The sequence below is a fragment of the Jaculus jaculus genome, chromosome 1, assembly GCF_020740685.1.
Source record: "Jaculus jaculus isolate mJacJac1 chromosome 1, mJacJac1.mat.Y.cur, whole genome shotgun sequence".
Taxonomy (NCBI): domain Eukaryota; kingdom Metazoa; phylum Chordata; class Mammalia; order Rodentia; family Dipodidae; genus Jaculus; species Jaculus jaculus.
The window spans coordinates 22,149,981-22,294,159 of NC_059102.1; the positions used below are offsets into that span (position 1 = coordinate 22,149,981).

A 144,179-nucleotide genomic window follows, 5' to 3' on the forward strand; every position below is an offset into this window, starting at 1 on the left:
TCCTGTCTCCTGTTTCAGCTGGCTCTGTCCCTCCAGCCCTAGGTGAGGCAATAGGTCTGTGTTGCTGCTACTCTCTGTTGCCTCACCATCCTCTTGTGTTGCTTCAGCAATTCTAGGACCTTTCTAAGTAATTTTCCATGTGAAAGTTCCATTCCTGGGCTGTTTGGCATGGGCTGTGTTTTTCTGGCTACCCCATGACTGGCAGAGAGACTACCTAGAAACAATGCCTATAATGGGCTCAGAGCTATGCCTGGCATGTAGGAAGTGCTGAATAAAGGTGTGCTTTGACCGCGTGGTCACTTCCTACCTAGATCCTTTGCTTCCAGTATGTCTCATACAGGGCTCCTGTTTCCATTCACTCTTACAAAGTAAGTCTTCAACGAAAATGCCTCCATGGCATGATTAACACCTGTCCATTTTCTTTTTAAATCTCCAAACTTACTATGATTGACAAAACTCTTCTTTGAGCCCTGGTGACTTTCTGACCCCATACCTGATGCTACTTTCCACTTACTTCACTCCAGCCTTACGGCCTCTGCTCTGCTCTTGCTGCCCAGCTCAGTCTTCCCTCTGGGTTCTGGCATGTCTGGTTGCCCCTTGGACTGGCCTCCTCTGGCTCTTTTCATGGTGCATCCATTCTCCACCCAGTCAAGTGTAGCTTTCTTCCCTCTAGACACACCCTCTATTACCAGGGCCATGCTCAGGCCTCTACCAGGCTCCCCAGTGCTTATGATTTCCATTGAATGAATAGCAATGAGACACTGAAGATAGTGTGGAAGACAGGTTGAGGTTGTTACGGAATAACTTGAGTCACTCTCAAGGGGCAGTGGGTAATAACCAAAGAGATCATCGTGGAAGAAATCAAATTACTGCCATGAGTGAGAGTGGACAATAGTAAGAGGGCTCATTGTGTTGCCCAGTGTACTTAGTTGGTTTTAGACTACATCTTTTAAAAAATATATTTATTTGTTTATTTCTTTATTTATGAGGAAGACAGATAAAAGCAGATAGAGAGAGTGAGTATGGGCATGCCAGGGCTTCCTGCCACTATAGACCAGATGCAACTCCAGATGCATGTGCCACTTTATGTATCTGGCTTTACATGGGTACCAGAAAATCAAATCCTGAACCATCAGGCTTTGCAAGCAAATGCCTTTAACCACTGAGCCATCTCCCCAGCCCCTAGACTGTTTCTTAAATTATCTAGAACAGATAGCTTCCTGAGGGTTGTTTCTCTGTCCAGGTAATTATCAGGCATATTTATATTTAATTTTTGTTTTTTTGAGGTAGGGTTTCACTCTAGCCCAGGCTGACCTGGAATTCATTTGGTAGCTTCAGGGTGGCCTTGAACTCACTGAAATCCTCCTATCTCTGCCTCCCAAGTGCTAGGATTAAAGGTGTGTGCTGCCACCATGCCCAGCTTTGTGTTTCCTTTTTTTTTTTTTTAATATACTTTTATTTATTTTCAATTATACAGAGAGAGGAAGGGAAGAATGGGAGTTCCAGGCCTCTAGCCACTGTAAATGAACTCCAGATGCACACGCCACTCTGCATCTAACCTGAGCTGTCAGGCCTTGCAAGCAAGTGCCTTTAACCGCTGAGCCATATCTCCAGCTTCATTTTTTTTTTCTTCTTTTGAGATAGGGTTTCACTTTATCCTAGGCTGACCAGGAACTCTGTAGCTCCAGACTTGCATTGAACTCCTACCTCTACCTCCTAAATACTGGAATTAAAGGTGTGTCCCACCAGGCCTGGCATGTCTTTTCTTTTTTGTGTGTAGGGCTTGTGTCACAGCTGCTGCTCATAAATGTAAGGGCCAGTGGGCCATGACGTACCCACAAGACAGTGTGCAGTACTCCTCCCAGCCTCTGGCTCTTACAGGCTCTGTTATATATGTTATATATATTTGGTATATGTGCCGCCAAAGTGAGCCACTTATGGAAGAGCACTCAGTTGTCACTTACTCTCAGCACTTGGGCCAGTCATGAATCTCTGCTTTGACCATTGTCAAAGAAATACAAATGACTCTGTGTGTGTGTGTGTGTGTGTGCGCGCGCACACACACACACACACACACACACACACACACACACACGCGCGCGTGCATGTATAGAGAGAGGATTTAACGTAACCCAGATTGTCCTTGAGCTCACTAAGTAGCTGAGAATGACCTTGAATTTGTGATGCTTCTGCTTTCACCACCCAATTACTGGGACTATAGGCATGTGCCACAACGCCCAGCTTGACTTAACCCTAAAGGGAGGGGTGAGTAGTGCCTCATTATTCCCAGAACACGCTCAGCTAGACAGCCATCTTGTGATATTTGGGGAAATTTTGAATGTCATGTCTCTATTCAAGGCCAGAGCTAGGACTCAGATCCTATTCCTCTGACCCGCAATCAAAGTCCTGCAGTTTCCGTGCCTGCTTTTGCAAGCTTACTTGTTATGAGGGAGGAGTCCAGCCTCGACAACCTTCAGCTAATATCTAACTAGCTCTCTCACATGACTCCCTTAAAGCCGGTCACTTCAGTTATCCTCTGGTAGGTGCAGTTCGGATCCTTACGCACATTTTAGTTTTAAATCTTTCTTCCTTGCATCCATTCCTACATGTCAAGGGCCACAGGACTTAACTCTGCAGGGGCAGAATCCATGCACAGCTTCTTTGTCTTTGTATCTTAGCACGTAATAAGATGCCTGGTACAAAATGGGACTCTGCGGTTGAGATGTGAATGGATGCTGAATTAACCTATGGTGAAACAGTTCCTTAGAATTGAAAAGCACTATTTTCAGAAGTCTGCTCCCTGTCTCTTACCCTGGTGCATGTGCTGTGTGGAGGCCCCGACTCAGTCCAGGCGGCCTCGTCATCCTTGTGTGGCTTCTGAGCACCGTCCCCTCCGTGTCAGGCTCAGCCACTGGGACGTTCATGTAGGCATTTCACGGAGGCTTGGAGTTCTCTGTCAATCTTCACCTTCCTTTGCAGTCCTGTGTGTCAGGGTTCTGCCTTCCTTCCCAAATGACACAGTTTGACTCCCAGGGAAAGACAGAAGCCCATTTCAGCTTTTCTTCTTGGCTACCAGCTCTAGGCTAGAACTTCTCAGTTTTGTCTTTCCATCACTACAAATTACTCAGCCTTGCTTGAGAGATTAGGGAACCTGAGGACTTAAGCCACGAAACCAGGCTATACTCATGCACTCCTGGGCAAAGGGGATAAACATCTTTAGTTCCTTAAGAGTTAGCTAACATCATTTTAAAAGACATACAAGCTAATTTCTTAATTACCTTCCTCTGCCCACGCAGGGCCCCACTTCTCCTCTAACCCTGGTGCCCGGCCTGGAGGCACAGCTAGTGGCCGGAAGCGTAGGACCCACCTAGTTCTCTTACTTCGTGTTTCCTTCTGGGGAGTCCTTTTCCCATCAGGGAGGCAGTAGGCCATGCCAGGACAAGTCTACCAAAGTCTGACCACCTCCTGTTTGGCTCTGCTATATTTGATGGTCATCCTGAAAGGCTGTTGCTCCAACCTGCCCTGTCACATGGATGGGGCCCCCCACCCCGGGTTATGCATACACTGAATCTGGCCTGGTGCATTCTTTGCACATTATGCCTCGCTATAATTATCTTTAGTGTTGGGAGAGTTTCCCCCACCTTTCACTCTGTTTGGCTCTGTCCGTCCCTGTTCTCGTCTCTAGACTGAGGTCCCAGCAGGCCTGATACTAGAGCTCAGGAAGCTTACCTACATTCCAATATTTGGTCTTCTTTAACACTTGGTAGCAAGTGGACCCACATAAGAGAAAATATTACAATTATTTTAGCATGAGAGCGAAGGCTTGGGGCTACGTCAGTAGTTTAGGAGCACTGGCTAGACCACTAATCATAGTGAAGTAATTTGGAGGACCCTGATTTTTCTTTTTTCTATCTTAGTTTTTGAGACAGTATCTTAATCTAACCCAAGCTGATCTGGCACTCACTATGCAGTTATGTAGTCCCAGGGTGGCCTTGAACTCATGGCTATCCTCCTACCTCTACTTTCCAAGGGTTGGTATTAAAGATATGTTCCACAATGCCTAGTGAGCCCTGATTTTTCTAGAAGGCAGATTAGACATGATTTGTTGCTGGGAATTTGATTTTGAATTATGACTCCTTTTTGTTTGAGAGAAAGAGAGAGAGAGAGTGGGGGGGGGAGAGGCAGATAGAAAGAAGGGGCTGGATTAATAGGCATGTCAGGGCTTCTAGCCACTGGAAATGAATTCCAGACATACATGCCATCTTGTACATCTGGCTTACATGGGTCCTGAGGAATCTGGGTCCTTAGGCTATACAAGCAAATGTCTTAACTGCTAAGCCATTTCTCCAGCCCAAAGTATGATTCTTTTTTAAAAACATAAACAATAAACGCCTTTATTACACGAACTAAGGATGGTTTTATTTGCCTTTCTGGGCTTTGATCTTCCTCAGCTAGAACTCCAGCTCCTTGCCCTCTAGCACATAGCCATCTGCTCTGCGGCACTGGCCAGGTCTCGATGCAATGCGAGCCAGAAGCTTGCTCTGCTGCAACTGTTCCTCCAGAAGAGGGCTGATTTTGGCCTTCTTTTCCCTTTCATCATATTTTCTTTTGAATTTTCTTTCACCTGTTTTTTTTTGAGATTTTTTTCTTTTATTTTTATTTTCTTTTCACAATTTTTATTAACATTTTCCATGATTATAAAAAATATCCCATGGTAATACCCTCCCCACCCCCCTCACCGTTTTTGTTCAAAATCTCTTCCTCCTCAGGAGTCAGCTTGGCCCCCTTCTTGTGGCCCAGGGGCAGCGTGTAGTGGGGCTCCTCCCAGTGTGGGTAAGGTGTGCTGTCCATGAGCGCAAAGCAGTTCTTCACCAGGGTCTTGGTGCGGACCAGCTCATTACTGGATGCATGGCAGACCACATCAATGCTCCTCGTTTTGTGAGTACAACACTCAGAGCCCCAGGAGAAGTTCCCCACATCCAGTCTCAGGGCCCGGCACTTCTTATTGCCTCCTCGAACATGGACTGTGTGTCTGCGACGTGGGCCAGTCTTAGTGTTGGCAGTAGGATGACCTAGCTCATGCTTCTGCTTCTCCTGCCCCCCACCCCCCTGCAGCACTTGTTTCAGTTGTCCCGAGAGACGCCCATCGCTCGACGCTGGCTGGAAAGAGAGCCAAATTATGATTCTTTAAACCAATACCTATGTGATGGGTAACGTAGTTATCACTCGAAGGGCTCTTACCCATACACAACTAATGCTGTAATTCTGAAGCTTAACCTACTTATTAATGTACAAGTAAAGCAACCTGTAGTCAAAATGAAGTTTAACAAATATTTTAGAGAGAGAGAGAAAGCATGAATATAAGCATGCCAGGGCCTCTAGCTATTGCATATGAACACCAGATGCATGTACCATTTTGTGCGTCTGGCTTTACGTGGGTACCAGGGAATCAAACCAGGTCGTTAGGCATTGCGGGCAAGTGCCTTAACTGCTGAGCCATCTCTCCAGCACCCAAATGCAGTTTTTATTATTCTATGAGTGTGTTCAAAGAGGGTCAGACATGATCATTCCTCTTTTAGCCCGAGGCTCTTTCTAAAGATGGAGTCCAAGATCCCTTCACCGCCGTCCCTCCGTGTGACACACTCACAAGGTCTAGTGCCCTACTTTCTCTTTCATTTACTTACTTCACATATTTGAATCATTCCATCAGCAAAGCCTGTGCTCTCAAGTAAATGTGAATGCCTTTGTAGGCTGGCGAGATGGCTTAATGGCTAAGGTGTTTGCCTGAGAAGCCTAAGGACCCATGTTCAACTCTCCAGAACCACATAAGCCAGATGCAAAAGGTGTGGCAAGCACAAGGTTGCACATGCCCACTATGTGGCACAAGTGTCTGGAGTCCAGTTTCAGTGGCTTAGGTCCTGGTGCCCCAATTCTCCAATTCTCTAAAATTAAAAAGAAACAAATTGAAAACAAAAAAAGAACGATTTTGCTGAGCCAGGTGTGGTGGTGCAAGCCTTTAATCCCAGCACTTGGGAGGCAGAAGTAGGAGGCTCACCATGAGTTCCAGGCCACCCTGAGACTACATAGTGAATTCCAGATCAGTCTGGGCTAGAGTGAGACCCTACCTCAAAAAACAAAAATAAAAATAAAATGCCCATGCCCTTGTTCTGAGAGTAACAGAATTCTGTAAAGCTGTTAGTGGTTTAAGCAGGAATGATAAAATCCAGAAGCGTGTGACAGATGGTGCTGGCACTGAATCTTCGTACATGGTTAGTGATGGGGGATGGGTCAGCGTCCTTAGTATCTGTTCTTTCTCTTTGGCAAAGCAAAGCTCCAGAAATCCTCGGGGCTGCCTTCTCTTAGGTCACATTGTCCCTAACTGGGTCATGTGACTGTCTTGGCGGCAGCAACAGTTGCAATATTAGAGAACAAGATTATCATAATTGGCTTAGATGCCTTGTTGCATTCTTTTCTCAGGACTGAGCAAAAGATCATCCTGAATAAAATCATAGGGAGAGGAGCGAGAGATGTTAGATGTCTCTAGGCGCTGCTCTTTCTCCACCAAAGGAGTTTTAGAAGCCACAAGCCAGAGAACTTGATGCTGATTCTTGAATCCTTTGGAAATGCTTATTAAAGAGGAATCGAGTAAGTACCCTAGTCTGACAACTGTAGAGAAGAAGGGACTGTGCGTCTTGTTCAAGTTCTGTCTGCAGCAAGGCTCCTGGCATAAAGTGAAGCATTGTAAATATTTATTGAATGATAGAATAAACAAAAACAACCTGGAGGAAATCAGATGATGAGAGAGAGAGAGAGAGAAAATAACATGGGCCCATACATCACCCAAACTATTTCCTCTGAAGGTTTCTTGATAGCATAATTGCTGCGTTTTACATTACGAAATGCCATAGGCATCTCACAATTGGCTTTTGTCAGTCATTCAACAATGTTTGCGTAGTATTCTTGTGGGCAAGCTCATACGCACGGGTGAATCTGTAACAGGCTGAACAAACGTACTCAGGTACATTTGGATCAGTGAAGCAAGCCTTTTGGAGACAGGTTGTTACACAGGCAGTGTGAATGTGTATCATAGGCAAGAATATGGAGCTTAGTGTGAGAAAGGCCTAGGAGCCCATCCCTTCCTGTTACCTGGTCTTGGTGCTATCTGACTTCTTACTGTTGTTGTTATGTATTTTATTCATATACATATTACAAACACCAGAAAAATCTTTTTATTTTGTTGTGTGTAGTCAATTATTTTAGAAAAATGACTTTAAACCTATGAAAATTATTGAAGGTTTCTCAAGATCCTAATTCTTATCTATAGTTTCAGATTTTTATTTAGCAGTGTTTTCTCTTTGAAGGACCTCAAGCTCTTTCTCTCTTTTTCTTTTTCTGTTTTTCAAGGCAGGCTCACACTCTAGTTTAGGCTGGCCTGAAACTCACTCTGCAGAGCCAAGCTAGTCTCAAACTCATGGTGATCCTCCTACCTCTGTCTGCTGATGCCTGGCTTTTTTTTTTTTTTATTTTCAAAATTTTTATTAACATTTTCCATAATTATAAAAAATATCCCATGGTAATACCTCCCCCCTTTTTTCATCAACATATTTTTTTAAAATTTTTATTTATTTATTTGAGAGTGACAGGCAGAGAGAGAAAGAGGCAGATAGAGAAAGGGAGAAAGAATAGGCATGCCAGGGCCTTCAACCACTGCAAACGAACTCCAGACGCATGCACCCCCTTGTGAATCTGGCTAACATGGGTCCTGAGGAATCCAGCCTCGAACTGGGGTCCTTAGGCTTCACAGGCAAGTGCTTAACCGCTAAGCCATCTCTCCAGCCCTTTTGTTTTGTTTTTTAATAACAGAGATACTGATACTAATTCTACTGTGAGTGTATGTATATGTATACATGTCCAAACTTCTCAGACAATAGCTGGTTGTGGTAGCACATGCCTTTAATCCCAGCACTCATTGGGGTCACATTGAATTCGAGGCCAGCATGGGACTACAGAGTGAGTTCCTGGTCATTCTGGGCTTGAAAGAGACTCTACCTTGAACCCCCTCCTCACCCAAAACAAAATGTTCTTAGACAATAATTTTATAATTTCTACATATTTGGTTTGGATTTTTTTTTTTTTTTGAGATGGGTTTCATTTAGCCCAGGCTGGCTAAATGTTGATATGCAGTCAACTGTTATGGGAAACTGAGTTACACAGGGGTGGCACCAGAGATAGAGTGGAGAATCAGAAAATTTATTCATGTCTAGCCAAACATGGCAGTGTATGTCTTTAATTCCAGTGCTTGGGAGGCAGACATAGAGGATTGCTATGAGTTCAAGGCCAGCCTGAGACTACAGAATGAGTCTGCCTCAAAAAATTATTCATGTCTACATGGACTCAGGGGAATAACTTCCAAAGCCTGAGTACTGAGCTCCGATAGCTCAGAGGTTTTATAGACAGTATGGCAGGCTGTCTGCTATCACCTTGAATTCTTTACTCTATTGGTGGGTTACAAGTTTCTAAGATTACATGATCTTGGGGACACAAACAGAAAATTCATTAGCAATCAGTAAGTGATAAGGAAGTACAAATGTAGAACAGAAAGTTGTTTGTTCAGGGGTATTTTTACCCATGGTTTGGTCTTGTGAGAATCTGATTGACCCAGGATGGGACTCAGTGACAGAGTTCTGCTGGGTTGTGATAAGAATAGGATAAGGTTGGGCTGGAGAGATGGCTTAGCGGTTAAGCACTTGCCTGTGAAGCCTAAGGACCCCGGTTCAAGGCTTGGTTCCCCAGGTCCCACGTTAGCCAGATGCACAAGGGGGCGCACGCGTCTGGAGTTCGTTTGCAGAGGCTGGAAGCCCTGGCGCGCCCATTCTCTCTCTCTCCCTCTATCTGTCTTTCTCTCTGTGTCTGTCGCTCTCAAATAAATAAATAATTAATTAAAAAAAAAAAGAATAGGATAAGGTTGTTTACATTTCTTTCATCTTAGAATCTGAAGTGTTTGCAAAACACTGCTCAGCACAGAAAGGGTTGAGGGGCTTTAGTTTGACTAAAATCTCCACCATACAAGGGGGTGGCCTTGAACTTCTGATCCTTCTGCCTTCAATTTCCAAGTGCTGTGATTATTTCGTGGGACTGCTATCCTTCCCACTGCATGATGTCTGGTGTTTGAATGTCATTGTGTTATATCTGCCTGTTTGCTTTTGATTGTGTTAAGCAAGACAGTGAATGCAGTCCTGGACTACATCTGGGCTGGCTCAACTGGATTACTGTAAATTGTTCTGTTGATAAAACAGATTGCTGATGGTGTTTACCTGTTTCCAAAACAATTTTCATTAAGTAACCTGAAGCATGCCCTGCTATGGCACTCCGCAATTACGAGTACATTAATCCTCCTGTAATGTGCCTACAAGCGAATCTTACATAAGACACATTTTCTCTGTGGCTTACATTTTAAAATCTCTGGAACTTTCTTCACTTCATCTCTTGTTACTTTCTATTTAACACTGAGGCTTTTTTCTGTTTTCACTCCATGATTTTCTTTCAAGGTCCAGTTATCTCTTCACAGCATTTCATGATGTTTTGGGAAAAGAATTCCATTTATTTATTTATTTATTTATTTATTTATTTATTTATTTATTGGGTTTCTTGAGGTAGTATCTCATAGTCCAGGCTGACTTAGAATTCATTATGTAGTCTCAGGCTGGCCTTGAACTCACAATGATCCTCATACCTCTGCCACCCAAGTGTTGGGATTAAAAGCATGGGCTACCACACCTGGTTTCTTTTTAAAAATATTTATTTATTTACTTAGAAAGGGGGGGGGCGAGGAAGTAGAAGGAGGAGGAGGAGAAGAAGAGAGAGAGAGAGAGAGGGGGGGGGGGAGACAGAATGTGTACACCAGGACCTCTAGTCACTTCAAACTAACTCCAGATGTATGCCCCACCTTGTGCTTTGCCTTTACTTAGGTGCTGGGGAATCAAACCCTGGTCCTTAGGCTTTGCAGTCAAGTGCCTTATCTGCTGAGCCATGTCTCCAGCCCCCAATAATTCCTCTTATTCTTACTAATGTATAGTCTGCCAGAAGTTAGATATGTACTTTCTGCTAAGGTACCTATGAGGTCTAATAAAGACAAGTGTCTTTGACTACAAGAAGGTCTATGTTGATTTATTTTTATTTATTTATTTATTTATTTATTTATTTATTTTGTTTTTGAGGTAGGGTACCACTGTATTCAGGCTGATTTAAATCCCAGTCTATGGTCCCAGGCTGGCCTCACACTCACAAGAATCTCCTACCTCTGTCTCTCGAGTGCTGGGATTAAAGGCCTGCACCACCATGCCCAGCTCTCATGTTTATGTGAATATCTACTACTGTTTTGGGTTGTTTCAGAAGAAGAGTATTTGATTTCTTTTTTGTGATATGTGTTAATAAATATAAGTAGGAAGTTCAGGTGAAGAAATTCTTGTTTTTCTTGTTGTGCCTCAGTGTCAAGTATTTACTGGGCGCTTGCTGTACCAAAGTATTGAGTATTAATCAGGACCCTGAGGCAAGGCACTGACATCCTAAATTCGTAATCTTGTGGAAGTCAGACATAAACTGATGAAGATCAGAGATGTGGTGCCACAGTTAATCTTTGAGATTTCACAGGAGGGTGTGGTAATGGAGAACTGGAGAGCATGAGGAAGGCTTAGAGAACTCCTTTGGAGACGGCAGGTAGAGTAGCGTAAGCGGGGTGAGAGGGTCTCCTGCTGGAGAAGACTGGGCAAACAGGTTCTTCTCTGCAGGCTTGACATGCTGGGTCCAGGCTGTGGATCGTTTTAAAAATAATATCTTTATGTGTGAGGAGAGAAAGAAAGAGACAGAGAGAATGAGAATATGGGTGCACCAGGGCTTCTTGCCACTGCAAATGAACTTCAGTTGCATGCACAACTTTGTCCATGGGGCTTTATGTGGTTTGTGGGGAATTAAACCCCAGCTGTCAGGCTTAGCAAAAGAGCACCTTTAACCACTGGCCCATCTTCTCAGCCCTGTGGTTCGTTTTTGACTGAGGTGGACAGGCAACAAGATTGATTTGGGGCAGAGGATTAGGGCAACGGTGTGTAAGATGGACAAGAACTGGCATCAGTTGTATGAGAACAGAGACTAAATCTTCATCATCTTTGTATTTCCAGGTCCCTGTTCATATTTAATGTATTTCCTAAATGATGCAAAATATTATTATTATTATTATTCCTGAAGTAGGGTCTTACTCTAGCACAGGGTGACCTGGAACTCACTATGTAGTCTCAGACTGGCTTCAAACTCATAGCAATACTCTTACCTCAGGCTCCTCAGGGCTGGGATGGAAGGTGTGTGACACCACACCCCATTTTTTCTTTTTTCTTCCAAGAGAGGGTCTCACTCTATCCCAGGCTGACCTGGAATTCACTATGTAGTCTCAGGGTGGCCTTAAACTCATGATGATTTTCCTACCTCTGCCTCCCACATGCTGGGATTAAAGGCATGTGCCATAATGCCTGGCCCTACTCTTTTATAAACATATTTTTATTTATTTATTAACAAGAGAATGAGATTAGGCATGCCAGGGCCTCTAGTCACTGCAAATAAACTCCAGATACATGCACCACTCTGTACATCTGGCAATATATGAATACTAGGGAATCAAACCAAGGTCGTTACTCTTTGCTGGCAAGTGCCTTAACTGCTGAGCCATCTCTCTTGCCCTGCAATCTTTTAATAACTATTAGCCTTGCTAATGACCAGGAGTCTTTTCCTGCCCAGTGTTATTTTGTGCAAATGACTCAAAGGAAGCAAAGTTTGACTTAGACTACTTCAATTTCTTTTGAAATGTTACTTTATTTTTCAAAAAAGTGTTTACTTGAATGAGTGTCATTTGTGTGTTGGGCATGCCAGGTCTTCTTGCTACTGCAAATGAACTCCAGATGCATGTGCAATTTTGTGCACGTGTTTTACATGGTCATTGCGGAAATGAACCCAGGTGGGCAGGCTTTGCAAGAAAGTGCTTTCGATGGCTGAGCCATCTTCCCAGCTCCTGGAAAGATATTTTAAACTGTAAATTGGCAAATTGTAGCTGGTGATATGTAATGCAGGAAAGTGATGTTAGTGGTTTAGAAGTACAATGTAAAATAATTAATTAGCTTAGAGTGGTGGTGTATGCCTTTAACCCCAGCACTTGGGAGGCAGAGGTAGCAGGATCATGGTGATTTCGAGGCCACCCTGAGACTACATAGTGAATTCCAGGTCAGTCTGGACTAGAGTGAAACCTTACCTTGAAAAACAAACAAACAAAACAAAAACAAAAACAAAACAAACAAACAACAACAACAAAAAAAAAACCCACAAAAAGCAGAAAAGAAAGACAATTAAGTTAGTTAGCCTATCATTATCTCACTTCTCTCTTTTTAAGGGAGAACAATAGAAATGCGCATTTCTACATCCCTATGAATACAGCACATTTTTTGGTCGGGGGCGGTTCGAGGTAGGGTCTCAGTCTCACTCTAGCTTGGGCTGACTATGTAGTCTCAGGGTGGCCTCAAACTCATAGCCATCCTCCTTACCTAGGATTCTGGGATTAAAGGAATGTGCCATCACACCCGGCTACAGCATATTTTAATTTACTATATCCACCTCAACATGCAATATATTTCAATGGTAAAAAATTACTCTTCCAGTTTCATGGCAGTTTTGTATCTCTCAAGCCTTATTTTGTTTGCCCATGCTCATTTTCTTCCTCAGAGGCTCAGCCACTTTTTAGAGATTAAACCACACCGCCTTTTGCAACCCCAGCCTCGGCATCCTTAAATTCTGCTTGGCTTCACGATCTCATAAAGGGATAAGATCACCCACATACACATAAAAGCGGATAGCCCATCGCACCCTCACTGGCCTTGCAGTAAGTAGGGCAATCTCCCACATCAGCTGGGGGTCACACCATGAAGATCAGACAGACACACCACACACACACACACACACACACAATTGAGATACATACATAACACACATACACAACACCACACACAATGATGCTTAGATACACATACAACACCACACACACAATTATCAGACACACACACACACCACACAATGAAGATCAGATACACATACACACACATACAACACCACACACAATTATCAGACACACACACCACACACAATGAAGATCAGATACACACAATGTCACACACCACACACAATGATGACAGACACACATATACACACGCACAAAATGAAAATGAGGCACACACATGCACACACAATGATCAGACACACACTCAACACCACACACACAATGATCAGACACACACCACACACAATGAAGATCAGACTCACACAACATCACACACCACACACAATGAAGATCAGACTCACACATCACACACCACACACAATAGAGATACACACATATACCACACCACATACAATGATGATCAGACACACAAACACACACATACAACACCACACACACAATTATCAGACACACACACACCACACACAATGAAGATCAGACACACACAATATCACACACCACACACAATGAAGATCAGGCACACACATCACACACCACACACAATGAAGATCAGACACACATACACACACATCCAACACCACACACAATGATCAGACACACACACCACACACAATGAAGATCAGACACACAAATCACACACAATGAAGATCAGACACACACATCACACACCACACACAATGAAGATCAGACACACACACACACACCACACACAATGAAGATCAGGCACACACATCACACACCACACACAATGAAGATCAGACACACACAACATCACACATCACACACAATGAAGATCAGGCACACACATCACACACCACACACAATGAAGATCAGACATACATACACACACATCCAACACCACACACAATGATCAGACACACACACCACACACAATGAAGATCAGACACACAAATCACACACAATGAAGATCAGACAAACACACCACACACAATGAAGATCAGGCACACACATCACACACCACACACAATGAAGATCAGACACACATACACACACATCCAACACCACACACAATGATCAGACACACACACCACACACAATGAAGATCAGACACACAAATCACACACAATGAAGATCAGACAAACACACCACACACAATGAAGATCAGGCACACACATCACACACCACACACAATGAAGATCAGACACACATACACACACATCCAACACCACACACAATGATCAGACACACACACCACACACAATGAAGATCAGACACACACACACACCACACACAATGAAGATCAGACAAACACACCACACACAATGAAGATCAGACACACACACACACACCACACACAATGAAGGTCAGACACACACACACACACACACACACCACACACAATGATGATCAGACTCACACATCACACACCACACACAATGAAGATCAGACACACATACACACACATCCAACACCACACACACAATGATCAGACACACACACCACACACAATGAAGATCAGACACACACACACACACACACACACCACACACAATGAAGATCAGACTCACACATCACACACCACACACAATGAAGATCAGACTCACACATCACACACCACACACAATGAAGATCAGACACACACATCACACACCACACACAATGAAGATCAGACACACACACACCACACAATGAAGATCAGGCACACACATCACACACCACACACAATGAAGATCAGACACACACACACACACACCACACACAATGAAGATCAGGCACACACACACACACCACACACAATGAAGATCAGGCACACACATCACACACCACACACAATGAAGATCAGACACACACATCACACACCACACACAATGAAGATCAGACACACACACACCACACAATGAAGATCAGGCACACACATCACACACCACACACAATGAAGATCAGGCACACACACGCGCGCGCGCGCGCGAGAGGCCTAGGCAGGGCGACCCGTCAGGAATCCACGCTCGCTGCCGGCGCGCACTCGCAGCCGGGCTCCGCCCGCTCGGGAGCGGGTCTCCCGCGGCCCCTGCGTCACTGTGGCGCGCCGCTGCGTCATCAGGGCGACGCCGCGGCGGGCGCTGGGCGGCTCGGAGCGCTGGCAGCTGCGGCCAGAAGCGCGAGCGGCCGGCGGGAGGAGCCCGAGCGCGGTGCGGGCTGCGGCTGCGGACGCTGCTCCGCCGGGCGCCTGGGCAGGTGCGTGCTCGCCCCTCGCCCCGGGACCTCTCGCGAGGCTTGCGGGTGTCCGGGGTGCACCGTCTCCCCCGGCCCTGCTCCCCCGAGCTCCCGGGTTCCCCCCGAGAAGTGGGCCGGCCTCCTGCAGGGAGGAGGGTCCCTCGCGGTTCTGTTCCCAGGAGACCAGCCTAGGGTGCCCGGGGAGTGGACGTCCAGGAGCGGCTCCCCCCGACCCCCCAAGCATCTCCTCAGTGGACGAGGGAGCGGGCTGCCGCTGTCATCCCGGGGGACACTGAGGCGGGCGGCCGGGGGCTCCTGGGAGCAGCTGGCTGGGGGGTAATCCGGTGACTGCAGCCAGCCGTGCTCGGCCCGTGCGCTCGCCCTCACCGGGTGTCACTCGGGATGCTGGGCGCTTTGTGCGTACGCTTCAGTCCTTCCTGCAACCCAAGTAAGAGGGACGGTATTCGGCCCATTTCCCAGATGAGGAAGCCGAGGCTTAGAAGTTAACCAGCTTGTCCCAGTTCACACAGATGGTGGGCAGATGGTGGGGGACTTAAACTTTCGACATGGACCTCCTGCCTGTGCCCGGTGCAGGACCTGCCGTCAGCTTTGCTCAGCACAGCTTGCCCAAAGCCTTCAGGGATTTTCTTTTCTTTTCCTGTCTTCTTCTTTTTCGCCTTCTCGTTGTTGTGTTTTGGAGGAAGGGTCTCACTGTAGCCCAGGCTGACCTGGAACTCACTCTGTAGTCCCAGGCTAGCCTGGAACTCATGGCAGTTCATTGCTAGGAGGGCGCCACTTTGCCTGCCCCCTCCCCTTTTTTTCTAATTCCTTCTTTCCTTTCTCTCTCTCTGTTTTTCTTTCTTTCTGTTTTAAAACCTCCTTGACCTTGAGTAAACCCCGTGAGGAGGGAGGAGGCACTAGGCACTAGGCGTGGACTTCCTATTGGCAGCAGTCTCTTTCCTCCCCTGATCTCCTCTGTTTCTTTTCTCAGGCAGTAGCGTGCTCCCCCTGTAGCGTGGACATTCTGCAGCAGAAGCTGGAAGCTGAGTGCTGAATTCCCACTTCCGAATAGAGAAGAACTTTCCTCCCAGGTGCGTTGCTTTACTGCTGTCCTCCCTGGCTTGGAATGTCAGATTATTATTAATGTTGACTTGTTAAGGACAGATGTGGTTAGTTTGAGGATGACAGTTGTTGGTTCGAATCTGTATGGGGATTGTAAAGGAGTCAGAGTATGCCGTTGGGAGAACACTGTTAACGGGAGGTAGTTTTAAGAGAATAATCTAACACCCGGTGAGAAATAACCAATGACTAGAATTTGAGAATAGAGATTGTATTACAAACTTTTTTTTTTTTTTTCAAGGTAAGGTCTCTAGCTCAGGTTGACCTGGAATTCACTATGCAGTCTCAGGGTAACCTCCAACCCACAGCGCTCCTCCTTCCTCTGCCTCCCAAGTGCTGGGATTAAAGGGGTGTGCCACCACACCCGGCTCTATTACAGACTTTTAAAATTTTATGTTAATACCTACTTTGGAATCTCACACTCTCACCATTTTCCCAGGATGAAAACTTAAACAAATATGGTCCCAAGTGATGTATTTTACTTTTAGAGCCTTTAGGAATATTTATTAACAGTAGAAATCTCATTTATTTTAAAGCATTACACACAAAAAAATCCAGAAGTCTGGTCTCAGAGATGGCTCAGCAGTTAGGGAGCTGAGCCTAGCAACCTGGGTTCGATTCCCCAGCATCTACATATGCATCTGGAGTTTGCCTGTTTTCTCTGTCTCTTTCTGCTTGCAAACAAATAGTTTTTTTTTTTTTTTTTAATTAAGAAGCTTAGTTCAGTTTAATGGGAAACTTCAGAGGTGCCTTAGTTGCTTCTCTATATTGCATAAGTATGTACAAGTGAAAATTCCCAGTTCATAATTTTCAAAACCTTATGTACCTACATTGAATGTGTGATGAATTAAATAAGCTTATAGCTTTTTTCTCCAAGAAATTATTCAAAGTGCAATAATTATTTGTTGTATCTCAGAGATGTGCTCTTATTTTTTAATATTTATTTGTAAGGGGGGGGAGGGAGGGAGAATGAATATGAATGAGAATGGGTATGCTAGGGACTCTAGCCACTGCAAATGACCTCCAGATGCCTGTGCCGCTTTGTGCATCTGGCTCCACGTGGGGACTGGGGAATTGAATCAGATCATTAGGCTTTGAGGCAAGCATTTTAGCTGCTGAACCATCTCTCCAGCCCTAGATGTGCTCTTCTTTACTCTTTTTTTAAAAAACTTTTTAAATTTACTATTATTTTTTTTTTAATTATTTATTTGCGAACGACAGAGAGAAAGAGGCAGAGAGAGAGAGAGAGAGAGAGAGAGAATGGGCTCACTAGGGCCTCCAGCCATTGCAAACTAACTCCAGACGCGTGCGTCCCCTTGTGCATCTGGCTAACGTGGGTCCTGGGGAATTGAGCCTCGAACCGGGGTCCTTAGGCTTCACAGGCAAGCGCTTAACCGCTAAGCCATCTCTCCAGCCCCTCTTCTTTACTCTTACAAGTGCCTGCACAGTAGTTTTGTTCAGGACATCCAAGGTTACAAACACTGTGTCCTTAGACATTTAGGGAAGTATTAGGCTTCGAATGTTGATTTTTGTTTTCACCAGTCAGGATAGCCTTATAGTGCATGTAATACCCAGTGCGAGGCTAGTGCTGTACCACTGAGTGACGCTTCAGCCCTTCGGGACGGCTTTTGTACTGTGACTCATTGACACGTTGATCTGACGACCCACTATGGAACAAAATAACGTAGACATCAGAATTGTGAGCTCTGATACTCAGTCTGGCTTGTTCTTACCTTCAGTGGTCCCTTTTCTTTGTAGCACATGGTTGGGGAGTTACACTTTGTGACATGGATGAGTCTGCACTGACCCTTAGCACAATAGATGTTTCTTATCTACCAAATTCATCAGAATACAGCCTAGGACGATGTAAACATACAAATGAAGAATGGGTAAGTTTAAGATTTTGAACTACTTAACTTAAAAATACATACTGCTATTATTGGATTGTTCATAGTAATATAATATTACATGAGTTAATCACTGAAAAACTACTTCCAGCTGTTAGAAGTGATATTTATGAAATTGCATCATAAGTTAACATTTTTAATGATATCAATTGGGAAGAAAAAATGGAAAATTTAAGCATAGTCATTATGTTAAAAGCAAAACAGCTGAGTGTGGTTGTACATGCCTTTAATCTCAACATTCATCTTTAATTCCAGTATTGAGTTCAGGTCAGCTTGGGCTAGCTAGAGTGAGACCCTACCCAGAGAAAATGAAACAGCCAGTGGTGGTGCATGCCTTTAATCCCAGAGCTGGGGATAGGAGATAGGAGGATTACTGTGAGTTTGAGGCCAGCCTGAGACTACATGGTGAATTCCAGGACAGCCTGGGTTAAAATGAGACCCTACCTCAAAAACAACAACATCAACAACAACAACAACAACAACAACAACAAACAAGGTACATTTATATAATATCCCTTTATCTTATCAAGAGCATTTAAAGGCTGGAATTTAAAGGACTGTCATTAAGCTCAGGGTTAATCCCTCCTCTACTCTTCTAAAACTCTGCGAACTCTGACCTCATTCTTTGTTCTCATTCATGTGACATTCTCAATCCTAATCAGGAAACTTTCTGTAACTTAGTATTGAGGTAATATTTAAACTATCCCATGCTATGTCAAAAAATAATGAGGACATTTTCTATAAATTGGTATGGAGGTCATATTTAAACTATCCTGTGTCATGTCGAAGTAGGAAAATAACACAGAAGGAGAGCAGTAGTCTCAGCTTCCTACCTCTGCCTCCCAAGTGCTGGGATTAAAGGCGTGCACCTTCTCTTAATGGGGGCTGTAGCTCAGTTGGTAGAGTGCTTGCCTAGCATGCACAAAACCCCAGTTTCCATCTCCTGTATTATGTTAAATACAGATACAGAGTGGCACACCCCCATAATTCTTGAATTTAGGAGATGAAGGCAGGGTGATCAGAAGTTCTAGATTACCCTTGGCTACATAGTGAGGCCACCCTGGGATACATGGGGCTTTGTCTGAACAGAAGAAATTTACCAAGCATAGGGACCCAGAAGCTTGACTTCATCCTGCCTTCTTAAGTTCTTTTGACCTTCTGTAGCTTTGGGCTGTCACTGTTCTAGTCTTTCCTTCTAGGAGGTCAATTTCTTTGGCTTTCACACATGAATAAGAATGTTTGATATTTGTCTTTCTGTGCCTGGTTATTGTTGTTTACATAACAAACTCCAGGCTTAGTTGTGGCTGAATACTATGCTATTATGGATATATGCCATAGTTTCTTTATCCATTTATCCAAGTTTGCTTTTAAACCTGTGAATGCTTTATGAGTTTATAGCAATTGTTACTAGTTATTACTATTCCTACATAATCAACTTTTGCTTATCTCTGAGTGTTGGTCACGGAAAGAGTACCTTTACTGAAAAGCACTATGTGGGACATATGGAATTACACTCCCTGAAGAAGGACTCATTGTCAATTTCTCTTCCATTTGAAATATCTTAGTTCCAGAGATCCAATGGACAAGTGCATTTGTCTTGTCAAGTTAAGTTTGGTTTCCCCTTGTTTTTATCAGAGTGACTGTGGTTTTCGACCTACATTCTTCAGATCTGCCACACTGAAATGGAAAGAAAGCCTAATGAGCCGCAAGAGGCCGTTTGTTGGAAGGTGTTGTTACTCCTGCACTCCTCAGAGCTGGGTAAGAGCATCCTGCTTGTTGCTGCATAAATGAGAGTGAAATGTGAGCGAGGCTTTCAACTTCATGAATTTTTATTGTTTGTTCTCAGTGGACTAAATTCAGTCTTAGAACTGAGAACCACTTAAATAGTTCAAGTAAAGATGTTGACTTGCTTTTTCTTTCATCAGTATTTAGTCCTATTCTGAAAGTAGGCAGTATTGTGGCTTTTCTGTGGCTTTCGTGACTTCAGGGAGAAAGTAGCCTTAACTTGCATTGGTCCTCCTGTAGAGTGACAGGAATTGACCCTTGTCCTAAAGAGTATCTTTGGTTTTGTTGTTTTTATTTTGGCAAAAATGCACGAGCCTTCCAAGGGCCTACCACCATTACAGTGTAGCCCTTGAGAAGAGCCAGCTGGGTGAAAGGTGAGCTTCCAGTGGCACTTGGGGACATGCATGACTTAGCACATGCAGAATTCCTGCGGCTGAGCTCTAAGGCAGGAGAGTTCTTATTATAACATTGTATCTAGATAGGAGATGGGGCAACTCTTTAAGGAACAGAAATTCTGTCATTTATGGAGGTGCCTGTTTTATACCCAGGGTTGGCTTGGCAGGAAGTACACCTCTGAGCCTGACATAAAAGGGTTTGCTAACATTTGTGTGGAACTCAAGCAGCTTATGTTCAATGTTCAGGGGTGCTCAAGAGTGGCATATTAGAAATGCTTTAAACCATAAATGCCTGCTTGCAAGAACTTTTGTGGAATTGAAGGATCATGTATTTCTAATCTAGGGGTAGAGCAGCTAAGATTTAGAGAACAGTGGGAATAAGGGAATAAAGATTTAAATAGAAGGTCATGTGGCTGTTCTTTTTAGACCTGGCATCACGTTGCATTCTAATTTTGAATACTTATGCAAAACAATGCTTGAACTACAGGATGAAATCAAGGCAACATCATAACCACTATTCCATAGTGTGCTTCTAAATCAGAAGCAAGTGTAGAAAATTATTTGGTGGTGGTGGTGTGAGATGTGATAGTATAACAGGTCAATTTTTGTTTTAGGAACTGAGGGAATTGGGCTTGTCTTGGATTTCTTCCATTGTATGCTTATTTAAAATATTTTTTTTTTTTTGAGGTAGGGTGTTGCTCTATCCCAGGCTGACCTAGAATTCACTATGTAGTCTCAGGTTGGCCTTGAACTCACAGTGATCCTCCTACCTTTGCCTCCCAAGAGTACTGGTATTAAAGGTGGGTACCACCATGCCTGGCGGGGGCAAGGTTGTGGGAGGGGGAGAGAATGAGTGTGCCAGGGCCTCCAGCTTTTGCAAGCAAACTTCAGATATATGCAGCCTTTGGTGCATCTGGCTTTACATGGGTCCTGGGGAGCAGAACTTGAATGGTTAAGGCTTTGCTGTCAAGTGCTTTAACCACTAACTTATTTCTCCAGCCCCTAACATAGTTTTGTAGTAAGTTCTTAATATTTTTCTTTATATAGAGAATTTATTCAAGTATTTTTTACATCATGAGGGCAAAATTTTTAAGTGTTTATTTGTAGAATACTTACTTTTTGCCACATTGATAAAGCTACAGATGTTGTCCTTTCAAAAGAAAGATGTCTGCTTTTTTTTTTTTTTTCCCCAAGGTAGGGTCTCACTGTAGTCCAGGCTGACCTGGAATTCACTATGTAGTCTCAGGGTAGCCTCAATCTCACAGTGATCCTCCTACCTCTGCCTCCTGAGTGCTGGGATTAAAGGCATGTGCCACCACGCCTGGCTTGATGTCTGTAATTTTTGAAGATAACTGTAAAGGGAATGACTTGCAGATGTGCATTTTCTCATTGAAATGATTAATCATTTTAGGGTGATGGAAAGATCTGAGATTGAACCTAAACTCCTGCCAACATCAATTTTCTGACCTATCAAATGGAAATAATGGTCCAAATATGTTGAGCAGTTTCCTACTCTGTATTTTGTACAGTACTCCTGCATTTTGGGCACACTGACATCCGTGATGCTCCTGTGACTGACTTAAGCAGATTGTAAATTTAGCACTTTAGGGATGGAGATAAGCAGTGGTATAGGAAAGAAAGAAGCACCATAACCTTTCCTTTAAAGTTTCAAAAATTAATTTTGAGTTGGTGAGTGTCTTTGAAGTTAAGAGAGTATTTTTTTCTTTTTTAAAAGTCTCCGAAAGTGTGTTTTTCTCCAATTATTATTATTATTATTATTTATTTTGAGAGAGAGAGGCAGATGAGAGAGAGAATGGGCACCCCAGGGCCTCTATCCACTGCAAATGAACTTCAGACACATGTACCACCTTGTCCACTTGGTTTACATGGGTCCTGGGGAATCGAGCCTGGGTCCTTTGGCATTGCAATCAAGCGACTTAACCACTAAGCCATCTCTTCAGCCCTATAAAGGTATAGAGGTATTTTTTTTTTTCTTTTTTCTTTTGGTTTTCCAAGGTAGGGTCTCACTCTAGCTCAGGCTGACCTGGAATTCACTATGTAGTCTCAGGCTGGCGTTGAACTCATAGTGATCCTCCTACCTCTGACTCCCAAATGCTGGGATTAAAGGCATGCAACACCATGCCCAAATTATTCTGGAATTTTTTGAATTAATATTTGATGTTATGCTTAAATTTTAAGTCATCTAGAAATAGTGGGAGCTTTTCACCATCAGTGCTGTCATGGATTCATGTTGGTATTTCTTCTGTTTTATATAGGAAAAATTTTTCAACCCCAGTATCCCGTCTTTGGGTTTGCGGAATGTTATTTATATCAATGAAACTCATACAAGGTAAAAAGAAATTTATTACACTTCTAATAAACCTCCAAAGGAAAAGCACCATGAGGTCACTTAACATATTTTAAGATGAGCCTGTGGGTTTTTTTTTTTTTTTTTTTGAGGTAGTGTCTCACTCTGTAATTCTACCTCTCTATCCAAATGCTGAGATTAAAAGTGTGTGCCACCACATCTGGCTGAGCCTATAGTTTTGAGGGTCAATAGAATGTGAACTTTGACACAAGAGCCTTCATGTAAGGAGTGGAGGCAGGACAGCCATCAGAGATCTGCCACTATGAATGACTGAGGTGTTGGAAGGTTTCTCCACAGGAACCTGGATATGACCATGTTCTTTACCTTGTGCATGTCTTGACTTTTGTTCAACAGTGAGAAATTCTTCCTTGAGGAAAGATGTAGGCTTGAATGGCCTATGATCTATTGTGACTATTTTGTGCTTCAAAAAAGGGTGTGGTGCCGGGCGTGGTGGCGCACGCCTTTAATCCCAGCACTTGGGAGGCAGAGGTAGGAGGATTGCCATGCGTTCAAGGCCACCCTGAGACTCCATAGTGAATTCCAGGTCAGCCTGGGCTAGAGTGAGACCCTACCTTGAAAAAGAAAAAAAAAAAAAAAAAAAAAAAAAGGGTGTGGTGATACACGCCCTTAATCCCAGCACTTCAGAAGCATAGGTAGGAGGATTGCCATAAGTTCAAGGCCATCCTGAGACTCCATAGTGAATTCCAGGTCAGCCTAGGCTAGGGTGAGACCCTACCTCGAGAAAAATAGAGAAACCCAAAACAAACAAACAAACAAAAAGCAAGTATAAATGATGAAATACTGCCCAATCTGTAGAGTATTTGAGATTTGAAATTGTGTTCTTCTACCGAGCAAAAGTTCTCCCCCACTTGGTTACCAGTACATACTCATTGTACAAAATGATGGCCTTCATGGCATCATTTTTCCAACGTGTTTATCACAAACAAAAGTTCTCTTATTTTTCAAGTTACTGTGAAATGATGAGTTTCATTATGGCATTTTCATACACATATGTCATTGTTCTTTGCTCGTGTTTGCCCCAAACCTTCCCTAGACCCTCCTGTCGGCTCTTCCCTCCAGCAAATGCTCTTTGACTTATTATTTTCCTAAGGCTTTTTTATTTCGTTGTTTTTTTAATTTTCTAAGAATTCTTCCAAATTCCAGGCATGTGGGGATGGAGGAATAGGTTGCAAAGAAAGGGAGAAGGAGGCTTTTATATATAGATCCAAGTTACATCATAAAGGAGAGTTAGAAGGCAGAAATACTAACCCAAAATACTACCAGTTCTTATAATTTCAGAGCAGAAATTTTCTCAGGTGAGGAGAAATAAGTGAAATTCTATGAAAAAATAATCTAAGAATCAAATGCTTGATCTGATGCCCAACATTACTGTTCATGATTAGATGATGAATATTTTTTTTCCTCTTAGCTCTCTGTCTCCCTCTCTCTTTCCTTCTTCTCTCTCTCTCAAAGCAGGTAGAAGACATTCAGTCCATTGAGTATTATCTGTTTTTGTTCTTTGGTTGACATGGTTATGATCCTAAATAACGGAATAAAATGTTTTCTTTATGTAACTAGATATTTTACATGTAAAGCCAAAATGTTTGCCCATTATCCCCAATTGGAACAGTTACAAACAAAAAGTATTGGCTCTATAGACTCACCACTGTCTGACACTATTCAGGAAAGTAAGTTGCCTGTATGTGTCATATGAAGCAAAGTCTAAGTATGTTTTCCAAGAACACATGCATGTATTTACTGTAATGTGCCCACTCGTGCAGCACGCTCTCACATGGTCTTCACTTCTGTGCATTCCGTCACGCACACTTGCATTTTCCACATATGCAGTGCTCTAGTCAGCTGCAAAGGATTGTGTGGAGAGCTTGGACTTTGTACATTGTTCACTTTGTACATAATCTAAAAATGCTCACTGCCAGAAGTTTAGAACGAGCATGTGACAGTGGCTAAATTTCAGAAGATTGAGACACAGGGAAGGGAGAAAAAGATGAGAATGATCAAGTGATCACAGTTCTCTAACAAGTTGTTTTTCCTCAGTTGAGGGCTTTTTGCATCTTTTCAGTCACTGAGTTGATAGTTAAAATCTTCTGTAGGTATCACTGTGGAGGAAACTGTAATGCAGCATTCTGTAATTATTATGATAGCTTCAAATCTCTGTATCAGAAGGCTTGTAGCGTGTGTTTTCTGATAGTATTCCCCTTCCCCCATCTAAGCGCCATGTAGTTAGTCACTGTCACAGACAAGAATTTGTCCTTCTCTTAAGTAGGTTGAATGTGTGTTAAACATGAAAAACTGGCCTCACGAACTGGAGTACAAATACTCAGATCATATCATAGACCTGTTACACTTGACTTCTTTTATCTGATTAGCTCTTTCATTCTGTCTGAGAATCTGTGCTTATCTTGGAAGAAATACTATAATACAAAAAGAACCCTTTATGGTAGAAAAGACTTCCAAATTTCTCTCTCACTTTCTCTCCTCTCTCTCTCTCTCTCTCTCTTTTTTTTTTTTTTAGCTCGTAACTACATTTAGCTACCTAGCTCATTGACTTATGTCTATACATATGTACCTAATATGTTACATCCAATATACTTAACTTTTTAGTGGTATAGATAAAGTCAACTTTTAAAATGACTTGTTCTCACATCAGGCTTACTGTTCAACACAGTAAGACTATTCAAACATTAATACACAGATTCTCAGTTTCCAGTGTACCTGAGAATACCTGAAAGTATGAGTAAAGTTAGCTGCATAGCATCCTGAACTGCTTGGGACAGCATTGGGCTAGGTAACATGCAGCTGTTCTGTGGAAGGAGAACTGTTGTGTAGTTGGGACATGCTGGAGTGCTTCCTGAGAATCTCTTTGCATTGTAGGCATCGAGGATGGCTGGCAAGACGTCTTTCTTACATCCTTTTTATTCAAGAGCGGGATGTCCATAAAGGCATGTTTGCCACCAACATTGCTGAAAATGTCCTAAACAGCAGCAGGTAAGGTTGGGAACGTTATTCCAAGGTGAGGAGAGGAAAGGACATATGACTGGAGGGGTGTGAGGATTAAACGCCATTGTTAACCCTTGGTTTCTCTGGATTTCTGCCTGGAGAACTGTTTGCATTTCTGAGTATTGAATGTTAAGCTCTAAAAGAAGTTGAGGAGTCAGGAGAGTGGAAGGCTTGTTGAAAGGCCTCCGAAATAACCGTCCTGCTTCATGGACTTAAGCTGAATGGGTGTCTAAAAAGTGAAAGGCACGTCCTGACTCGATGTGCAGATGTGCACATATTTCTAGGGTTCTCCACAAGTTTTCTGTAATAGGAAAATTGTGGATAGCACATTTCCTGTTTTATAAATTCCAAGAAATGGACTTGGTATCAGTACCTAGGTCCAATTCTTTTTTTTTAAAAATATTTTCATTTATTTATTTGCAAGCAGAGAGAGAGAGAGAGAGAGAGAGAGAGAGAGAGAGAGAGAGAGAGAAGCGGGGGAGGGAGAGAATGGTGCACCAGGGCCTTTTGCCATTGCAGCTAATTCCAGATGAATGCATTACATTGTGCACCTGGCATTATGCAGGTGCTGGGGAATTGATCCCAGGCACACGGGCTTTGCAAGCAGTGCCTTTAACCACGGAGCTGTGTCCCCAGCCATAGGTTCAATTCTCTTAGTAGAAAGCCATTGTTAGGAATCTTAAGGGAGGGCTTAAGAGATGGCTCAGTGGGTTAAAACCATTTTTCATACAAGGATGAGGGCCTGAGACCATCTTAGTTCCATTCCCTAGCACCCATGTAAATAGCTTGATGCGGCCATGTATGCTTGTGACCCCAGTCCTCTGGGGAGTGGAAACTGAAGACTCACTGAGGCTCCCTGCTCAGCCAGTTCTCACTGAAAACACTGTCTCTGGGTTCACTGAAAGACTTCGCCTCAAGGAAGAGTTTGGTTAAGGACGAATGATGTTGGAGAACACTCAGCATTCTCCTTTGGCCTCCACATGTGTACATGGGCATGGGCACCTGCACAGACATGGGTATACCATACACCATGTACATTACACCACGTAAACACATGCAACAAACAAAGGAGCTAAGTAAGAGGCTGTCTTGGTTTTCAGAAGTTTCCCTATGGAGGTGGCGGAAGGGGAAGAGGAAGGTTTCCCCCTTGCTCTCTGAGTGTTTCCTGGAACAAACTGACTCTAGACCAGTGAGCTGGACAGAAGGACACATTCATAAATGTATGCCAGGCCTCCTGGGAAAGTGGTTATTCACTGCCTCCTAGAAACTGCAGTATCCTTCCTGAGGGAGAAGGAATTGAGGGATGAAGGCAGTCCTGAGATAGAGAGAATGACTTACGAGAGAGTCTGGAGAACAGGCCATAATGGGGACAAAGTTCCTGTGAGTTCTTAGGGAATTGGGTGAGGAGCAGAAAGTCACTGGGGACAGTATCTTTTTCCTCAGATTAAGTCGCAGTGGAAGTTGGCCTCAGAAGATTAGATGAAAAGTCTTTCAGGATATGGACTTTTAGTCTCTTCTCTCTCGACAGCCAAGCTTCTCTGCCTGCTTAATGAGAATCTATGAGGAGGCCGAAGACAATCATTCCTTTGGTTTTTTCAGTCAGAATTCCAGAGTGCCCCACCCAGTGCCTTCTGTGGGAGAAATAACAGAAAATGAGGCAGTTCTTGAATCTGAGGCAGCTTCTAAGGCCTTCTTATTACTTTCTGTTTTGTTTTTTGCTTGTTTGTTTTTCCGAGGTCGGGTCTCAGTCTAGCCCAGGCTGACCTGGAACTCACTGTGCAGTCCCAGGCAGGCCTCAAACTCATGGCAATTCTCTGACCTCTGCCTCCGGAGTGCTGGTATTAGAAGGGTGTACTACCACACCTGGCTTTTCCCATTATTATTATTATTATTATTATTATTATTATTATTATTATTTTGAGGTGGGGTCTCATTCTAGCCCAGGCTGATCTTGAATTCACTCTGTATTCTCAGGGTGGCCTTGAACTCATGGTGATCCTCTTACCTCTGCCTCCGAGTGCTGGGATTAAAGGCATGTGCCACCGCGCCCAGCCCTCCCCCCCCCCATTATTTTAAACTTGAAGGAGTGCCACATGGCAAAAACCATGAGACATGGCTTCTAAGCCCCAAAATATGTGAGTTTAAGCTAGGTATAGTGGTTCATGCCTTTTATCCCAGTACTCTGGAGGTTGAGGTAGACCGATAGTTATGAATTTGAGGCCAGCCTTGGCAACAGTGACTTAGTTCCAGGTCAGCCTGGGCGAGACTGAGCACCTGTCTAACAAAACCAGAAGAAATTTGGGTGAAAGTTGTTCTGTTTTGCCTCAGTGGTATAGCCCACTTGAGGTATGGAACTGGACTTGGAGAGCAGCAGGTGGGGGGATTGCTACCTCCCTCTCATAACATTTGTTTGTCGTCCCTTCAGGGTTGTGGCCACAGCCCCAGTAGTGATGGCACACATAGGTACTTGAGAAGTCACTTGTTAAATCAACTAGTGACTAGTGAGTCATGGAGGTGTGATGATCATATGAAATACGTATAGAAACATCCCAATTGCTTCCACTAGGCACATCCATGTCCTTGGAATTGGTGGTTTAATATTAATGAATTATAGGCCCAGACAGAGTTTTACTTCCCTAGTCTAAGCATTGCTAGGAGAAAACAAGTAATTGCTAGGAGAAAACAAGTAATTGACTCTTGTGAATTATTATATTTTCTATTTTTTTTCTTTTATTAGTTAAAATCTTCAAGTATATTTTGTTTTATCTACATGTTTTGCCTAGTAAGTAGGATGGTAGAAGTGGTTTAAGAAGGTCTAACTCGGTGGTTAGGGTGCATGCCTGTGCAGCCTAAGGACCCAGGTTCAGTTCCTCAGGACCCACATAAGGACAGATGCACAAGGTGGCACATTCATCTGGTGTTCTTTTGCTGTGGCTAGAGGTTCTGGTGTGCTCTTTCTCTCTCTATGTGTGTGATTTCTCTCTCTCACTATCTCTCCTTTACAAATAAATAATAAGTAAATAATTTTTTTAAAAAAGGTCTACTTCATATTTTTTCTCTCCTAGTCCAAGTAAAAAATATATCAAGCTGGATTAAACTTTTCCTTTTAAACTTTGTATTGCTATGTGCTGTGCAATTTGTTCCTCTTTAATGCTTCCCAGAGTTTGATATTTAGTTCTAGTGGTGACAGCATAAAGAAATAATAAATAATACACAGATAGATAGGAAGTAAATTAGGATTTCAGAAGAAAAAAGTATATTACTTTGCAGTGGGTTTTTGAATTATATACCTACCGAGGTATTTTTTATTTTATTTTATTTTTTTTGCTAGAGTGCTACTTGTATCTCTCAAAGCATAACTGGACCATTTGGATTCCATAGCTATCACCTAGCAAATTTGATTAATTCTTTAGTCTGCTTCTCAGATTTCGGTGATTCATTGGTTTAGGAATATGATATCCTTCCATTTCAATAGCTAACCACAGAGAGCTTTTCTGTCTTTAGGTCATTTTCTCATGTTACCACATATTAAAGGGAATGTGTGTTTTATTCAGTTTTCCCATTTTGCTCATTTACAGCTATAGCTTAGAAAATACTGACTGTGCTGGGTATGGTGGTGCACACCTTTAATCCTAGCACTAGAGAGACTGAAGTGGGAGGATCACTGTGAGTTTGAGGCCAGCCTGAGATGACATAGTGAATTCCAGGTCAGCCGGGCCTAGATGAGACTCTACCTCAAAAAACCAAGTGGGCGGAAAAAGAGAAAGAAAAAAAAGGAAAGAGAATATTGACTATGGACTGTAACTGTGAACCACTTACATCGTCACCTTTCTGTTTTCCAATCAGAGTGCAGGAGGCAATTGCGGAAGTGGCTACGGAACTGAACCCTGATGGCTCCGCCCAGCAGCAAGCCAAGGCCATTCAGAAGGTGAAGAAGAAGGCCAAAAAGATCCTTCAAGAAATGGTTGCCACCGTCTCACCTGGCATGATCAGGTATCAGTCAAGGGCAGCTTGTGGTCAGAGCTACCCTGTTTTGAGCTAATAAGATGAAATCATTGAATTTTTCTTTTCTAGCTCAAGCTTATTTGAGCAAAAAGTAGTGCTGCGTTTCAGTGTTAAGTCCAGCCCTTCTGTATGTGTGACTGCCCTGTGAAGTGGCACAGTCATGGCTTCAGGCTGCCTTGAACTCTGCGAATTCTATTTCTGCTGACAACTGCTCCACTGAATAGGCTGAGTCAGGCCTCTTATGTCCATGTCTTCAGGGGAGTGGTTTGTGTGCATTACAAGGGTTATTCTGCTCACTAAATATTAGTTTGGCCATTTTCCTTTGAAATTCTAAATATTATTAGAGTGCAACGTGATCTTAGTCTGTAATAAGTGGGTACTTCTGTGAATAGTATCTGTTTCAAGTTAACTCACTCATTCCACAATTCAGATGTCTAAGTGTGCGTACACACACACACACACACACACACACACACACACACACTTGAGGTCATTCACAGGTGCTCTGAGGTGTAGGCTTGGAAGCTGAAGTAGACATAGTATACTATATACAGACTTGTTTACTCATATGTAAAGCTATCTGCATGTAGACTAGCATGTCTCCTTTTATTTCTTCAGACTGACAGGGTGGGTGCTACTGAAACTATTCAATAGCTTCTTCTGGAACATTCAGATTCACAAGGGTCAAATGGAGATGGTTAAAGCTGCAACTGAGGTAGGAATTTCTGTGAATCCTGTGTTTGTGCAGTGCTTTTTAGAGTTCTTTTGAAAATGCTGTCTTGCAGACTATTTTGCCCTTCAGTCCATTTTGAGCCCCCCCCCCACCTTCTGGGATAACCACTGCAGCCTGTGTTTGGGAGGAGGAGTGGGGTTTGAGGGAATATCAACAGTGGAGGATCCCTTTTGTAAGTTACCTTGCAATAGCCCTGCATGGCCCTTGCATTATCTCTCTTGTACACAGAAGGAACCAGAAGCTCTGGTATATTAAAGAAATTGTCCTAGAGCTGGAGGGGTGGCTTAGCAGTTGAGGCACTTGCCTGCAAAGCCAAAGGATCCAGGTTCAGTTCCCAAGGGCCCACGTAAAACCAGATGCACAGAGTGACATGTGTCTGGAACTTGTTCGCAGTGGCTAGAGGCCCTGGCATGCCTGTTCTCTCTCTCAAATAAATAATTTTTTTTTAAAAGAAAGTGTTCTACATATGGGTCATTAGTGATTATCTCTATAGTCCTAATCAAGTTTGAATTCAAAAACCAATGCTCTTTTTTCTTTTCTTTTTGTTTTTTGTCACTCTAGCCCAGGCTGACCTGGAATTCACTGTGTAGTCTCAGGGTGGCCTCGAACTCACAGTGATCCTCCTACCTCAGCCTCTTAAGAACTGGGATTAAAGGTGTGCGTCACCACGCCCAGCCAGTGCTCTTTTGTCATAGTGAGGGCTGCCTCTCAGAAGAGGTGTGGGTCAACGTGAGCTCTTGGTGGCTCCTCTTTTACCCTCAGCTCATTGCTGTCATGATAGGTGCTCTCATGTTTAGACACATAGGTATTAAACGGCAGCGGTATTATTAGCGGAAAATGTTCCCAGGGCGTGAGTCAGCAGTTAGCCAGTGTTGAAGGACTTAATCCGCGTGCATGCAAAGCGAGTCTGAGTGCTGCACTGGCACGCTCAACGTGGCTCTTCTCTCCACTAGACGAATCTGCCGCTTCTCTTTCTGCCAGTCCACAGATCCCACATCGACTACCTGCTGCTCACGTTCATCCTCTTCTGCCACAACATCAAGGCTCCGTACATCGCCTCAGGCAATAATCTCAACATCCCCATCTTCAGGTGAGGTCAGCTTCTGGTGACCTCTAAGGTGCAATGGTGTGCTTTACATTTTGGGTTTCTTTTTGTTTTTCTTTTGTGTATGTGTTGTTGTAAAGAGAGATGATATTAGCCTCTTATAAAAAAAAAAATGCCTGTTCATTGTGTAGTGTTTGGACAGTACCAAAAGTGCATTGATTATCACTATTATTTATATATTTGATATGTAGGACTTGGTGAACTGTGTAAAACTGGGTTGGCAGTATTGATCAAGTGGATAAGAGGCCAGGTGGTAGGAAGGTGAGGGGCGGCAGGGTTTATAAAGGTGAATAAGCCTGGCTGTACCTGTCACACTGACCCCACCATTTAGTACAGCTGGAGCATAACCTGAGAGTTTTTGAGGTTTTTAAGGGTGATGCAGTGCTTTCTGTCCAGAGGAAACTGTGCAAAGGTGGAAAGATTGAAGGGCGTGGTGTGCTTGGGAAGTGATTGGCAGTTAGGTAAAGTTAGAGTATAGGATGTGCAAGGACGAACAGAGGTAGTGGCGGAAGTAAAAAGAGCTCTGAGCCGGGGGGGGGGGGGGGGGGGGGGGGGGGAGGAGGGTTGGGTGGAGTCGGCCTTGACCTTGAGAACTGACATGTTGAGATCAGCAGCCTGGCTTAGGAGTTGGTTCTGATTCTGTTACGAAGTGCAGCTGCAGCAGCACGTGTGGCAAGGCCTACCTGAAAAAGCTTCCATGCGAGTCCACACCTAGGGCTCCACAGAAGGTACGGGGAGGTTCCAGATGTTTTGCCCCTAGAAAAGTGAGTAGCTACCACCATCTACTGGATCTAGTCACTAAGTGGGGGGTGGTAAGGTTTCAGTTTAGCTGTTTTGAGAAACTGAACTTTCCAACTTCAGAGCACCAAGCAGCACTGAGGTCAGCTCTGAGTAGGGACCGAGTAAGAGGAGGATGAATGGAGAGAAACTAGAAAGAAAGGGCTGGAGGCTGGCTGGAAGAGCCCCACACAGTGGTGTTCGTCACTGTAGGTGTGAAGTCTGGGCCTCAGGCTTCTCATGCAGGGAGCTCCTACCTGATCTTTTCGGTTGGGGCTCAGTGTTCTGCAGGCCCTTAGAGGGTGGCAGCTCGCTGGACTCCTGTGATCAACAGAAGAGAAGCAATCCATTCAGCTAGCCCGTGATATTTATCCAGCTGTGCTCTAGGCGAGAGTGAACAACACTCCTAAGTTCTTGCCATTGAGTAGCTTCTAAACACCTACCTATAATATGGTGTGATAGGAACCTACTGGGCAGACATACTTTGCTAGGGACTAGAATGCCTGTGTTGTACTCTAAGACACCTTTCCCAGAACCAAGGAACTTGGGCAGCTGAATTAGGCCCATCGGGAAGGTAGGCGTGGTCTCAGGAGGAGGGCTGCTCCACAGGGGCTGTCGGGAAGGACTGTTCCACTGGGCTTTCCTGTGATAAGGATAACTCAGAGTCATTCCCTCCATTTCTGCTTCTTGGCCGTACCTAATACAGATTGACAATTTTTCATGAATGTTGAGCTAATCTTTGCTTAGCTCATCTTTCCTTCAGACACAGGGGATAGTAGATGATCATGCCCTGTTTATTTGAACTTTCTTTTGCTACTCTTTTGTACAGTGAGCACTACTTTCCAGGATACATTATTTTTATGAATGAGATAAGTCTCATTCACTGTGAATTTATCTTGCCGAGTTGTAATTTCAAAGAGGAATACTAAGCTTTGGGAATGTTTTATAGTGACCTCCTAATGTGGACTACAAAGATTATAAAAAAATACAGTAATGTATAGGATACTATCTCCACTTAAAATATTATTTCTATTTGAAAAGAATGATTCCTCTTGGGGGCTGGAGAGATGGCTCAACAATTAAGGCATTTGCCTGCAAAGCCTGGGTTCGATTCTCCATTACCCATGTAAAGCCAAATGTACAAAATAACACATGCATCTGGAGTGCATTTACAGTGGCAAGAGACTCTGACATGCCTATTCTCTCTGTCTGTATCCCTCTGCTTGCAAATAAGTAAATAACATATGAAGTCAGAAGCATGATTCCTTCTGAAAGGATAGCAGGAGACAGTCGGTTTGGCAAAGCTGATTTAGAAGCTTTCCGCTTCATAAGAAAACTTGTCCGTGTTGTAGAGACTTGGGGTTGGGAACAGAACTGTTTTATTCCAGGAAGGAAAATGAAGAAAGATTTTGTTTTGTGTTTTGTAAAGATAATTATGCTTGGTTTTAGTTTGATAAAATTATACTTGTCTCAATGGGACCCTCTTTAAGCAATGAGTATTTGAGACAGTTTTTCCAAGGACCCTTTGTTCACTTTGTAAAATGTTTGTAAATATTCCTTGAGCAAATTTCATATGTCTAAGAGCCAGTGTCTGGACAGGGCTTTAAAATTTAGAAGTGCTCTCTTAGTAGATCCACACGCTCACCTTCGTGGGCCCCTGTAGCAGGCAGACCCCGTGCTGGCTCAGGACGGGGTAGTGGGTCTTCATCATGTGGGAAGGGAGCTGAGGAGGAACAGAAACAGACGGGACATGTCAGGAAAGCATCAGTACACATGGAGAGTGAGTGTCTGCGTCATCACTGCCAGCATGCCGATAAAGTATGTGGTTTACACCCAAAATGCAAGTGTTTTGAAGTACTGTGGCCTTTGAGTATTACTTTTACACTTTTTCCATGCATTCTTGAATTTATAGTACCTTGATCCGTAAGCTTGGGGGCTTTTTCATACGACGACGGCTTGATGAAACACCAGATGGACGAAAAGACATTCTCTACAGAGCCTTGCTCCATGGGGTGCGTATCTCCTTGCACTTTACGCCATGATGTCAGCTGTCTCAGGAGAGCTCTGGTTAAGCCGAGTCTTTAACACCTATAAACTGGCGTCACTGTTGCTCAGGTACAAGTGATTGTTACTTTGTACTCACAGCAGTGCTGCCAAGGTGCTTTGCTCTCGTTGGTGTGGGTGAAGTATTTGTCCATGGTAAAGTTGTAACCTTCTCTGTACAGTGTCTTGAGGTTTGTTTTGAGTCCATTTTGTTCACATGGCCTTGAACTCATGTGTGACTCTCTCCTCCCATCTTAGCATGTAGTTGAGCTCCTCCGGCAACAGCAATTCTTGGAGATTTTTCTGGAAGGCACACGCTCCAGGAGTGGAAAAACTTCCTGTGCTCGGGCTGGACTTCTGTCCGTGGTGGTAGACACCTTGTCCACCAACACCATCCCTGACATCTTGGTAATACCTGTGGGAATCTCCTACGATCGGATCATTGAAGGTCACTACAATGGTGAACAGCTGGTAAGGGGACTATCTGTGCCGAGGTAATCTATGCCTCCCAAGCCTTGCTTTCACATTGAACTGTTGGCCTTTAGATAGGAATGGCAGTTTGCTAAGGGTATGTTTTTGGTGCTGCCTTTGTGGACCTGGTTGGGTGGGTAAGGCTAGTAACCTTCATCTCCGGTGTGCCTTGGGAAGGAGTGCTCAGGATTCCTGTGCTTGAGGAAGTGCATGGTTCCCCAAGTCGGTGCTGGCCTCTGTCATGGGACTGGAAGGGAAAAGTCACTTGTCACTGAATCATCGCCCCCACTGTGGGCAGTTATCTGTGATTTGCTGTCCCCAGATCACACGAAGGTTTCAGTGCTGCCTCGAGGACTGCAAACTAATTTGAGAATTGGCAGTAACTTTTTCAGTAAACAACTTTTATTTGTTTATTTTGAGGTAAGGTTTTCCTCTAATTCAGGCTGACCTAAATCTTGTTCTGTAGCCCAGTCTGGCCTTGCACTTACATTGATCCTCCTGCCTCAGCCTCCTGAGTGCTGGATTATAATGAGCTACCACACCCAGCCTTTTTCAGTAAACTTAAAATAATATTTATTATGCATGTGAAGTGTGTGTGTATGTGTGTTCACACATGTAAGTGCAGAACAGTGTAAAGTCAGAGGACTCCTTTCAATTGGCTCTTGCTGTCCACCTTGTTTGGCGCAGGTCTCTCATTGTTTCTGGCTCTGCGAGCTTCTAGGGAATTGTCCTGTATCTGCCTCCCTTCTCTCCACAGGCCCACTGGCATTCCAGAAGCCTGCCACAGCTTCCTGCTTTTCCATGGGGACTAGGGATTTTAACTCAAGAGTTGTGCAGCAAGCAGTTTATCTCCCTAGCCTACCCGTAAACTTTTCATTGAAGTACAGTACTGACCAAAAGGTAGACACAAATCATAAGTACATAGATTCAGTTATCATAAAATGAGCTCATGGAACCAGCCCTAATGACAGAACATTGCTCTCAGGATCACAGAGGTCCCTTTCGTGCTCCTGCTGTCCGTCTCTAGCCCATCAGGGACTGCCACTTGTCTGACTTCTCACACAACAGCTTGGCTTTGCCTATCTCTGAGGTTCGTGTGAAGTGCAGTGAAACGGCACGTGCTCCTCTGGGGTCTTACTTCCTGCGCTCAAGCCACTGGTTGTGAGGGTTGCTGCATGTAGTTCATACCTTGTCATGGCTGTGTGCTGCTTCTGTGTATGACTGAATGATTATCTGTTCTGTTGTTTAAAGGGAGACAGGTATATTACACATCTCTCTTGACACCATATGGATTTATTTCAGTGAATATGTACCTAAGGAGCAGAATTGATAGACCACAAAGCCTATGTATACTTAGTGTTCGTAGAAAGTGCCTTTACTGAGTGACCACTTTTACCAGTAGTGTAAGAATGCCAGAGGAATTTAGATTCATTCTAATGTAGTGTGGAAATCTTGGGCAAAGTCTGTTTCAGATGTATTCCCTCCAATATGTGGGAGAGGACACTTGACAGTTAGGGCTTTAGGAACTAACACCTGAGCCTGGGTTGTAGCTGGCTGGTATCTCCAGCTTGTGGTGGTGTTGGTGTCATTGTGTCTTGTGTAGAATAAATACTTAGCAGTGTTTTGCAGATGGGTGACCAGCTGAAGGCCCCAAGATGCTGACTGGCATTTAGTTGCCTAAAGTTATGCATTTAAACTATAGTGACCCGCAGACCTCAGATAAGTGACCTCTTTGATCTCTTGGTTTTTTTTTTTTGTATTTTTTATATTTTACTTATTTATTTGAGAGAGAGATAGAAAAAGGCCGAGAGAGAGAGAGAGACACACACACACAGAGAGAGAGAGAGAGAGAGAGAGAGAGATGGGTGCACTAGGTCCTCTAGCCTCTGCAAACGAAATCCAGACACATGTGTTACCTTGTGCTTACATACATGGGTCCTAGGGAATTGAACCTGGGTCCTTCGGCATTGCAGGCAAGTGCCTTAACTGCTAAACCATCTCTCCAACTCTGACCTCTTATTTATTTATTTGTGAGAGAGAGGAAGAGGCGAATAGAGAATAGGTGTGCCAGGGCCTTTAGCCATTGCAAATGAACTCCGATGCATGTGCCACCTTGTGCATCTGGCTTACATGGGTTCTGGGGAATTGAACCTGGATTTTTGGTCTTTGTAGGCAAGTGTCTTCACCGCTAAGCCATCTTTCCAGGGCCTTGCCTCTTGTTTTTATCTGAAAGCTTGCAGAATGATTTTCAGGGTACTGTGTCAGTCTGTCCCTTTGTATTTTTTTTTTTTTTTTTTTGGTTTTTCAAGGTAGGGTCTCACTCTGGTCCAGGCTGACCTGGAATTAACTCTGTAGTCTCAGGGTGGCCTCGAACTCATGGCGATCCTCCTACCTCTGCCTCCCGAGTGCTGGGATTAAAGGCGTGCGCCACCACGCCTGGCTTTTGTATTTTTATATATTATGTGAACTCATAGAAAATGAGCTAGTGTTAAATGTTTTCCATTGACTTAGTTTCCTCTGAGAAGGCTATATGGTCACACCTTCCTGACAGGTCTCAGTTGATAAATAACTCATTTTGTTTATTCATCACTGTCTTTTTAAAGATTTAATTCAAGTTTCTTTAAAAAATTATTCTAGCCAGGCATGATGTCTCATGCCTATAATCCTACCACTCAGGGAGCTGAGGCAGGAGGATTTACAAGTTCAAAGCCAGTCTCAACTACATAGTAATTTCAAGGCCAAACTTGGCAGCATGTTAAGAGTCTATGTGCAAACAAAACAAATCAAAACAAAATCATGATTGTTTTTTAAACATAGCACATGTGTATATTAGCTTTATTACCACATGTTATTTTCACTGTTATGAATACAGGGCAAACCCAAGAAGAACGAGAGTCTTTGGAGTGTGGCGAGAGGTGTCATTAGAATGCTGCGCAAAAATTATGGCTATGTTCGAGTGGATTTCGCACAACCCTTTTCCTTAAAGGTGAGCGTTTCTTGGGTGTTCCTCCTGACTCTAGCCCCACCTGTGAGGTTGGATCCTCCTTCTCCTCTCTGCAAGGCACAAGGACTATGATAGAAGCAGCCTTCTCTGGGTTTTCCTATCCCATGTGCCCAAGGACAGTGAACTACTGTCTTTGAGAGAGACAAGACTCAGCATTTAGTACTATCTTGTTTCTTAATTAGTGAAATACTTGCATATGGTTGTTATACATGTTGGTATTTTATTGTATTTCAGATTACATTTAGGGTAAATTTACCCAAATACTTGCCCTAAAGCTTGCATATGGTTGTTATACATGTTGGTATTTTATTGTATTTCAGATTACATTTAGGGTAAATTTATCCAAATACTTGCCCTAAAGGCTGTATAAAATTTACAGGATGATGGCGGGTCCGACTGAGGAGAATCCAGAATGCAGATGCCCCAGGGAAAGTTCCAGCCTCATTAAAAGTCAGAGGCCTTCCTCTCCAAGGTCTTGGCTCTCCTGAATTCCTTAGACTTTCTAGTTGTTCAGGAGAGAGAAAAGGATGGGAGAGGAGCCAAGGGTGGGGAGTGGAGGCTGTGCTGCTTCTGTCCGGCTTCGTGGCTCCACTTTTCGAGGCCCCACCTGCTCAGCCAGCTTCCTGGTTACAAATGCTTTCAGCTCTGCACAATGTCCTCTTTATGCCACCTGTTCTTGGTTTTATTTTTACATTTTTTTTATTAGAGAGAGAGAGAATGGGCATACCAGGGCTTCTAGCCACTGCAAACAAACTCCAGATGTATGTGCCTGCCACCTTGTGCATTTGGCTTACCGTGGGTACTGGGGAATCAAACCTGGGTCTTTTGACTTTGCAAGCAAGTGCTTTAACCACTAAGCCATCTCTTCAGCCCCTCTGTTTTATTATTTTTTTTTAAGGTAGGGTCTCATTCTAGCCCAGGCTAACCTGGAATACATTATGTAGTCTCAGGCTGGCCTTAAACTCACAGTGTTGCTCCTACTGCGCCTCCTGAGTGCTGGGATTTAAGGTGTGTGCCACCATACCTGATGGTTTTACTTTTATTTTTTTGTTTTTTCTTTAAAAAATTTTTTTTTGTTCATTTTTTATTTTATTTATTTGAGAGCGACAGACATAGAGAGAAAGACAAATGGAGGGAGAGAGAGAGAATGGGCGTGCCAGGGCTTCCAGCCACTGCAAACGAACTCCAGACAAGTGCGCCCCCTTGTGCATCTGGCTAACGTGGGGCCTTGGGAACCGAGCCTCGAACCGGGGTCCTTAGGCTTCACAGGCAAGCGCTTAACCACTAAGCCATCTCTCCAGCCTATTTTTTTGTTTTTTCAAGGTAGGGTCTCACTCTAGCCCAGGCTGAACTAGAATTCACTCTGTAGTCTCAGGGTGGCCTTGAACTGATTGTGATCCTCCTACCTCTGCCTCCCGAGTGCTGGGATTAAAAGCCTGCGCTGCCACGTCTGGCCTCTTTTAACTTTTAAGTGCTTTTATTTAAACATTGTTCTGTCCTATGCGTCTTCTGTAGACTGTAGGGTGCAGAAAGCATTTTCCATGTTCTGTAGCCCAGCTGGTTCTACAAACAGTCTCCTTTAACCTGGAAGATGACAATGCAGTTAGTCTTTGGGTATGAAAATGGGACAAGGAGAGTATTGACTGGAGGGATTTTATTTTGCTTTTTTTTTTTTTTTTCAGGAATATTTGGAAAGCCAAAGTCAGAAGCCCGTGTCTGCCCCACTGTCTCTGGAGCAGGCTCTGTTACCTGCTATTCTTCCTTCAAGGTAGGAATTCACTGGAACTTGCAAATAACTGTTACTCCTCACAGCACACCGAAAAGCACGCTGACGTGATTGGGGATGTGCTGTCTCCTGTTCTCTTCCTCATTGAAGTAACTTCCCTGTTGATAGATGAAAGGATTTAGAATGCATGTTTGGAGGTTTCTGGTGATTTGCATGTAAAATTCCTTTGGTTTTGTAAATCGTATTGGGGTTCTTGCTTTTGAACAGTCGAGCTGAATTCTTCTGGGTGACAGCTTGGGTTGTGACATGTGTGCATAAGTGAGCATGCATTGTAGGTTTTGCTATTTGAATTTTTTAGCACTGAAATTAAATTGTAATTGAGGGAGATTGAATACAAAGCCCTTCCTATAATAAGTGAAGATGATGAGTTTTCAGATGGGATGCGAAATCTGACTCTTGCTCCTTGTGTTATTTCTGCTGGTGGGTTTGGAAGTGAAGTACCAGTAGACTATTTGGTCAAACTAAGTAACACATTTTGTCTTGGAGAATACATTAGATGTAGTCTACCGCATTGTGGTGGGAAAAACCTACTGATATGACCTATTTGTGGTTTAAATAGAAATATATAGTAATTTGAACTATCCAAATACATCAATAGATTTGTCCCATGTCATTTTTTTTTTTTTAATTTCTCGAGGCAGGGTCTCACTCTAGCTTAAACTCTCAAGGGTGGCCTTGAACTCATGGCGATCCTCCTACCCCTGCCTCCCAAGTGCTGGGATTGAAGGCATGCGCCACCACGCCTGGCTCCTTTTCTTTGTAAAAAGCACAGGTTAGCCAGGTATGGTCTCACTTGTCCTTGTCCTGCCTGGGAAGCAGAAGCAGAGGCAGGCGGGTCACAGGCTGTAGGCATTGTAAGCTTCAGGACAGGCTAGGCCACAGAGTAAGACCTTGTATTCAAGACAAAGCAAAAGAGACGAGAACTACCTCAAAGCCCGGGGCTGGAGAAGGCTGATTCTGACAGTGTTTCCAGGCCCAGCGATGCCGCTGCTGACGGGCCAGAAGAGCCAGGACGAGCAGGCGACGAGCTCCTCCGGAGAAGGCTGATCGCCAACCTGGCCGAGCACATTCTCTTCAGTAAGTGAGACGCCTCCTTGCTTGGCAGTGCGGGCCTGGGTCTCCACCGAGGTTAGTCTCCTCAGTAGTAGGTTTTGAGGGGCTGTACCTCCTAAAGCTTTTTATTTTTCAAGGTAGGGTCTCACTCTAGCCAAGGCTGACCTGGAATTCACTAGGTAGTCTCAGGGTGGCCTTGCACTCACAGTAGTCCTCCTGCCTCTGCCTTTCAAGTGCTGAGATGAAAGGCATGCATCACCATGCCCAGAAAGATTTCTAAAATATATGTTTTTATTTATTAGAGAGAGAGAGAGAGAGAGACAGACAGACAAAAAGAGAGTGAGTATGGGCATGCTGGGGCCTCCTGTCACAGCACATGAGCTCCAGACGCTTATCCTGCTTTGTACATCTGGCTTTATGTGGGTGCTAGGGAATCGAACCTGGGCCATCAGGCATTCAGGCTTTGCAAGCAAGCACCTGCCACTCCTGAGCCATCTCTCTAGCCCCCTTCCTTAACTTTTGTTTAGCTCTGAGGAATACAGATGGAGCCCTCCATGGTTCTGCACTCCGACAGCTTGTTTTTCAGTGGAACAGTTGCACCCAAAACCAGACTGGCCCCGAGTGTGCTAACAGCTGGGCGACATAAGCCTTCCTCTCGTCCCACACTGCAGCACTGCGAGCTGCCGCAGAGACCACTTGGAAAGCCGATGCTCGGTGCTGGTGGATCTCCGTCTCGTCCCAGTCAGATTCTCATCTCCTCTGGGGACATTCAGCTTGTGTCTGCTCTAGCTACGCCTTCCCCATGGGACTGCTGGCTGGAGGGTCCCCTGTGCTAGATAAGTGCTCACCCCCCAGTCTTCAGAGAGGACGCTGTCTAGGAATGTCAGCTTGTGCATCGCCTTTGCCTCAGAGCTGGATGTCAAGGCAAATGCTTCATAATTGTGAAAGAGTTGGAAAAGAAAGATGGAGTAAATAGCAAAGCTCACCCTCCCCCAAGAGCTGGCACCATTGCTGGAGGATCAGTACAAGTGTTCTCACAGCTTTGTATTATGCTGTTCATGTTTATACACATTTATTAATGCTTTGAGAACTCCTCATGAATAGCCTTTGTAATGGCTGTGAAAGTGGTACTGAGTCCTTTTCAAACACTGGAATTGTGAGCAAAGCAATGCCATCTCAGAAACTAGCAGATACTTAGTTTGGATTTTTTTTTTTTGTGGTGGTGTCTGCGTATGTGTGTGTGCGGTTTTGTACACTCGTGCATGTGCTTGGAGGCCAGAGTAGAACATCAAGTGTCCTCCTCCAACACTCTTCTACATTGTCTCCCTGACACAGTCTTTCTCTAAACCGGATCTGCCAGTTTTTGGTCATTCTGGGTGAGTAGCACCCCCAGTGATTCTCCCCTCTCAGCCCTGTCTGGACTGGGGTTACAGGCATGTGTGGTCAAGCTCAGCTGCCTTTTTTTTTTTGAGTAGGGTCTCAGTCACGTCCAGACTGACGTGGAATTCATTATGTAGTCTCAGGGTGGCCTTGAACTCATGACTATCCTCCTACCTCTGCTCCTCAGGTCCTATGTTTCCCTGGCAAATGTTCTTATTCACTGAGCCATTAACCCAGCCACAGATGAATCTGTATGAAGACAATTTTCTACATACTCAAAGTGCCGGGTCGTGAAGTATGCATGTCCTGAATATATTTTCATATCCTCCTACCTCCTTCTCTAGGCAAGATTGAAAAGAAGAAATGAAGATAGATCGAGTTCCTTTCTGTGAGTCTTTCCCAGGCTTTATCTCATTCTCACAGACCCGAGTGAGGCTTGGGAATTTATGTGATTTCCCCAGTTCATGAAATTCATTAATCTACAAGTCAGGTTTTGAGCCCATGTTTTTTTGACTCCAAACCCATGTGTTCCTTTTTACCAGACTTTCATCGTAATGGGAAGGGCGCCCACAAAGAGGGAAGTAGAGCTGCACTTAGGGTCATTTGCCTCACAGACAAACACGCAGACAGCTGGTAGACCCAGAGCTCTGGGTGGCTCATTTCCTAAGTCTGTGGTCATCGGGATTGAAGATGGACCTGTGTGACTGTGACCGGATGACATGTGGCCTGTAGTGAGGTTCCACTGTACCAGAGGACTGATAAATAAAGCCAGGTGTATTTCTATTAAAAATTTTAATTTTGGGAAATGTGGTGGAAGACTTACAGTTTTAAAGCTCCCATTTAGTGGGGCTAGGAAGATGGCTTAATGGATAAAGGTGCTTGCTTGCAAGCTTGCTAGCAGGGATTCAATGTCCAAAGCTGCCCACCTAGGCCGGACACTAGAAGTTTCTGGAGGAAGTTGCACACACACATGAAAATAAATTTCTATTTAAAAGTAAGGTACTTTGGGGGATGGAGAGATAGCTCAGAGGTTAAGGCATTTGCCTACAAAGCCTAACGATCCAGGCTTGACTACCTAATACCCACATAAGCCAGATGCACAAAGTGGTGCATGCGTCTGGAGTGTGTTTGCAGTGGCTGCAGGCCCTGACACACCCATTCTCTCTCTTTTCTTTCTCTTTGATTGTCCGTGCTTGTAAATAAATAAATAAAAATATTAAAAAAATAAAAATAAGGTACTTTTCAAAGGCCTCAGCTGTATGAGAACAAAGTGCAACTCAAGTGTGTTTCCTTCCAGCTGCAAGCAAGTCCTGCGCCATCATGTCCACGCACATCGTGGCCTGCCTGCTCCTCTACAGACACCGGCAGGTAAGTCTGCCACAGCACCTGCAGCTCAGGCGAAGCTGAGGTTGTTTTCCTAACAGCTTAGTTTTCTTTTTGACAAGTTCATATGTGTATATAATGTATTTTGATCATATTCTTCTCCCATTACCCTAGCCTGAAAGTTTTTGACAGTTGTACAAATGTTTATCGAGGATAGCTTTGACCCATTCCTGGCCAGGACTATGAGAAATGGTGAGCAAGTTCAGGACCCTGCCCAAAGGAGTTTTACTATTATATATTATTTGTTCTTCCTGAGAAGAAGGAAGAAATCTATGTGTAGAAAGTCAGCCTGTTAATAACCCATCCTTTGGTTAATATGGCTCATGTGAATAATGTGTGCTTAATGATACACAGCATATGTCCTGGTAATGAACTATTTCCAAGCAGTTTGATTTGAATCTTTGTGCTCACCTCTGCACTCTCACAATAGGCTTGCACAAGCTTCATGGCTTTCTCATACACAGTCATATTCTCAGCAATAGGGCCTATGTAGAGGACCAAACAAATATTTATGAGATGAATATTTAAAGTGAAGGAAATCCATGTTAAAAAAACAATTGACACTTTTTTTTTTCCTGTAGTAGAGTCTTGCTCTGGTTCAGGCTTACCTGGAGTTCACTATGTAGTCTCAGGGTGGACTCGAACTCACAGCAGTCCTCCCATGTCTACCTCCTGAGTGCTGGGATTAAAGGCACCTTTCCCAGCCCCAAATCAGCATTTCTGTCTTTCAGACAGCTTCTCTTTCCCTTTGCGATTTTGTGTGCTCGGCTGGGGTCCTCGGCATAGATCCGTGACGTTCCTGGGGCCCGTCTTTCTCAGCAGCCTCTGGCTGGCTGTGCACCGGTGTCCTGGGCTTGTTCCTGTGGCCCAGTGCAGGTCTGCCATGGCAAGAACATCTGCGGGAACTAAGCCTCCTGCCATCAGGAGACCATTTTGCCTCTCTCGTAGGGAATCCATCTCTCCACTCTGGTGGAAGACTTCTTCGTGATGAAGGAGGAGGTCCTAGCTCGTGACTTTGACCTGGGGTTCTCAGGAAACTCAGAAGATGTGGTCATGCATGCTATTCAGCTGCTGGGCAACTGTGTCACAATCACGCACACGAGGAGGAATGATGAGTTTTTTATCACTCCCAGCACAACCATCCCATCAGTCTTTGAACTCAACTTCTACAGCAATGGGGTACTACATGTCTTTGTCATGGAGGCCATCATAGGTATGACACACCAATGATGTTTCCATAATATCAAGTGCAAGGGCCAGAATCACACTGAGGTCTAGGGTTTACATGCTAGTCCTTGGTTGGTCCTCAGTGAAACGTACATCTGCTGTCCTCACTGTTGATAACTGCAACAGGTGGGTTCTGAATTAGCCTGTCTGGTTCTGCACCTATCACTTGCCACAGGAAGTGAGGTAGGGAGTCTGCCTGAGCAGGAGCCAAACATCTGGTTGAGAGGACATGTGCACAGGAAAAAGGAGAGCTTGTGTCGTTAGGAAAACACAGGAAGGACAGCAAAGGGGACTGAGCCCTTGGGACGGTCTGTGATGGAGCTGGGGCCCTGTGGAGTCATAGGAATGGAGTTCTGTGGGGTTTACTTAAATTTCTCCGGCAACTGTGGGGCATTGTTTTGACATCTTGAAGTCTTTTAAGGTAACCTAAGAGTTGAAAGTTTCTCCTGGAGACCTAGCCCTGGTGGCCCACTGCTGCTTTTCTTTCCGCAGCCTGCAGCCTGTATGCGGTTCTGAATAAACGAGGCTCCGGAGGCTCTGCTGGTGCCCCTGGCAGCCCAATCAGCCAGGAGCAGCTGGTGCGGAAGGCTGCCAGCCTGTGCTATCTGCTCTCCAACGAAGGTACCATCTCGCTGGTGAGTGAAGGCGCCTCTGTCTTTATGACCATTTACATAAGGAGTATAAAGTACCTTTATTTTTCTCTTAGAGAACTTTTGACCCATTTTTGCAGTTTTTGTTCCACTCGTGAGTGTCAGTATGTCACTGGCTATCCTGTGTGTCCAGTGATCGCTAAACCTGTATGTTATTGGCTGTCCTGAGTGTCAGTGATCACTAACCCAGTGTGTCATGGGCTGTCTTGGTTTGTGTTTGACTCGCTATCCCGGCCCCCAGGCATACTGGGACAGATTGCTCAAGTCTCAGTCAGACTTGAAGTCACTGCACAGTTCTATGCAGAGGGCACGGGGTGGGTGTCTGCCGGTATTTGGCACATGCCATGCCCCTGTGGCTGAAGGAACCCAGATCATCTCTTAAACCCTCTTCACAGTTTACAAATGAGGAAACTGAGGCCTAGTGGTATGAATGTTCATTTATATTATGTCCCTGTTCTTTTAGATATAAATAATGGAGACTTGTATATTAAGCAGAATTTGAACCTGAAATCACATAAAATTCGTATTTGCATTCTGACATTCTTTCCTGCTTGTATGAATGTGTCTTGGACATTTACATGTTACATGCATTTTTGACTATGTTGTTTATGCCTCTCCTGTATATCCTCTTTGTGTTGTGGTTGGTTGATTCCTGGGCCTATTGGAAAATCTGTTTTGTATTACCCTTGGGTGCTGGGATAGTCAGGGGTACAGAAAGGTCAGCCTCCTTAAAGTTGGTTCATTTTGAGTAGTTACTGGCTGTGTTTCTTCATTCACCACTTTTTTGAGCAATCGTCATAATTGATAGCTTTAGAAAAGAGATGGCCCGTGTATTCTAAAAGGGCCTTGCTCCACTACTGGAGATAATGGAGTTCCAATGCGCCCTCTGCTGGTTCTATTAGACCTGGCGCAGTGCCATTCAAGGGGAGGAGGTCCTTTCTCCATCTTTGCCCTTGACCATGCATTTGTCAAGACAGTGAACATCAGAAATCTTACAGCCTGTGACTTGCTCAGGGAAGTGAGGGAGGTGGTAGATTATAAGATTTTGGCAGCCATTTTCTAAGTATAGAACAGTGACATCTGTGTCTATATGACTTTCTTTTCAGCCCTGCATGACTTTTTACCAAGTTTGCCATGAAACAGTTGGGAAATTTATCCAGTATGGCATTCTTACAGTGGCTGAGGTAAGAAAAAGAACCTTCTTTGATTTATCTTTGTTTAGTTGCTTGCTCTTTATTTTCTATTGTACCAATTACTTAAATCACTTTTTCCATCAATAACTACATTTGCTATGATGAGAGAAGATAAAAATAAAAATGAAGATAACAGAGATCTTGGGATTGCTTGATAGTTTGGATTCTTTTGTATTTTGTTATTGTCTAAAACACATCCTGACTTGATTCTCTGGCATCCAGAAGTTGGTTTTGAGATGTTAAACATATCATTGGTAAATTTAGTATAGAGCAGAGGGACTTGGAAATTAGGTATCAATTAGAAAATATGAAGTATTTTTAATTGTTCATTCTTTTTAAAATTTTTATTTACTTATTTATTATTAGAGATGGTGGGGGTGGTGAGAGAAAAAGTGAGAGTGGGCGCTCCAGGGCCTCTAGCCACTGCAAACGAACTCCAGACACATGTGCCACCATGTGCATCTGGCTTACATGGGACTTGGAGAATTGAACCACCGTCCTTAGGCTTTTCAGGCTTGCGCCTTAACCAATAAGCCATTTCTCCAACCCTATTTGTTCTTTATTGTTCTACCTTGTTTCCCCAAACCTCCCACCCCTCCTCCCTTGCTATCTCTCAAGTGTTTTTTTTTTTTTGTTTTGTTTTGTTTTTCAAGGTAGGGTCTCATTCGAGCCTGGGCTGACCTGAAATTCACTATGTAGTCTCAGGGTGGCCTTGAACTCATGGGGATCCTCCTACCTCTGCCTCCCAAGTACTGGGATTAAAGGTGTGCACCATCATGCCCAGCTTTTCCAAGTGGTTTTGAGTTTGGAAAGAGATATGATTGGCATGAAGGATGGCCAAGAGAAAAGGTTCAGGAAGGGACTTGAGGAGAGGGCTGCTTTGGGGTCCAAATGGGTGGATGGGTGTACACTGGGAGAATGTACTTACTGTCAGCCATCTCCTTGGCATAGCAAGATGACCAGGAAGATATCAGTCCTGGTCTTGCAGAGCAGCAGTGGGACAAGAAGCTTCCTGAACCTTTGAACTGGAGAAGTGATGAAGAAGATGAAGACAGCGATTTTGGTGAGGAGCAGCGAGATTGCTATCTGAAGGTACTTTGAAGAATTCTGGGCTATGTTACAGCAATGTGTTGAGGCTTATGTTGCAACAAGATAAACTGGGACTTGGTAACTGACTCATGCATATGTAAAGAGCTGTCTAACCATCTCTGGCACCTTTTGTGTAAAAACACTAAAGCTCTTTAAGGTGGGTTAATATCACAAGTTGTTCAGTTTGGGAATTGGTAAGTAGAAAAGTAAGTTGAGTTGAGAAGGTAGGAACAAGAAAGCCATGAGTACCTTTCACAAAATACACAGGTATCCACCTGTGTACCCACACCCGCACCCACTCCCTGTGAGGCAGTAATTTTGTTTCCAAATCACACTTACGAATTTTGCCTTTTCTCATTTTGGTCTTATTAGTTTCACCAGTGGGCAGTGGTCTTGCTTCCAGACTGCAGTGGGGCCTGGTCGAACGTGCGTGCTTGGGTAGTGACAGTGAGAAGCCCCCCGTGACAGACCCCCTCCCCACCGTAGCCGCGTGCCCCACAGCGCTGCCCTGCGAGCCGAGGCCTGTAGGGAGGAGGTGTAGGAGCTGCGGAGGGACCGGGGCGGGTGTGGTGGTCTCGCCTGAGGATGTGGACAGCTACTTGGCATGTGTGAGTGGCTTTGGAACCCAGACTTCAAATGCCAGCAGGCCCAGCCTAAGGACCAGCTTCTTTGACTGATGAGAATTTGTTAGAATTGTAGGTGGCTATTCCATGAACACAAGCCTCAAATCCTTTAAAAGTGAATAGTTGCCATGTAGAGCACACTCATGGTACCCTGGGCAGGTCTGCGTGAGCAGCAGGCTGCTTCCGTGTAAAGCCAGTGAGAGTGTCCACCTCACCAGCACTGGCTGCTTCAGGGAGACCTCTGCAGCGGCTGTGTGTCTTCCACCCCACTTTGTGACCTCACACTGCTCACTGCTCTTGCACTCTCAGGTGAGCCAGTCCAGTGAGCACCAGCAGTACCTCGCCTTCTTACAGAGGCTCCTCGGGCCCCTGCTGGAGGCCTACAGCTCTGCCGCTATCTTTGTCCACAACTTCAGCGGCCCCGTCCCTGAGCCCGAGTACCTGCAGAAGCTGCACAGATACCTCCTGGCCAGGACGGAAAGGAACGTCGCCGTATACGGTATGTGAAGTCAGTTGTGGCTTCAGTTTGTTATACAAACATGCAAATTATGAAAAATCGGGACAAATGCAAAATCATCCTTACCTCTACCTCTGATTCCATTCACTGTCACTATTCTCTGCTTTGGCATGTTATAGAAACGACATGATGCAGTTCTGTATTCCTCTGCCTGTGCCTTCCCACTCAGCACCATTAGTGAGCAGGGTCCGCAATGCCCAAGCTCCTGTCTCGTGGCCATAGCTATAGGAACAGAACAAACTTTCAGAACTAGAAGGATCCAGAGAGAGTCTAATCCAGTAACATCACATTGCGCACGAGGACACTGTCCCAAGGCTTGTGGCCATGAGTGGAGAAATGTGGGTTTACGTTTCTTGTTTTTTGACCTCCAGACTTGTTGTTTCTGCCTCCACCAGCATATGAATCATTTGTGTGTCACTGTACTTTTAAAAAAATTTACACAAGCTCATTTGACTTTCACAAAATCCCTCCCTCCCTCCTCCCTTCCCTTCTTTTTCCCTTTCGGTTTTCTCCAAATAGATGGCACAAAGTAGGTTTAAGGAAATAGCAGGCCGTTTGAGAAAGACTTTGCTGGTAGCCAGTAGCAGAAGGAAGCCTGTCCTAGCCTGGGCTCTGGTGGCCATGCTCTTTGTGGTCTCTCCTGTGGGGACTCGCATCGTCACGGGGCTGACACTTACAGTTCCTTGTTGCTTGTTTCCCTACAGCGGAGAGTGCTACATACTGTCTTGTGAAGAATGCTGTGAAAATGTTTAAGGATATTGGGGTACGTTGTCTCCTGTGTAGGTCTAGTCTTTTGTGCTCCTTTTCAGTGGTGGTAAGACGTCCCCCAATAGCACTTTCTGCTGGACTTCTTGGGGATGTATTTCTGGAGGTGAGGGGCAGGGGATGTGTTGAAGGTGCAGCATTCTTTGGCGGTCCTAGGGTTTGGCTGGTTGTGTGTCCATTCCCACACTGTTCACATGTAGCGCTGCTGCTCCAGCTGCAGGCTCAGCTGCTAACCAGTGCCTGTGAGTTCACTAGTAACGCTAGAATTAGCTTCTTGAGTTCTTACCATCACGTGTGATGCAGCTCAAGGGGCCTTTTGTCAGGTACTGTCTGTGGCTTTATCTAACCTAAATTGTGAAGCCCAATGCACAGCTTCTGCGTCCTCCGAGGGCCCCATGCCTACCCTCCGTCCTTTACATCAGACTTACGCTCCCCCACTTGAAGCAGCACACGGGTTTCTGTTCCTCTGCTGCCTTTTCAGGTGTCGGACACAGGTCAGGGGTTGGTGAAAACTGTCCCCTCCACCTCCTTTGACTTTCATTTTCTTCAACTTTTCAGGTTTTCAAAGAGACAAAGCAAAAGCGAGTCTCCATTTTAGAACTGAGCAGCACTTTCCTACCTCAATGCAACCGGCAGAAACTCCTCGAGTACATTCTGAGTTTTGTGGTGCTGTAGGGAACTTACGGCAGCCACGGCAAGCGAGGGGCAGCAGCCGAGTCCCGACACGTTCCTCACGGGCTCCATCCACCCCGACCCAGAGGGGCAGGTGCTGCAGCGTGGCCAGGCCTGCCCGGCTCTGAGGTGACCTCCTGGAAGACAAGTGCCTTTCTGCCCCCTGTGGACCTGGGCTCTTCCCAACTCAAACGTAGTGGCCTGCACAGAACCCTCAGGACCAGCCTCCGTTTGTTCCTCCTAAGCAGTAGGTGACTAGGTGAAATCTCAGTAAGGCATTTTGGAGATTATTAAAGATTCACATTTGAAGTACGTTTAAGGACTAATTACTGTGATGGACACAGCAATGTAGATCTGACTTTTCTACATGTGGTGTGGTGGATAAGTCTTTGGTGTGTTTTCTCACTAATGCTTAATGCGTCCTTTAAACCAATGGGGCCATCCGTACTCTCCTTTTCCATTTTATCTTTGTCACCAGTAGCTACATATCACATGGAAGCCCCTTTCATCCCAAGTGCTTTACAGTGGAATGGGCTGATATACCCTCCCCAGCAGAGCCGGCTGCCCTGTGCAGGCAGACAGTGGAAGTGTCGTGAGAGCAGCCTGAAGGCGGATGATGCTAGTTTAGGCCAGGAATCGAGATACCAGGATCAAACAGCCAATACCAGGAAATGACTTTGGCTCGCCAAAGTCAAGATGTACCTAGCCAGAAAATTGTCACTGGAATCTTTTGCTTGTGTGATAAAGTGCCATTGAGTTTAAAGACCTGCAAGTGTTTCAGAACTCTTCCTGTTTGTACCTGCAACCTCCCCACCTTCAGGTGTAGGTAGCCGTTGTTTCTTGAGCACCTTCCAGCCAACCACAGCTGCGCTCAGCTGCAGAGACTGAGGGGCACGGCGCTCTGGCCGCAGTCGCTTGGCTGTAGGCTTTCAGACACTGCTCGCAGCCTGGGTGCCGCACCAAGCTTCTATTCTAGCCAGTGTTCACCCGAGCCGTGCAGTGTGCAACCTGGGCAGCAGGCACAGGGACCCGGCTAAGTGGCAGATGGTTGTAGGCATCTGTGCATTTTCAGCTTTGAGAAAAAGCTTTGGTTCTTTAGAAATTTATATGGGCTATCTGCTCAAGCTCCAACTCCACACAGAGGCAAATAATTATGAAAAAATGCGTTTATAATGAGTAGGTGCCTTTTTGTGAGCAGGGAGCATGATTATTAGTTATTTGTGGTAATTAAGGTGATTTCTTAACAATCATGTAAAATTAACATTTCTGGTGATTTACTGCCGTTTATATCTGTGCCATGGAATTAGAATGTTTTTTTCTCCTGAATGTTGCATAGATTCTTTGAATTTAATATGTAAGTATTAAGGACTGAGTTTGTACTTTGCTGAGCCTGGACTTAAAACATGCATAGTATGTTATGAGATGTGTGTGTTAGGGTGGGATATTGGCTGGAAGCTCACCTCATGTGAAATGTCCTGTTGGGAACGCGTAGGGATGCTGGTGGCCCTCTCGCACACCTCTCGCTTCTGCACGTCCAGTCTGTCTCTTCTGCCCCGTGCCGCTGTTCATGTGCCATCCCTTTGCTCTCTGCCAGCTGAGGCGACTCTGGTGCGGGTGAGATACACCGGCTCGCCCTCCGCGTGACTCACGAGGATGCCAGCAGCTGCCCTGGCTGTACATGAGGGTTCCCTGAGAACATGGCCTAGTCCCTTAGGTGTTCCTCATTTGGAAAATCAAGCATTTTGCTCCTCTCTCTCTCTCTCTCTCTCTCTCTCCCCATCCCTTGAGCTGTAAATCCAAGATGGCTCATGCTGTCAGTCAAGGTTGGGACTGATGTCACCTGTCACCTCCCCAGAAAATGGCTGCTTTGCCAACCCCAGCAGGGGAAATATAGCCTCTGGGCTTTATTCTCCTCCCTTTTGGTTGGTTGGTTTTTAAAAAATTCAGTTGCTTTGGGGAATGCAATTCACTAGCTGTTGCCAGCCACTTAACTCACTGTGAGGATAAATATGCATGCTTTTTGTAATTAACTGGTGCTTTGTAAACCTTTTCTAAGGATGAAAAATTTCAACCAAAGTTATGCTCATCCAGACAAGCTGACCCTTGAGTTAATTTTAGCACAACTCATTCTTCAGTGCCTCATTACTGAAAAAACTATAGAAATCACCGTAAGGCTTCCACTAGCACTGTTTTGCTAATGGTTAGATTCTCGTTGGTTTCCAACGGTGGGCGGCTTCCTTGTAAGGTTCAACCAGCGAGGTGCTCGTGGTGACTTAGGCAGTGACTCCCGCGGCACGCCGTGACCCTGAGGTGCGTGCCCTTCAGTAGGGACTGGGGCTCAAGTTAAAGACTAAACCCAGAAATAAGCAATATGAACTGCACTCTGCTTTTAAAATGAGAATGTCCTGAGTATTTTTCCTCTTAAGATTCTATAGAAAACAAGAGTTAAGGGTGTAGAACTAAGAACCAAGAAAGCACTGAGTCTTTCTTAGATCTGCCGACTCTCCATGGAGCCATGAGGCTGAGTGGAGAGCGTGCGCCCAGCATGGGCTGCAGCGCTCCATGTCCTTCGTGTGAGCGCTCTGTGAGATGTGTATCAGTTTTGTGGCAGGTGCTACAGGTAAACTGAGTTTGCACGTGGAAACATAAGACACACTTCGGTGCAGTGGGGGTTCAGCACCCGGCAGTAAAAAGCCTGCTTAACCCAGCATTTCCCAAACTGTTTTGACCTCAGGACCTTTTCCCTTTTGGGACACCTCTGAACCTCTCACTAGTATGCTGTGGAATGCATTTTGGGAATCTACATTAGGTAATTCTTTAAACAGACAAGCAGTAACAAACCGTACCGCTGAGGTAGAATTTGCATACGCTCTGCACCATCAAATGGTGCGTTGAGTGGATGCTACCTCCGCACCCAGAGAGAATAAGCACAGAGAACTGCAGGATAGGTGGCTGGAGCCCCTGTCCTGCAGTGGGAAGACCAGCCCTCCGTGACCCTGCAGAATCATACTAACGGGGTAAATGATTAAAGTTTAACTCAGATCTAGATGAAAACATTGCACATTTTGAATGCTGATTTTTTCCCCCATAGATCTAGTGTTTAGAAATGATAGGAGTTACATTGAGGTTTATAAGACTTACTTTGTGATGTAAATCTGTTTTTTTAAAAACACTTTCTAGGAGCTTGAAAGTTGCCATTTGGCATTTTAGTTTAGTAAAACTGATGATTGCTTTAAAGAGACTCTTGGCCTTATTTCCAAATAGCTAAAGGGCTAAATGTCTTGATGGAAGGTGTTAAAGTGTTTTCCTGTTGTACAAAGTAATGTTAGATTGTTGTAAAAAGTGTTACAATTGTAAAATAGCAATATGTGATTTTGTGAGTGAAGCTTACTTGGAAATGTTGATTAATTTTTATGCCTGATGATAATGTATTGTGAGAAGCACAGAAATATAGTTTTGTTTTAATAAACCAAAAAATGTTACCTTTCTTTAATGTCTTGGATTTGCAGTTAAAATTTCTCAATGTACTTTGTTATGTCATTTTTATGTGTTTGATTTCACATGGTGCTTTCTTAAAATGCTTAAAGGCCAGCTAGGGAGATGGCTTAGTAGTAAACTGCTTTGCAAGCGTCAAGACCTAAGTTTGGATCCGCAGTGCCCACATTAAAAAGCTTGTCTGTAATCCCATTGCTACGGAAGTATAACTAGGGTATCCTTGTGCCAATTGACTAAACTAGCCCAATTGGCAAGCTATGGGTTTAAGTGAGAGACTCTGCCTCAGTAAATAAACTGGAGAGTGGTTGAGAAAGATACTTGAAATCCACCTCTGGCACATGTTAGCATGCATGTACACACACACACACACACACACACACACACACACACACACACACACACACAAAGTGTTTAAAGGAATTTGACATCAATGTGTGAGCCTACAGTCCCCGAGGTTTGGCCCACACCTCTAAGATCTAATGAAACATTTGACGATAAAGATATCTCACGTTGTTCCTGTTGTACTTAGTAAATAAATGGTCACATTGCAGATAGATGCTTTCTGTAGCCTCCTTTCCACTTTTCTGACATCTATTTTTATATATTGTGGTTTATGAAAAGTGCACTGAAGGACCAAGTTCTCCCTACTAGTTTATAATAGGTGCATGTACTTGATTTTCTGACAAATAAGACAACCATTTCTTTTATCAGAGCACAAGTATTTTGCAGATCTTTTGAAAGCACTCAGATTCAACCTGTTCTTAGCATGTCCTCTGATACGGTGGCGAGCATACACACGAGGCTGGCGCCCTACCCTTTGATGCTGCACATGGCTCCGAGACTCAAACCCAAGCCCATTCCCTCTCCAGTCCCTCACTGAGCTGGTACTCCACCCTGACTGATCCCCGTGGCACACTGTGACCATCCACTTTTCAGCACCATCATACTGTCTGTTGCAGTCCGGTTCTCATTGCTGGTAGCAATCACCCAACCAAGAGCAGCTTGTGGGAAAAAGAGGCTTATTTTGGCTTACAGGCTTGAGGGGAAGCTCCACGATGGTAGGGGAAATTGATGGCATGAGCAGAGGGGGAACATTACACCCTGGCAAACATAAGGTGGACAATAGTAACAGGAGAGTGTGCCAAACACTGGCATGGGGAAACTGATTATAACACTCATAAGCCATCCCTAACAATACACTGTCTCCAGGAGCTGTTAATTCCCAAATCTCCATCAGCTGGGAACCTAGCATTCAGAACACCTAAGTTTATGGGGGACAACTGAATCAAATCACCACATTCTGCCCCTGGCCCCCATAAACTGTTAACTATACTTAATGTAAGATGCAATATATCCATCCAACTTTAAAAGTCCCCATAGTTTTTATCAATTCCATTGATATTCACATATACCTATCCACGTCCAAGATCTTTTAACTGAGCCATAATACCAAAAAATGACCTCAACCCATAATGTCACAGAACAAACATTCACACTGCAAAAGATGGCATTGGGCATAGTAAAGAAATTCCCAAGCGATACATACAGCGCTCTGTTCTCTGTGACAGGGTCTCTTGCTTTACCTAAAGCTCACTGATCAGGCTAGACTAGCTAGTCAGCGAGGCCCAGTGATTCCGTCTCTGCCTTCCCAGACCTGGGATTACAGACATGCACTGCTATGTCCAGCGCTTCATGTGGCCGCTAGGGTTCCACACTCAGAGCCTCATGCTTGCACACCAAACACCTTGCCCACAGAGCATCTCCCCAGCTGCGTGCAAACCTCTCAGCTCGAATATGCTACAATAACACACTATGTGGATGAAGTATGTTGGCCCCTGGGTACTTCCTCTTGTTTAAAATATTTTAATTATTTGGGAGACAGAGAAAGAAAGAAAGAAGCAGGTAGAGAGAGAATGATCACACCAGGGCCTCCAGCCACTGCAAATGACCCCCAGATGCAGGCGCCACCTCGTGTATCTGACTTATGTGGGTCCTGGGGAATCAAACCTGGGTCCTCAGGCTTTGCTGGTGAGCACCTTAATTACTAAGCCATCTCTCCAGCCCCTGGGTACTTTCTATCTTGCCTGCAGCCGGTTCCCATCTTTTGATCTGGGAAAGCGGTAGGAAAGGATGAGTAACTCCTGGAGCAAGAAGGCTCACCTTGGCCACCTGAGTTCAGCAGGCACGGAGGCCAGTCTGTGATAAGGACTGCTGGGGGAGGTGGAACAAGGCCACGAGCAGGAATCAGCCTTTGAGGTCTGACTCACTGCTTTGCCCCTGCCAAAGAGGAAACGTTGAGACAAGCCAATGCTGGCCACTATAGGTGGGCTTGGTACCAGTGTGAAAGCCATCTATGGCAGGAAGTGATTAGCACTCACTATTTCCAGACCTCAAAATAGCCAGGAGTCTCGGGTAAGCAAAATGTGTTGCACCTGTGCTCTTAGGGACAGGAAACAGAGGGATACCCATGTAGAGTCTCATGAAAACAATGCTTGGTCAGGAGAGGCAGGGCCGAGACCTGGGATTGGGTAAGACTGCTAAGGGATTTCCATGGGAAAGATGGGGCATGACTACCTTTCAGGTTCAAGTTCCTGGAGGCTCTGCACTGCAGGGATGGCCTTTAGACTCCTGACGCCTGCTTTCAGATGATTGAGGTACAGTAGTATTGAATCCTGCAATGCAAGATGCCAGTGGGCAAACATCCTCTACTTTCTGATGTGAGAGGTGCCTGCGGGCAGAGCTGCAGGATTCTGCCTCTGAGCAGAGCCTTACTAAGAGCTGGTTAATGCTGGGGAGACCATTTCTTTCCAGCTCGAAAGGACCATGGGTCAAAAAGTACTACAAAAACATGGAACAACAACAAAAAAATTAAGTTTGCAAAAGATGTTAGGTATCACTAATAATTTAGTTCAAAAGTGTAGCAGAAAATTACTCTTGCTTATCCTATTGTCCTATAGGTCCTAGGGTACAAGCCACATCATCTGCCTGAGGCCCAGGATCACTTACGAGTGAGCTAATGATCCAGCTCACATCCACCGAAGTAGGCGACCCACGAATTCCACGTGGAACTTGGCAGGTTTCATAATGATGCCAGTTGGCTGGCCTCTGTGGAATCATGGGGCAGATATCCTCCCATCTGGGATTTAGGCTCTAGTTAGGCACTGTGCTAAACCCTCTTCCCGCTTCCCTCTCCTTTGTGGAAGATTAGAAACACACATCTTCCAAGTGATGAAAATGAGGCGTGTCTGGTGAAGAAGTTCGCTGAAGACTTTGGTCAAAGCAGAGTTCAAATTTCTTCTCGCTCATTGAAACACACTTCCTGAGGCCCACAAGCTCTGCCCGCACCCTGGAACTATTAGTGGAAATGCACAGGGCTATAACAGGTAGCAGCACATCACCCTAGGATGAGGGAAGGAATGAAGGAACGCATGTCCAGGACTTTGCAGAGCCCTCTGAGACCGTGCTCTTGTGCAGAGCCGAGCAGGAAGCATGCAGTGTGAGAGCCCGTTGGGACCTGCAAGCATTCTTTGCTGGTTCCTGCAAGAGAGGTGCACCTGTACTGGCAAGAGAAGAATGTGGGGTGCCAAGAGCCCAGAAAGTGCTGGGGCTGTCAACAGTCTACACTCACAGAGTATAGAGTTGTGTAGGGAGAGAATACAGACGAAGTCTGCTCCTCACCCTGGACCAGGGCTGACTCCCAGGGGACACATCTTAGGGATTACACCTTAGTTCCCTGGCTGCTGCAGTTAGCTGAGGTACAGGCTCTGCTGCTATTGGGAGATGGGGAGGGGTAGAGGGGATCTCCCCGCAGAGATAGTTTTTCATTGAGTCTTGAAGGAAGGCCAAGAACAGATAGTGGGAGCAGGAATCCCTTCAGAATTTCACCTGTCAATTCAGTTTGACAAAAAGATTAAGTGCCCCTGTGCACACTCACTGGTGACGTGGAGGATCCAAGCACACCTGCCTAGCTCGGCAGTGTGACTTTAAACACATGGAGTCATTGTCTAAACTGTTAGATGATCTTGAGGCAGTTTCGGGTGACTGGACCCTGAAAGGAAAAGAAGGGTATGTCCTTGAGCCTGCCTTTTCAGTCTCCACTTTGCTAGAGAGCAGAGAAGGATTTTGCCTGATGAAGATCCCTAGGTCTGCTTTTCCATAAATAGCCCAAGTCCCTTCCTAGGCAGAAGCTCCCCTTTTCTAGAATGAAGATTCCTGGAAGGATGAAACCTCAACATGGCATTGTGTTGGTTAAGCTCAGCTCCAAAACTTGGCATCAAGGTTGGGTTAGCCTCATTCAGAATCCATAAATGACCCCAACTTGGGTCTCTGAGCTGGGCCCTTCCATGGGCAGGAGTTCTCTGTATTTTCTCTTTCTCTCTCCACCCTCCTCCCCGTCTCTGTTTGGTTCGAGGTAGGGTCTCACTCTAGCCCAGGCTGAGCTGGAATTCACCATGTCAGGCTGGCCTCAAACCTACCTCTGTCTCCCAACTCTTTCTATCTCTTAACAAGTGTCTTGAAACCTTATCCTCTGCTCTGTGGATTTTAATTCTTTGAATTAGAATTCTGGGGACACCACAAAGTTATTGATGCATGGCTGTTATTCCCCAAATTATCAGTGCAACGGAGTATATTGGTGCATTGACGAGGAACGCCAGAATTCTCGTATCAGATTTTCTGTGACATTCTGGCTGTGGTGAGAGCATTGAGAGGATCTGGCGGGGCAGGTTCCTCACTCCCACCTCTAGTTCAGGGCTGACAGAGAATAAAGATCAGGCAGTCTTTTCGTTTTGCCACACTTGATCTCCCCCTTTGTCCCCAAGCACAGAGCCAGCAGTCAAAGGTCGTTGAATCTCTGGTCTTGTACAAGTGTGTTTTGTTTTCCAAAACAGCAGTATTTCTGAATGTACACTCTTGTTGGAAATGAGGTAAAGAGCCCTTTGTGTCTGCACATGGGCAACTTTTAGGGGATAAAGCCAACACTAAACACAAGCTAATTTTTGGTACCTAAGCCAACAGATTTAGGATGGGATCAGCCATGCGAGGCAGGAAGGTTTGGGGTAACTCCTGAAGGTCTTTAGGGAAGCTGGCAATTAAGAGGGGCTAGCCCTTCCTACTGAGCCCCCAGTTTCCTTGACCATAACCTACTTCCTAGATATTTGGATGCCAGGCTTTGGATGTGCTAAATCTCATCTGGGGAGGAGATGGGAGAAGTATGGTGTGCTAGAAAATTTTATTACTCACCCAAAATGTTAAAGTCCCATCCCAGACCGCCAGCATTTGCCTCAGGAGCCAAAGCCACCGAGGTTAGTGTAGAGGCTGCAGGTGCTGGAGAGACCCATCTCTCTTCTGGAGCCCCGGAACGAAGAAAAGAAGGCCCCATGGAAGGGAGTCAGTCCATTTTTGAGCGTCCTTTTTGGGGCCGAGCCTGAATCACACCAACCAGTTTTGAAGCTACAGGGGTTGGTGCGGGAATCTGGTGACAGCAGCCCATCTCTAGTGGCTTCAAGCATCACTGCCTTGGTGAGTGGCTGCTGCCCAGGTGGTTAGAGTTACGCTGTTTGGTTTCAGAACCGAAGGCTGCCTGGGTTCGAGTCTCTTACCAGGAACTGACTGTGCAGCTGTTTTATTATTTATTTATTTTACAAAATGAAGGAACGAATCTGCAGGCAACATTCAGCCTGGCACATAGCGGCTGCTGTATACATGTTAGCTCAGCTTGGGGCCCTGCGTCCCTTCATATTACCAGGCATCCTCTGGCAGTCACCTCTGCTTTTCTACTTCTCTCCGCCCTCTCCTTCCTTTGCCAGCGTTTGGCTGAAACGGTTCCAGGCACTGTACAAAACAGGGACATCCCAGTGCTTTGGGAATCACCAGGCTCCTCTTCCTGAAGGGCAGGCATTTTCATTTGCTTATTTGCTTCAACCTGTATCCAGATGCAGGGTGTGGTCACGCCATGCTTTCTGAGCGTGACCACTAGATGGCGCTGGGGCTTCATCAAAGGGTTCTAGACAGACTGCAAAATAATAAAATATATAAAAATAAAAATAAAAAAATTAAATAAAGACCTTCTAGGCCTTGAAACTGGGGTTGATGCCTCAAAGGATACTCCTTTGCAACATGGCTTGTCTCAGACCACCAGAATGAGACCTGGGGATGGATTTCTCAATGAAAGAAATAGAGGAAAGAGCAGGAAGGGGCTCCCTGTGGTTGCACATCACCTGCTGTCCTAGGAGCCCTTGGGAATGCATGCTTGCAGACACTGCAGAGAGAGAGAGGGTGAGGCCCATGCTTGCGTCTCTCCACAGATCCCCATTCACTGGTGCCCATGGGGCTCCAAAGTTCACCCCTGTGCTCAGGATCCCTCTTAACTCTCTGCAGTGTATGTAAAAGTGGGGTGCTAATGGTTTCCAGAGTCAAGTAGTATACCGTGCTACTCACTTGCACGAGAAGTGCAAGTTCCTCCCACTCCATGCCCACATCCCTCAGTCCACCCCAGGGGAGGTTTACCAGCTGAAGACGGACTTCCTTCTGAAAAGGCTCTCATTTTAAGTCCAAGCATTCGTTCACAGAGCAACATTTACATGTTCTGCATCAGATCACCAGAGCAAGCCGGAGTGAAGGGTGAGCAGTAGGGAATGTAACTTTGGGGTTGACCAGTGCTTAGTGGGGGAACGCTGAGGGGAGGGGGGACCTGGGGCTGGAGGCGAGGGTCTGTTGCTCCTCTGTTTGGTTCTGGGTTGACCCTGTCGGGGACTTCTCTCTCCCCCCCACCCCAGCATAAAAGCAAGAGGCCCCTAAAGGCCAAAACTTGTGGTTAGCTAGTTAAGACTATGGCTGTTCTTACCACTAGAGGGTGCAAGAGGCCGTCAGTGAGGCCTGGAATTGCTGGTCCAGACTTATTTATAAATAAATTTATTTATTTATAAATAATAAATAATTTTTTATTTATAAATAAATAATAAACAATTTTTATTTATAAATAAATAATAAACAATTTTTATTTATAAATAAATAATAAATAATTCTTAATTTATAAATAAATAATAAATAAGTTTATTTATTTATAAATAAATGTGAGTCTTGGGTAGTTCAGAAGAAACACCGTACCTTGCAAATCTACTTCCTTGCACTTCCAGGAACCTTCACTCCCCTTTCCTCCTTCAGCATAGCTATTGCTTCCCTGGACCCCTCCTGCTCAGCTCTGGTCTCACCACGGCCAGGGTGAACCCTGGGAAAGGCAACCTCTGGCCAGAGCCTGGAAATAAGGGCAGCAGTGGTGACCACCAGAGGGACTCTCCCAGCCACTCCTAGTACGTGCATGTAGCTGGATTGGTCTGCTCCGCAGCCTGTGGGTCACTGGAGGGTGAGATTCCCTGAGCAGATGATGGGTGTTTAGCACTCTTGCTGTCTTTTGCCCCCTCTGCGCTTAGTTTGGTCCACCCACCCAGAGGTCAGTGTGTCCTCTAGACCTGGCTGTTCTCAACAGGTAACGATGACCTGCCCCAAGCTTCCAGAGCCCTCTCTTTCTGCAAGGCCGATCTAGCCTGCCTTCCAGCTGTCCTCTGCCAAGCTTTCTGGAGGGCACAGAGACATCAACCAACTGTCAAATCCCCCAGTAGCTGCAACTTTCCATTCAGCCATAGTTCTCATGAGCTCTCTGCTGTGGCCTGTATCCATGAGGCCAACAGGGGCTGTCTTGCTCTATGGATTGAGGTCCTTGTGACTCCTGTGGCCAATCTCTGGGCATTGTCAATGTGGATATGGGGCCACACCATGCATGCTATTTTGTGGGGAATCAGTTTTAGTAACATGGACCTTGGGCCTAGTAAACCTGTTTGTTGAACAGCATCTCGAGGCCAGATTTTCCCTCTGCCAGCAGGTTAAGTTTCTTTTGTCACCTGCAGTCAGGGGCTCCAGTAGCTCACCTGCTCTGCCAACAATCCACATGTGTGATGGGCTTTCTGAAATATTTTTCAGTGACATGGCTCCAGAGTCTGAGCATCTGCGAAGAACCTTTGTGGAACTCCAGATCTTGTCGTGGAGAAGTGAGGCCAGAGGTTGGCATGGCAGTGCCTCTGCAGGGCCAGCCAGGGGCACGGAGGAAGCTGCTTTGGGTTGGAGTTTGGGCACTACTTCCGGCCAGCGCAGGTCTCAGCCCTCTGTGACGGGGATGAACAGAGCCAATAGGCGAGGGCTGCAAAAATGTTATCTGAAGCATGGAGAAGGCTCAGAGAGGTTGAGATTCTTGTCTAGAGCCACACAGCAAGACAGAGCTACAGTGAGGCTCAAAGGTAGAATTTTCTGTCAGAACTTCCAGAGTTCTTTCTTCGAATGGGACACAAAGAGCTGGGAGTCCACAGTTCACTGAACCAGTCAGACGTTTACTGAGTGCTCACCGCTGAGTAGAGGCTGGGAACAACTCAGTCTCCTGGGGATTGCCCAGGGCATGTGACAAGATCATGCAGAATGTCAGGGTGACCCAGAGGAAGGGCACACTTTCTGGGTGAACACATAAGCCAATAAATAAGACGTGGCCATGGAACCATTACCAGATATTAGTCTTGCAAACTTAGAAAGAACTGGAATGTTCTAAAAGGTCCCAGTGGTGGATCTGGGAGTCTATTGGGCAGAAGTTTTTGTTTGTCTGTTTTATCTTTTCCTTTAAAGATAATTCTTGGGCAGGAGGGATAGCTTAGCAACTACGGCACTTGCCTGTGAAGCCAAAAGTCCCATGTTTGACTTCCCGGGACCCACGTAGGCCAAGATGCACAAGGTGGTGTATACATCTTGGAGTTCATTTGCAGTGGCTGAAAGTCCTAGAGTGCCTATTCTCTTTCTCTTTCTCTCTCTCTCAAGTAATTAAAATAAATTAAAAATAATTCTTGTTCATCATGGAAAATTCCAAACACATATAAAAGTGGAGAGAACAATGTCCCAAGGCCATTATTGCACTCTCTTTCTAGCCTTCTCTCTCCTCTGCCTGTGAATTACCTCCAAGCAAAGCTCTCACACCCTCTCATTTCATCTGTAAATATTTCAGCAGGCGGTTGTAAAGAATAATCACATTTTAAAAAACACATCACAATCCCACCACACCTAAGATATCAATGGTAATTCCAACCAGGGCTCAATGTTCAATTGCTTCCTTAAATTAAAAACAAAACAAAACAAAACAAAACCCCAGCTTTTAAAATAGTTGGTTTGTCTAAGTCAGGATTCAGTTAAGATTGACATGTCACATGTAGTTAAATTTCCTAAGTTTCTTTTGTGCTGTTCCTTCTCTTTCCTCTGTGTTTCCCCTACAGAGAATTTGTTTAAGAAATAGCCATGTTTCAGTGGTTTCCCACACCCAGTGCTTTCTGTGTGCATCTTGGCTCCTGTTTATCATCCTAGGTCCTGTCTGTCTAGCACCTTCTTCTCTTCTCTGAGTTCTGTAGTCTGGTGTGTGAATCTGGATTTTGGTCAGATTCTGGTTTGAGTTTTCATAGTACAGCATCTTGGAAGCGCAAATCAAAAGGCATCCTGGGGGATGGTGGGATTGCTCAGTGGTTAAGGCAACTGTCGACGAAGCCCAAGGACTCAGGTTTGGTTCTCCACAAAGTAGCACAGGCATGTGGCGTTCATTTGTGGTGGCTAGTGGCCCTGGTGTTCCCATTCTCCTTTAAAGATTTTTAAAAAATTACTTATTTATTTGACAGAGAAAAGGGGAGAAAGAGAGAGAGAATGGGCCTGCCAGGGCCTCCAGAAACTGCAAACAAACTCCAGACGTATGCGTCCCCTTGTGCATCTGGCTAACATGGGTCCCGGGGAATCAAACCTGGGTCCTTTGACTTTGCAGGCAAACGCCTTAACTGCTAAACCATCCCTCCAGCCCAAGTTTTTTTTTTTTTAATTTATTTCTGATGGCATCCGGGGACTGGAGATGAGAGAGGGAGTACAGTTAGGGTGACTGGACTCCTGAAAATAAAAAGGCAGGAAAGTCTGCATTTGCTAGAGATGTTTTTCCACAAACAACCAGGACCCCTTCTGGGAAAGAGGTCTTTCACAGGACCTAAGCATTGTGGTTGGTTAAGTTCAGCCCCTGGAACTTGGTGCCAGGGCTAGCCTCTTCCTTAGACAGCCCCTAACCCTAACCAACCAGCTGTCCCTCTGATTCACGTGAGCTGGAAGTTTCTAAATACCTTTGCAAGGGGAGGACAGCTCTCTGACCACTTGGGAACTTCCAGCTGTGGGTGAGTTTCTCCCTCTGCTGTGCCTGGGCTTGCTCGGCTCAAGCTCAGGCCCAGCCTTAGCTGGGATAGGCCCCTAGCCCTTAGTCTCCACGTGGGTTCCTTTACCTCCTCCAGTTCCCCACATGGCAGGAGCTCCTGGAATTTTCTTTTCTCTCTTTCCACAATCTTTTCCAGGACTTCCATGTGGGATCTCTAGCTACGTGGGTGCCTTTTCTTGGCTCTGAACTTCCCTCAATAAATGTAATAATCCTTCTTAGTCTTTTCTTAAATTCAATTCTTTGATTAAAATTAGAAATGAACCTAGGGTTCAAGGACTTTTCTGGACCCCAAGCATCCCACTCCAGTTGGGAGTGGGAACAGGGTCTTGTCTCCTACCCTCAAAATGTGCATAGTGTCCAAGCAACTGGAAATACCCTTAAGTCCTCTGCTTTAGCCTGCACATCCAGTGTGTGGCCCACTGTGTCCACTCACGCTCCTAAACACTTCAAACTTAGGCCCTCCCTCCATCTTCCCCAGCTCAGCAATGACTTTGCCATCCTCTCACTGACCCTGGCTGGCTCCCACTCTCTCTTCCTGACTCTAATCCATTCTTCACACAGAGCCAGAATCCTGGTTTTGAAATGCAAATTTTATCCTACCTTGTCTAAACTCCTGCAGTGGGTTGAATAGTTTCCCCTCAGTATTCATATCCATCTACCTTGAACCCTGGAATGTGAACTTGTTTGGAAATAAGCGACTTCACAGATGGAATTAAAATGAAGTCTTGGTGAACTGGGATGGGCCTTACACCCAATGACTGGTGACCTTATAAATCGAAGACACAGAGACCCAGTCGACAGAGGCGGAGATTGGAGTGACGTGTCTATAAGCCAATGGTTGTCACTGGATGCCAGGAAGAGGCGTGGAAGGGTTTCTTCCAAAGGCCTTCCCCGGGGAGTCTGGTCTGCTGACACTGGATATCAGCCCCCACTCTCCACACAGTGACAGAAGACATTTTCCCATGATGATGCTTTGTTATCATGGCGGCTTCCAGGTTCTAATAAGAATCTGTAGTAAATGGCATTTAACATTGAACCAAGAGCAAACCCCACAGCCAAATGCATGGCCCGCTGGATGGGGCGTGCTCCCCGGTTCATGGTGTCCTCATGTCTTCTGCCTCTCCGCCCTCCTAATATCGTATAGATTTCACATTAAATGTCAGTCTTCCTGAGAGGCGTCCCCTGAACTCCCCTTCCTCCCCAACCCTGTTCGCATCAGATGTAGATCCTATCCATTCTCTTACATCATTCTGGTTTTACTTTGTTTTGTCACACTTGTTACATAATGCAGCTTAAAAAAATATCTCCTAGTGCCTGTCCTCAAGCTGTCTGAGGGCCTTATATTCATCTTGTTTGTTTTAGGTCCACAGCTCTGTGTGTGTGTGTGTGTTGTGTGCACGCATGCACATATGTGGGTGGGTACACATGGGTGGGCTGTACACAGGTGTGTGCATGCATGCTGGAGGTTAGAGGACAACCTTGGCTATCATTGCTCAGGGACCATCCATGTTTTTTTTTTTTTTAATTTTTATTTATTTATTTGAGAGCGACAGACACAGAGAGAAAGACAGATAGAGGGAGAGAGAGAGAATGGGCGCGCCAGGGCTTCCAGCCTCTGCAAACAAACTCCAGACGCGTGCGCCCCCTTGTGCATCTGGCTAACGTGGGACCTGGGGAACCAAGCCTCGAACCGGGATCCTTAGGCTTCACAGGCAAGCGCTTAACCGCTAAGCCATCTCTCCAGCTCCCATCCATGGTTTTTGAGACAGGGCCTCTCATTGGCTTGGCATTCACCAATCAGGCTAGCCTGCCTGGCCAGAGAGCTCCAGGGACCTGCTGTTCTCCACCACCCAGTGCTGGAATTCAGAGTAATCACTTGCCGCCGCGCCTGGCTTGCTTGCGCGCTTAAGGACATGCATGCGGGGAGAGGTCGCAGGACAACTTCAGGTGCCCGTCCTTGTCTTCTGTCTTGTTTGAGGCAGGGTCACTGTGATTGCCATGCTGGCTGGTCCGTGGGCTTCAAAGGGGAATCCTCCTGCCACTGCCTCTCTGCTTGCCACATGCATGCTGGGACCCCAGATGCTCATGTTTACATGAGTACTGGGGGGCCCAAGCTCAGGTAGTGATGCTTTCCCAGTAAGTGCCGTCTCCTCCCCACCCTGCCTCTTTAAAATGTGGGCCCTTGGGATTGAACTCAGCTCCTCGTGTTGCGAGACAAACATTTTACCAACTACTGCCCTGCCCACAACAGCTCTTAGTAACCATTCCTAGCCCGCATCGGGTGCTCAGTTAAGTCTTTGCCTACTAAATCACGCACGTGAAAAGATTCCATCAGCCTGGGCAGTGCAGAGAATCAAACGCAGCATCAGAATGATGGGAGAGGGGTCTGATCCTGGGGATGTCAGCAATGGCTCGGCACATAGTTGCTGGGATGAGCTGTGCGGGGGAACTGGGTCATTGCCAGTTCTGGGCTACCTTGTGAACTCAGGCTCTGAACACGCAGCACTGTATGCTCAGTGGACAGAGCTGGGCTCTGCTCTCAGAAGAGGTGACTGTGACATATGGTTCCCAATCAGGGGACAGGTGAGCAGGATTCACAAGAGCACCAGGGCCTTTTGTGCCAGTAACTGTAGTGAGTAACACCATGGCATGGGAGGGATGGTGAGGTGTTACAGTGCATGGGACTCAGGAACATCTACATCAACTCTGTTTTTCCAGAGGGATCTCTTGGGAGTACTGAGGGCATTTCTTGGGGCCCTTGTTAATGTCACAGTCCTTGTGAGACCAGGCGTTCTTGGTTCTGAATCACAGCTGGACCCACTGAACGCACCTTCTTCCCTCCCATGTTGCAGTCCTATTCCTGAGACTCAGTCCTGCCCCAGGCTCTTCCACGTACTTGGCTCTGTGTCTTTGGGCAGACTATGTCACACCTCTGAGCTCTGGTCTCTGGCTTGTCATTGTCTCATGTTTTAAAAATATTGCTGGTTTTAATGGTTATTTCTTTCCCCTCTTGTTTCCTCCTTTCACTGCTCATGGGAGTCCTATCTCTCTATCCATGGGATGGTTCAAAAGAGACATAAGCTCTCTGGCTGGCTTGTGAACAGTACAGCATAGACCCATAGAAGACCAGAAAGGACTCCATCAGAGAAACAGAAAGGCACAGTGAGGCTGGCAAACAGAGAGAAGGGCTACCCCTTGGCCATGGGCAGTAAGCACACCCTTTTCCTGACAATCCACCTAGCAGCCTGATGGCAATCCGGACCCCTATCTGCATCAAAGTGCATGTTTACTCACATTAAACCATGGAAATCAGTTACTCCTCCCCCCCCCCCCGGAAAATGCTTTGGAAATACCCTGCTTCTATTGAAACATATTACAAGATAATCTCCTCTTTTTTTTATTTTTTGAGAAAAGATCTCACTCTAGCCCAGGCTGGCCTGGAATACATTGCAATTCTCCCACCTCAATCTCCAGAGTGTTGGGATTAAAGGTATGCACCACCATGCCTGGTTTTATTACAAGATAAACTCAGGCTTAGAGAGATTGCTCAGCAGTTAAAGGTGCTTGCTTGCAAAGCCTGATGGCCTTGGTTCAATTCCCAAGGATCCATGTAAAATCAGATGCATAAAGTGGCGCATGTGTCTGGAATTCGTATGCAGTAGCAGGAGGCCACGACACACCCACACTCACTCTGTCTCTTTCTCTCAAATAAACAAATAAAATACTTTTTTTCTTAAAAAAAAAAAAAGATAAATCCAGGATTGGAGACAAGGCACTGCTCAGGTCTGGACTGGTTGGGTGTGTGTATCATTAAAATCAGATGCACAGTAGATAAAAGTTTATATAACCCAAGCCTGTTGATCAAAATAGAAAACCTCCCAAACCCCACTCCTCCCTCCTCTATCAAAAGCTATGTGTGTGTACACCCTTTCCAATTCCTTGAAGAAGGCGCCAAGAATTTAAAAATGCCCAGACAGATATTATCAACAGCAGCAATGAGAGAAAAAAAAAAAAAAAAAACAACAAAAACTAATATGGGGCGAGGGAGAATGAATGAGAGAGAGAAGCGTCAAAATCAGCCCCCAGCCACCACCACCCGGCTGGTGGTGGGCACCAGATGGGACAATCATGATCTACAGATCATGTCCACTTAACAAGGCTGATGACAAACAGGATGCCACCTGCAGCTGGCTTCGTGGAAGATCTGGCACCGGAGCACGGGGCTTCCAAGTAATCCATCCAGGGAAGCACTGAGCTGTGAACTTGCTAAAAGGTATCTGCAGGAGGCCCGCTCAGCTCGCACGGCGGTGCTGTCTCCAACCACGGAGCAGATGGTGCAAATCGTGTTGGTGAAGCCAGGGTCCCAAAGAAGTGCTTTGTGGCAGATGCCTGGATTTGCAGATCCTGAGATGGCTGAGCCCCTGCTGCCGATCTGTGAACCAGCGGGAGGGGACTTTTGTTCTTCCAGTGTCTGCCGGCCCCCTTTTAACATCTCTTCTGTGTTCCCTGCCTGGCAGAACGCAGGTTGGTTCTCATTAGGAATGGAGGCTGTTGCCATGGGAAGTAGTAAACAATGTGGCTCAGTCGATGCCAGAGCCCTGGGTCCAAGTTCATGGGGATCCCAATCCTAGCCCCACTTCCAGTCTGAAGGACTGGAGACAAGCAACTTAAATCATTTTAACCACCTTTGCCAAGTGGGGGTATGTGCTTCATAGAATGATTTCAGTGGGTACATGGAATAATTTAAACAGGGGCACCTGGTGCCACAGACAATCAGGATTTTGCCTAACCCTGGTCATGAACCAGCCCCAGGTGCTGGCCTCACATACTGCAGAGGAGCTGGTGTCTACTATCCAGGTGGAGCTGGGGTATCTGGTCCTCAGGGACCTTTTTAGCGGGCCTTCCTGGCTCCTAGACTCCTAGAATGCATTTCCTTTCCTCCTCCGGGATACACCTGTGAGAGCCCCAGCTGCCGCTGCGGTGAAAGCTGCCTCTCCCCAGGCAGAATCATACGAGATGTTTCCATTTCCTTAAGTCCTGCCTGTCAGAGAGAGCCTGTTTCCAATTACTGTACCTTGTTCTAATTAGATTACAATGGAAGGATGGGAGCCCCTAGCCTGGCTGGGTTGGCGTGGAAGCTTTTCAATGCCTTAATTATGAACGTTTTAGATATGACCTTTTGACCACAAACTCACACAGCATTGTTTCCCTCATGAGAATCCTTCACTCCTAAGCAGCATTGTGACAGAAGGGAATTCAGATCCTGCCTTATGTTTGAAAAAAAAAAAAGTCTGTGCCTCTGTTTCCTCACCTGTAACAAGACATTTAGAGCCTGTTACCTCTGGAGTCATTTGGCCACTTACTGAACTTGAATGCTTGTAGAAAAAAAAAAAAAAATCTACCACCGTGATCTAGAGTTAGCAGCTAAGCATGGTGGTGAGCAGTGTCCTGAGGTTTTTAAGTTGGTGTCTCTAGGGATGGACTGTTAGCAAGTAACAAGGTCCTGTGACCCTGTTGGAAGGACAGCCCTGAGCAACGACTTCCCAGTTTGGATTGACAGCTTGCATAAATGTACTTTTCCATTTCCGAGATATTCTGGATTGGGTGTACTTATTTGGTACTAAGTAGTTCTGTGCCTAGGCTAACTGTTAGTTATCTAGGGAGCCTTTCAACGTTCTGATGTCCAGGCCAGGCCTTAGAACGATCACAAGTGAATTTCTGGGAACGGGGCGAGGCTTTGTAAAAGTTGCCCGTGTGATTCCAGCGCGAGGGTGAGGTGGAGAACGGCTCGAGGTTGGCGCCTCTCAGCAGCCCGGGCAGGTCAGGAGAGCTTACAGCACACTTTCTGACTCAGCCGGACTACTACGAACCTGAGACCGTCCAGGAGCTGGTGCTGGGTGAGCCCTCCTGGCTTTGCCATCAGAAACTAAAATCCACAGTCACTTGGGCTGCAGATACCCTCATGGGAATTCCCTGTGTCCACCTGTTTCAGCGGAGCAAGGCGGGGGACCCAGGGGGACTTTGTCACAAGACCCGGCCCTTGTTCACTTTTTGTTCAACATTTCTCTAGTGCACTGACAATGGTATTAACCAGGATTTTTTAAAATGTGTGCATGGTGTGTTTGAGTGTGTGCAGGTGTGTGTGTGGAGGGGGGGGGGAGTACGCGCCTGGAAGCTAGTGGATGACTTCAGATGTCATACTTAGGAATGCCAAATACCTTTTTTGAGACAAGGTCTCTCCTTGACTTGGAGTTCACCAATTCGGCTAGACTGGCCAGCCCGTGAGCTCCAGAATTCCCCTTTCTCCTGCCTCCCCAGCACTGGGATTGTAGGCACACACCACTGTGCCCACTTTGTTGCATAGTGTTGCAGTCAGGTAGAAATCATCCGACCAAGAGCAGCTTGGAAAAAAGGTTTGTTTTGGCTTACAGACTCGAAGGGAAGCTCCACGATGGCAGGGAAAATAATGGCATGAGCCATCACCCCCTGGCCAACTGTTGATGGACCATAGCAACAGGAGAGTGTGCCAAACATTGGCAAGGGGATACTGGCTATAATACCCATAAGCCCGTCCCCAACAATACACTGCCTCCAGGAGGCATCAATTTCCAAATCTCCATCAGCTGGGAATCTAGCATTCAGAATACCTAAGTTTATGGGGAACACCTGAATCAAACCACCACACATGGGTACAGGGGATCCAGTTCGGATGGATGGCGATACTTGGGAGAAAAGCACTTTATTCACTGAGATATCTCATGTCAGTGCTTTGATAAGGGCTATTTTTGAACTGTGACATCAGTGTTCTGCATCTACCACTATCAGAGTTGGCCACACCTAAGTTCTTTCTTCTGTGTTGGTAATTTCCCTCTGTGGCAGGATCAACAAGAGCCCCACTGTCTTTCATGGAGTCTGAAGGGGCCACAGTGTCCCTGCCCGCAGGGAACCTAAAAGGTGCCTTTGGCCCCACTGAGAACTATCCCATACTTTTGCCTGAGACACTAATTAGAGTCTTTTTCTTTAAAAAATAGTTTAAATATTTTTATTTATTTGTGAAGGGAGAGAGAGAGAGAACAAAAGCGTGCAAGAGGGCCTCTTGCCACTGTACATGAACTCCAGAAGCTGGAGCCACTTTGGGCCTCAGCCGTACATAGGTACTGGGGACTTGAACCCCAGCTGACAGGCTTTGCAAGCAAGTGCTTTTAACCACTGAGCCATCTCTCCAGCCCTGAGCAATCTTTCCCAGATACACGGTCAGTTAGCATTGGTTCACGCAGTGCTGAGCATGTCTAGGCCCAGTAGGAGCAATGGCATTGCTGACTTGAGTCCAACAGATGTTCATCCTAATGAAACTTCTGACTGGGGTGGGGATTCTGGACAGCCAGTCGTGATTGGTGTCAGGTGAACTACTGATTCCTGTGGGTTGCTCAATATCCTTCCAATAAATGTACCTCAAGCTTACAGTCCCGATTTCTGTTGTGAGAAATCCCAAATGGAAACAATTGATGGGGCGAAAATACAACCTTTTGGAATGGGAGAAAAAATATTAATAAGCTGTATTATTATCTGATAGTGGTGTTAATATTCAAACAAAACAAAAGGGTTGAAGACAGAATTTCCACGTGACCTGGAAATATACAAAAAAATATACAAAAAAATATACAAAAAAAATTAAAAACATGATCAGACAGACATTGGTCGATGGAGGTTCTTGGCAACATTATTCATGGAAGTTTCAAGGTGGACACACCCATAGGTCCATCAGCTATGAATGAATGAGTCAACAAAGGGTGGTCTCTTAGTAAAGTATAGCAGTACTCAGCAATAAACAGGAACTGCTGATACATGCTACAGCGTGGCTGAACTTTACAGATACTATTTGAAGTAAAAAAAGAAGAAAAAAAAAACCTAGTCAAAAGACACATTGTGGGATTTGATTTCCATGGAGCATCCAGCATGGGGAAATCTATACACATAGTAGATGAGCCATTTCCAGCGGTTGGGGACAGGGGAGGAAGGGGAATGACTGCTTCATGTATGGGATTTATTTTGGGCTAATAGAAGTATTTTGGAATTATAATGGTGTCTGTACTAAATGCTAAAAAGGCTAAGCAGACTGAAATATACAAAAATACTAAAAATGGCAGAAAATACTGATAGGCTATAAAAAGGGCACTTAGAGTCCTAAAACCCTTTACATTGAGTGAATTGAATGACACATGTGAAATATAATTAATAAGATTATAATGGATAGTTCTATATCACTTATTCCAGGGCTCAGGGAATAGTGTGCAAGAGGGAGCAGATAAAAAGTAAGAGGGCTGGAGAGATAGCTTGGCAGTTACGGCTCTTGCTGCGAAGCGTAAGGACCCAGGTTCAATCCCCCAATACTCATGTAAGCCAGATACACATGGTGGTGCATTTGTCATGGCTAGAGGTCCTGGCATGCCAATTTCTGTCCCTCTCTCTCTCCTTGCAAATAAATAAGTTTTTTTTTTTTTTAAAAAAAAAAGATAAAATGGGGGCTGGAGAGATGACTAGCAGTTAAGGCATTTGCCTGCAAAGCCAAAGGATCCCAGTTCGATTCTCCAGGACCCACGTAAGCCAGATGCACAAGGGGGTGCTCACATCTGGAGTTCATTTGCAGTAACTGGAAGCCCTGGCATACCCACTCTCTCCCCCCCTCTCTTTCTCTTTCTCTCTTTCAAATAAATAAATAAAATATTAAGAAATATATAAAGCCAGGCGTGGTGGTGCATGCCTTTAATCCCAGCACTCAGGAGACAGAGGTAGAAGGATTGCCGTGAGTTTGAAGCCACCCTGAGACTCCATAGTGAATTCCAGGTCAGCCTGGGCTAGAGTGAGACCCTACCTTGAAAAACCAATATATATATATATATATATATATATATATATATATATATATATAAAATGTATGAGCAGGAGACAGGGAGGGGTGCAGTGGAATGCCATCTTCTAGGCCATTGCCATTCTACTCATGACTTCGCAGCAGTGTTTTCCCACAATGATGTTGGGCCCACCAACATTCTTCCATGGGGGGCAGAAGAGGGTATGAGGCCCTCAACCCTCCTAGGCCAGTTAATAGCCGTTAATGGAAGAAGGAGGAGTTGACTGTGCTCTGGCAAGTGACCCCTACCCACGTGCAAAGCTAATTAAATTCACTGGATCTCATACAAAAGACATCAGTGTGTGTGTGTGTGTGTGTGTGTGTGTGTGTGTGTGTGGTGGTTTGATTCAGGTGTCCTCCATAAACTTAGGTGTTCTTAATGCTAGGTTCCCAGCTGAAGGAGATTTGGGAATTAACACCTCCTGGAGGCAGTGTATTGTTGGGGGCGGGCTTATGGGTGTTACAGCCAGTTTCCCCATGCCAGTGTTTGGCACATTCTCTTGTTGCTGTTGTCCACTTTGTATTGGCCAGGGGGTGATGTCCACCCTCTGCTCATGCTATCGTCTTCCCCTGCCATTGTGGAGCTTCCCCTCAAGCCTGTAAGATAAAATAAATCTCTTTTTCCCAAAGCTGCTCTTAGTTGGGTGATTTCTACCACCAATACGAACCTGACTGCAACAGCAGGGGAGGGAATTATCATAGTTTATTGTCTATAATTATGGAAGTTGCCAATAATAAAAAAGACATCAAAATAGATAAAGGACTACTTAAGATGAAGAAAGAGGAGGAAGAAGAGGGGAGGAGGAAGGGGTTCACTGGGAAGGGTGGACATGAAGACAAGATAAGTAAATGGGAGGTGAATAGGATCAAATACATTGTATGCATGTATAAAAATTGTCAATAAAATAGTATGTGTGTGGAAGAATGGAGGGAGGAAGAGAGGAAAGTAGGGAGATAAAATAAGGAAGGAAGGGAGAAGAGGGAGGAGAGAGAAGGAAACAGGAGGGATGTAAGGGGGGAGGGAGAGTATGAATTGCTACTTCAATTGTGGGGTAAACACGTTCATGCTGTACAGTTACTTGTGGGTGTAGAAATTAACCCAAAAATTCAGTGTTAGAGTGATTTTATTAGTAATGATAGAATATCTTTTGTATTATCCAAGGTAGTTACCTTTTTAAAAAAATATTTTATTTATTTATTTGAGAGTGGGTAAGAGAGGTGGAGAGAGAGAGAGGGAGAGGGAGAGGGAGAGGGAAAGGGAGGGAGGGAGGGAGGGAGAGAGAACAGGCACACCAGGCTTCCAGCCACTGCAAACGAACTCCAGATGCATGTGCCACCTTTGTGCATCTGGCTTATGTGGGTCCTGGGGAATTGAAGCAAGGTCCTCTGGCTTTGCAGGCAAGAGCCAAAACAGCTAAGCCATCTCTCTAGCCCCCAAGGTAGTTACTTTTGAGCATGTGTTAGATCTCTAATTCCTCTTCCTAATGATGAAAATTCTTGTTATTCAATATAAAGATTCCATAGTCTCACTTTGAAGGACAAATATGTAACTTTTGTCGTGGGCAATGTCCTCTCAGGAGGCAGCATGGCATTGAGGATGGGCTGTGGTGGGGAAGCATCCCCAAACCCAAGGAGGGGGCCAGCAAATGGACTCCTGAAGGAAATAGGAAAGCTTTCTTGCTTCAAATTGACAATGAAGCCACCTGTAGGCAAAGTTCAAGGTTGCGTCTACAAGTCCACTCCTGCAGGATGCTGAAGACCTGGGGGACACCCTCTCCCCAAACTGCCTTTGACTTTAGACAGGGCTTCAAAGGTTAGTTCAGGGAGACTAGAAGGAATTTCTTTAAGTAGATCTGCTTTTGGCTTTTTGAGGTAGGGTCTCACTGTAGCCCAGGCTGACCTGGAATTCATCATGTAGCCTCAGGTTGGCCCTGAACTCACAGTGATCCTCCTACACTGGTTTCCCACATGCTGGGATTTAAAGGCGTGTACCACCATGCCAGGCTTAAGTTGAATCTGAATCAGTTTCCTTAGCCAATGAAGAAGGTAACATCTGAGCCTTTGCTAAAGACAAGCCGGTTGATGTTAGAGACCAGCTCCTAGACAATTCTACAGTCCCTAGGATTCAGAAACATGTCTGACAGGTAGTAGGTGTTGGATGTGATTTTTCTCTATTAAATATCAACTAGGATGCAGTGAGTTATACAAATGGCATGGGTGCACACTTAATACAAAAGGGGGACGCTATTCAATTACACACAAAGGCAACTGAAATGACAAAATACCTTGAAAGGAAACCATGAAGGAGCGTGTGTAATTACTGATGGATAAGTGGGCCACATGAAACCTTCACCTCTGGCGCTAAGGTCTCTCTCTATTCTGGAACGTGTTTAGACACAAGAGAATTAGGTCACCCTAGCTATCATTTGGGTTCAGATGGTCAGAATTAATTTGCTCATGGGCAAACTGCTTATCCTGTACCACTTTGTGGAAAGAACCAAGGGCAAACGGAAAAGGTTTCCCCTGGGGTCATCTTGCACGTGGAACTGTTTTCCAGCACGGTCCCTCAAGTTGGCTAGGAGAAGGGACTCTGTGCTGCCTCCCTGTGGTGAAAGCTGGAGCATGCCCCTTCTCTAGCCCTTGGGGTTTTTTAAATACTCCTCAGACCCACCTTAAATCTCCACTGGCAGATCAGGGGTCAGGGAGTCCTTTCCGGGGGCTTTTTTTTTTTTCTTCTTCACTCTTTGTGGTGTGGCCTTGTACGTATCTCTGCTCCCTTATCCATCAGGCTACTGGATTTATCTCCACTTCAGTACCCCGCAGGAACCTGGTATTTGACAAATTCAAAAGTGAGCTTGTAACAGGTCTCCTCCCTTGCTTCCAGCGTGGTGCCCCCTCCTTCTGCACTCTCTCCTGGTGGGCGATCTTCTGTCCTAGATTAGATGTGCTGGCACCTCCCTCTCTTCCCAGGGCTAACCAATCCAATGCCATTCATCATGACTCTGTCCTTCATCAGCTCTCTCTCTGCCCCCAGGGCTGCTGGGATAATGGTTGAAGCATACAGCTGTTTTCTACCCTGCCCTTTTATCTCTTTTTATCCACCGCCCGGCCCCCATGGACACCTACTGTGTACACCTACTGTTCCCCCAGCTGTCAGCCTGAAGCCTCCACAGAGCTTGTTACCCGTCCACCTCATGTCTACTGGAGTCACCTCCTCTGCGAAGCTCTTCCTGCTTGCCTTGTCCAGGTGGACACTCACCACGTCCACCCTGTAGTAGTCGGTTGCATCTAGGTCAAGGGCAGAGGGTGTGGGGGCAGATACTGTCACCCACCCTTCCAGTGCAATGGAGTCTCTGTGTGATCCAGAGCAGCTACTGAACCTCTCCAGGCCTCAGCTTTTCTTTCTGAAGTGGGCTGGTTGTCGTGCATGGTCCACAGGGCTCTTCTCTGAGTTAAATAACATGGTTCAGGGGCTGGAGAGATGGCTTAGCAGTTAAGGCACTTGCCTGCAAAGCCAAAGAACCCAGGTTTAATTCCCCAGGACCCATGGAAGCCAGCTGCACATGGCACATGCGCCTGGAATTTGTTTGCAGTGGCTGGAGGCCCTGGAATGTTCATTCTCACTCTGTCCCTCTCAAATAAAATGGTTCATGTAAAACTCCTGGGACACAGGAAGTATCAGGGAATGCTTACTGTCACTAGATACTTTGAGCAACTTTCTGCTCTAGGGAGGAAACATCTCAGGAGGTTCTTGACTGGGTTCATGCAACCATGAGTACATTTAAGCTCAATGACAGGCTGATTTTTGGACTTTGCATGTGGTGTGTGTGCATGGATGCATGTGCATACATGTGTACGTATGCGTGCATATGTGTCTGTGGAGACCATCTGATATTTGCCTCAGTCATTATCCATCTTATTTATTTATCTGGGTTTTCCAAGGTGGGTTCTTACTCCAGCTCAGGCTGACTTGGAATTCACTATGTAGTTTCAGGGTGGCCTTGAACTCACAGAAACCTTCCTATCACTGCGCCCTCTGAGTGCTGGGATTAAAGGTGTGCCCCACCATGGACAGCTTCATTTTATTTTTTTGAGGCAGGATCTCTTGCTGAACCTGGAGCTCGCTCACCAGTAAGCCCCAGAGCCTCCTGTGTCTGCCTGCCCCCAGAGCTGAGATTATTGGCATGTGCTACCATGCCCAATTTTTATGTAGGTGCTGGGGATGTGAACTCGGGTCCTCGGGCTTATACAGCAAGCACTTTATCCAGTAAGCCATTTCTCCTGAAAACCCAACAAGTTAATTCTTTTTCTTTTTTAACCTTTTCTTCCTAGAGCAGAGCTGGAGGAATAGCAGGCCCATGATCACCCCACGGCTTCCTGTTGCATCTTAGCACAGCGATCATGGAGGGGGAAGTAGGGCCTCAGTGCAATGGAGGTTGAAAGCACAGTGCGACGTGTCTACAACTGCATTCCCGTTTCCTCGGCACGACAGACTAATTGTAATCTTGAATTTGCCATTTGATGGGAAACCGTCTCAAATAATTGTAATGGGAATTTTGGGGTTCCTTGCCAATACACAAATATGCAAATGCACAGATAAATTTAGAGTACCATCCCCTGGATTCTTGTCTTATAAAGTTAAAGAATTAAAATCCATAGAGCAGAGGGTAAGGTTTAGAGAGACTTTATTAGATGCACAGAGCTCCTGCCATGTGAGAGTAAGGGGGGTGGGGGGTCTTTCCTCATCTCTGCCTGGCTGGGCAGAGGAGAGGAGCTTACCAGAACCTCAAAGTTTGGGAGCTGGGTCAAGAGAGGCTGTCCTCCCTTTATGAACATATTTTTAACCTTATAGTGGCAGGCCCTACGTTCTGGCGCAGGTGAGCCAGAGAGATAGCCAGAGAGATTGGTCTGGACTAGAGGCTGGCTCAGGAAGAGGCCAGCCATGATGCCAAATTCTGGGGGCTGAACTTGACCAACCACAGTGCCAGGGTTAGATTTAAATTCTAGGAAAGGGGACCTCTCTCCCAGGAGGGTATCAGGTTGTTTGTGGGAAAACAGATCTAGGGAAGAGAGAAGAAGTCAGGTCATACTTTGCTCTCTAGCAAAGTGGAGGCTGCAAAGATAGGTCCAAAGACATTTCTGTGTTTTTACTTCCCGGGTCCCAGTCACCCTAAACTACCCAGCAAAGCGACCTCACTCCCTGTCATACAGGCCAGATCTTTTAAACATTGAGAGTATTGTTCAAGAAATATATACAGCACAGAATAGAATATATAGGCTATTGCTGTATTAAAAGTACCCTGTTTAAGACTCTAAATGTGGAGACTCTTGGCCTGAAATCTTAGCACTTGAGAGGCTGAGAGGGCAGGACTGTGAGTTCCAGAATGGACTACACAGAGAGACCTTATCTCACACAAAAGTCGTTGGTGCTGGGGAGATGATTCAGCGGTTTAAGATGCTTGCTCAGTAAGCCTACCAGTTGGCGGTTGGGATCTCCAGCACCCACACAAAGCCAGATGCAAAGAGGCACTTATGTCTATAATCCCAAGGCTTCTATGACAGTGGGAAATAGGAGAATCTGGAAGCTGGCAGACCATCCAGTGTGGTCTTCCCAGTGGCAGACAAGGTGTAGGGGGACCCCCAACATCCCAAGGTTGTCATGTGACCTCCACATACATGCCATAGCATACATGTGTGCGTGCATACACACACAGACACACACAGTATGGTATAAATGCTTATCTTTCAGAATGATAACATTACATGAAGTTTTCCTGATTCAAGACTTAAGGCAAAATGTATCGTAGAAATTCATAATACCTTGTATAGCACTCACTGTTCATCAGTTGATAATAAGTAATGCTTATGCAATATTTACTATTTTTGTCCTTTGCTGGTAGAAAAACAATCCATCTTCAGTTTGTGGTGTCATAACCTACCACCCTAACAATGAAGTGACCTAGAAGCTCATGTGTCTGTTACTTGAAGGGTTTTCATTTCACTGGAGTATTTCCACATTTGATTGAGTATAGAACTCAAGATTAATGAACGGGTCCTACTGTTTTGACTTCACAAAAAATCAGAATTTGAAAGCCAAAAAATATTTGTTTTATATAAAATATTCTGAACTTCTTAACACTTCCCGTGTGCTAGGATTTTGCCCTATTTTCCTTAATCTTAGATATCTGATGTTTTAAAATCGTAGAATGGTAGTTCAATATAGAACTGTGAGGTCATTTCCAAATGGAAGCTTCTAGAAAGAATCAGCATACTTGAATTTTTCATGCTAAAATTACAGGCACGTAGGCCTGACTGCCTTTATCCTAAGACATCCAGTATCTTCTTGTCCCTCCTTCTTTGCTTATTTTCTTTCCTACTTTTCTTATGTGAGCAGGACCACGGGAATGACTGGTCATCTCTCATTCAGTTTTTCCAGTGAGCCTTGACCCAGAGCCATGGCCACGAATCCCACTGAGACACACTGTAATTCCCAGGTGTCTCTAATAAACACTGCTCCGTTGACTGGGGCAAACTAGCGAATGAATTCTCTGTTGATCTATGAAGCCGTCCACCTGGAGCTAGGTTTGTTTTATCGAGTTATCCATGCTACTTGGCATAATAAGTTGTGTTGAAATACTTCCCACTTCTGTGCCTGTCTTTATTAGTTTGAAATTTAGATCTTTTTTATTGTTGTTGGTGCTTAGAATAGGCTTTAATATGATATGCAATTATCTTTCTGTCATGTTCATTTTGGTTTAATGGCCTCTTCTAGATCATAATGGTGAAGTCAGCAGAAGACAATGCCCTTTTGCCTGAGAGCCACTTTAAGGGATCTTGCATACCTTGATAAATTATTTGTAATTCCAGGCAAACTTCAGAAACAAATTCCATCCCTATTCCCCTTGAAACTACTTAACAACCTAGCATTTCTCTGCATGCCCAGATAGAGTTTGTTTCAATTTCTCCTTTTCTAACTTTTATTATTGCTGGGTTGGATCCACGTTGGTTTGATTTCTGATGCTTTTCCATCTTCTATGCAAGTCAGTCCTTGTTTCTCTTGCAGATTTTCAAACCCATGGGATAGACTACTTCTTTTCAGAGGCTCTGACGTTATTAGAAGTTTTGCAAAAATGAGAATTAGAAATGTATTTATTGCTCACATCTAATAGATGTGCTAATGAGAGGCCTTTTGCTAATACAGGTGCCCATCTAATCAATTCCCGAGCAATGAACAGAAGGTTCTAGAAACAACAGGATAACTATTTTTCCTATTTATTTATTTATATGTTTCATGGTAGGGCCTATAGTCCTGGACCTTACTCTGTAGCTCCTGGCTGGCCTCATACTCACAGCAATTTCCTATCTCTGCCTCCTGAGTGCTAGGATTAAAGGCATGAGCCACCATAACTGGCATTTTTTATTTTTTTAATGTAGAGCCTCATTCTAGCCCAGCTGACCTAGAATTCACTATGTAGTCCCAGGCTGGCCTCAAACTCACAGCGATCCTCCTACATCTGCTTTCCCAGTACTGGGCTTAAAGGTGTATGCCACCATGCCCACCTAAGAAGGAGTACCAGCATTTATTTGTCTGTTTCCATTTTATTTTATTCTATTTATTTTGTGTCTTTTTCTAAGGTAGGGTCTCATGCTAGCCCAGGCTGACTTGGAACTCACTCGGTAGTCCCAGGCTGAACTGGAACTCAAAGAAACCCTCCTACATCTGCCTCCACTATTTTTTTAAACTAAAGATTGGGGTCTGGAGAGATTGCTCAGTGGTTAAGGCACTTGCCTGCAAAGCCAAAGGACCCAGGTTTGACACTCCAGGACACACGTAAGCCAGATGTACAAGGGGTGCATGCATCTGGAGTTCATTTTCAGTGGCTGGCCCATGGCCTTGGTGCTCTTGTAAAGTTCTTTCTTTCCACCACTGTTCACCTAGAAGACAAGTCTTCCCTGATCTCTAGCTAGGTGAAACCCCAGTCAGAACTCTGCATGGGTCAGGACAGGAATCTGAAACCATAAGGTGCTCCCTGGGTGCTACTGAGGATTCTCTAGGGAGACACAGGCCACTGCCTCACTGGTCTTTGAGCAACTAACTCTACTCGTATCTGGGGAGCAGTGGCAAGGAAAAAGGGAGCCATTAACGTATGTGCCCAGAATTTCATTCACAGTGGAAGAATACGTTCCAGTGGTTATACTGAGTGGTGACAATCATAAATAATGCTGCATCGCATATTTAAAATTTGATGGAAAGTTGATTTGAAATGTCTTCCAAAGAGGAGTAAGTGGCTAAGGTGATAGATCTGTTAATTAACTTGGTTCCTTCATTATCCATTGTAAGAATAAATCAAATATCACATTAGATCCCATAACTATGTACAGTTATTCTTTGTCAGTGAAAAATAAAATTAAAAATGTTAGGCTTGAGCTGTATGCCAAGGAGTCGGGATTTGGTGCATATGTGGGGACTTCCCTCAGGCTACTGACATGCTGGAAAGGGAATTATGGAGGTGGGAAGGAAGAGGATAGGGAAGAAGCAGGTAGCGGGTTTGTGGAACTAGACTTACTGGATGGCCTGACATGAGGAAGAAAGGTTGGGGCAAGGTCAGTAAGTTCCAGACAGTGCACTTTCCTTTCTATCTAATAATGCACTTGAATTCTTTTGGCTGCTAAGTGGAAATTTCACTCTTAATCTCTCTCTTGTTTTCTTTTCTCTCAGTGAAATAATACTTTCAATGTTTTCTTAATGTTTTTATACATGGGGAGGGAAAGAAGAAAGATATGAAGCAATGAATAAGGTACCTTGTTAAATGTAAGTTTTACCTTTGCTTTGAAAACACACACAAAAACCATAGAAAACACACAGCAGTGTCTGTTATGTATGGTTTGAATCTGAAATGTCCCCCACAAGCTCATATTTTGAACACATGGTCCCCAACTTGTTGTGCTATTTTGCGAGGCTGTGATGCCTCTAGGGGGTGAGGTGGAAATAGGTCTCCAGGAGTGTAGCAGACAGATTCAGGTTCGCTGAGATGAACTTCCAGACCAGGCACAGTTATGGAGGAAGGGATATTTATTGAAGCCTACAGATCCAGGGGAAGTTCCATAAATGGCAGAAGAAGCTGGCCTGCCTTCACAGGACCAAGCAGAGAGAGAGAGAAGTACAAGCCTAAAAGCCAAAAGCCACACAGCACAGAACACTCCAGGAACTCCACCTAGGCACACTTTGCATATCTTTAGATTGAAATCTGAAACCCACCACCACACCTTAAGATCCACCCAGTGATACCGCCTCCAGCCAGGTGGCTGCAGATGCAAACTACAAACAATAAACAACTGACTATATTGGGGGGCATGTATTCTATTCAAATCACCACAAGGAGCATGCCTTGAGGGTAATAAACTAGCCTGGATTCTGGACCTGCTGCCTTTGCTTACACTGTGGTCCACAATGACCTGAGGAGCCTCTGCCACACACTCCCACTACCAAGGGCTCTGCCATTCCTTCCCCACCACGATGGACTGAAGCCTGAAATCATGAGCCAAAATAAATCTTCCCTCCCTTAAGCTGTTTCTGTCAGGTGCCATGGTCACAGGGGCATAAAAGTAACTAATACAGCATCCTACTGGCATTCGGACCACTTCACTGTGGTGTGTCTTACTTGGCTTAGAAACTTCAGTATGTTCCAAAGAGGGGAGACATTGAGTGGGGTTGGAGCTCATGTTGTTGGTACACTCTTAGATTCATGCAGTAAAGATTTTTCTCCTACATTTTAAGTAGTGCGTCCATACTATATAACAAGTTCAATTTGTAAGAATCCGCTTAAAAGATGTCACCACACACATCAGAAAAAGCTATTTTCACAGGGAAGGAGTTAGTCATGTTTCATATTGCAGACAATTTGGAGGAATGGGATTTGGATTTACCAGACATGAGTGTAATACAAATGTAATTGTTTGGAGGTAATTTGCAGAAAAATGAAGTGTGCTTGTACTTAAGTTCAAGGACATGAAGGAGTCTTTACGAGATGGAGTTTTGGGAGAAAACTCTTGGAAATTGCAGTCTGAGTTTTGAACTGTCAGTCTGGAGATGGGAGTCTTCACTCTGGGTGAACTGGCAGTTCTCTAAGGGAAAAAAATGGCTATTCTGAAAACCTTTCATTGTTTATGGGCTGTTTCTTGCAGTTTCATATGAGGGTGCCTCTCTCTCTCTCTCTCTCTTTTTTAACACTTTCTTGTACCATAGCACACAATCCTGCAGATTTTGCTGGTGTTTGAGGTTTCAGTGATATCAGTTTTAGTTGTATGATACTGTATGGTGTTGACAATGGCTTTAACAAGATTTAGATATTTTCTTCTTCTGTTTGCTCCAGTTTTTAAAAGTATTTTTATTTATTTATTTGAGAGAAAGATTATACACACACACACACACACACACACGTGTGTGTGTGTGTGTGTGTGTAGAGAGAGAGAGAGAGAAGAAAGAGAGAGAGAAAGAGAATGGCACTCCAGGGCTTCCAGCCACTGCAAACAAACTCTAGATGCATGTGCCACCCTATGCACCTGGCTTACTGCTCCTGTTTTTGAAATAGTTGGTTCATGAGTCACCTATTATCTGTTGATATGGGATTGAACGTGGCTGCCTTGGACCCAGGAAGTTGAACTTGGAAGGAGAGTACTTGAGGAAAGCCATCAGGAATCCTGGAATCTGAGTACCAGGGAGTATGTGGGAGTGTGAGAAGTTACATGGGCATTCAGGGGTTGGAGTTCAGGGTCTGAATGCATATCACCCAGTGTATTAGTTTTTCTTTGCTGAAACAAAATAAACTTGCCAAAAGCACTTAATGAAAGAAAGGAAGGTTTACTTCAGTTTATAGTTCAAGTGGTTGGGAAGCAGAGATGAATTCTGCTGCTCAGCTTGCTTCATCCTTTTTATATAGTCCAAGGCTCAGTCCATTAAGCTAAAGTCTAGAAAATACCTTCCAGACACTCCCATAGATTTGCTTCCATGATGATTTTCCACCCTGTCCAATTGCCAACTGAGATTACCCACCATGCTCAGTTTGCTAACTCTGATAGGTTCTGCTAATCCTGTTTCCTTTGTAATGAGGCTTTGGTTCACTCATTTAGGGACAGAGTCTATTTCTCACTTCATGAATCCAGACTTCCTTTTGAGCTGCTGTACTCTACAGAGTGCAGAGAAAGTGGGATTTCAAGGTTAGACTTCAAGAGTCTCGTGTGGGTATACCTTCTCCTGAAACACTGCTTCCATTCTGTGAACAGGCCTCACAGAACCACATGGATATTAATGGAGACTCATCAGCCAGCAGGAGCCAACAGCTGGAAAGAGAGATGGTGGCCAAACCTGTAGGTAATGAATGGTAGAAGAAAAGGAAATTCATGTGTGCCAGGCAGCTTTCTGCCACTGTGATAACATGCCTGTGAAAATCAACTTGCAATGAAGAAAGGTTAATTTTGGTTCAGGGTTTAAGTCCATGCCTGCTTGGCTCCATTGTTTTTGGGCCTAAGGTAATTTCATCAAGGCAGGGAGGTATAGTGAAGCAAGGTCACTTGCTTACTTCATGGTAGCCAGGAAGCAAAAGGGATACAATTTCCTGATATCAACTTTGCAATAGTGCCACAGGCTGGTGACCAAGTCTTTAAACAGTGGACCTTTGGGGGAACATTTAAGATCCAAACCACAACTCCAGGCAAGACCAGAAAGAAATGCACATCTGGACCCTATAATTTCCAGTGCCAGAAATCAGTTGCTGCTCACATTGAGCTGCTGATCAGAGACCTATGAGGTTCCCCCCTCCACAAAAAAAAAAAAAGGACTTGATTACCTACCTGAGGCAAGAGGTAGGACCTTATGCTGAAGGCACCACATATTGCCAATACAGAACACGGAGAGATCTGACTGGGATCTGTAAGAAAGCCAATTCTCACATGGTTAGCCAGTATAGTGCTGGGAAGTACTACATGAACTGCTGGGGGAAAGTGGCCAATAATGTTGTGAGCAAACAGGGGACACTGCTATTCAAAATCAAAGCCTGAAATGACATAAACACCTGTGCAGTGATGGCAACGAGCCTTGGTGGGTAACCAGTGGCTTTCTGATTGGCTAAAGAGACCTGCTCAGTGGTAAGGAACCTGATGTGGGAAATGGGAACTAGGTCAGAACCCTATGGAGACCAATATTATGGTCTCCAACAATAAGGTTCCACTTCTCTTTGGCTAAAAGAGGGACTATACCCATCAAAATTTCTCTAAATCAATACTTACCCCATTTAACCTATGCTAACCTCATTCTCCATTGGAGAATTTGTTTTTCTTTTTCAGAAGAAGGTAGTGAGAACTGAGAAAACAAACCACCCCTTGCACATCAGCTAGGGCTCACATGAAAGTGCAGAGGAATGGATGAGATGAGCAAGAGCGCTGTTTCCACAGAAAGCTGACAACCTGCACCAGGGTGGAGGAGACAGCCACTGAGGATGCTCAAAAGTACCAAGATAGAAATCCAGAAGCTCAACACTAAAGCAGACTTAAAATCCACCCACCATGGCTCAGAGGTTTTTGCCGAAGAGGGAGAAGAAAGATTGTAAGAGCCACAGGTTGGGAGGCATTCTGCTCCACAATGACTGGCTGCTGATCTCACAACTCACAACTCACAAACCTGTTGGAGGGAATACCAGCAATCCCACCTAGGAGGGTCCCCAGTGGGATGAGGGCAGGGAGGAGGGAAAGGATGGTACCAACACAGTATGTGTCCATAAAAGTATATGCTTAGTACAATAAATAAATAAATTTAAAAAATCTTAAGAAGTTCACTCTATTCTTGCTCAGCCTTGCTGAACAAGGTCCATACACTGTATGACTGGTATGATCATGTTGCCTGTGGTGGTTTGATTCAGTTGTCCCACATAAACTTAGGTGTTCTGAATGCTAGGTACCCAGCTGACGAAGATTTGGGAATTGATGCCTCCTGGAAGCAGCGTATTGTTGGGGGCTGGCTTATGGGTGTTACAGCCAGCTTCCTCTTGCCAGTGGTTGGCACACTCTCCTGTTCCTGTTATTCTACCCGACGTGGGCCAGGACGTGATGTCCACCCTCTGCTCATGCCATCATTTTCCCTTGCCATCATGGAGCTTCCCCTCGAGCCTGGAAGCCAAAATAAACCTCTTATTATTTTTTTTTCCTCACAAGCTCTTCTTGGTCGGGTGATTTCTTCCAGCAATGCGAACCTGACTGCAACAGTACCCTAGAGCCATGCTTGTGACACTCTGGCTGACGGCCCTATGACAGACAGAAGGTAGTGATGAATCCTCTTGTTGCTTCAGTAAGGCCCAGTCTTTGGCAGATGCTGCTAAGTGGTGTCCAGAGAGAGCCCTGCACTCTTATTGCCTTGCTTTGTACAGGAAAGGAAATATGTGCAAGCTGGTGGTAGAAAGAAGTTAGGACTTTTCTCTCAGTCATAGAAAAACAGGAAGGGGGAAAGAAGTAGCTGTGTGTGTGTGTGCGTGTGTGTGTGTGTGTGTGTGTGTGTGTGTGTGTGTATGCAGTTCTTGGAGGTGTAGACCCCAGAGCTATGGCTGCAGGAGCAGGTGGTGTGTTTGTGTGTGTGCGTGTGTGCGTGTGTGTGTGTGCGTGTGTGTGTGTGTGAGCAGTGCTCGGAGGTAGAGATCCCAGAGCCACGGCTGCGTGTTCCACATTTACTTTGCTGGCTGTCTGCAGCGCACGCTGTTTTCAATTGCTTGGCAGTATCTGAACTTTCTGCATAAAATAAAGCAATACTTTATTTTATGGAACTGGGTACTTCAAAGTAAAGGAACATCAGATCGATGTTTACTGTCAGATGATGGCAATATTGGCAAATTTCCCTGTCCTCCGCAGCTGACTCAGACACAGAAAATATCTACCCAGACCCGACACTTCGAACCAGGGCCTGGAGTGGACGGTGGGGCTGAGTGCTGAAGGCCCAAGAGGAGGGTGGTGAAGGGTGGCCACAGTGTACATCTAGAGACATGTGGGCTTCTCAGGGGAGGGAGCGGCTGGCAGCGCCCTCTGCAGGGCCTCACTGCAGTTACAACTCATCTTCCAGGACCTGGCTGAGTTTTCCCTCTATGAGGCAAGACAGCCCCAGAGATGAGGCCCATTGTCTACTTCACAGCTGTTTGCCACTTACGGGAGAGCTTGTGTTTGGTACTTCCAGGCAGGGAAGATGAGAGGCATGCTTCCTGTCTTTATATTCCAGTGTGGTATGTCCTCCTCTGGCTTACATTAGTATCACCTGGAATTTACAAGAACAGATGTCTGGAATCTACAGAAGTCTGACTAAACCAGAATCTCTGGGGGTTGAACTGAGGCACTGGTCTATTTCAAGTGTTCTCCAGAATTTCCCAATGTGCAGCTGGGGTTGAAAACTGCTGATTGCAATGCCAGGTGCTTTTCAGCTGTGAAGTAATTTCAAAAGGTAGAGTTGTGCCAGAACTGGCGTGTTACTTCCTCTACTCATTGCTTTAAGCAAATACCTGACAAGCAGCAACTTGAGGAAGGAAAAGGCTTTTTTCTTTTTCTTTTTCCTGCTTACACTCAAAGGGATGCTTTCTTTCCATCATGACAGGGAAGGCAAGGCAACAGGAGAAGCAGGCCAGATGATCACACTGCAATCAGGAAGCAGAGAGTGGGGAGTGGGGTTGAGCTGTAAACCCCAAGGCACATCCACCCCCCACCATGACCCTCCTTTTCCAGCAAGGTTCTGTCTCTTAAAGGCTCTACAACCTTCCAAAACAGCTAGGGACCACATGTTCAAACATGTGCATCTGCAGGGGAAACTTCACGCTCAAACCACAACAGTTAGCTTATGGCCCAGTCGTTCCAAGAACTCTCTTTCTCTACTATGTTTCTTTAGTTTCAGGGTCACAAGATGGATGCACAGACCATCTGGAATGAAGCCTTTCCTGAAATCTCCAGGAATTTTCTTTTTTTCATACCTTATTCAGGTTCGTATCACATGCCCAAGCAGAAAGCAAGCTGTGTCAAGGGTCTTGACTGGCTGAGATCAATTCAGGACTCATCTGTTTTACGTTGGAGAGGCGGTTTCTCTGAGCATGTGGCCAAGTAGAGGGAAACCTTCCAGCAAGGGTTGATGATGGGATGAGAATGGCTCATGGATTCTATCTGCCAGAATAGGACACGCTGCACCAAGGGGACAAGAACACCCTGGCCCCTCGGAGGCCTTAGCACTAGGAACCTTTAGTTCACACTTAGCAAGTCTGATATGGATTAGATGGAGTCTGTCACCCATCTGTTGACTTGGATTCTTGCTCCCATGTTCTTGCATCTTCTGAGTCCCCAATTCCACCCCAGGGCCTGCAAGCTCACAGCAGCACCAGTGGAGGTAACCTCCTCATCCCAGGAGCAATTCAGCTCGCTGCCGTCATTGTTTCATCGGTCCCCCACCAAACCCTGAGGCCAACTGTGCAGTGCAGTGGATCCCTGAGAATCTCATAAGCATTGGCCACTTTTCTGCAGCGGTCACCCAAGAAGCAGAAACGCTACGTGCTCACTGAGTTCGGGGGAAGGAAAGGGTGCTGGGGGAGAGTGAGCTGCCATTGCATGCCTGGCATTTGCTGCCACTCCTATTGTTCTTCACCACAGAGGAGGATGAAATGCCCATGGCCACTTGCTGGAATATACTAGGGGAATTTTTGTTTATAGCTTAAAAAAATTGTAAAGAGTGTGTGAGCCTCCCAGGGGCAAGAAATATGTAAATATTTGGGTCATGATCATGATCTTTGATGGCCCCCAAAGCTCCAGTGATTACTCAGCTGTGTCTGCATTCTGACACATCAATAAATGATAATACGTTTATGTGGAGAGAGAAATGATGCTGCTCAACCTTGTCTACCTTTCACATATGCCTTGGCTCAATAGTCCTGATGACCCTTTGGTCTCAGTGAAATTAGTCATTTCCCGCTAAGTCCTTAAATTATCTTCAGAGAGCCATCACAATGATTCATGATTTTCCAGACGGTGGGTGGCATTTGTCAATGAATTCAAGCGAGTTTGTATATCCCTTGGGCTGTGAATTGAATTTGGGGGTCCAGAGGTTTTGCTGTGAGCGTCTTGTCATTAAATGAAGAATATAGGCTCTCCTAGAGCAGAAAAGGATCTTCTCCATTGGGCCTACAGTCCTGGGTTTACAACAAGAGCTCTGTAAATCCAGTTTGATGGAAAATACAGACTTTCTTGTCTCTATGGGTAGGACAGAACTTTTAGAAATGTACAAATGAAGTCAGTTTTACTTTTTCAATGTATGGATTCTGTGTTTCATGAAGTCTTCTGGGCAAAGTGAGTATCACAGGATCACAGATATTGTAGGGTGGCATCATTCTCCTGGGCTAGCATCCCTATGTACTGCCAGACAGGTGCCCAGAAACAACTAACCAATTTTAAACCAACCACTCTGTCTTATCTGCCAACACAAGCCATTACAATTCACTTAGGAGGTAATGAAGAAACCTCTGAGCAGGTGGAAGGTGTAAGAAAATTCTTGCATTTACAACATTTACACTGGGAGTTCTTTCATTATCACCCAGAGCACAGTGACTGAATGAATGTACCTTGAATTATAAAACGAGTAATAATCATCTGGTCTTACAGCATGTCATAGTTAGTGGTCAGTCCCAGCTTAGAGAAATGATGACTGGGCTGGAGAGATGGCTTAGCAGTTAAGGCACTTGCTTGCAAAGCCTAAGGACCCATGTTCGACTCTCCAGGTCCCCTGTAAGCCAATCACACAAAGGTGAGGCAAGTGCAAGGACACACATGCCCACTAGGTGGTGCAAGCGTCTGGAGTTCCATATCAGTAGCTGAGGCCCTGGCATGCAAATTTTCTCTCTCTCTCTCTAAAAATTAAAAAATAATTAAAAATGAAGTGATGACTTCCATGCAGTGGAAAAACAGCCACTTAACAACAAAGCTATTTAGAGCAACAAGAAACTATGTCCACTGCCTAGGGCTGAGGAACAAGGCAGGCTACAGAACAGCACATTGCAATGTCCTCATGTTAGGAAGAGTGTGAACAGATGTGCCCAGAGGGCACTTTTTACAGTGGTGAATCAGATAGAACTGACCTCTGCTATCCTCATAGAGATTGCAGTTTGGTGAGAGAAAGAGAAGAAAGTGCATCACGGGGGAAAGGTTTTGTGATTGGCCCAGGACAGCACAGGGCAGGGGGTCAACCACTGCAGGAAACAGAAGGCCAAGGAGGATCTGTAAAAAGTACGTCCATCAATTACCATATATTGAATCATGCTGCAGTAAGCCCATCAAATAAGCACTTCAGTCATATTGTACATCATCAACTACATAATATTTATGAATTATATACAATTTTATTATATTGGAAATTATATACAATCATATAATAATAACAATTTTTTTTCAAGGTAGTGTTTCACTGTAGCCCAGGCTGACCTGGAATTCACTATGTAGTCTCAAGGTGGCCTCGAACTCACAGCAATCCTCCTGCTTCTACCTCCCAAATGCTAGGATTAAAGGGATGTACCACCATGCTTGGCAATAATTACAAATAATTATTACTAAGAAGGTATAAGTATTACAGGGAAGGAAGTAGAAAGAAGTCATGTGCGGAGGGATAAGGATGTTTTTTTAAACAAAAGGACTTCTTATGGGACATCTAGGACCATGACTTTAGGAACTGACCAGAGCTTAGTCTGGCTTACTTTTTTTTTTCCTTTCAAAAAACACTAATACTGTGGAGTATTGATATTTTATCTTATATTTTTTGCTTTTTGCTTTATGTACATCAATATTTTTGAATATGTATAATGAATCCATTTTTAAGAGGGTAAACCTACATATCTTATTTTGCTTTGAAATGTGAAAATGAGGGGCCATGTTTGTTGTCTGGTACTTTCAATTAGGTTGGGGGCTGAGATCTGGGACTGTCGCATGAATCCTATTGAAACACCATGAAGTAAGTACAGTGAGAAAAGGAGGAAGTTAGGCAAGGTGGTAGATTGCAGTGGGAGTGCAAGTGTGTGTTGGTGGGGTCTCAGGTTGCTCCTGCTTACATTAGGAGAGGGAAGCCCTAGAGGGGCCTCTGGGAGGAGTCAGCTGCAGGGAGCCATTCTGTCTTTGAGCCTTGAAACACTGATCTAGATGATTCTTCAGAGAGCATTTTCTTGTTCCAATGGGATCAGACCAACTGTAGGAATTGCTAGATGCCTCTTGGTCCTAATCCCTGAGGGGAGAGAAATTTGTGGACATTCCTTTAACCTTTAACAGTGGAATGATCTCCAGTCCCCCTATTGCTAACGACTGGCTGGGCTGTCCTCATCCTATGCTCGTAATGTGAGGGTGGTGTGATGGTCTATGTACATTATCTACTTGACCATGACTCATCTGTGAGGGATTCCTTAGATTAGGTTAGTCTCTGAGCTTATCTGTGGGGGATTATCTTGATTAGGTTAATTGAGGTGGGAAGAGACACCTTAATTGTAGGTGGCAGCATTCTATGGGCCAGAGTCCTGGACTGTATTAAAGAGAGAGAGAGAGCGAGAGAGAGAGAGAGGGAGGGAGAGAAACTGGGGCTGGAGAGATGGTTTAGCAATTAAAGGCTCTTGTTTGCTTGGCAAGCCTAAAAGCCTGATGACCTAGGTTCAACTGCTCAGTATTTATGTAAAGCCAGATGCACAAAGTGGCACATGTGTCTGGAGTTCATTTGCAGTGGCTGAAGTCTCTGGCACACCCATACTCATTCTGTTTGTCTTTCTCTTTCTATCTGTCTCTGTCTCTCAAATAAATAAAATCATATATATATTCTCTCTGGGGAAGTGATTGTCTTGATGAGGTATGAAGGCCAAGTAGAAGTCAGCTAGGAAAAGGCTGTTGGGAGGAATGGACAGTGGTCAGTAGGACCGAGTAAGTGCTACTAGTCAAGGTGTGTGGAGCCAAAGGCAGTGAAAGGAGAGCATAGCTCAGGCTGCTTCGTCATGCAGCATTAGCACTCTGGATTCCTCCCATGGCCAGCGGAGACTTGGAAAGGGCACTTTAGAACTCCCCTTCTGTTACAAAAGAAGAGACTGGAGGAGGCAGGGTGGTCCTTGGAAGGCTGGTGATGGACTGAGAGAGTGATGGTGTGACCCAGATTTGGAAATGGAGATCTAAGTCTTTCCATGACAACACAAATCAAGAACAAAGGACCCAACTTTTGCCAGGAAGTGCAGCGGTGTGGGAGGCTAGATGTGGTCAGGAATCAAGGCATCAAGGCCTGTGTCTTGACACCCCCGGATTCCTGGTCACAGAGAAGAAGCTCGAAGGCCAGGGATGTTAACACATTCAGGAGAATGGGGCATTTACCTGCAGCAAAATTGGTACCAAACAGCTATTCCCCGGCTGGGATCCCAGCCTGTAAGTCAGTGGACCCTACTGGGCTGCAGGTGACAACAGAGGGATTCATTTGAGCCCCAAGCACTACTTCTAGGCCAAGTGAAAAAAAAAGTTTCCACGGTGGTAGGAATATCTGCACGGTCTTGACAAGCACACCCTATATTTGTTCTCAGTGAAATGAGGGCAGCATGATTCTCTTTGTGGATTTTTCTCAATCCAGCAATACAAAAACAGGTTATTGCCATTACTGGGTGTGGCTCTGAAAAGGAGTCTGTCCTTTACAATATCCTCAATGCTTATAAGTTAAGCAGCACTGCTTTTCAAGGAAGCATAAGACATGGCCTCAGGACCATTGGCTACCATCTGGTCCTGGCTGGTTCCCTGGACACAACCCAAACAGTTGGTTTTAAGTGGACTTCCATGAAGAACAGGAACACAGTTGGTGGATTTGACCAAGGTTCAGTTGTCACGCTCTTCGATTTCTCAGGCCCCACTTTCTCTTATTTGGCTCCAGCATTTTGTCTAGATAGCAGATGTGACTTTGCTAACTAGGCCCTCAGGGACAGTGGCAGACATTCAGATAGAACTTCATAGCAAGCCCATAAAATCTCCTGATTTGATTTGATGATGATTCCAAACAGCCGTAACTAACACAAAAATAATGCTAGTAACAAGAAGCTTGACATTTATGGAAAATGGGATGGTGCCTCTGCCAAGCCTGGCCAGTCTGTTCTGCAGGGGTTGACCGTGCAAATCAAGAGCAGATGGGGCTGCTTATGGGGTAGAGAGGCAAGACAGGATGGGCAGGGACAGGGCAGGAGTGAAGCTTCATGTTGGGCTCAAAAGGAGCCTGCAGTGGCAGGTGATGCTCTGAACAGTAGCTGACTGTCAGGATTGCCTTGGAGATTTCTCGGGTTTCTTTGTTTTGCTTGTTTTCTGGGCAGGGTCTCACTATTTAGCTCAGGCCAGCTTTGAACTTCAAGCCATCCTCTGATTTCTTTCTCCAAGTGTTGGGAAGGTGTATGACATCATACCTTGGGAAATTTTGTGGGTGTGTGCATGTCTAGTGTATGCATCGCATATTTGTATGTGAGTGTGCATGCACATGTGTGCTTGTGTGTGCTCAGGCCAGAAGACAACCTTGGGTATCGTCCTCAGGTAGGCAATCACCTCCTTTAGAGACATGGTGTCTCACTGATGGGAACTTAAAAGCATGTCAGCAAACTCCAAGGAACCTCTTGTCACTACTTCCCAGTACATACCACTACTCCTGACGTTTTGCATAGGACCTGGGGATCAAACTCCAGTCTCCGTACCTGCAAGGCAAGCACTTATCCACTAAGCTATTTTCCCAGGCAATGATTTTCTTAAATACATTGTCCAGACCCCACTTATCCCAGATCAAACCAGAATTTCAAGGATTGTTAGTGAACATCTGCATTATTTTAACACCTTTCAGTACAGTCACCTTTGCGGGCATTAGAGACCCTTGAAGGGCTTGTTGAAGCACATGAGAGCACCACTCCCAGCCTTTTCATTTCATCAGGGCTGGGTGGTACCTGAGAAGAGGTGATGCTCTTCTAGAGAAAACACTTTGAGAGTCATTAAGCTCTTCGGTCACGTTGTCCCTGTTGCCACATGATGTTAGGCCTAGAGTCCCTGTTCATAGGGAGTGGGGCTCAGGACCTTCCCTCCACTGCACAAAGTTCGTAGATAGATTGCATAGCACACACTTCCTTTGGATAGCCTTGGCTGTAGAACCACGTTACACCAGTTTCAAAGTTGCAACAAGTGGCTTGATCAAGGGTTCTTCATTGCTTATGTTAGGTAACATGGGGACATTGTCATTACTATTTTCGTCATGAACTCTGCCCGTCAGAGTTGCATAGGCTTATAGAGGCTTATTTATGTGGGAAAGCATTCTGTGGCTACAGTGATGGCCACAAGTGCTTCCTGTCTTTCTAGCCCTCACTCATGTTCAGCTGCACAGGGATGGGGTGTTCCTGCCACACAGGTATCCTCAGCATGGCTTGATGAGTCAGGTTGGGATCAGGTGGGCTCTGCCCCCACAGGGGGAGTAGGCACCAGTGGTACTTCCAGGATAAAAGGTTGGTGAATAAGAGGGGACTCTGGAATGATCAGCACCAGAGTGACTCATTCTAGGGTGCTGAGGTAGAGTATGGTAATCGGGAGTTCCGGAGGAAGTAGGATTTGGAGACCTAGTCAGATGGCCCTGTTGAAGTTCTCATCTCTGCCATCGATATGAAATCTGTCAGGACTCTGGATGGCTGAGAAGAGCAGGATCGTGCTTAGATTCTGTAGAAACAGAGTGGCAAGGTAGGAGTTGAGGTGGTAGAATTAGGCAAGGTTCTCTGTCTGGAGCAAGATGGAGAGGCCGATCACTTTAATGAGGACCCAGGAGTAGGTTCCGAGCACGTGGGAAGTGGGTGATGTGACTTAGGTTCATTCAAGTCAGCCTCTTTCCTGAAAGAAGGCTCATTTCACAGGGAAGCTGCAGCCTGCAGACCGAAGCTAGCACACATCAGCTCGGGAGTACAGGGCTCTCCAGAACTTTCATATCCACAAGGCTTGACACACTCCGGATAAACCTCCCCACAGTGGAACACGATGTGGACTTCTCGTATCTAAGCCCTGTTGAGGTGAGCTATGTTCACATGTTTATATGAAACGCTGAGGTAAGCATCATGCCACTGCCTGGACGTTTCTCAGCGGCTCATGCTACAACATGCTTGAAAGGGTGCTCAGCTTGCGTTTTCCATCTCACGTCCTATAATACTGTGTTTTGCATAGCATATTTGCATAGTAATTTCCCAAGGATTTTCCCACAGAGAGGATTTAACATATTATAGCAGCTCCTCTCCCTTCTTTCTTTCTCTCTCACTCTTTCTTTTATTTTTGAGATAAGCCCAACAGAGTGGACTTTTTATGACAGACAGACAGACAGACACACACACACACACACACACACACACACACACACACACAGAGAGAGAGAGAGAGAGAGAGAGAGAGAGAGAGAGAGAGAGAGAGAGAGAGAGAGAATTGGTATGTCAGGGCCTCCAGCCACTGTAATAGAACTCCAGGTGCATGTACCACCTTGTGTGAACATGCAACCCTATGCATACATCACCTTGTGCATATGGCTTTCATGGGATCTGGGAAGCTGTACATGGGTTTTTGGGCTTCGCAGGCAATTGCTTTAGCTGCTAAGCCATCTCTTCTTCCCTGTTGTGCTTTATTTTAAAAGGATTCATAGATTTTTTTTTTTTTTACAGGAAACAGACCCTTCTCTTCTGTCCACTGGGGTGGTCTTAGGATCTGGCATAGCTGATGAGCATGAGTAGTGATTAATGGAAGGGGATAGGCCTGGAGTCCTTTCTAGGAGCTGAGAGAGAAGCACAAGGAAGAAGTTGCTTTCAATGTGCATTTTCTGTTCAGTCATCACCCGAGACACCTGACCTGTTGGGCCTGACATGATAATACTAACTGTAATCCCAGTGCCCTAGCTGCAGAGACAGGAGGATGAGTTTGAAACCCACCCAGGCTGCATAGAAAGACTGTCTCAGAAGCCCAAACACAAAGAAACAAGAAGAAAGAAAGGAAAAGAAGAGAAAGGGCCACCAATAACGAAGAGCTGGCATTTAAAGTTATGCAGAGTCAAACCGGGTCTGGAAAGGGTACATAGGCCATACTGGGAACCTACCTAGAAGTATTGAATGTCTTGTTCCTATTGAATATTTTCCTTCAGTTTTGTGAGCTGTGGTCCTGTGATAAGTACTACCAAATCCTATACTCAATCAGACTTGATTAACAGAATCCCCAGTTAAAATAATGTGTTGAATTGGGAACTTAGAGGATGATAGGTAACCCAGAGAAATGAAAATTAGAGGCCAGAGACATATAATTTTTCCTGAACTAACTTATTTATTACAGACAGAGAAAGGGAAAGAGATAGAGGGAGAGAAAGAAAGGCACTCCAGGGACTTTCCAGATGCATGTGTCACCTTGTGCATCTGGCCTACATGGGATCCGGAGCATTGAACCTAGGTCCTTAGGCTTCATAGGTGTCTTAACCACTAAGCCATCTCTCCAACCCTAGATGTTTCTCTCTCTCTCTCTCTCTCTCTCTCTCCAGCTCTGTGTGTGTGTGTGTGTGTGTACTTTCATTCATTTTGTGGTCATCTCAATTAATTGTGGAAAATGGAATATGCTACAGACATTTAAATCACCTTTTATTTTGATGCTTTTATTTCCTGTAGGGTTGTAATACAACCTTCATGGGTAGGATTGGAATGCAGATTAGTGGTAGAGCAGTTGCCTCCCGCCCCTGTGTGTAAGGCTTTGGGTACAGTTCCTAGACCTAGGATAAACAACAACAACAAAAGTCTTTGAAGGCTCCCTTTTCTTCTTACAACTTTAACAATAACACAATTCAAAATTAATTCTTCTTGTCTAGGATATGGGGAAAAAAATCTTTGTAAGCCATGTCTGGTACCTATAGACTTCAATTGTTCATCTATCCATTTACTCACTCATTTGTTTTTTCTCTAAACATCTACTGAGCCTGCCCTGCCATTCACTCTGCTTATGTGATGGGGACCCAGCAATAAATAGTGCAGGTGGGATTCCTGCAATGGAGCTACTGCACAGCAAGTGAATGACACCCTATCAAACAATCGCAGTATGAAATTCATCATCTCTATGATAGATAAGCAAGAGAAAGGCCAATGAACTCTTCTGGGAGGACGGGCCAGTGAGAAGAAAACCTCTCTCTTTCTCTCTGTGTGTGGTGTGCATGCATGTCCATGTTCATAAGTATGGGTGCATGTTTTTACACAAGCATATGGAGCCCGAGGTTGATGTCCTTGAGCTCTTTCTCAATTGTTTTTCCACTTTATTCTTTAAGATATGGTCTCTCTCTTCCCATAGATCACAATTTAACTAACCTACCTAGCCAGTGAACCCTAGAGATTCTGTTTCTGGCTCCCTAATGGTGGGATTACAGGCACATACTTGCCATGCCTGGTGTTCTACATGGGTGCTAGGGATTTGAACTCAGGTCCTCAAGTCTGTATAGCAACACTTTACCCACTGAACCATTTCTCTGAAGGCATCCTTTGAAGGGGCACACAGCCCTGTAAGGCTGAACAGGAGACCTGGAATATAGAGCCCTGGATCTGCTCTGCCACAGAGGCAGTCCATGATGTCCAGTTTCTCTGTCTGTAAAGTGAGGTAAGGGCTAAAGATTTACACTTGTCACTGCTCCTCTTAGCTAAAGCTAATAGAGTTGTTTCCCATTCTCTTGCATAGTCACAGTAGGTGGAGTGTGCTTTGTGCTTTCCTTACATCAAGGCCCAGGTTCCAGACTCCCATCTTTCCTTTCTTAGCTTCTGCCTCAACTACTTGGCATCACTACTACATCTTTGTTCTGTTACTGCCATCTCCAAGCAGGCCAGGCCATGTAACCACTCTAGTACCACCCAATGGTGGCTCTCAATCAGCCTCAGAGAGAAACTCACAGGTCCTATTCTACAGTTTATGGACCTCTCCTCTTAGATCAGCCACCCCTCTGTCAGCCTTGTAGAATTACAAAATGTTCAGAACCTTAGCTTTTAGTCAAGCTCTTCTTCAGAGTCCCTGAGAAGTCATGGCTTGTAATAGTTGCATAGAGGTCATAACTTATGATAGCTAAGGCCTGGGCCCCAGCTCTGTGTCCTCGAGTTCTTCCTCAGTTGTTTCCCATCCTATTCTTTGTTTGTTTTTGTGAGTTTTGTTGTTGTTTTTCTCAAGGTAGGGTCTCACTCTAGTCCAGGCTGACCTGGAATTCACCATGGAGTCTCAGGGTGGCCTCAAACTCATGGTGATCCTCCTACCTCTGCCTCCCAAGTGCTGGGATTGAAGGCATGTGCTACCATACCCAGCTTCCCACCCTATTCTTTAAGATAGGGTCTCTCTCTTAACATAGGGCACAATTTAGCTAGCCCAGCTAGCTGGTGAACCCCAGAGACTCTCTGTTTCTGCCTCCCCAGTGGTGGAGCTATAGGTACACACTTGCCACACCTGTTGCTTCACATGGGCGCTAGGTATCCTGAGCCACCCAATGGAGAAGGTTCACCTTCCTTCACTGGGTCCTGCCCACCAGTATTCCTGTACTTTGCTCCACGCCCCCTTCCCTGATGTGCCCACTTTTCACATCCAAACCTTTAGAAGCCACATGTTAGTCTCACCTGAAGGGTATTGGTCTACGTCACAAGTTCCTGTCGCTCTAGTAGAATTCTGTGCCGCTGTGGGAGCTTTCCCAGCATTTTTCCCTGGGATATTAGATTATTTCTTTTTGTACTACAGGTGATTCCCCTGAGGCCTGAGAAGACTTATACCAGCTCTCTCTACACCTCTGCAGTGGTTCAAAAGGTATGCCCACTTAGGAAATACTGCTGGGTAATCCTAGCACTCAGGAGGTAGAGGCAGGAGGATTGCTGTGAGTTAGAGGCCACCCTGAGACTCCATAGTGAATTCTAGGTCAGCCTGGGCCAGAGTGAGACCCTACCTCGAAAAACCAAAAAAAAAAAAAAAAAAAGGCATACTGCTGGGTAGTATCAGTGGATGTTGTTGAGGTGGCCTCATTAAAGCATCCCAGTCTTCAGGCTAAAGTGCATTGTTCCCAGAAGGGATTTTTTTGTTGTTGTTGAAGCCTTACATACTGAAATGAATGCATCTACGAATGCTAATATTTTGGCTCATTTAGTACAGGTCGATAGCATTTTTGAAGTCCATTGAACCTTGGAAAGTACAATGTATTAAAATTCAGTGATTTAATTAGACTTTAATGACTAATAAAATGTATTCTGAGGACACACAATTTATCTTTGAGAAGGCATCTGGATGGAGGTGTGGAGTACAGTGAGGAACTGATTATGTCATAAGCCGAGGCACTCACAAGGTGAACTTAGAAATTAAGGACTACACTCAAGGTGTTTGTGGGCTGTGTCATTTTAATTTTCAAGTTTTATTTATTCATGTTGCATGTAGAGAGACAGAGGAACGACAATGGGCATGCCAGGACCTGGTGCCACTGCAAACAAACTCCAGACACATATATTGCTTTGTGCACCTGTCTTTATGTGGGTATTGGGGAATCAAACTCAGGCCTTAAGGCTTTGCAAGCAAGTGCCTTTAACTGCTGAGATAGTTCTCCAGACTTGCTGTATCTTTTCTTCCACCTGAGCTGGGACTAGGCTCAAAGTAGTTGTGTTTGCTTTGCAGCTACGGCAAGGGATTACTGAAACTAGAAGTCTGATTTTCCTAAAAGGTTATGACGTAGCCTTACTGAATTTTGCTCTTGGCTACAAGGGCTGTGCTCTAAGCACACTGTTTGCAGTTATTCTAGACCCTTGTACATTGAGATTGGCATTGAGAGTGTATCACATCACTACAAAATGGAATGTGGGTGAGACCCACAATTTCCTGTCACTACATGCATCTTCATGGCTGTGTGTCATGTGAAAACACGCATGCCTTGCCTCCACACCCATCATCATCGTGTCCCATGCAAAGCCAATCTGCATCCACATCAAGCCTCCTCTGCTGTAAGAAAGGCAGTTTGAAGGGAGGGGAAAGTCTGTTTTCTCTTTTCCATGTTGGAGTTCCCAAGTGTTACCTACACTGACCATTTAAGCAGATCAAAGCAGAATCACCTGAGTTGTGTCACCATCTGGAGGTCCAAGGATCTGCAGAGGGAAACAGAGGGAGAGGAAGAAAGAACTAGGGGGTGGAGTGAAGTGAACAGACTGGGACTTAGGTCATTGTCAAGGAAGGCAAGTCCCATTCTTTCTTCAGACACATGTACCACTCCTTTTTAAAATTATATATATTTAATATATATATATTAAAAATATATATATATTTGAGAGGGTGACACACACCAACACACACACACAGAGCACACACACACAGGTGGGGGAGAGTGAGTATGATCCTTCAGAGTCTCCTGCCACTACAAGAAAACTCCAGAAACATGCACCACTTTGTGCATCTGGCTTTACATGGGTACTGGGGAATTGAACCCTAGTTTATGAAAGGTTTTGCAAGCAAGTGCCTTTAACTGCTGAGATGTTTCTCCACCCCTCCATTCATTTTTTAAAAACATCATTGATAAATAATGATTGAGAGATAGAAAGTGATGTTTTGAACACACACACACACACACCCACACACACGACTCAATTAGGCTAATAACCATATCCATTGCCCAATCAATCATTCTTTTGTGGTTAAAATCTGACTTCAGGTAGCCAAGGGCTGAGAGCTTTCAGAGGGGGCCTGATTTTGTTTCCATCATTAAACCATGCATCACAGAGAAATTTCCATTTAAAATCAGATTACCCAGGACATGACTGATTTGGCTCTTGTGAATGCTTCCTAGTTAGTTAGCAATAGGTCATAACACTGGCTTCTCCAAGGTTTGTTTGAGCATGGAGGGCTGAATGAGATGGAAGAAAGTTATTTTTCTTTTCTTCAAAACATCATTTTCTTCTTTATTCTTGGACACAATCAGGTCTTAACAGGCCAGTTTTAAGTGTATAGTTGTTTGTAACATCCAGCAAAAGAAATACAATATACATCTTATAAATTCCTCATCAATATTAATTTAGCTTCTATTTATTGGAGAGAGAGAAAAAGAGAGAGAGAGAGAAAGAGAGAGCCAAAGCCTCCTGCCACTGCACATAAACTTTAGATGCAAGGGCCACTTAGTTCATCTGGCTTTACATAGGTACTAGGGAACTAAAACCTAGTCCTTAGGCTTTGTAGGCAAGAGCTTTAGCCATCTCTCCAACCCTAATTTAACTTTTAAATAATTGGAAATAGCAGGGTAGAACAATGTGTTTCCACATACTGCTCATGAGAAATAAGTGTACAGGAAGCCTGGAAATTATTTAACTAATTATTAAATTAATAAATAAATTATGAAGTTAATAAATAATGGTCAAATATTTAATAAAGCATTTAATTATATAAGTCATTTATGACAAATTTACTTTACTTATTAAAAAAGAAAAGTGAAAATGAATTTGTGTTAAATGATGGGCATGGTGGCACATGCCTTTAATCACAGCACTTAGGAGGCAGGATCACAGTGAATTCAAGGCCACCCTGAGACTACATAGTGAATTCCAGGTCATCCTAGGCTTGAGTGAGACTCTACCTCAGAAAAAAAAAAAAGAAAATAATTTTAAGTCATAAATTATACTTTACATCCCAAAACAACTTTAAAAATTCAATTTCTCTTTGAAAATATTTTTATTTATTATTTGTATGTGAGAGAGAGAGAGAGAGACAGAGATAGAGAGAGGGTTGGGGGGGAGGGAGAGAGAGAGAATGACAATAAAAGCATAGGCATTCCAGGGTTTCTTACTGCTGCAAACGAACTCCAGATGTATGTAGCACTTTGTGTGTCTGGCTTTGCATGGGTACTAAGGAATTGAAACCAGACTTGCAGGTTTTGGAAGCAAATGCCTTTAACTGCTAAGCTATTTCCCAAACACTTAAGTCCTATTTTTATTTAAGTGGAACATTACAAATTAATGACAATTTTAACAAAAAAACCCCCAAAACAGCAAAAATAAAAGATGAAATAGTAGTATGCCTTTAAAAAGTACAAAGTAGAGTAAATAAAGCCAGAAGTTATTTTTTTTTTAAGCCATGCTCCATGCAGTTCAATGGGAGAGAGAGAAATCACCAGTGAAGATACCCAACAGTGGACACTGCAAGCCTTATATTTGGCCAGCCAGGCCAAATGAGCCAATGGATGCTATATTGGCACATCTGTTATGGGGGAAACCAACAACCCTCTAATTGGACTGGAGGCCCGCTCCATGGGAGGGAATACATACCTGATACTGAAAACCTACAACAGGGGTAGTCATGAGCCCTAAGGGGTATAACGTCTGCTGCTATCTGGCTAAATGTATATACTATGCTTGCCAGTACCAAGTAAGCACCTCTTTTAACGTTCATACCCTTATATTAATGCTATTCTCACTTTTGGTCTCACCTTCTCTTTTCAGATGGCAGTGGTCTTAGGATGACTCAGAAGGCACCATGGTGCTGAGAAGAAGTGACAGAGGAATGTTCAGCATGGAAATATCTCTATCACACCTTCCAAAGCTCAGTGTCCATTGCAGAAGAGGTGGCAGAAGAATGTAAGAGCTAAAGGAGGGGTAGGACTCCTTACAACATGCTCTTCCAGACAGAAGATGGCATGAATATCCTTGACCTCATAGTGCCTAATACTGCCTACATAAGACCATCATAATAGGAAGAAAAGATCATGACATCAAAATAAGAGAGACTGATTGAGATGGGGAGGGTGTATGATGGAGAGTAGAGTTTCAAAGGGGAGCGTGTGTGTGGGGGGAATGGAGGGAATTACCATGGAATATTGTTTACAATTATGGAAATTGTCAATAAAAATCAATAAGTAAATAAAATAAAATAAAAATAAGTAAAGTAGTAATGTAAAAATAATAGAGACTGTGGTGGTTTGATTCAGGTGTCCCCCATAAACTTAGGTGTTCTGAATGCTAGGTTCCCAGCTGATGGAGATTTGGGAATTAATGCCTCCTGGAGGGAGTGTATTGTTGGGGGCGGGCTTATGGGCTTTATAGCCAGTTTCCCCATGCCAGTGTTTGGCACACCCTCCTGTTGCTGTGGTCCATCTTATGTTGGCCAGGGGGTGATGTCCACCCTCTGCTCATGCCATCGTTTTCCCCTGCCATTGTGAAGCTTCCCCTCAAGCCTGTAAGCCAAATAAACCTCTTTTTCCCAGAAGCTGCTCTTGGTTGGGTGATTTCTGCCAGCAATGCGACCCAGACTGCAACAGAGACTAATTCTTAAAAAATCAAAAAGTTTCATTTTCTCACTTTACCTTGAATATTGGCATTGTTAATTTTATATGTATAAGTCAGTCTCAATGTATGAAAATTCAAACAAGGGAGACGGTTAAGTGGGTGAAGCATTTGCTGTATAAGTATGAGTGCCTGAGTTTGGATTCCCAAAGCCCACGTAAAATCGTGCTGTGTGGCAATCACCTAAAATTCTAGTTGGTGCAGGAAAACTTCCCAGAAGCTCACGGGTCAGCTATCCTAAACACAGCTGTGAACACGAAAACTAGAGACCCTGCCTCAAACAAAGTGGAAGGCGAGGACCAGCACCCGAAGATGTTTTCCAACCTCCCTACTCATGCATGGGACACACATGCCCCCCACCCACATAAATTCTAGTGAGACTGAATGGTTTGAATATTTTGCCATTTTTCTCCAATATAATAGTCCCTAACTCATGTAGTTTAAAATTATTCTCTTGCATTCATGTTTTCATACAAGACAAAAATGTATCTTTTTTTTTTTTTTTTTTTTTCTGATGTAGGGTCTCACTCTAGCCCTGGCTGACCTGGAATTCACTATGGAGTCTCAGGGTGGCCTTGAACTCTCGGTGATCTTCCTACCTCTGCCTCCCGAGTGCTGGGATTAAAAATGTATCTTCTTTATGTTAGTGGTAATCCAGTAATAGGTACATTAAGATACATTTTTTTTTGAGGCAAGCTCAACAGACTGTCCTTTTTTTTATGAGAGAGAGAGAGAGATCCAAAATTGGTGCACCAGGACCTCCAGCCACTGTAATCAAACTCCAGCTGCTTTGCACCCCCTTGTGTGCATGTGTGGCATTGTGAACTTGTGTCACTGTGTGTCTGGCTTACCTGGGACCTGGAGAATCAAACATGAGTCCTTAGGTTTCACAGACAAGTGCCTTAATTGCTAAGCCATCTCTCCAGCCCCAAGGTACATTTATAAAAACAAGATCTTTTGTAAATGTTATCATCAAGAAATCCTGTCCATATATACAATACTGACAGAATCTCACAAGAGCCTCACTATTTTGATTTCAGTCCTTGTCTCATTAAAATTTAATCTAAGGAGTTCAAAGGATTTCTAATACCCACTATAAAGATAATTTAGTATTCAAACACCATAGGTTTGGGTAACAATATTAGCAGTTTACAAAATCTATCCACAGAGACTGGGTTCCTTAAAAACTTCAGACTAGCTACACTATAAATAAAAACTTTTTTTTTTTTTTGCATATTGACAATACTTATTAGACATCAGCTTGGCCACAGTGAGCAGTAGTGACTTATAGTAAAGGACAGGGTGGCATCTGGTGTTGAGATGGCAGATCTTGTACATTCCACTCAGAAAACATGAATACATTTACGGAGGACTAAACAATGCACTGAAAACAGAGGGTTTGTCTGTATTATCATCAACAGTGATTCATTTGTAGGGTTTGGAAAACAAAAGTCTCTGTTTACACAACCGAGGATGAGTGTCCTACCAAGGTAATACAAACAACAGGATCTAAATGGTTGGAGCATGCCAGTGATGTTTTCCAGCATTAACTAGCTTGAACACTTTGTTGGCTATTTCACTGTGTCACATCAACTGGTTCTTAATGGCAGGAAAGATCTAAGTTATCTAGGTCATCTTATTCAAGAAACCCACTGACCATATGTAACACTTATAGAGTGAACCCAATGAGTGATTAAGGACGTGACTTCACTGACCAATTATGGATATATGAATGTGGCTTAAAACACTTTGTCTAACTCCTGTACTACCCTAATGAAAACCTTGAGACCTCTAGTAAATGTCTAATAAATGGTATAACATTAAAAACTGTGGGCTGGAGAGATTGCTTAGTGGTTAAGGTGCTTCCCTGTGAAGCCTAAGGACCCAGGTTCAATTCCCCATCTAGGTATGCTAGATGTACAGGTGGCACATGCTTGTGTCTGGAGTTTGCAGTGTCTAAAGGCCCTGGTGTGCCCATTCTCTCTCTCTCAAATAAATAAATAAAAATACAAAAAACTGGCCAAAATACCCAAAATATTTGGCCATCCAGTGCCCAAAGCTCTAAAAGTATAATGTTAAAACATTTCTGTAAAAGGGAGTTCAGTGCCATGAGGAATTTTATACCTGAATGGTTTAACCATTACTCTCTAAATTTTAAAAAGTTCAAGGAGTTTCTATACTCAGGAATTGCAAAATATTTTATCTTTCCTCAAATTAATTCAGTGAGTAATATAGAAGTATCATAATTTACCAAATTAACTTTCAAAGCTAAAAACAAAGTTATTTTCAACTATGTTAGTAGAGGTATTACAAATGTTTACAACTTGAGATATAGCTCAGTGGTAGAGCATTTGACTGCAAATGTTTAAAACTTTACAACCTAGACTTTCTTCTACCTTTTTTTTTTTTCCTCCCTGAGGTAGGGTTTCACACTAGCTCAGGCTGACCTGAAATTCACTATGTAGTCCCAGGCTGGCCTTGAACCCACAGTGATCCTCCCACCTCTGCCTTCCACCAAGTGCTGGGATTAAAGACGTGTGTCAATATACATGGCCACTTCTACTTGTTTTTTTAAACATATTTTATTGGGCCAGGTGTGGTGGCACACGCCTTAATCCCAGCACTCGGAAGGCAAAGGTAGGAGAATCAACATGAGTTCGAGGCCATCCTGAGACTACGTAGTGAATTCCAGGTCAGCCTGAGCTAGAATGAAATCCTACCTCGAAAAAAAATTATTAATTTATTTTCAAGGAGAGAGTGAGAGAGAGAGAGAGAGACAGAGAATGCCAGGACCTCTTGCCACTGCAAATGAACTCCAGATGCATGCACCACTTTGTGCATCTAGTTTTATGTGGGTAAATGGGGAATCGAACCCAGGCCATCAGGCTTTGCGAGCAAGCACAACCTGGTATTTGATACTTTATCATCCGCACTCCCCTTTCTACTGTGAGGATAATGATGAACACGGGCCCCTCCCAGGTCCAGCAGCATCTACTGCCACAGCACCAGTGGTGGGATTGGGAGTCATCCATCTCTGGAAAGGGAGGAAGAGCTGGGTGAACAAAGGCAACGAAGCTGAGCTGTCTCCTGTCACTGGGCCGCAGTGAGAGACAAGCTTGTTGAGTCTCTTGGGTATGGGGAATACACTTTCTTTTGCTACTTGCCCAATATGCTGTCTCAGTTCTCCCTGCCGCATCCCTCCAGGTGTAGAAAGTCTTTAATATATTGAGTATTTTTTGGAGCTGGAAATGTCCCCGATTTCACTTGGAAAATGGCTTTTTCCAACCCTCTATGCAATGATTATACCAAAGGCTCACATAAAATAATAAGGTTTTCTGGAAGTACTTCAGAAATTCCACCAGCCTTGGTACTTAATAACCTGTAAGCCACAGCTGAACTGCTTCCAGGATGGCCAGGCAGAATGCTTCAGTCAGGGGGGTGTTAGGAAGAAATACGCCCTTGAGCTAAGGCATTTCTATTATCTTGTGCTCTAAAGGTCTGAGAAGATTCATCCTATCATCTCTTTGGTCTTTCTCCTCCAATGAGGAAATTTAACCCTGGATGTTTCTGACAGTGTTCAGGAATGATAGCACTTGGCAAGTCAGTCCCTTGTCTATAAACATTATGACCCTGTCATGCCTTCTAAATGGTTCTGGAGTAAAGCCAGTAGGATTTCCAGTATTGGGAGTGATGGACACTATTTAAGGATTCAGTTGAATTTTAAACTTGTAACTCAGTGATGTATAGTCAAGGGGAAATGACATGGTGAGCTATCTAAATCATAATTTTCTAAAGGAAGAAGCCAACAGATAACACCTAACACTGAAAATGAAAATATATTTGCTTAGTGCTTAGAAGCCAGGGAGTAAATGGGGGAGAAATTGAAGAAGAGTTGAAGATATTAATTGCCTCTGAGAATATATCAAAGATAGAGTTAAGGAGGATGAGGAATTGCTCCTTTTGTTATAAATATTACAGAGAAGACTTAATTAGTTTATCAGCAATTCCCCAGGATTCTAATTGCATATGTAGGACATCTATTCTGTTAAATGAGGTCAATTTGAATTCAAAACCTGCTAACTAAAATCTAAGCCCTTCCCTAATGGGAAGAAGAAACTTCTTCTTTCCCATTGACAGCCAATGCGAGAATCCCATAGCTTTTACGGAGGTTTGCCTTAACTTTGTTTCCCAGACCTTCATCACATTTTCAATCACTGCCACCATTTTTAAATTCTTCATGCCAGTTTTCATATTTCTATGTTCCTTCTAAGTAATAACAACATGTTCTTGAATCAGGATTGTTATGTCCTTTCTTACCACTCTGAAGATATTAATTATAGCTTTCATTGGTTGTTTCTTTTTTCTTTCTTTCTTTCTTTTTTTTTTTTCTGCTCTCTACTCTTTTTTTTCCAAGTTTCTTTTTCTTGTTATTTTGAATTCTTCTATGTTTCATGATAGCCACTATTCTTGAGTATTTGAGGACTTTTGGCTCAGTTTTCTTTAATTGGTGAGTATAAAAGTAATAGAAGGACTTACTGATGTGGGTTTCTTCCTGGAGGCCTGTAGAAGGCTGTTGTAAGGCAATGGGGAACTTCCAGCTCTTTCCATAAGCATGAGGAATTTTCTTAGACTTTTGATTTTCTCTAGGGAAAAATTTCTCATTTCCACTTGGGTGGCTGTAAACTTGACTGCTTATATGTTCCTTATGAAGGGAAGTAGAAAAGGGACTTATACTCTCATCAGTTTCTGTAGAGAATATGTTATGATTTCCTGTGGGAATATGGTAATTTCAACCACAGAGGACGCCTGGAGTCCCTGAGCTTAAAATCTGTGGTAGTTTGAATGCATGTCCCCTATAGACGCAGGTGTTTTACTAAAGCCTGTAAGTTGAGTGTCTAGCTGCCTGGCTGGAGGAGGCGTCACTAGGGGCAGATCCTGGAATCCAGCCCTACCTTGTATTTGGAGGCAGATATTATTTTTCAGCCCAAAGGTAAAAGGCCCAGTTTGAGCTCTGGGCTCATGTTGCTGCTGGTTTTGTGCTTGTCCCTTTTGGTGTTTCCTGGCTGGTGATGTTTGATGTTTGCTGGCTCATCTGTCTTATTTTTTTTTTTTTTCCCCCTTCTGCTTGGATGTATGGAGACAGCTTCTTCTGCCACAGATGGAACTTTCCCCTGGATCTGTAAGCTTGAAATTAATCCCTTCCCCTGATAAACTGTGCCTGGTTTGAATGCTCATCCCAGCAACTTGAAGCTGACTACAACAGAGGCCTCTGGATTTCTTTTTTTTTTTTAATATTTTTAAAAATTTTTTATTTATTTATTTGAGAACGACAGACACAGGGAGAAAGACAGATGGAGGGAGAGAGAGAGAATGGGCGCGCCAGGGCTTCCAGCCTCTGCAAACGAACTCCAGACACGTGCGCCCCCTTGTGCATCTGGCTAACGTGGGACCTGGGGAACCGAGCCTCGAACCAGGGTCCTTAGGCTTCACAGGCAAGCGCTTAACCGCTAAGCCATCTCTCCAGCCCAGGCCTCTGGATTTCAAGCTCTTGGCCCTCCGTGCTTGTCAGCATGGTCTGGAGCATCACGGTTGAAGGTTGGGAGGAGAGTTGTGAGTGCAATCATCCCTCAGGCCTTCCAGCTATCTGGCTCTGCCCATGGCTCACATGCAGAGGAACTTTGTACTTCCAATTTCTGAGCCTTTCTGACATGCTGCGGAATGTACAGGCTTACTTTCAGCCTATCCTACTTTCCACGGTTGTGCTATCCTCAGATATATCAATATATTAGAAATTACTTTTTCTCTCTCCCTTTGTTGTGGGGGTATTGTGTATGTGCTGTATGATTTACTGACCATGGGACACCAGAGATCCACCTGTAACTGGGATTACAGGTACATGCAGCGATGCCCTTATTTGAAAAATAATTTATTTGAGAGAGAGAGAGAGAGAGAAAGAGAAAGAGAGGGAGAAAGAGAGAGGGGGGGAGGTATATAGAGAAAGACTGATGTACCAGGGGATTTAGCCACTGCAAATGAACTCCGGATGCATGTGCCACCTTGTGCATCTGGCTTACATGGGTCCTGGGGTATCAAACCTGGGTCCTTAGGTGTTGCAGGCAAATGCTTTAACTGCTAAGCTATCTCCAACTCCAGCCATGCCATTTTCATGTGGTTGCTAGGCATTGAATTTAGGTCATCATGTTTGTGCAACAAGCACTGTTTCCCCATGGTTTTTAAATTGCTTTCTTTCTTTTTTCTTTTTTTTTTAAAGGTGAGGTCTCCTTCTAGCTCAAGGTGACCTAGAATTCACTCTGTCATCTCAGGCTGGCCTTGAACTCACAGTGGTCCCCTTACCTCTGCCTCCGGAGTGCTGGGATTAAAGGTGTATGCCACCATGCCTCTTTTTGGTTTTTAAATCTTACTATCATCTCTCTTGTTAGTGTTGCTGGATTTTAAAACTCTCTTTTTTTTTTTAACACATTTTACTGAAACCATGGAGAGTTTTCTTCTCCTTCTTCCTCTTCTTCTTCTTCTTTTTTCTGCTTCTTCTTCTTCCTCTTCCTCTTCCTCTTCCTCTTCCTCTTCCTCTTCCCCTTCCCCTTCCCCTTCTTCTTCTTCTTCTTCTTCTTCTTCTTCTTCTTCTTCTTCTTCTTCTTCTTCTTCTTCTCCTTCTCCTTCTCCTTCTCCTTCTCCTTCTCCTTCTCCTTCTCCTTCTCCTTCTCCTTCTCCTTCTCCTTCTCCTTCTCCTTCTCCTTCTTCTCCTTCTTCTCCTTCTTCTCCTTCTCCTCCTTCTCCTCCTTCTCCTCCTTCTCCTTCTCCTCCTCCTCCTCCTTCTCCTCCACCCCCTCCTCCTCCTCCTCCTCCTCCTTCTCCTCCTTCTCCTTCTCCTCCTCCTCCTCCTTCTCCTCCTCCCCCTCCACCCCCTCCTCCTTCTCCTCCTTCTCCTTCTTCTCCTCCTCCTCCTTCTCCTCCTCCCCCTCCACCCCCTCCTCCTCCTCCTCATTCTCCTCCTCCTCCTCTTTCTTCTTCTTCTTCTTCTTCTTCTTCTTCTTCTTCTTCTTCTTCTTCTTCTTCTTCTTCTTCTTCTTCTTCTTCTTCTTCTTCTTCTTCTTCTTCGGAAGGTAAGCACTTGTCCTTCTGTGCTGATTGGGACCTCCTGTGGTCATTTGAATGTATGTCCCCCGTAGACGCAGGCATTTTATTAAAGCTTGCAACTTGTGCTTCTATCTGCCTGGCTGAAGGAGGTGTCATTGGGGGTGGATACTGGGGTCTATCCCAAAGCTGTGTTTGGGGACAGGTATGGCTTCCAGCTCAAAGCTGTGAAGGGCAGTGTGAGCTCTGGTGGGGTGCCTGCTGCTTTTTGGTGTCACGGGCTGTTTGTTTCTCTCTGCATGGATGCATGGAAGCAACTTCTTCCATAACTGACAGAACTTCCCCTGGATCCACAAGCCTGAAATAAATCCCCCCTAACATAAACTGTGTCTGGTTTGGATGTTTATGCCAGCAGTGTGGAGCCATCTACAACATACCTACTCTCATTTCTATTATCACCGAGAGAACAGTCAGAGGGAGAACAGAGTTTACTTCAGATCACACAGTACAGTTGCATGAAGAGTCCTCCTGGCCTGCCTCCCAACTTGATCTGGGGATAATTTAGCTTACTTCCTAAGTTCCTGGGATGTGTTGCTGAAGTCTCCTTTTAAACTCCACCTGTCCTGTTTTCACAGTATACATGCAGCCATCACCATCATTCTACTGATAAAATATCATTTTCCTCTTTCCTGCCCTTTTCTTTCCCTTCTCTCCTCCTTTCTTTCTTTTTCATCCTTCCTTCATTTATTTTTTTAAAACATAACTTAATTTTCAAAATTATTTTTATTTCTTTATTTGAGAGGGAGAGAGAGAGAGAGATGGAGAGAGAGATAGAGATAGAGATAGAGAGAGAGAGAGAGAGAGAGAGAGAGAGAGAGAGAGAGAGAGAGAGAGAGAGAGAGAGAATGGGCACACCAAGGCCCAACCACTGCAAATGAGCTCCAGATGCATGCGCTACCTTGTGCATCTGGCTTACATGGGTCCTGGGAAATTGAGCCTTGAACTGGGGTCTTTAGGCTGCACAAACAAGTGCTTAGCTGCTAAGCCATCTCTCCAGCCCCCTTCCTTCATTTCTTGATGTTGAGGATTGAACTGGATTTCTTATACATGCTAAATGCATGCTCTATCATTGAGCTATACTCTCTCTCTCAGCCCCAATTTTATTTCTTTCTTCCTCTCTCATTGCCTTTCTTTCTCTTTTTTCTTTCTTTCTTTATCTCTGTCTCTCTTTCCTTCTTTATCTTCCTTTTTTCTTTCTCTTCTAATTTTTTTTTTTTGAGAGAAACAGGTGTGTGTGGGGGGAGGGAGGAGAGAATGGGTGCACCAGGGCCTTTCAGCTGCTGTGAATGAACGCTAGACATGTGTGCCCCTGGTGGGCATGAATGGCATTGCATGCTTGCATCACTGTTTCATCTGGCTATCCGTGGGATCTGGAGGACCTGAACAGGAGTTCTTAGGCTTCCCAGGCAAGCACCTTAACCACTAAGCCATCTCTCCTGTCCCCAGAATTAATTCTTAATTTAATCCATTTGACATTTATTGAATCCCTGATGGAGTTCACCATGGAGTGGGAAGGTAGTGTGTCTATCAAATAATCATCCTCAGTTGACTGTCCCCTGCCTGCCAGCTGTGTGACCATGTTCACAGTACTTAACCTATACATGCTCAGTTCCATCATCTATTACATGGTGTTAACAAGGCATGAAGATTAGATGAGATGCTGCATGGGAAGGGATTAACACAATGAGTAATGTGCTGTGAGTTATTGGTTAAGTTCATTGTTACTGTTTCCATTACAAATGTGAAGGAAAAATGACAAGTTTATGGACACTGTGAGAGGTGCCCATGTGCACATGAGAGGCTGACAGTCAGGGAGTCACCTACTATATTTATGATTCTCTAGTAGCTGGGGACACTTAGTCAAATATTTAAAAAGAATCTTGGTATAAAAATTTCCCTCAGAAAACAACTGTCCTTTGATTTATTGCTTGCACAAATCAGGGAAAGTGTTTGTTTCTATCTTCATTTGGAAGTCGATCCAGAGTCTCAGATGACTGTGAGAAATTATGGAATGTCAAAAGGGGTGCAGAGTCACGTAATGAAATTTTATGAATTAGAGCAACGCAGCCATCAGAGGAAAGATGGGGACTGCAGGAGAGGAAAGAGGAAGTGGGTGGTGGGGTGACGTGGCATGTTCTGTTTTATGTTGGTCAAACTTCTGAGTGAAGCATTATAAAGTGCTCTGGGACAAGAGGAGAGAGGGCACATCAGTCATTCAGTAGACTGGAAGGAGCTATTTGTTTTGAGCTCATGACAATGAAAACAGAGTGAAGGGCCCCGACTAAGCTCAGTGGAAAGTGAGCCAAGCATGGACATTAATAGTGCAAAATGTCACTGAGGAGAAAGGAGATCATGGGTGAGAAGACTTTCTGGGAAACAGAAAAGTCACACCAGAAAGGAAAGAGAAAGGATAGAGGAAATGACAAGAATGCACTTTGAGATTTTGTTTTGTCTGCAAGACATGGAGCCATGGATAATTTTAATTTGTATAAATGTTTCTTGTGTGCTAGGAAAAGAATTATGAACATGTAAACATGGAAATATCTTTTAGATATAAAATGTAAACAAATTACCCCAGGAGATAGGTGTCTTATTTCTGAAATTCCCTAGGAGAAAAACATGAGTCAATAAAAGATCAGAAGGAACTTGTTAGAAGAGGTTGAAGTGAGGGAGGCATCACTAGTCTCCCAATTCCTGTCCCTATCAGGCTCAATGGGTTTGATTACATATATGTATGTGTGTGTGTATACACACACACACACACACACACACACACACACACACACACATATAGTGTGATTGTATATATTTAATTCTCTTTTGCTGCACTTGTGCAGAAATGTTTCTAAGATTTAGGTTAAAAAAATCTTTTAGGGTGATGTGGAGATTGCTTAGCAATATAAATGATGATTTTTTAAATATTTTATTTTACTTATTTGAGAGAGAGAGAGAAATAGAGAGAATGGGCATGCCAGGGCCTCCAGCCACTGCAAATAAACTCCAGATGCTTGTTCCCCCTTGTGCATCTAGCTAATGTGGGTCCTGAGGAATCTAACCTGGGTCCTTCAGCCTTGCAGCCAAACGTCTTAATTGCTAAGCCATCTCTCCAGCCTAAGTGATGATTTTTTTAAAAAATTTTTATTAATTTATTTGAGAGCAAAGACACAGAGAGAAAGACAGATAGAGGGAGAGAGAGAGAATGGGCGCACCAGGGCTTCCAGCCTCTGCAAACGAACTCCAGACGCGTGTGCCCCCTTGTGCATCTGGCTAACGTGGGTCCTGGGGAACCGAGCCTCGAACCGGGGTCCTTAGGCTTCACAGGCAAGCACTTAAGCGCTAAGCCATCCCTCCAGCCCAAGTGATGATTTTTTTAAAGAGGAAAGCAAGAGAATGCTTAGTGCTAAGCTTTGGATGGTGATTCTCTCTAGGGGAGGAAGAGAATGAGACAGGAAAGGAGGTAGGTGGTACATGGGCAGCTGTTTTAGAGATGCTGCTGCCCCTTCCAGGTAAATCTTTGATATTGGAAGAGCTCCAACTTCTCCTTAGTGTGGAGAATGACATGACCGGATTCAAAACTTCATTGGATTGGCTGCTGATAGGTTTTCTCAGGAGAGGGGCTTTGGCTGTTGTCAAGCTCACCTCACATAAAGTCAAAGCTATTTGAGTCAGGTCTGGGCAATTATGTCTTGAAGCCTGGATCACACTGTGATGCTCTGGTGCTTGGGGACTGTCTGGGTAAAGTTGTGAGCCTCATGTTCTAGTCTCTCTCTCTTTTTTTTTCCCAGAAGCAATGCTGTTTGTGTGCCAAGACCATGGACTTTGGAGTCAGAGAGTCTGGGGCTCAATTCCCAGATGGGCTATTTCCCAAAGTTGTCAATTTGGACGTTTAATTTTTGAATCCTTATTAAACTCATTTGTGCAGTAAGCAAAGCAATATGATAAGGAAGAATGTCATCAGTATTAGAGATAGGGGGTGTTCACTTGTCCTTGCAGGTAAGAATCATAACAACTGACTCCGACAGCTGGTCTTGCTTGAGACCCATTAGCCATCATTATAGAGCCAAGTGTGATAGAACTCAAGGTGATGGACACATGGCCTTACATGGGTGACAGATGGGTCAGTTGTAGGGTGCCACTTCTATGTCCCATCCTTCTTCCCATGCAAACATTTCCCTTCCCAAATTAACTGAATACCTACGGTTTGTAATTCTTGATTGTCAGCTCTTTTGCTACATCTTAGCTTTAATGTGAAATTCTGGGAGAACTTCATGTATAGGTATGGCTGGTGCTCTCATGAAAACTATCTCATACATATCTTTCAAATCTGTGGAAAAATTAGTCAGATACATACATACACACACAAACTCTCTCTCTCTCTCTCTCTCTCTCTCTCTCTCTCTCACACACACACACACACACACACACACACACACACACACACATATATATATATATATATATAATATGTATATATTTTATGTAGTAACAAATCTACTTATAACTCAAACATTATGCTCCTGGATGAGGTAAAATTCACCTATATCATTCTCATGACCAGAAGAGACCTTTAATTAATGTCAAGAAATTCTATTTTATAATTTTTTTTTTTTAGAATGTCTCCAGTGGCTATCATGAGCATATTCCAAAATGTAATGCTTCCTCTTTCATGCAGCCGAGCATTTTCAGGGACGTTCAGTACTGGATGCTGGAATCCAGTTGTGAGTAAGAAAGGCATGGCTTTATAGTCTAAAGAGAGACAGATGTTAAACAAGTAACTGCAGAAAGAATGGTTTGGTCTGTGATGATGGATGAAAGGTGCTCTGTAAAAGGTGGGCCTCCCAATGGTAGAGTGTTCGGCTAAAGGGACTTTGGAGCCTGACCACAGTGAGCTGGTTTTCCTGAGAGTCTTGTTACTCAGTCTGGATCTCTAGAAACAAGAGTTTGAGTTAAAGTTTATATTCTAGGTGAGGATGCTCTCCTCCCGAATGCAATGTTTCAGACACTTAGCTTTTATATTCTCATTGCAACCCAGTCTGTTTGGTGTCAGTCAAGTTTGTTCCTGATATGGGGAAACTCCTGATGCATCAGGTTTCCCATAGGTAATAATCGGCTGAGCCTGGAAAGTATCTTATCTTCTGGTTCCAAACTACCTATAGCAGTTTGCTTTACTTTTTGAATATTTTTTTTAGAAATAGAACTTTTTTTTTTTTGAGATCAGCACAACTTAGAAGCTATCATAGGAGCTGCGGAGATGGCTCAGTGGATAAAGGGCTTGCTATGTGTTGCAGTCAGGTTCATATTGCTGGCAGAAATTACATGACTAAGAACAGCTTGTGGGAAAAAGAGTTTGTTTTGGCTTATAGGCTCAAGGAAAGCTCCATGATGGCAGGGGAAAACAGTGGCATGAGCAGAGGGTGGACATCATCTCCTGGCCAACATTAGGTGGACAACAGCAGCAGTAGAGTGTGCCAAACACTGGCAAGAGGAAGCTGGCTACAATACCCATAAGCTCACTCCCAATAACACACTGCCTCCAGGAGGCTTCAATTCCCAAACTGCCATCAGCTAGGTACCTAACATTCAGAACACCTATGACTATGGGAGACACCTAAATCAAACCACCATATTCTGCTCCTGGCCCCCATAAACTGAACCATCCATGATGTAAAAATGCAGTGCACTCAGTCCAACTTTAAAAGTCCCCATAGTTTTTATCAATCCCAATAATGTTCAAATATTCCCATAGTGCAAGGTATTTTAACTGAGCTGTAATACCAAACAAACCAATAATGGCACAAAATAAACATTCACACTGCAAAAGATGGCATTGGGCATAGCAAGGAAATATCCAACCAATATAAGATTTAACCAGGGAAAATATTAAATTATGTAGCTACAAGTCTGACAACTCTAACCACTGAAAAGTCTCCAAGTCAATTCTTACCAGTAAAAAATCTCTGGAGTTCCAATTCCTTCCCTCCAGCTAGGCTACTCACAGTTCGAGAAAACTTCATCTGGTGTAGGCAGCTCTCCTTCACAGACATCTCATAGTCCTGCATCTCCACTGGGTCTCCACAGAAACCCACGATTCATCCTCATGGCTCCCTTGGGTTGCCACACAGGTAACCCAACAAGCCTGCTTCATACTTCCCATGGCCCTTTCCAAAAAAACAAAACTGTGTTTCAAATCAGTGACCCTCTCTTTCCTGTATTTGTTACATTCCATAATACCAGGTGGGCTGTCAATTTGTTAATCCAGGGGCGAGTGAAGCAGACTTTGAAGAATGGGACACTCCTTCAGCATTCAGGCCCCTTAAAAAGAGTCTATTCTTCCTGTTGTCCCAATATAGATTAGCTGACCCAATCTCAATAGTAGTAATTTCTCAAACAATTACAGCTGAACAGGCAGAAGTTTCAGCCTAAAGATTTCATTTTTCTGTGTCATATCCTTCTGCTCATACCAGTCCAGTCAATTTTTACACACTGCAGCCTTGCACAAGTTTTCAGGACACAGGATCTAACATCAAACCTCTGACACAAACTGCATCTAGCCCAGTCTAGACAAAACTCTTTCTTACCCTCATAAACCAAACCTCACAGCCCGTAGTTTCTACTACATCAGTTTTTTCAATTCTGACCAAAATAGTCCACCAAGCTGTATTTACAGGAGTCTCTTAGACCAAGGTTTCAAATCCTTACAAATTGTTCTAAACAATCAGCTTCAAAAGGCCAATAGCCATCCAGCCCAGTGTTTATCAGCAATGATCCCACTTCTTAGTACCAATTTTACTGTTACAGTCAGGTTCGTATTGCTGGCAGAAAACACCTGACCAAGAGCAGCTTGTAGGGCAAACAAAGGTTTATTTGGGTTTACAGACTCAAGAGATTGCTCCATGATAGCAGGGGAAACAGTGGCATGAGTAGAGGGTAGATGTGGGGTCCCCGGACCATGCAAGCATGAGGACCTGAGTTCGGATCCCCAGATCCCACCTAAAATGCCGAGCATGGTCTCACACACGCTAGCACTCGGGAGGTGGAGACAGGGAATTTCTGGGCTTTCTGGCTAGCTTGTCTAACTGAACTGGTGAGCTCCTAAAGGAGAGGGTGGTAGAGGAAGACACCCAACATTGACCTCTGACCTCCACATACATACAAATGTATACATGCACTGCACAGGTATTTTCACCCACATGAATATGTGTGCGCGCGCGCACGCACACACACAGACACACACACACACACACACACACGCACACACACACACGTGAAGAAAGCTGCCATGGGGGATGAGCTATTTGGGTCTTCACGTTGTCCCTTTCCCTTACCAGCAACCTCTAAAGTACCTTAGAAGGACTTAATAACTGCGGCAGGCTTGGATTTAAACCCATGTCTCCACATCACAGTGTACATCTCAGCTCACAACCCCCCCCCCAATGTGGGCTGAGCTACTATTAGATAACAACAATTAAATGCCAGCAGTCAGTACAGTACAGTGACTGTGAGGGAGACCTTTGCACACTCAGCTAATGAGCAATCTATGATAAATATTCATGAGCATTAATTTGGCCCAGTCTCGCTAATCTTGGCTCATTTGGATTTTCACCCATGAGCCCTGCATGAAAACTGGGAGTCTGATGAGGTCAGAGCAGCCGGCTTTGTAGCCAGCAGGTATGCACATACCAAGCATTTGAACGTTTGTTGATTTGGTTCCCTAGGGGTAGCCTGGGGGTGGGAGGAAACATCTGAGTGTCAGAAGCAGGTGCAACAAGTAGTCCTCCCTCTGGGATCCAGCACAAATGTAGACTATTTGGCTCTTCCCTTGAAGAGTTTATAATTTGAAGCCGGAATGTGTCTGCTCAAACAATTAGATAATCTTTAAGACAGAAAATCATCTTAGGTCAAATGGTGTATTGTAGACAAGTGCCTTGAGAGGCCAGAGAAGAAAGAGATTAATGGGAGAGAAATAAAATAATAGGAGTCGTCTGTAAAGCAAATGGTGCTCTTCATTGGGTCTTGACAAATTGGTGGGAATTAGAGAGTCTGAGAGAAAGAGTTCAAGGTAGAGGCAACTTTTGAAGTCAGGGCAAGGAAGGAGTGAAAATGGATGTGCAGTGGGGAGAGAAGAATGGGAATAATGAGATATTCTGCAAGTGGGATAGTGGGAATGACATTAGAGGACCAGTTGAGGAATTAGCCAGTGGACTACACTGCTTATTGCAGGATACAATCATAGGAACTAAAAAAAAAAAGGAAACAGAACTCTAGCTACTAGCTACTTGCCCTAGCTTCTGTGGGCATGCAGACTGGATGGGGCTGTACTCAGAGCATGTGAAGCCACATAGACAATCTGTTGCTTGATTTTTGTCAGCAATAGGGAGCCATTGCCGGCTCTTGTGGGAGACAGTTATGTTTTGGAAAGATTGCTTTTCCAGTTCACTTTGGAAATATTGAAAGGATGCAATTCTCCCTTCACACAAGTCCCAAAATTGACCCTTTTGATGCTTGTAAGCTTGAGCAGTTTTCACTACTACAATCAAATGCCTGACACAGGTTACTTTAAGAGTTTTATTTTGGCTCTTTGTTGTGGAGGGCCCCTCAGATGATGCCTAAGACTTAATGGGACACAGAGGGGACAAAGACTCATGTGCCTGGGTGTTCTTCTATATCTAATCCTGGCCCCTGGGTCCTAATGACTTTTCCTAATGCCAAGATCCTGCTTCTATACACCAGAGTTGAATTAAGTATCCAACCTTCTTCATACCATTAATATAATTTCAAGGGTTAAACCCTTGGCATTCATTAGGACAGACTCAGAATTATGACATGATATGGAATTGGACTTCTAAAGTTATTGCTAATTCTCATTAGCTAAGAGAAGGTTTAGAGAAATTTTAAGTATTAATACAAATTAATTTGGGGAACTGGTAGACCTAACAGCATGCTAGCAGTAAAACATACTAATCCTCATTTTGATAAATTATTAGATAAGATGATGCCACACTAATAATTCTTCACTGATGTTTTTGCAAACACAGAAGTTAACCTGAATTCATCTGATTGTTATAATGAACAAGTATCAAATGTGACCTCTTTAATGATGATATATTTTATATATTAATTTCAGTGGCTAAGGAACTGAAGCATTGTTTACCACCCCAAGTTTATCTTTATGTCATACTGAAATGGGAATTTTGGGGCTCTTTGCCAAATACACCCAATATGCCAATGCACCATTTATTTATTTATTTATCTATTTATTTATTTATTTGAGAGTGACAGGTAGAGAGAGAAAGAGGCAGATAGATAGAGAATAGGCACACCAGGGCCTTTAGCCACTGCAAAGGAACTCCAGACATGTGCGCCCCTTGTGCATCTGGCTAATGTGGGTCCTGTGGAATCGAGCCTTGAACTGGGGTCTTTAGGCTTGACAGGCAAGCACTTAACTGCTAAGCCACCTCTTCAGCCCCCAATGCACCTTTTACATTTAGGGTACCCTGGATTCTTGTCTTATGAGTTTAAAGAATTAAAAGCCATAGACGAGAGGATAAGGTTTAGAGAGACTTTATTAGATTAAGAGAAAGAAAGAGAAGAAAGTGCAGAGAGCACATGTGGAGCACAGGAGTGGTAGAGAGCCCACTTGGGAATAAGGGTCAGGGGGTTCTCCTCTCATGTCAGCCAGGCTGGGCTGAGGGAAAGCATACCAGACCTGGAAGCTCAGGAGCCAGCCTAGGCTCCACTGTCAGCCTCAGGTAAGCCAGAGTGATAAGGGCTGATTTGTCTGGGCTAGGGGCTGGCTCAAGAAAAGGCCAGCCATGACACCAAGTTTGGGGGATGAGCTTAACCAACCACACTGTCAGGATTAGACTTAAATTCTAGGACAGGCGAACTCCCTCCCAGGGAGGGGCTCAGGTTGCTCATGGATAAACAGGACTAGGGAACTCCTTTAGGCAAGACATAAGGAGAAGGCAGGTTCTTCTCTGCTCTCTGGCAGAGTGGAGACTGCAAGGATTGGCCCAGAGACATTCCTGAAGTTTCCTTTTGGGGTGTAGTCACCTGAACTGCCTCACTACAGGTTAGGTCTTCACAATTTAGAGACCCTCAGATCGAAGTTTAGAGACAGGTTGGAACTTACCAGTTTGGTATCTCAGCAGCTATGTTTAAATGATAATGGTGAAGATGCTATGTGCCATTTACTGAAGGCTTGACATGCCATTACTGAAAGTAACTAAATTACTTATCTCATTGCATCTTAAGAAAAAAAATCCATTCATGTGGTGTTTCTATATTTTTTTTTTTGGTAAATAAATGAAAGCTCCAATTTTAAGCAACTCAGGAGCAGAAGCGAGGAAATAGTGGGGCTCAGGGCATGAATCAATAGCTCGCTGATGGGATTCCGATAGTTATCCCCTTATTTATATGAGCATGAAGAAAGAGACTGTGAGTTCTGTGGGAGACTCTACCCAAGATATCTTCTGTCTGACTAGGCAATGCACGCAACCAAAACCTTCCCCTGACTCCCTGTATTTAAGGGTGACTACCTGACATAATTCTGGTCAATGAAGCTAATGGATTCTGCTGATTTCCTAGTGGAGGCACAGGTCCTTCCAGCCATTTCTTTCCTATTGGCAGAGACTTGAAGTATGTATTAGTTCCTTTTTAAAAATTTGTTCATTTTTATTTATTTATTTGACAGTGACAGTAAGACATAGAGAGAAACAGGGAGAAAGAGAGAGAGAGAGAGAGAGAGAGAGAGAGAGAGAGAGAGAGAGAGAGAGAGAGAGAGAGATTGGGCATGCCAGAGTCTCCGGCCACTGCAAAAGAATTCTAGATGTATGTACCACCTTGTGCATCTGGCGTTCGTGGGTCCTGGGGAATTGAGCCTCGAACTGGGGTCCTTAGGCTTCACAGGCAAGCATTTAACTGCTAAGTCATCTCTCCAGCCCCCATTAGTTTCTTTTTCATTTGTTGGGACAAAACACCTGACCACAAGCAACTTCAGAAAGGAAAAAAAAAAAGATTTAATTTGCCTTACAGTTTTCTGGGCAAGTTTCATCATGGGAGTGGGTTGGGGAAGGTATGGCAGGAGCAGATGGCCAGGCATCATATTACAGTATAGGAAACAGAGCAAACAGCAAGAATGGCTGGGCTATAAAACTTCAAGTGCTTCCTCTAGTGATCCACATCTTCTAGATAGTCTCTGCCTCCTAATATTTTCACAATCTTCCCAAATGTTGTCATCAGCAGGGCTCCAAGTGTCCAAACACATGAGCTCATGGTGGACATTGTATATTCAAGTCACAGCAAAGAATAGCAGGCATTCTATTGTGCTTATTGCTTGCACCTTAAAGCAATCTTTTTTTTTTCTTGGTTTTTCAAGGTAGGGTCTCACTCTAGCCCCAGGCTGACCTGGAATTCACTATGTAGTCTCAGGGTGGCCTTGAACTCATGGTGATCCTCCTGCCTCTGCCTCCCAAGTGCTGGGATTAAAGGTGTGCATCTCCATGCCCTGCTACTTTAAAGCCATTTTAACCAGTAGAATCTTGACAGCAATTTACACACACCTGGGTTTTCAGTTGTGACACACTGGTAATCAGCTGAATAATTATTCGTGTTTGAAGGCTGTCCTGTGTCTTATAGTATACTTTAACATCTTTGGTCTCTCAACCTACAAGTTGTGATTGCCAACAATGTTTTCACACATTCTCAAGTGTCCCTCCAAGGGGCTGTAGTTGGAACCATCACCATGCATCATTTCATTTAGTTTTAATGCTTTTGGAGGTAGAATGACATATTGAATTAAAAAGGTGAAGAACCTGAGATGATAAAATATTAAGACCTGCTGAATGTTGGAGCATTCATGACGGAGGGATCTTGAAGCAGAAGCTTGGACCTTGCGCTCCGGGACTAGTGGGTTTTGTGGTTCAGTGCTGGAGCTATTTGTCTTGGTTAGGGTCACTAACTCAGTTGAATGGATCTCTGCTGGAGATGCTGTCTGATTGCCTAAGGATGTTTTGAGGCTGGATAATGGAAAGGGTCTGGTGGACAGAAGATTATAGTGTAGTATTTCCCCTCTTGCTCATCTCAACAAGATCTGAAAGGTGCTACTCAACATTCCAACAAATGCCATTGTCCTGCTACAGTCGGATTTTCTTCTCGTGTTTTCCAAAAACATGCTGGTATAAGGAAGCCAGCCATTTTCATAGTTTTTTCTATGCCCCAGCGATGTGTCCTCAGTCAACCCTTGGGAAGTCAAAAAGAAAAGCTGAGAAGATACCATTTTGATTTGATTCGTCTTACCTACCCCTGCTTCATTTCATCTGCCTTCTGCAGGAAACCAGCCACCTGTTTACTAGGGCCTGTTTGTTTCGTCAAACAACTTTCCAGATTTCTCTGCTGGGACTGCTCACTGGGGTGTGATTATCATCCCAAGTTAGAATTCCAGACCTCCAAACAAAAGAGCACAGGCACTCTTAGCTTACTGCCAGCTGTCTGGAAATCGGTTCTCCAGTGGAAACGGGAGCAGAGAGAGCCTCTTGTGGCAGGAGGATGTCTTCAAGAAAGCCGAGCTTTGTGGACCCACTTCAGCCTTGACCTTTGGATCCACCTCAGTTTTTCTAAGGGTTTTAACCCAAAAGTTGATGGATTTCTCATGAGTGGATCTCTGCCCGCTACCTTCAGAGCATCCCTGTGAAGTCGACTAGACTTGCTGATACTTGCCGTGCCAGCGAGTTGCCTGAGGGACTACCTCCCTTTGTGAACATGCTCTGAGCTTATATAGGAAAAGCTATTGGACCGTTGACGAATGAGTGTGAAACAGTATTATTCTTGAAAAGTTGTGCCCCTTCCCATCTGTGACATCAAGGAATATACATAAACATATCCCAAAGGAGCATTAGAAGAAAGATAAAAGTATATTGCTAACTTTGACTTATTTCCTTACATATTCTTAATAGATTTTTATTTTTTCTATGTTATAGTCCATCTTAAACTCTTTCATTTATTTTTTTTATTTGTTACTATTTATTTGAGAAAAACAAAGGCAGGGAGAGAGAGAGGGGGTAGGGGAGGCAAGAGAGGATGGGTATGACAGTGTTTTTTGCTACTGCTGATGAACTCCAGACACACGTGTCCCTTTGTGTATCTGGCTTTACATGGGAACTAGGGAATCAAATCCAGGCCACCAAACTTGGCAAGCAAGTGCCTTTAACTGCTGAGCCATCTCTTTAGCCCAAACTCCTTTTTTCTTTTGCATAAGGGACAATTGAAAGAGTTGTAAATTTATGGAGCTAATTTTGTGAAACATGAACTCATTGCACCGAGAGGGAATTACAAAATAATTTGAAGGAATAGCTATGGATCTGGTCCAACATGTTAGAAGACAATCAGATGAAAAAATGCAAAGTGGTGCCTACAAGTGGACAGGCTCTGTAGGAGGAGCTAGCCATCCCATAGACTTGGTACTTTTCCACCAGTAGCACCCATGTGTTCCTTGGTGGAGCAAATATATATTTCTTCCATGCAATAGACATGAATTTACTTTTAAACATTATTTATTTATTTAAAATAGAGAATAAGAGGCAGGGAGATGGGGAGGGGTGGAGGAGAATGGGCACACCATGACTTCCTGCCACTGCAAATGAACTTCAGCCAAATGTGCCACTTTGTGCATCTGGCTTTATGTGGGTGCTGGGGAATAGAACCCAAGCCATTATAAGAAAGTGCCTTTAACCACTGCGCAATCTTTCCAGACCCCTAGACATGGATTTTTACATGCATGTTTAAGGATAATTTTTTAAAATTGTTCTTTCTGTGAAGGATCCCATTTTAGAGGGAAGTCAGGTGTAAAAATAATTGTCTACATTGGTATGTTTTGAGCTCATTGTCTGTCTTCATCACGCTGGTGCATGTTGTCAGGATTACCATGGAAGCAGCACTCTTGCTCTCGTCACCAATTCCTCTGTGGTTTCACCTGGTCCCTAGTTTGATGTGCAAGGAGTGGTTCTTCTCCTGCCAGACAGTCAGCTATCTTTGCCTGTCCTGTTGATAGATTTTGATCATCCTCAGTTCTCACTGCCTTCTGAAAAAGAAAAGCAGATTCTTCAATCGAGAGTGAAATCAGCATAGGATAAGGAGATAAGCATTGTTTATTTAGAGAGATTTTGGTGATTGTAGCCTTTCTTTTGGCCATAGATTAGTGGTACCAAGGCAGAAATCCAGAAGCTGCTGAAAGCTCAACAGTAGACTTAAGACATACTCAATATATATAACTCAGGGAAGTTTGTGGTAGAGGGGTGGGAAGATTGTAAGAGCCATAGGGTGGGGGGATATCCAGGGACAGTGTCCCCCACCAGACTGACAGCTGCTCTCACAACTCCTATCCTACAACCCCATGGTGAATACCAGCCATCTCATTGAGGAGGGTTCTCAGTGGAATGAAGGCAGGGAGGAGGAAAATGATGGTGTCAACACATGATATGTCCACATACAATTTATACTTAATAAATGAAATAGTTGTCTAACAATATAATGTGAAAATGTAGAATGCTTTAGGAACAATAATGAAAAAGTGATATGAAAGGAACCACACACATTTGTATAGTGAGTTCTATCCTTTATTATAAAATATTGTGGAGGGATTATGATTTTTCCCTCTTTATAATTCTACTGCCAAGGCTTTCTGCTTTCCTCTATGTGATAGGAAAATGCCTACATTCCTGGAGACAAAGTGAGCATTCAATTATATATCATTTGATTTCCAGGGGAACATTTTTTTTTCCCCCTGTGGTATACCTAGCTCTGCATGGAAAAAGCAACAAAGGCCAAGTTCTAGGTCTCCTGAGTGCCCATTCTACTGTCTGTATATCAAAGGTATGCTCATCTGGCCTTTAGCACATACTCACAGTGTATTTTCAGAGTTTGCTCTACCGAAGGTACATTCCTACTCTGTGTTTTCGGGGGGGGGCATCAGCAAGAAGTTAGGCTTTGGGTCTGAGCAACGTTCTATAATTTCTCCTTACTAAGGGGCACTGGTTAAAAGACCAGTTATCAGATGATTAACAATATTATCCACCTATCTCCATTGAACTTGAAGTATTTGTCTCTACCATGTAGAACAGAGAAGGCAAGAAAGGTGAATCAACAGTCTCATCTGGCACTCAGAACAACCTTCTGAGAAAGCCGCAGTGTGGCCCTGATTCTCATTCAGCAAGTGACCAAAGGGTAGAGGGTGAAGTTATGTGAAGGAATAGAATGCCAGCATCCCAGACATGGATTTATTTTTATTTATTTATAAGAGAGAGACAGAGAATGGGCATGCCAGGGCCTCCAGCCAGTACAAACTAACTCCAGACACATGTGCCACCTTGGGAATCTGGCTTATGTGGGTCCTGGGGAATCAAACATGGGGCCTTTGGCTTTGTAGGCAAGCACCTTAACTGCTCAGCCATACCTCCCGCCCCACACATGGCTTTACATTCTGGTTCTGCCACATCTGAGTGAGCTCACATGAGGAAAGGTTCTGTAGTTTCTGAGCCCAGGTTTCCTCCTTTGTGAAACTGAGATATCTGTCATTCTTCTGAGAACTAGAACTAGAATACATAGAACATCAAGCCCAGTGTCTGATGCACAACAGGCACTCAATGAAGATCTGACCTGGTTTGGACTTGATCTATGAAGCCCTATCAGAAAATTGAAGGATTCAGAAAAGTTTAGGCCAAGAAATAACTCAATGAACCAACCAACCAATGGGAAGTCTTCAGAAAAAAAAAAATTGCACACTGGAGTGCAGCTTAACTAGGGTAGTCCCAGACGCCCACCAGTAGGCCCAATAGACTGTGTTACTTTCATCGCAGAAGTTTAAAGAAGAAGGAAGCTCTGGGCTGTTAAATTGACTGAGAAGCAGCTTTTGTTCCCCCCTCAGGAGAGTCTAATGTTGTTGAAGGTAACATGAGTAAAGTTTGTGGCGCAGACAAAGTGTTCTCCTGGAAGAGAGAGTCTAGCCTACTTTCATAACCTTGATACTCCCAGCTTTGGCATCAGAGCTGTGCATCTCTTTGCTCAGTAAGCACTGAGTGAGCCCATGCATGAATGACCTCAGGGATCAAGTGCTATGAGCTTGAATTGGTGAGAAGCCATTCCATCAATGTGGCGCTTGAGAAAGGCCTGGAAGATCAGTGGACTTTGTAAGGAAAGAGGGGCAAGACACCTGAGAAGGTTTAAAGAAACCTTACAGAACATTTAGCTGTGTGAATTGAAGGACTAGGAGAGAGGTGATCAGTCCCACGGGCACCTTTGAGGTACGGAATGATGTGTTCCGCTATAACATTTATATCTCTTGAGCAGATAGTGGGATAACTGGATTGCCCCTGCTGCTTGTTTATTGGTCTTATGAAGCCATGTTTTGCATTTGGGATTTTCCAGGTTGCCGGTGGCAACAATATTTCTGGAACACTTTCTATTTAGAATTATTTGTTCCTTCCTAGGAAAGCAGGTGGGTGCATGTGGGAGGAAAAATGGCAAAATAAAGGACAAGCTTTGATGCTTATATAGTCCCTCCTACGAATGCATCCGACTCATAACTGAGCAGTCATGACACTCTCCATTAATTTAATGAAATTAATTTTTCCACACTCCACTTTTTTTATGCTGCAAAGCACTTTACAGTGAGAGGCAAAAAGAGATAATGAGATAATGCTTTATGGAACCACGCAGCAGCAAGTTCCCTATCATTAGCAAGACAGAAGAATACATTAAAAACAGTGCAGGTAAGAGACACTCTCAAGCAGCAACCAGAGAGGACAGTCCAGAAGCAGGATGTGGCTCTAAAGCTTTCCTCTTTTACCATCAAAATAGCTTAGCTTGCTGTAGGATGCCAAATGTGACCAGGGTTCGAGCATCTCCCCTGTGTAGACTGTTGTCCCTAAAAGCTACGCTCTCCTCTAGTTCCTCTGGCACAAGCTATCCTGATAGAGTGGTGAGATTATGATCTTGAGAGTCAGCTAAATCTGAGTGAAAATGTGTTCTGTCTTTCACTGGCTGCTTGGTTTTGGTGAAGTGTGGCTCGGTTTCTTCACCCTTAAAGGAGGTGTGAAAACCTGTAGCGTTACTGTGACAACTAGGTTTGTTAATTGCTTTGGCATAGAGATCAACACATAGTCGGTGTTCCACAAATGTTACATTCATGTGGTGGTTGATATTGCCAACATGACGGCATCTGTAATCATGTAGGAGAAAAACCTCTGGGCATGTCTGTCTGTGAGGGAGTTTCTACATAATCGAGGTGGCGAGACTTTCTGTAACAGCAGCACTGCTCTATGGTCTGGGATCCCAGGCTGAACAGAGAGGAGAAAGTGTCCATCTCTCTGTTCTTCCTGATTGTGAGCAGAACATGACCAGCTGCCTCAAGATCCAGCTAGCATAGCCTCCTTACCATGATGGACTTGACCCTCAAACTGTGAGCCCAGATCAACCCTTCCTTCAGTAAGTTGCTTTTATCAGGTATTTTAATATAGCAGTCAGAGAAGTGCTAATACAAACTTCTCTTTTAAAATTTGAAATTATTTATTTGGATGTTTGCATGTTTCTGGTTGTATGCACATGTTCATGTGTGAGTGTGGGTGCCTGTGTGCCACATCACATAGGTGGAGGTCAGAGGTCTACATCCTTTTGAGGTAGGGTTTCTCATTCTGGATTCTCAGTCTGTTATTGTTTTCTGGGCCTGCCTTGAGCTTCTGGGAAATTCTTCTTTCTCTGCTTCTCATCGCATTGCCATCAGCATCAGCATCAGCATGCTGGGATTATAGAAGCCTGCCATCACTTCTGGCATTTTAGATGGGATATGGAGATTGAATTTAAGTAGTCCAGATTGAATACCTTATCCACTGAGCCATCTTGCTAGCCTGAAACCTCAGCTTTTTTTTTTTTTTTTTTTTTTTTTCTTTTTTGAGTTACAGCATCCTCTAGCCCAGGCTGACCTGGAATTCACCACGTAGTCTCAGGCTGCCTCAAACTCACAGTGATCTTCTTACCTCTGCCTCCAGAGTGCTGAGATTAAAGACATAAATCACCACACTTGGCTAAAACCTCAGCTTCTGTTTTGTTTGCTAAAACCTAATCCCATCGTTTAAAATAATTTGCAGCCCAGGATAGCTATGAATTTGGCCCAACACAAATCATCAACTTAATCACAACATTATGAGACTTCCTTTGTAACTTTTCTGTGACTCAGCTGCACGGTTCTTGAGTGTGAACTTTGTAAGTGACAACATCACTTCATAATATCAGACAGTTCGACATACTTGGTGTACATTGTCCTTGCTGCTTTTGTGTGTGTGTGTGTGTGTGTGTGTGTATGAGAGAGAGAGAGAGAGAGAGAGAGAGAGAGGGTATAGTGTAGATGTTGTTTGGGAAGAAGGTTCTCTGGACAGCACAGGTTTCCTAACACCCACCATTTCCTTTTTTCATGCTGGTAAGATGTCATTTTCTCCCATCTTTCTAAAGTGATCTGGTCAAAATTTGGGTTGGCCTCAATCCATGAGGTTCCCACTCTCTGAAAAATTTCTTGTTTAATTGTGTACATCACAACTGTCTTTTGGTCAATGTGGCCTAAGGAAAACTTTGTTGGGAGACATTTGAGAAAGTTTGTTTGCCCTTCCACAGAGATGCATGTGGAAGTGGTCCTTTTTCTTTGTAGCGGAAGTTATTGGATCCATATGGGGTATGTGGATCTCACACTCAAGATGGTAGATGTATGGGCCCTACAGTCCTAGCATCTCCAAATGGAAGCCCATAGAAAGGCCCAGAAAGAAGTGGTTCTATACTGATTCACCTGTAATTCTGGGGGCAGAATTCCTGACTTGTCCTTTCTGATTTCTGTGATGTTAACATTCCACTCTTAAGCTACTGATGGGACATTATACCAATAATTTATATAATTCTTTTTTGCATGTATTATGCATATGAATAATGTGTGTGTGTGTGTGTGTGTGTGTGTGTGTGTGTGTGTGCAGGCCATCCACCTCTTCCTGAGACAAGTTCTGTCATTGGACTGAATTTAACTGATTAACCTAGACTTGTCAGAGAACTTCAGAAATCCATTAGTCTCAACTGCCTCAGTGCTGGGATTATAGGCACATGTGCTTCTGGGGACGGAACACAGGTCCTCGTGCTTACAAGGCAAGCGCTTTACAGGGTGAGGTATCTTTTTAGGCCCCAATATTCATAATTCTTAAATTTAGTAGACTTTTGGGAGCCAGTAGAAGATGAATGCCACATGATTTTACTTCAGTACACCTAGAAAGAAAGAGAGATGGTGTGGTGGTTTGATTCAGGTGTCCTCCATAAACTTAGGTATTCTGAATGCTAGGTTCCCAGCTGATGGATATTTGGGAATTAACGCCTCCTGGAGGGAGTGTATTGTTGGGGGCGGGGTTATGGGCTTTATAGCCAGTTTCCCCATGCCAGTGTTTGGCACACCCTTCTGTTGCTGTGGTCCATCTTACGTTGGCCAGGGGGTGATGTCCACCCTCTGCTCATGCCATCGTTTTCCCCTGCCATCGTGAAGCTTCCCCTCAAGCCTGTAAGCCAAAATAAACCTCTTTTTCCCAGAAGCTACTCTTGGTTGGGGGATTTCTACCAGCAATGTGAACCGGACTGCAACAGATGGTGTGCCACCCATGAGTGATCAGCTTGCTCAGTGATTTTTGAGATGGAGACAGTATTAGCATGGACATGTCCCCTGGTCTTGTACTCACTTTCTCTACCTGAAATATAGGTTGATTTTTGACCATCTTCCTTCTTTGAGGTTTTTCTTTTTTTACCATTGATTTACCAAAATATTTAAGAAAAAGATAGAACAAAAATCTTGCTTTCTATTTAAACAAGATATATTTATTTCAGGCGTGTTATTGACTTTTCTATTATTCCCACAATGCATTAAGTTAGAAGTTGGCTTGATTTTTCCTTCAAAGGAAAACAAACAACCTTAGGGCTTTTTCTCACATCATAGCCTGTATCTTCTGAAGAATTTTAAGAAGTGGGATGTCACACAACAGGGTCTCAGGACAACCTGAAAGAGGGTCACTTTTTCCAGTTGACTCAGTTTTCAAAGCTGCTCCTTTCCTCAGTATGTTTTAAAATTTTACTTGTGTAGCCTGTAGAGCAGAGCTGAGAATATAGTGGGCTCAAGATATGAATCCTGTTAATGAAACAGCATTTATAAATGAGAGCATTGCTATCTTGGCGATTACATTGCCTGTGGATTAGTCATACCTTTCTGAGGACCCTGTCTGATCACAGGCTTACTTTAAATAGCAGATTTTATGTGACTAAAGAGTTCCATTATTGGTTGCTATCTTCTGTGAACAGTTTCAGGGCAGATAAAAAAAATGGACATTTTTGAAATGCAATTAAATGGGTAGTAGGCCAATTCTAGAGATGGAAGGATTTAACAGAAAAAAAAAATGACAAGTTGAAATATAATAGGACAGGAACCTTAAAAATCAAGTGAATTTGTCATTGTTGGGCAGAAGACCCCCTAGTGGTAAGTGGGGTGATTACCTGGGCTGCACTACTTGGCTCTGACGCTCATGCCCTGGAGATGAGTGATACTTAATTGAAAAGTGGAAAGCCAAGGGTTAGAAGTTGCCTCATCATTTCATTTATGTAAAAAGGCTTTGCTAATAACCATACATGCCTTACAGATGTTCTCAAAGAACATCTTAGAAAGAAAGGTAAAACTAAGCTGTTTTAACAAATGAACAAGGAGTAGGGAGTGAGAGAGGAAAGTCTGCAGGAGGACAGGTGGGGAAAGATGACCCAGTACGTGCTTCAGGGGAGCCCAGCTCTTCAAGACAGAGGTGCCTGGCTGTCAGTCTTGTCCCTGTAACCTCTTAGCTACATAACAGTGAGCAACTCACCACTTTGAGTTTCAGTTTTCCCCATCCAAACAACTTAAATGATGGGAAAATTCAACGAGAGTAATCAAATGCACAATGCAGAATATAAGGTCTCTCCTTCACAAAACATAGGTGTATGTGGCAGACAATTTCATGTATATGGCAAGTCCTGCCCTGGGCTGGTGGGGTTCTATGGCTCTGGTTGATGACCTAGGAAGGGGAAGTAAGCCTTATGGGCAATCCTGGCCATATCTCTTGGGGTCTAGAGATCCACAGGTATTAGAAATCCTGCCTGAAGGCTGTTTGCAGCAGGCATAAGGCTCTGATGGGTAGTGGGTGGATAACTATGCCCATACCAACCTGGCTATCCACTGCAGACCAGAGGTGGCAGAAGGGGATGGGTAATTCATTGTAATTTCTCAATAGAGCTATTATTTTCTCTATAGATGCAGTACTGACTCATTTCAGAAAAAAGAAATCAGCACACATAAAGAAGCTAAAAGAAGAGAAAGTAAAATATAATTTCCCACCCACAGTAAGACATTAGTATGAGATTTTCAAACTTATCATTCTTAGTGAATGAAATTATTTCCCAAGGAATGATTTCTACTTCTTATTATAAACCTACATTTGTTTCAATATCAATATCATGCTTTAAATAACTTGATGTCCCCAATTCCAGATCCTTGAATACAACTGACTTTGGGGTGACTTTATAACTCATTTTGTGGTTTCCTGTACTCGTGAATATCCTAAAATATGTTCTGCTCTAGAGTGGATTTTCCAAGTCCTTCCTCATTTCCTGTGCATTTATATGCTACGGTACTAAGAGTTACTTGCTCTGGATGGTTGAAATCATGAGCGCATTGAATATCTTGGTCATTTGTTTTTGCTTATTTCTTTATAATAAACATGTATTGCTTTATAGAAAAAACAAATAAGTATAAAACTTTACATGAAAATGTGTTGAAACCTTGCTTTCAAATTCTATACTACCTATTCTTTAAAAAATTTTATTTATTTTATTCATTTGATAGAGGGAGGGAGGGAGGGAGAGAGAGAGAGAGAGAGAGAGAGAGAGGCACATCAGGGCCTCCAGACATTGTAAATGAGCTCCATATGCATGTGCCCCCTTATATGGGTCCTGGAGGAATTGAACCTGGGTCCTTTGGCTTTGCAGGCAAATGCCTTAACTGCTAATTCATCTTTCCAGCCCTATACTTCCTATTCTAAATATATAGCAAAGTCACACATGTCTGTATTTGAATGTCTTAAAATATCTAATTATGAACACATATGTTTTTTTTTTCTTAAATTTTTTATTTATTTATTTGAGAGCGACAGACACAGAGAGAAAGACAGATAGAGGGAGAGAGAGAGAATGGGCGCTCCAGGGCTTCCAGCCTCTGCAAACGAACTCCAGACGTGTGCTCCCTCTTGTGCATCTAGCTAACGTGGGACCTGGGGAACCGAGCCTCGAACTGGGGTCCTTAGGCTTCACAGGCAAGCACTTAACCGCTAAGCCATCTCTCCACACCATGAACACATATGTTTTTGTAGCAATATATTATGAAGATATTTTCATATCAAATACATTTTACCATGTTATTTTATTGATGCTTAATATTCTATTATATAGCCATAATATAACCAACACAATATTGCTGATATTTGTTTTTCTCCAATATTAAAAAAATATTTCATTTACTTATTTATTTGAGATACAGAGGCAGAGAGATAGACACACACACACACACACACAGAGAGAGGGGGGGGGTATGCAAGGGCCTCTAGCCACTGCAAACAAACTCCAGATACATGCATCACTTTGTGCATCTGGCTTTATGTGAGTACTGCTAATCGAGCCTGGGTCCTTTAGCTTTGCCAGCAAACACCTTAACCACTAAACCATCTCTTCAGTCCTTCCCAAATATTTCCCTATTAGAAATGATGCTTTACTGAATCTTGTTTAATACAACCTTAATTGTGTGTCATGTTTTGTTTTAAAAGTGAAGTGGCCAAATTTACATTGGTGATAAAATGTGTTTGAAGTTTTGGTGCTAAGGACAATATTTAAGTTTCAAGGCTAGCCCACAGCAGTAAATTGCCTAAACTAGGGTATTGTATTATAGTGGGTTTAGTTATGTTCGTGAAAATGTGTTTCAGTCCTGTATCTGCATAGTTATGAGTGTTAGCCTGTTTACAAAAGCATTTTTTTCATTTCATTTATTTATTTTAGCTTTTCAAGGAAGGGTCTCACTCTAGCCCAGGCTGATCTGGAGTTTACTATGTAGTCTCAGGGTAGCCTTGAACTCATGATGATCCTCCTACCTCTGCCTCTCCAGTGCTGGGATTAAAGGCGTGTGCCACCACATCCAGTTTACAAAAGCAATTTTGTAGACACAGTTAAGATAAAGATATCATGGATTAAGAGCCTGACATGCAGTCACTGTTGTCTTAAGAAACATAGACACAGAGACTTGAAGGAAGAAGGTCGTAGGATGAGGGCAAAGTTCGTCATTGTGTGCCATAAGCCAAGGACCTCCAAAGTCACCAGAAGCTGAAAGAAGCAAGGAGTGATTGTCCCTGCAGACTTCTCAGGGAGTGTGGCCATACTGACACCTCAGTTTCTTAATCTTGGCCTCCACTATAGTGAGAACATACATGCTTTATTTCGCTTCTCTTCTCTTGTCCCTTCCTTTCTTCCTTCCTTCTTTCCCTCCCTCCCTCCCTTCCTCCCTCCCTCCCCCCTACCTCCCTCCCTCCCCTCTCTCTCTCTTTCTTTCTTCTTTTTTTTTTTTATTCATGGCAGTGATACTGGGAACTGAACCTGGAATTTCATATATGCTATGCAAATGCTATTACCACTGAGCCACACACATATATGCATTTTTGGTTTTCTAAACCACCCAGTTTTTAGAACTTTGTTATGGTAACCCTATGTATGGTAAAACTAGTTCTCCATAAAATGTCACAATGGTCAGTTCAGTTAAAGACATAGTTCACAGAAATATTTAGTGCCCTGTATAGGTGAAACACAGTACCACAAACTCAGTATCAAAAATCATCTTTCCATAGAAAACCTGTGTGGTGGCTTGAATTAGCTGTCTCCCATAAGCTCATGCGTTCTGAAGGCTCGGTCTCTAGCCAGTGATGATTTGGGAGGTGGAGCCTTGCAAGAGGAGGTGTGTTTCTGGGGCTGGACCTTGAGGTTCGTTAGTCTAGCTTGCCAGTGTTAGTTTGGCTCACTTTCTTGTTGCTATTACCCACCTCCTGTGACAGGGGTGATGTCCAGCCTCTGCTCATGCCATGCTTTCCCCAGCCATCATGGAGCTTCCCCTGAAGACTGTAAGCCACAATAAATCCTTCCCACCAGCCACTTTTGGCCAGATGCTGTGTCCATCCCAGCAACAGGAATGTAAGGGCAGCAGCCTGACTACCTCAGCTGGAGCAGCACCCCTTTCCTGGGTCCCAAACCAACGGGCACAGAGATAGTTCCACATCCTTCCATAAGACTTTGCTTTGGCCATGGGTTCCAAGGTGAGAGGAGGCTCAAAGAACTCAGCCAAAGATGCTGACCATCTGTTGGCCTGCTGTGGAGCGGTGAGGCACTTTTGCCAAGCTCAGTCTCTCGGGGGATGTTCTGTAAAGGGTGAGAGGCCCAGGGGAGATGGTAAAAGTGCCCTGTGTAGAAATTGGAGGAGGCTAGTGAGGGCAACTGGGGTACTTGGCATCAGAAGAGAGAGGTGGGATAGTTGGGATAGTTGGAAAGGTTTATTGGTATTAGCATTCATGGACAATGCCAGCTTTGGGGAAGCTCCCTTGAAAAGGATGGAACCACTGAGTGGGGTGGAAGGGGAGACCAAGGGGGCAGAGTGTACCAGTTGAGGAATGTCTAGAAAGTGACGTTGGTGCTGCTGGAGAGAGTCCCTTCTGTGTACCCACAGTCGTGAATGTGGACGAGATTTGTCTGTGATCCTTGCCATCACTGTCCAGTCCCTACTGGTGCTGGTTCTCCCTTATGTCCTGTTCTCACCAGGCCAAGAGTGACTCAGATTTTGATTCTATACAATTGTGGGCTTTGCAGGATTATGTCCTTGAATCCATTTCATTGACCTCAGCCATTCATGCTTAGTAACTGAGGCCCAGCAAAACCGAGTCCCTACCTAATGGCTGTGGCCTGCTTTCTGGTGGGAAGATTGATTTAATGTGGTGAATCATTGTTTTAGCATCATCAGATAATTTTCTCTATGCCTACATGTTGATTGTCAGAGGAAATAACTTTATATGGAACTGAAAAGGCTGCAAGATGCTGATTCTCACGGTGCATTATTTGATAGGAGGAAATCTGGGGCAGTGACTTCAACACTCAGTGCAGAGACTTTCATGCAGGCAGATGCGTACCTGTCCTATATCTCACAAAGCAGGGTGCTGATGTTTCAAGGCCATGTCATTGCTAAAGTGGCTGTATGTTCACATAATAGCACAACCATTCAGCATGCATATCTATCACAATTTACCAACCCCTGATCTCTTTCAATTTTTAACATTCGAATCATATTTTACTGGGGTTGTATGAATCCTATTATTTGTATTCTATGTTGCTTCTATGTTCAGGAAAGCTTAAAAAAATTTTTTTTGTTTATTTTTATTTATTTGAGAGCAACAGACAGAGAAAGAGGGAGAGAGATAGAGATAGAGCGAGGGAGAGAGAAGGAGAGAGAATGGAAATGCCAGGGTCTCCAGCCACTGCAAACGAACTCCAGATGCGTGCGCCCCCTGTGTGCATCTGGCTAACATGGATCTTGGGGACTCGAGCCTCGAACCAGGGTCCTTAGGCTTCACAGGCAAGCGCTTAACTGCTAAGCCATCTCTCCAGCCCCAGAAAAGGGTTTTTCACACTCAAAATCAAAGCCTGGAAAAATCTTAAAATATTTTACTTATTTATTTGATATAGAGAGATAGAAAGAGGAAGAGAGAGAGGGAGGGGGGAGAGAGAGAGAGAGAGGGAGAGAGAGAGAGAGAGAGAGAGAGAGAGCAAATGAAAATGAACATGGGCATACCAGGTCCTCCTGCCACTACAAACTCCAGACACATATGCCACTTTGTGCATCTGGCCTTACAAGGGTGCTGGGGAATCAAACCCAGGCCGTCAGGCTTTGCAATCAAGTGCCTTTCACTGCTGAGCTATCTCTCCAGCCCAAAGCTTGACATTTTATTTTTTGTTCTTATATATTTATGAGAGAGAGAGAGAGAGAGAGAGAGAGAGAGAGAGAGAGAGAGAGAGAGAGGAAGTGGGGCAGGCTTGCACCAGGCCTCCAGCCACTGCAAACGAACTCCAGATGTGTGTGCCCCCTTGTGCATCTGGCTTACATGGGTCCTGGGGAATTGAACTTGGGTCTTTTGACTTTACAGGCAAGTGCCTTAACCACTAAGCAATCTCTCCAGACCTTGAAAATTTCTTGAAAGATCTGTTTAAAGATTTGGGACATTGTGGGTTCTTGCAGAAAGGTTCATTATCGCGTAGTGATTTATATCAAGTTTTCTGGGGGCATGCAACTCTCTTCAGGTGATAGGGACTTTATGCAAAGCACAGTGTAGCCATGAAAACTCTCCTACACCAGCATAACATGATAGGGGGAAAAATGTGTGTTGAGTAAGGAAGGAAAGTTAGGAGCATCATGTCATCTGTGTGAATGTCCAAGATGCCAGTCATGTATGACTCTGACTTTGACCCTGTCATTGAAATAAACTGTCAAGTGCAATGTAACTGTAAGGTAGAAAGGTTTCTAAGTAAAAGCAAATATGAGATGACTCTGGCTCTACCACCCACAACTGAGTGGCCTTGGCCATAGTTTTGTGAACTTATGCTTCACGTTTGGGTCTAGAGATTCGAATATAATGGCTGCGGCTGGATAGAAGCTTTCATTGTCTCTTGATAACAGACTTGGTGGGGAGCCAGGATAAGTATGGGCTCGTTAAACATTAGTAGAAGGCTCCTTCTATTTCTATCTTGGTCAAACCTGACTTCATGTGCAAGGTCAGAAACACCAGCAGCAATGTTCACATTTCAGTTCTAGGTAGAGGGAAAGAGGAGGCAAAGATTAGATTTCCTTCATTTTAATGCTTGAAAATTACCTTGTAAGTTGCCTCATTACTCAGAATCTACTCACGTGGCCATGCATCCCATAAGGGAAGCCAAGAAAAGGTGTATGTGTGGCTGTGTGTGTGTGGGCGGGGGGGGGGGGGCGATGGCTGACTCTGCCTCCTCAATCTGACAAAGGTAACGCTCATCTCCCTCTCAGGTAGTGCCGGGAGTGCGCAGTTGGAGTTTTCAGGGAGAACTATTGACATAGCACTTGAAGTTGAATAAGCACTGAGATGTACCATTGGATACAGTGCAACATTACCGTGATTGTGATTGGGACATCAAATGACCCAAAGGGCCTCTGACGCTGAAAAGATCAGGGAAGTGTCAGTGATGCCAAGCTGAAGCCATGTTGTGCAGGATGCCTTCTGGCTGGCCGCATGTCTCTGCAGGCAATGCTAGGTTAGGAACCCATCCCCCTCCTTTAGAGTTATGCTCTTTGAGGCAAATTCCTTAACCTTTCTGTCCTTCAGTTTGTTCATTTCTGAACTGAGAATAGCAACAGTAGTGACCTAATAGGATAAGAAAGTATTGGATAATTAAAGAAAATATTATTTGTCAAGTGCTTATAATAGCATTGAGCACATAGAAGTTATTATATGAATTATGGTATAATAAACAAGTAAACTATTACCGGTATGTGGTTTAATCCTGACATTATAAAACTTCCCTTCCACAAGGTTTATCAATATAGGGAGCTGACTTCATATTTGTTTCCTGGAATCTTCTAGACATTCCATACATGGAAGGAATTTACTTTTCTCTCTGACAGATGCCTAGTGCCTGGGACAATACCTATTGGCTTTTGATGGATGACTTCATTCAGGAAATTTGTTGATTGAGAGGGACATAATGACTGTCAGAAGTGACTTGACTTCCCAGTTTCTTGTCATTCCATCTGCTACCAGATAGGTAGTGTTCCAGTACTAGGAACTAGCCATGGGCTGCAAGAAGTCTGGGGTATGAAGCCTCAGGCAGGGAGTAGTGGAGAGAAAAGTGACATTAGGTTTGTAGAATGTGGATTGAATTCTTGGTTCTGTCCCTAGCTACCTCTAGGACTCTGTGGGACAGGGAGGATATGAAAGCCTTTGTTTTCCCATTATAAAGTAGAAATGATGTTTACCTAAGTGGGTATTTGCAGAAGTAGATGTGTGAACACATTAAAACACACAGGCTCTGCTTTATATACTCAGCACAATGAACATACTATGTCCATCTGTGGTGGTTTGATTTTGGTGTCTTCCATAAACTTTTAGGTGTTCTGAATGCAGGTTCCCAGCTGATTAGAGATTTGGAAATTAATACCTCCAGGAGACAGCGTATTGTTGGGGGTGGTCTTATGGGTATTATAGCCAGTTTCCCCTTGCCAGTGTTTGGCACACTCTCCTGTCCCTGTTGTCCACCATATATTGCCCAGGGGGTTATGTCCACTCTCTGCTCATGCCATCGTTTTCCCCTGCTATTATGGAGCTTTCCCTTGAGTCTGTAAGCCAAGATAAACTATTTCTTCCCACAAGCTGCTCTTGGTCGGGTGATTTGAGAGAGCAATGCGAACCTGACTGCAACACCACCAGTGGGGGTGGGGCTTTGCTCAGTGTGGAGATCACCCACACATACAACACATGAGCTATAACATCAAAGAACTTGGCCCACATGAGGCTGCCCTTGAAAGCAGCCCTTGAATTGGGCATGGAACTTGTATTAGAAGAGAGTAAGGATGAGTTTTATGAAAAAAATATTTCTCTAATTTGGGGGGGACAACATTTGCTTCCAGTTAAGATATTTTTCCAATGCAGAAAAATTCCATGCAGCATTAGAAGAGGCTGGCACAGTCCATTTTGCAGAGAGTGTGATGTGATTTGCTGTATACATCAGAGGTTGAGAAAGTTGTGTACATCAGGCAGATGTGATTACAAACTCTGGGGGCAGATAAAGGAACCCTGGGAAACAATAGAGAAAAATATGAGTAAATGGGGAAATGAATGACAACAGCAAGGTGCAAGGGATATGCAATCAGCAGACAGTGCACAGGAGGGTCCCTTCGGCACCTTGGCTTTCTACCTATAATATGCTCAGAGGGACCTTGGCTGAATATTATTTTGGTGAGACCCGTCTCACCTCAGGGAAGCGAAGCTAGGAGCTTTCCTGGATATTGCAGTCAGATTCACATTGCTGGCAAAACACACCCAACCAAGAGAAGCTGGTGGGGAAAAAAGGTTTATTTGGTTTACATACTCGAGGGGAAGCCCCTTGATATCAGGGGGAAATGATGGCATGAGCAGAGGGTGGGCATCATCTCCTGGACAACATCAGGTGGACAACAGCAACAGGAGAGTATGCCAAACACTGGCAGGAGGAATCTGGCTATAACAACCATAAGCTCGCTCCCAACATTATACTGCCTCCAGGAGGTTTCAATTTCAAAATTGCCATCAGCTGGGGACCTAACACTCAGAGCACATAAGTATATGGGGGACACCTGAATTAAACCACAACATTCTGCCCCTGGCCCCCTATAAACTCATAACCATACATGATGTAAAATCAAGTGCATTAAAAGTCTCCATAGTTTTTTATCAATCCCAATGATGTGCAAACATCCCCATAGTCTGAAGTCTTTTAATTGAGCCATAACACCACCACCAAACCCCCTCCAAAAAAAACACCCCCCAAAAACCCACAATGGGACAAAATAAACATTCACACTGTAAAAGATGTTATTTGGTACAGCAAAAATACCAACCGATAGAAGATTTAAACAGGGCAAACATCAAACTCTGTAGGTCCAAGTTCAACAACTCTAATCAGTGACAGTGATGAGTTTTTGAAGTTACAATTCTGCCCCTCCAGGTAGGCTACTCATAGTCCTGGAAAACTTCAGCTCTTCTTAGCAGCCATCTCATAGTCCTGGAATCTTTATTGGGTTTTCACTGCAACCCATGGTTCATCCTCATGGCTCCATTGGGTCTCTATGCAGGCAATTCAACAAGCCTGCTTCACACTGCCCATGGAAGTTTCCAAAATACAAAACCATGTTGAAAATTCAATGACCCTCTCTTTCCTGCATTTGTTATATTCCAACTTGATTGCCAACTTGTTAATTCAGAGGGAATAAATTAGACTTTGAAGAACAAGACACTCCTTCAGAATTCAGGCCCCTTCAAAAGACTTTGCATTCTTCCTGTTGTCCCAATGCAGGTCAGCTGGCACAATCTCAAAGGCTGCAATCTCTCATACAATTGCAGCTGAATGGGCAGCAGTTTCACCCAAAGATTTCATTTTATCTGTGTCATATCCCTTTGCTCAGTACAGTCCATTTCTATGAGAAGCAACCCTGCACAAGTTCTCAGGATATGGGCATAACAGCAAGTCTCTCATGCATACTGTTTCTAGCCCAGTCCAGGAAAAGCTCTTTCTCACTTTTTGTTGCAGTCCGGTTCCCATTGCTGGTAGAAATCACCTAACCAAGAGCATCTTCTGGGGAAAAAGAGATTTATTTTGTCTTACAGGCTCGAGGAGAAGCTCTAAAATGGCAGGGGGAAATGATGGCATGAGCAGAGGGTGGACATCACCCCCTGGCCAACATAAGGTGGACCACAGCAACAGGAGGGTGTGCCCAACACTGGCATGGGGAAACTGGCTATAAAGCTCATAAGCCTGCCCCCAACAATACACTCCCTCCAGGAGGCATTAATTCCCAAATATCCATCAGCTGGGGAGCTAGCATTCACAACACCTAAGTTTATGGGGAACACCTGAATCAAACCACCACACCTTCATAAGCCAAACCTCACAGTCCATAGTTCTTACTGCATTCAAGTCTTTCAACTCTGACCAGAATAGTCTGTCAGACTGTGCTTACAGCACTAGTAGGTGGCTCTTAGGCCAAGGTTTCAAATTCACCCATGTTCCTCCTGCAAAGCAATTCCAAATGGCCAAATCCACGGTCAGGTTTATAGCAGCAATGATGCCACTCTTGGTACCAATTTTACTGTTGCAGTCAGGTTCACATTATTGTCAGAAATCACCCAACCGAGAGTAGCTTGTGGGAAAAAAGGGTTAATTTTGGCTTACAGACTAGAAGGGAGGATCCATGATGACAGGGGGAAATGATGGCATGAGAAGAAGGTGGACACCACCTCCTCCCCAACATCAAGTGGACAACAGAAACAGGACAGTGTGCTAAACATTGGCAAGAAGAATCTGGCTATAGCACCTATAAGCCTGCCCAAACAATACACTGCCTCCAGGTGGATTCAATTCCCAAATTTCCATCAGCTGGGGACACATAAGCTTATGGGGGACACCTGAATCAAACCATCACACTGGATAACACAGAATAGAAATCTTGTTCATTGTAAATGACAGAAGGAACAACAGACACCTTGATGTCTTTGAACACAGTGTAGCAGAGATTGTTCCTGTTGGGTGGGATATGGAAGAAGGACATGCACAAACTCTGCTTCTGCAGGCTGGAGCCTCACATTCAGAGAACTGTTTGGCAAGTGATAATTTGGGATCTGTGATCTGATCAAGTGTTCCTGGGTCAGGGTCACCTCCAAGACAGGGTGCTCTTGTTACTGTTGATTCCCACACAGAACTCATTTGGGTTACCATTTATTTATGGTGCTTCTCAAAGATCTATATGTCAAATACACCCACTGCACAAAGTTAAGCAGGAAAAACTCTTTACGCAAGTGACTTCTGACATTAACTACCTAAATATTATAATATCAGTCTTCTAGAACAATTGTGGTAGAAAGTCTGATGATGTCACAGCTCAGTTTGAGGCAGACCCATCATAGCCTTGTGTCATCTCTAAAACTATACTCTGCAGGTGGCTGGTAACTTCATCTTTCAGTATGACAAGTACTCTGTCAAGAATTAAATGATGGAGCCAGGCATGTTGGTGCACGCCTTTAATCTCAGCACTTGGGAGGCAGAGGTTGGAGAATTGCTATGAGTTTGAGGCCATGCTGAGACTACATAGTGACTTCTAGGTCAGCCTGGGCTAAAACGAGACCCTTCCTCAAAAAAACAAAAATAAATAAATAAAATAATTAACTAATTAAATGATGATAATCACCAAGAAAAATAAAGATGTTACACAAGAAAACATGATCTAATAAGAAAAAGAAAGCTTCCTAAGACTGAGAGATAGGGAACTTCACAACCAGTGTCATCTTGAACAGCAGAAACTGAGACAGGCACACTGAGGTGATAGGTACTATTAAACTATTGCTAAAATCTGTTTAAGTCACTAGTGTTAATGGTAAGTTGTACACTTTCCTGTTTATTCACAAAGATGTTGGGGATGGAGGCATTTGACTCCCTAATTAGCAGTTGCTGGAGTCTCTCTTTGCTGCCCTTGACTGTCTTTAGCAAAGGAACTGTCTGCGGAACAGCCAACCAGACTACCCTTAGGGCAACGACTTGACATTCCATGGATGCTCTGAAAGCAAACATGGCAGTTGATGGCCCTGAGTCCTGAAGGCACAGTCCTACCCAGGGCTGTTTTGAAGCTTGTACCAGACCTGCTGTGAGAAGCCTTCATGAGTTACTCTAGATAACCCTACAACCATTCCCACCTTGGCCCAAAGGAGAGCATTACCCTTAGTTGTCTAGTGTGAGTGGTGCTAAGAGGCAAGACTGTGATTGGCTCAATACATAAGCCCTAATGACTGTGATTGGTGCTAAGAAATAAGGCTGTGATTGGTCTAAACACAAGCCTCAATGATTGTGATTGATGCTAAGAGACAAGACCATTATTGGACTAAAACAGAAAACTCAATGGCTATGATTGGTGCTAAGAGGCACCTGCTGTCATTGTTCCAAATAAATAATCATGTTTGGTCTAACAAGTGTTGGTCTCTTGAGAAATATAAGCAGGCTGCTCAGGCTCACTCAGGAAGTTGGCTGAAAACATCCTACTATCCTTCCTTCTCTGTGTTCCAGCATGAGGCCATCCGAAGGTTGCTTTACAGTGGTCTTTCTTTTTCTTTATTTTTGGCCTACTTTCAGTAGAGTGGAATGAGCTGGTGGCACAGAAAAAGAAGCAGCAGACAGAAGGGTGACAGCTGTCACATGGGCAGTGATCCCAGTGGGAACCTCATCTGAAGCAGTCCTGGTGGAGGTCAGCAACCCAGAGGGCAGTTGGTCCAAACAGTCCATGTGGTGGTTGGATTGTGGAAGGAAGGTGGGGGAAACAACCAGCTCTTTGACGGCTGAAGATCAACTGATCTATTCAATAATGGTCAGGCCTGGAAGAATAAGGACAGCATAAGTAGACAGAGATGATAAGAACGGATGGAGAGAGGAGTCTAAAGAAGGATAAAAAGCTAAAAGGACCCAGGAAAGAGAAAGTGCAGGCTCAAATTCTCATAAGAGTTCCAAAGCGCTGTGAAGTCCTCAGAGCCAAAGGTCTCAGACCCCAGTGTTAACTGTAACAAAGGCTACTGCCAAGACCTGAGGAATTTCAACTTCCAAGGCTCACATAAGAGCAGTAACACTTGTGGGACTCACGGGGCCCATGCCTAAGGTCAGAGTGAGGACTGTGACACCCAACGGTGCCACCTGATGCTCCTTCCACCTCCCAACTGCTGTGTTCATTGCTCACAAATTATGACAGAAGCCAGAGCTGATATAGACTAACACTTGAAGGGATTCCTCCTTCC

At 44.3% G+C, this 144,179-nt stretch overlaps 1 protein-coding gene and 2 pseudogenes across 3 annotated transcripts; 1 reads left to right on the plus strand and 2 right to left on the minus strand.

Annotated features, from left to right (window-relative positions):
- Window positions 1-4,418: 4,418 nt before the first annotated feature.
- LOC101612365 lies at window positions 4,419-5,147 on the minus strand (annotated as a pseudogene).
- Window positions 5,148-15,184: 10,037 nt separating this feature from the next.
- Window positions 15,185-53,781, plus strand: Gpam (glycerol-3-phosphate acyltransferase, mitochondrial). Of its 3 annotated transcripts, none has more exons than XM_045157725.1 (22): window positions 15,185-15,247; window positions 16,218-16,317; window positions 18,104-18,234; window positions 19,888-20,010; window positions 22,709-22,782; window positions 25,693-25,806; window positions 29,665-29,811; window positions 30,442-30,538; window positions 31,510-31,646; window positions 34,351-34,450; window positions 34,740-34,952; window positions 37,825-37,938; window positions 39,639-39,724; window positions 40,716-40,819; window positions 43,473-43,543; window positions 44,507-44,771; window positions 45,278-45,420; window positions 46,542-46,619; window positions 47,580-47,720; window positions 48,650-48,839; window positions 49,562-49,620; window positions 50,181-53,781. In XM_045157725.1, exons 3-22 carry the CDS (start codon window positions 18,133-18,135, stop codon window positions 50,295-50,297), a joined length of 2,475 nt encoding a protein of 824 aa, XP_045013660.1. In that variant the 5' UTR covers window positions 15,185-15,247; window positions 16,218-16,317; window positions 18,104-18,132; the 3' UTR covers window positions 50,298-53,781. The 3 variants fall into 3 exon arrangements, with proteins under 3 accessions (XP_045013660.1, XP_045013663.1, XP_045013671.1); XM_045157728.1 differs by lacking the exon at window positions 15,185-15,247 and adding an exon at window positions 15,541-15,674; XM_045157736.1 differs by lacking the exon at window positions 15,185-15,247 and adding an exon at window positions 15,624-15,642.
- A 17,536-nt stretch (window positions 53,782-71,317) lies between these two features.
- Window positions 71,318-107,075, minus strand: LOC101602309 (annotated as a pseudogene).
- Window positions 107,076-144,179: the final 37,104 nt, after the last annotated feature.

Bases quoted from the DNA above. Each gene is read 5' to 3' on its own strand.
- Gpam (XM_045157725.1), top strand. From the start codon at position 18,133: ATGGATGAGTCTGCACTGACCCTTAGCACAATAGATGTTTCTTATCTA. The intron at 29,812-30,441 runs GTATCAGTCAAG...TTATTTCTTCAG, and splicing joins GTCTCACCTGGCATGATCAG to ACTGACAGGGTGGGTGCTAC. The intron at 44,772-45,277 runs GTATGACACACC...TTCTTTCCGCAG, and splicing joins TGTCATGGAGGCCATCATAG to CCTGCAGCCTGTATGCGGTT.